This window comes from Bufo bufo, chromosome 6 (assembly GCF_905171765.1).
Source record: "Bufo bufo chromosome 6, aBufBuf1.1, whole genome shotgun sequence".
In the NCBI taxonomy this organism is placed as follows: Eukaryota; Metazoa; Chordata; class Amphibia; order Anura; family Bufonidae; genus Bufo; species Bufo bufo.
The window spans coordinates 177635789-177779967 of NC_053394.1; the positions used below are offsets into that span (position 1 = coordinate 177635789).

General features: G+C 44.1%; 3 protein-coding genes across 3 annotated transcripts; 2 read left to right on the forward strand and 1 right to left on the reverse strand.

The window, feature by feature from the left end:
- Positions 1-20696: 20696 nt before the first annotated feature.
- On the reverse strand, positions 20697-67334 carry LOC121003390 (oocyte zinc finger protein XlCOF7.1-like). Its single transcript, XM_040435213.1, has 7 exons — positions 67295-67334; positions 62583-62704; positions 62331-62483; positions 62124-62247; positions 61818-61915; positions 24025-24133; positions 20697-23267 (listed from the first exon to the last, which is right to left on the reverse strand). Exons 2-7 carry the CDS (start codon positions 62658-62660, stop codon positions 21592-21594), a joined length of 2238 nt encoding a protein of 745 aa, XP_040291147.1. The 5' UTR covers positions 62661-62704; positions 67295-67334; the 3' UTR covers positions 20697-21591.
- A 275-nt stretch (positions 67335-67609) lies between these two features.
- Positions 67610-92862, forward strand: LOC121003409 (gastrula zinc finger protein XlCGF66.1-like). Its single transcript, XM_040435254.1, has 6 exons — positions 67610-67699; positions 91406-91526; positions 91644-91841; positions 91922-92045; positions 92153-92256; positions 92374-92862. The coding sequence occupies exons 2-6, from the start codon at positions 91425-91427 to the stop codon at positions 92473-92475; spliced, it is 630 nt and encodes a 209-aa protein (XP_040291188.1). The 5' UTR covers positions 67610-67699; positions 91406-91424; the 3' UTR covers positions 92476-92862.
- A 22462-nt stretch (positions 92863-115324) lies between these two features.
- On the forward strand, positions 115325-119738 carry LOC121003410 (oocyte zinc finger protein XlCOF6.1-like). Its single transcript, XM_040435255.1, has 2 exons — positions 115325-116158; positions 119618-119738. Exon 1 carries the CDS (start codon positions 115583-115585, stop codon positions 116114-116116), a length of 534 nt encoding a protein of 177 aa, XP_040291189.1. The 5' UTR covers positions 115325-115582; the 3' UTR covers positions 116117-116158; positions 119618-119738.
- Positions 119739-144179: the final 24441 nt, after the last annotated feature.

The following is a 144179-nucleotide window of genomic DNA, read 5'->3' on the forward strand; positions in this document are numbered from 1 at the left end:
TAGGAGGGCAACAACCCAGCAGCAGGACCGCTACCTCCGCCTTTGTGCAAGGAGGAACAGGAGGAGCACTGCCAGAGCCCTGCAAAATGACCTCCAGCAGGCCACAAATGTGCATGTGTCTGCTCAAACGGTCAGAAACAGACTCCATGAGGGTGATATGAGGACCCGACGTCCACAGGTGGGGGTTGTGCTTACAGCCCAACACCGTCCAGGACGTTTGGCATTTGCCAGAGAACACCAAGATTGGCAAATTCGCCACTGGCGCCCTGTGCTCTTCACAGATGAAAGCAGGTTCACACTGAGCACATGTGACAGACGTGACAGAGTCTTGAGACGCCGTGGAGAACGTTCTGCTGCCTGCAATATCCTCCAGCATGACCGGTTTGGCATTGGGTCAGTAATGGTGTGGGGTGGCATTTCTTTGGAGGGCCGCACAGCCCTCCATGTGCTCGCCAGAGGTAGCCTGACTGCCATTAGGTACCGAGATGAGATCCTCAGACCACTTGTGAGACCATATGCTGTTGCGGTTGGCCCTGGGTTCCTCCTAATGCAAGACAATGCTAGACCTCATGTGGCTGTAGTGTGTCAGCAGTTCCTGCAAGATGAAGGCATTAATGCTATGGACTGGCCCGCCCGTTCCTCAGACCTGAATCCTATTGAGCACATCTGGGACATCATGTCTCGCTCTATCCACCAACATCACGTTGCACCACAGACTGTCCAGGAGTTGGCAGATGCTTTAGTCCAGGTCTGGGAGGAGATCCCTCAGGAGACCGTCCGCCTCCTCATCAGGAGCATGCACAGGCGTTGTAGGGAGGTCATACAGGCACGTGAAGGCCACACACACTACTGAGCCTCATTTTGACTTGTTTTAAGGACATTACATCAAAGTTGGATCAGCCTGTAGAGTGTTTTTCCACTTTAATTTTGAGTGTGACTCCAAATCCAGACCTCCATGGGTTGAAAAATTTGATTTCCATTTTTTTTATTTTTGTGTGATTTTGTTGTCAGCACTTTCAACTATGTAAAGAACAAAGTATTTCAGAAGAATATTTAATTAATTCAGATCTAGGATGTGTTATTTTTGTGTTCCCTTTATTTTTTTGAGCAGTGTATATATACACTGCTCAAAAAAATAAAGGGAACACAAAAATAACACATCCTAGATCTGAATTAATTAAATATTCTTCTGAAATATTTTGTTCTTTACATAGTTGAATGTGCTGACAACAAAATCACACAAAAAAAAAATGGAAATCTAATTTTTTAACCCATGGAGGTCTGGATTTGGAGTCACCCTCAAAATTAAAGTGGAAAAACACACTACAGGCTGATCCAACTTTGATGTAATGTCCTTAAAACAAGTCAAAATGAGGCTCAGTAGTGTGTGTGGCCTCCACGTGCCTGTATGACCTCCCTACAACGCCTGTGCATGCTCCTGATGAGGTGGCGGACGGTCTCCTGAGGGATCTCCTCACAGACCTGGACTAAAGCATCTGCCAACTCCTGGACAGTCTGTGGTGCAACGTGTTTATCTGTTTGTTGCAGGGGGGCCTGGGGCCCACAAGTCCGTTTAATACAAAAGATAAAGGAGAAAAGGAAATAAAGCTATGCAATTAATAATAATTATATTATAATGGTGCGTTTTCTGGTTGGTTATCATAGGGGGGGTTACTTGACTACTACTTTCACATAGTAAGTTGATTTTCCTTCATTTCAGTAGTGCAGTCAGCTACACTAGGTGTGCGCTGCAGTCCTATCGTTATCTTGTCTACCTGTATTTAAAGGTAGTTATGGTAGGGGCCTTGTTTGTCATACTATTTACGCATGCTGCTGGGCAGAGGGTTAGACTGTGTTTTATCATGGCTGCGCCATTTTTCCACCTCATCCACAGGCACTAGATTGCCTGTTGGCGCTTCTAGTAGTTCTACTGTTCACGTATGGGGCTAGTTGGTACCTGCAGTCGGGCCCACTGTCATGGCATTTCCATTAAGGTATATGTCTTAAAAAAAATAATAATAATAAATAAAAATGGTGCGTAAAAAAAAAATAAGTAGTTTAAAAAAATATATAATTTATTTTAAAAAAAATAATAAAAAAATAAAAAAAATTATATATAGTTTTATTTTTATACGCAAGGTCTATCACGACTACAGGCTCGATTTCAAGTCCAGTCACGACTACAGGTAAATGATACAGTGTCTGTCACGACTACAGGCTCGATTTCAAGTCCAGTCACGACTACAGGTAAATGATGCAATGTCTGTCACGACTACAGACTCGATTTCAAGTCCTGTCACGACTACAGGCAACGGAGCAATGTCTGTCACGACTACAGACTCAATGTCAAGTTCTGTCACGACTTCAGGCAACAGGGCTAGTTGGTATCTGCAGTCAGGCCCACTGTCATGGCATTTCCATTAAGGTATATGTTTAAAAAATAAATAAAAATGGTGCGTTTAAAAAAAATCTAAAAATAATTATAAATTAAAAAAAAAAATATATATATATATATAAATAAATAAAATAGAACAAAAAAATAATAATATATATATATATATATATATATATATACACTGCTCAAAAAAGTAAAGGGAACACAAAAATAACACATTCTAGATCTGAGTTAATTAAATATTCTTCTGAAATACTTTGTTCTTTACATAGTTGAAAGTGCTGACAACAAAATCACACAAAAATAAAAAAATGGAAATCAAATTTTTCAACCCATGGAGGTCTGAATTTGGAGTCACACTACAGGCTGATCCAACATGTAATGTCCTTAAAACAAGTCAAAATGAGGCTCAGTAGTGTGTGTGGCCTCCACGTGCCTGTATGACCTCCCTACAACGCCTGTGCATGCTCCTGATGAGGTGGCGGACGGTCTCCTGAGGGATCTCCTCCCAGACCTGGACTAAAGCATCTGCCAACTCCTGGACAGTCTGTGGTGCAACGTGACGTTGGTGGATAGAGCGAGACATGATGTCCCAGATGTGCTTAATTGGATTCAGGTCTGGGGAACGGGCGGGCCAGTCCATAGCATCAATGCCTTCGTCTTGCAGGAACCGCTGACACACTCCAGCCACATGAGGTCTAGCATTGTCTTGCATTAGGAGGAACCCAGGGCCAACCGCACCAGCATATGGTCTCACAAGGGGTCTGAGGATCTCATCTCGGTACCTAATAGCAGTCAGGCTACCTCTGGTGAGCACATGGAGGGCTGTGTGGCCCTCCAAAGAAATGCCACCGCACACCATTACACACCATTACTGACCCAATGCCAAACCGGTCATGCTGGAGGATATTGCAGGCAGCAGAACGTTCTCCACGGCGTCTCAAGACTCTGTCACGTCTGTCACATGTGCTCAGTTTGAACCTGCTTTCATCTGTGAAGAGCACAGGGCGCCAGTGGCGAATTTGCCAATCTTGGTGTTCTCTGGCAAATGCCAAACGTCCTGCACGGTGTTGGGCTGTAAGCACAACCCCCACCTGTGGACGTCGGGCCCTCATATCACCCTCATGGAGTCTGTTTCTGACTGTTTGAGCAGACACATGCACATTTGTGGCCTGCTGGAGGTCATTTTGCAGGGCTCTGGCAGTGCTCCTCCTGTTCCTCCTTGCACAAAGGCGGAGGTAGCGGTCCTGTTGCTGGGTTGTTGCCCTCCTACGGCCTCCTCCACGTCTCCTGATGTACTGGCCTGTCTCCTGGTAGCGCCTCCATGCTCTGGACACTACGCTGACAGACACAGCAAACCTTCTTGGCACAGCTCGCATTGATGTGCCATCCTGGATAAGCTGCACTACCTGAGCCACTTGTGTGGGTTGTAGACTCCGTCTCATGCTACCACTAGAGTGAAAGCACCGCCAGCATTCAAAAGTGACCAAAACATCAGCCAGGAAGCATAGGAACTGAGAAATGGTCTGTGGTCACCATCTGCAGAACCACTCCTTTATTGGGGGTGTCTTGCTAATTGCCTATAATTTCCACCTGTTGTCCATCCCATTTGCACAACAGCATGTGAAATTGATTGTCACTCAGTGTTGCTTCCTAAGTGGACAGTTTGATTTCACAGAAGTGTGATTGACTTGGAGTTACATTGTGTTGTTTAAGTGTTCCCTTTATTTTTTTGAGCAGTGTATATATATATATATATATATATATATATATTTTTTTTTAGTTTTATACGCAAGGTCTGTCACGACTACAGGCTCGGTTTTAAGTCTTGTCACGACTACAGGCAATGGGGCAATGTCTGTCATGACTACAGACTCGATTTCAAGTCCTGTCACGGCTACAGGCAAACGATGCAATGTCTGTCACGACTACAGACTCGATTTCAAGTCCTGTCATGACTACAGGCAACAATACAATGTCTGTCACGACTACAGACTTGATTTCAAGTTCTGTCACGACTTCAGGCATTGGGGCTATGTCTGTCACGACTACAGACTCGATTACTAGTCCTGTCACGATTACAGGCAACAGGGCTATGTCTGTCACGACTACAGACTAGTTTACTAGTCCGGTCACGATTACAGGCAACAGTGCAATGTCTGTCACGACTACAGACTCAATGTGAAGTCCTGTCACGACTACAGGCAACATTCCAATGTCTGTCTTGACTACAGATTCGATTTGTAGTCCTGTCACGACTACAGGAGCAGCATTGATACGTCTGTCACATCTTCAGACTCGATTTCTAGTTCCGTCATGACTACAGGCTCAGCATGTTAAGCTACCACGACTGTAGTCCTAGTCCACGGTCATTAGTCCTGTCACGTCTACAGGATCGGTGTATAGTGGTTCACAACTATAGTTGACGTGTATTTAGTCTCGGTTGTACGTGGCGGTTGTCTTTACATCATTCATTCTAAGGTGTAGGTATATTGTTATTCAGGGTCTGCACGGTGCTTGTCAATTAGGGTGCTAGTTTGGTCTCTTGATTTATTTATCTCTTTTAGTAGAGATGTCTCAAGAGTTTCTCGCTGAGGGCTCATCCTCCTCTTGCGACAGCGGTGATCTGCAATCAGTACATGGTGCTGTATCATCGTTGAGGTCATGGACCTTCCCCTAATTGACTGCAGAATTAGTTAAGAGGAATCCGTTCTCAGCCTCAGCTAGAAAGGCAGTACTTTACCGTCTTCTCTACAGATCGGCTGCATCAAGCCAGGAAGTGGTATCCATGAATACCATCCAGACTTCACTTACGCAGCTACGCGCTGTCATTTATACGATGGCTTTTTCAATGTCTGACATTCAAGGCTAGACTGGACAGTCCTAGCCAGTACTGCTGCTTCTGGCTTGATGGGGCAGACACCGACACCAGTTTATGCTCCTGGTGACGCTAGATTGAATAGAAAGCTCAATGTTGCAGAGTTGGTGTTGGCCTTTAGCTTGTTTGGGGACGTGGGTTGTACGCTTAGCCCACTTAGGAGGGAGGACTTAGACCTCTATATGTTTTAAGTGGTAAACTTGGGATACAAATATGGTGGTACTGCATTCTACGACTATCACCGCTCATTTTCGGCTTAGGCAGCAGCTGCTCTTGCTCAGTGTCAACATACCGTTGATTGGTCTATTATTGATACGGAGCTATTTTGTCACCATTTTGTGGGAATTAAAGCCCCAACCTGTAAGCTTTGTAACTCCTACACCATACTGCTGGGTGGTGTTCTAATATTAACTACACAACGGAACCATTCCCAGTCTAGCGCTGTTCCGAGCCAGTCAGTTAGCAGGGTAGTCTCCGGGGTGGATAAGTTGGGTCGGTCCATTAAATATTTAGGTAAACCACAAATTTGTAACAATTTCTATTATTCTGCGTGCAACTACAGCCAGTATAGATTGTTGCATTTGTGTGCTATTGCTTTAGGGCCCACCCCGAGTTTCTTGCCCTTAAAGGGGGAATAATCCTGCATGACTAAGCGTGGTGAATGTGGAACTCCTTAGTTGTCACTTAGCCGCTCATCCAGACCCAGCTTGGGTACAGTTTGTGCTCAACGGCTTAGTTTTCATACAGGTATGCTCGCCCTCCCTCAATCTCCATACGAGTCCACGAGTCTTATCACGCCTACAGGCACGATATTACGAAGTCCGGCACCACTACAGACACGAGGTTATGAGTCCTATCAAGACTGCAGGCATGATATTACAAAGTCTGTCACGACTACAGACATGAGGTTACGAGTCCTGTCACGACTACAGGCACGATCATAAGTCCTGTCACGACAGGCGCGAGATTACGAACCCTGTTACTTCGACAGGTACAAGGCTAGTAAGCTGGTAATGGCCACAGGCACTGTGGTCTCAGCGGTCCAGTCACGATTACAACATGCAACGCAGCAGCAATGTTGGTCCTGACAGGACTATAGCCATGGTTGTTAGTTGATTGGCGCAGGATATAGGCACGGTTTCGATATCCACGGCTACTGGCACGGTTTCGGTAGCTGGTCACGTTACAGGCTTTAGGTAGCACGGGTTCTTTAAAGAGGTCTCGAGTAGGCCCAGGGTAAGGTCAGTTAAATATAAAACGAAGAATAAAAAAAAAAAAAAAAGTGGCTGTCATCCTTATGTAGGGTAGATCTGGTTCGAAACAGATAATGTCATTTGTGAGGAGGTTCGTTTGGCTGTCTTTACAACATAATTTTCACTTCATTTACACACGTATTAGTGGGCAGTGTTATGTCGCAGCGGATGCTCTATTCCGGCTTAATCTTCAACTCTCTTTTCTGGTTTTCCGGGAGCAGATCGTTTGCCAACGCCAACTCCTCGTCATTTCCAGTTGCTGATGGATTAGTGGCACATCTCGGTGTAGCCTGAAGCCTTATGGTTAAATCATTGTCCACTAATACCCTTAGGACATATAAGACGGTCTGGCACTTGTTTAGTAATGAAGCATACCTACCCACCTGCAGCACAAGGGCCTATAACTTACCTACTCGCATTTGTTGCCTTTTGCCACTCTCATCTACATTTGGCCCATAGCACTATTAAACTGTACCTCGCTGGTATTCAACATTATTGTATTGCCAGTATCGTCTTTGTTCTCAGCCCATCCCGTTAAGGTGTTATTGAAGGGTTAAGAAACGACCCACTCGGCAGCCTTTCTGGCAGCATGGTTAGGTCTTTATCAGACATGTTGCAGAATAAACCATTTGGTCGGCATATCAGCTTACTAATTAAAACAGCCATGTACTTGGCTTTCTATGGGTTCCTCAGGCCGGGTGAGTTTACCTTTGCCACTACATCTATAAATTACTTTCGGAAGAGTCAGTTGCGCTGCAGTAGCTCTTGCTATACCCTTACCTTAGAAGCTTGCAAGACGCCCGGCCGGGGTCTAGTATTTACCATCGGTAATAAGTGGCGCACGGTGAAGGTATTACATGAATGGTTGTAGTTTATCGAGGCTGAGCCGGCTGTTTCCCCCTTGTTTAGGTTGGGGGCCGCACCTTTGAATATTCAAACATTCCTGTAGTTTATCCGCATATTGTTGGCCAATTCAGGAACTAACCTTTTGTTAATTGCAGGTCATTCGTTTCGTATCGGCGCAGCTTCGGCTGCTTCTGAACATAGTGTACCGGTTCATGTCATTTAAAAACTGGGTTGATGGAATTCTGCTCACTATACTTGTTATGTTCCAGATTCTCACAGTGAACTGTCACTTGCTTTTCGTGTTTTGGTCATGTAATTATGTGTCATGGATATACATTTTGCTATATCTATGGTCTGTTATTTTTGGCCCCTTTAGGCTGCCCTTCTACAGCAGTTCCAGCATAATCCTGCTGCTAGTAGGTTGAGTCAGGTAGGGTGTGTTCTTACATGAGCCGATCCGAGCACAAGTGTTAAGCAATTGTAAATTGCTGTGTTTGTGAGAGGGGAGGCGGGGCCCTACAGCCTTCTTTTACCTGCAGGCACACAGCCACAGGTGCGGTACGTCGACGTTACATCCCTCCCAAAACGCCCCCCCCCCCCCTTTTTCTCAGGGCACTTCATATTAGGGTTGCCCCCTTTAGGCTGCCCTTCTACAGCAGTTCCGTCATAATCCTGCTGCTAGTAGGTTGAGTTAGGTAGGGTGTGTTCTTACATGAGCCGATCCGAGCACAAATATATATATATATATATATATATATATATATATATACACATATATACTGTATTTTTCTGCGTATAAGACTACTTTTAAACACATGAAAATCTTCTCAAAAGTCGGGGTTTGTCTTATATGCCGGTATATGGCGTGCTGAAACTTACTTCCTAGCCGGACTGGAGAAGCTGTCCTTCTCCAGCTTCAGGGACAGGCGCCCTCTAGCTGAGCCACCATGCACTGCATCCCAGCCAGCCGCTCCTGAAGCAGCCCCCTCTCCCTGCTCTCAGTGGTTTTCTCGTGCTGGCAGTATCACATTGTGTACTACCGCTCAGATCGTCTTGAAGACAGGGAGGGCTGGGCAGGCAGGGAGAGCTGACCCACCCAATCCAAGCAGGCTTTGTATGCAGTGTGCACAGAAAATATCGGTACATCGCTTGCTGTGATTGGTTGGTTGTTGTATACTGGGTTGGATTGGCGATTCTGAGGGAGGGCAGGGGGAAGCAGGAGAATCTGCACTTCAGCCAATTCTAATGTTGGAACGGTGGATCTCTAATGAAGTTTGGTCTGCATCTTATCTGTGGTGAAAAAACAGAGTCTATCTAGGGAGCAGATACATGTGGTGGTGAATCACCAGTATCTGTACCAGTTCATACAGTACAGCACCAGTACATACAGTACAGTATACAAATGGCTAACAGTTCTATCCCCATCATGGCTCTACAAGCAAGAAGAAAGAAATATGAAGCCAGTTTAAAACTTAAAGTTGTAAACTTTGCCATGGAACATAATAACTGCGCTGCTGCAAGACAATGTGGTGTAACAGAAAAGATGGTTCGGGACTGGAAAGCAAATGAAAAAGCATTAAAGAGTATGCCAAGGGGTAAGTGTGCATTAAGAGGCACCCCACATTGGCCAGAACTCGAAAAACATGTAGCAGACATGGTGAATGAGTATCGCTAAAACAGTTATGTAGTGACACGAAATAAGATATGTTTGTTTGCACTTCAGTGGGCCAAATGTAACCCAGATCACAGCAACAGATTTAAGGCCACTGTATCCTGGTGTACTAGATTCTTGGAAAGGCATAATACGGTACTGAGGCAAAAGACGAGAATTGCACAACAATTACCTGCAGATCTTGATGCCAAAGTAAATAGCGTTGGAGGGGTAGTCTTATACGGCGAGTATAGCCCAAACCCTATATTTTAACTGGAAAAGTTGGGGGTCGTCTTATACGCCGGAAATTATGATATATTGTTGTAGATAAGTGTAAAAACTGCAGCGCTCACCTGTAAGACTTCTTGGACGGCTCTATATACTGTATAGAGTGGCCAGAAGTTCTGTTTCTGGGTTGGCTAGTGTGGCCTATTAGAGCCAGTGGCGTGGTTTAGCAGGTCGGCGGCGTGGTCTTAGTGTAGAGGGGTGGTGGTGAGGGGAGATGGACTGAGCAGCCACCCCAGTACAGGGGCTAAAAAGGTTCTTACAGTTTCTGACAGTAATCAGCTGTTTGTAGACTCGAACAAGCAGCTGATTCCTGTCACAGTTGGAACAAGGAGCGGCCATTGTAAAGAGCAGACTGCACATGCTCTGCTCTTATGCCTCATTCACACATCAGTGTTTTGGTCAGTGATTTCCAGCCAAAACCAGGTGCGACTCTAAACACAGAACAGGTGCAGATCTTTTCCTTATACCTTATGTCTGTGGAGGCTCCAATCCTGGTTTCGGTTCACAATCACTGATGGAAATCACTGACCAAAACACTGACGTGTGAATGAGACTTACAAAGTAGTAAGAACAGCCAGGGCCGTTTGAAGGCATTTGGGGGCCCCAAGCAAAATAGACATGGAGGCCCCCCCCTCCACGCCCTCCCCACCTTACGCACGCAAAGCCTACAGGAACCACAGTATAGCCATACAGTTTAAGTTCACCCACACTTTATATAAATAAAAAAGGAGGTTTACAGTGCAAATACTGCTGTTGCATTTAATGTGCATGAAATTTGAACATTTTCAACAAATGTCCTACTTACTCTCCCTTTTTTTTTTTACTCCCTACCCTACCTTAGATAAGTTCCTAAGTTAATTCAGCCCTCCGGCTCCTTCCCTGGACCTTGTAGCGTGGCCGAGCTCCTCGCTCTCTACCTCCAGTCCTGGCTGTCACTCAGTGCGACCGGGAACCGCGTGGTACAGGTCAGGAGATTCAGTTTCCTGTTCCGGCCGCGGCCGGACTAAAAGGAAGTGAGCACTCAGTGTACACTTCCTGTCAGTCCGGCCGGGAACAGGAAACTGAATCCCCTGTTCCTGTACCGCGCGGTACCCGGCCGGACTGAGTGACAGCCAGGAGGTAGAGGAGGAGAGCTCGGCCACGCTACAGAGCAGCAGTCAGCAGAGGAGGAACTCGGGAGGTAACCAGGAGTGCTGCAGCTGCCTGAGCAGGGGCGTAGCTAGAAATGCATGGGCCCCATAGCAAAAAAATTTATGGGCCCCCCCCCCGTGCCATCCACAGATCCCCCTCCCCTAAACAGTGCCATCCACAGATCTCCCCCCTAAACAGTGCCATCCACAGATCCCCCCCTAAACAGTGCCATCCACAGATCCCCCTAAACAGTGCCATCCACAGATCCCCCCTAAACAGTGCCATCCACAGATCCCCCCTAAACAGTGCCATCCACAGATCCCCCTAAACAGTGCCATCCACAGATCCCCCCTCCCCTAAACAGTGCCATCCACAGATCTCCCTCCCCTAAACAGTGCCATCCACAGATCTCCCCCCTAAACAGTGCCATCCACAGATCTCCCCCTAAACAGTGCCATCCACAGATCCCCCTCTAAACAGTGCCATCCACAGATCCCCCCTCCCCTAAACAGTGCCATTAACTACTTTAACTTTAATCATTGCTCATTGCTGAGCTCTTTACTTGGATTATTTGGATATCTTACTTTGTCTTAGCTCCGGTAATAGCAGGCAGTGCGGGGGGCGGCGCTCAGTCACTGACGTCACGCGCCTGCGCCGCCTAGTGGGAGGAGCAGGCGCGTGACATCAGTGAGTGAGCGAGCGCCGCCCCCCGCACTGCCTGCTATTACCGGAGCTAAGACAAAGTAATAATATCCAAATAATCCAAGTAAAGAGCTCAGCAATGAGCAATGATTAAAGTTAAAGTAGTTACTGATTAGTTTATAAATATACTGCTGTGAGCGGCGTGGCCCTGTATATTCTAACCCCCAGGCAAGCATCCCCGTCACCATGGGAACGCCTGGGGGTTAGAATATACCATCGGATCTTCTGAGTTACTCAGTGGCCTGGCTGGAAGTTGGCCCCGGGCCAGCTCGGGGCCCCAAGCAATTGCTTGTTTTGCCTGTCTGTTAGCGACGGGCCTGAGAACAGCGTAGGTGCAGCTACACTGCTGGCATGGACGAGCTTGATCTGAAGCTCCTCCATGGCACGTTCAGCCATGGATGAACAGAGCTGCAGGGCTCAGGGAGCGTGGCTTAAAATTGAAGAAAAGCAGGCAGATGTGTTTAATAAAGTATATTAGGAACTCAGTAGTGGAAAGTACTTAAAGGGGGTGGCCACTCACTAACTTTAATTTGTCAGCTGCTGACCACTGTAACAAGCAGCAATGGTGCATGTGGTCACCTCATTAAATGTGCCTCCTGCTCTGTCGTGTCCCGCCATGCTTGTTCTGTTTTTTTACTCTCCATGATCATGACATTATACAGCACACGCATTGCACATACATAGGTCTGCAGTATGGACATTATACTCACATAAACAGCTTTGCAGTACACATTATACACACAGCTCAACAGCACACACCTTATCCACACACAGCTCTGCTGCATATGCATGCATACACCCAAAAGCAGTACTTGGTAGATACACATGGCTCTGCTGCATATGAATGCACACACACACAGCTCTTCTTCTTACACATATAAAGTAACACATCTTTAACCCCTTCCCGCCCATCGTAGTACTATTATGGCGCGCTGATCGGGCGGGTGCAGGAGCTGCGCCTGCCCGATCAGCGGCGGGGTCCGGCTGTCACTGATAGCCGGACCCCTGCTGTATGCACCGGCATAGGTGAAAACACCGATTTTTTCTCACTAAAATGTGCATCCCATAGTCCAAAAAAAAATACAGTATACAGGGTGGGCCATTTATATGGATACACCTTAATAAAATGGGAATGGTTGGTGATATTAACTTCCTGTTTGTGGCACATTAGTATATGTGAGGGGGAAACTTTTTAAGATGGGTGGTGACCATGGCGGACATTTTAAAGTCGGCCATTTTGAATCCAACTTTTGTTTTTTCAATAGGAAGAGGGTCATGTGACACATCAAACTTATTGGGAATTTCACAAGAAAAACAATGGTGTGCTTGGTTTTAACGTAACTTTATTCTTTCATGAGTTATTTACAAGTTTCTGACCACTTATAAAATGTGTTCAATGTGCTGCCCATTGTGTTGGATTGTCAATGCAACCCTCTTCTCCCACTCTTCACACACTGATAGCAACACCGCAGGAGAAATGCTAGCACAGGCTTCCAGTATCCGTAGTTTCAGGTGCTGCACATCTCGTATCATCTGAAGGCAATCGTCTATGCTGTGAAGATACGAGATGTGCAGCACCTGAAACTACGGATACTGGAAGCCTGTGCTAGCATTTCTCCTGCGGTGTTGCTATTAGTGTGTGAAGAGTGGGAGAAGAGGGTTGCATTGACAATCCAACACAATGGGCAGCACATTGAACACATTTTATAAGTGGTTAGAAACTTGTAAATAACTCATGAAAGAATAAAGTTACATTAAAACCAAGCACACCATTGTTTTTCTTGTGAAATTCCCAATAAGTTTGATGTGTCACATGACCCTCTTCCTAAAAACAAAAGTTGGATTCAAAATGTCCGACTTCAAAATGGCCGCCATGGTCACCACCCATCTTGAAAAGTTTCCCCCCTCACATATACTAATGTGCCACAAACAGGAAGTTAATATCACCAACCATTCCCATTTTATTAAGGTGTAGCCATATAAATGGCCCACCCTGTATATCAATCTGCTCTGCTCCTCCTGCTCTATAACATACTGCCTGCAGACTGCATTGCATTTAAAATGTGACAAGTTAATTTTTAATATACTTCAGTGCAGGGGACAAGCATCACAACGGTTACAGTGCTTGCGCTCCCACTTTGGATAAGTAACATACAAAGTGTTACATAGCATAGCACTGGAGCTCAATGGAGCACTCCACTGCTGAAACATAGTGCTGTGAGCACAAGAAAATGCATACCTAAAGGGGTATTCCGGTTGTTTCAAGTTATACTCTATCCACAGGTCGGTAGATCTGTGGTCCTACCACTGAGACGCCCCCCCCGAAATGAGTGGAGCGGCTGATTGCACATGTGTGCAGCTGCTCCATTCATCTCTATGGGAATTCTGGTGATAGACGAGTAAGGGACTCCCATAGAAATGAATGGAGTGGCTGCAGTGGTAGAACCCCCACCGATGTAATAGTTATTCCCTATCCTATGGATAGGGGGTAATGTGAAACAACCAGAATACCCCTTTAAAACCATCAAAAGTTTCAGTGCAGAATTATATACATTGTAGTAACACTCAACCACATTTTTTACTTCTTTCCCTTTTCTTATTTGCTTTCTTTGAACATAAATAAACACCCTGGTGACAGTTTGTAAAGTACAAACTGTAGAACACGGCATTACACAAGTACTGGCAAAGACAATGACTGGACAGGCGATACTGAATGTTCAGAAGTCCAAAAGTCTTGGTTATGTACAGACACCTATGCAAGTGACAATGGCAATTTGTGGTGCCTGTCAGACATCATTTTTTGATCATGCTGAAAACTTGGTCAGTAAACATGGATATTGTAGCCTGCCCTGGCCTAATGGTAAAAATATTATACCCATTAACGTCCAATGCATATATCCAGTGCTGTGAATGCTTTTATCAGTAATTTACAGATTTGTACTTTTGAGATGTGTTAATGTTCTGGTTCATGCAAAAAGACCTAACTTATCCATCTCAATCTTTGTGTAAAACATTTCCTTTATTCTAAATCGGCAAATAGCTATAATAATTACTATATTAATCAAGTGTTGGTAATAATAAAATGTAAAATGTGTTCATTTTCAATGTGAATGTCTATTATAGGAGCCAGCACCATATTACTGGGGGATGAGCTGGGAAGTACAGAGCATCTACTGGCGGAGAATGGATTCTTACGAATTTTCAATGCCTTACTGATTTTCAAGCACAAAGTCAGTTCCAGTCAACATCACATACAAGGTCATATACACTGCCCGTCCCAAAAGAAAGTCGCCACCAAAAATATTTAGTTGGACCGCCTTTAGCTTTGATTACGGCACGCATTCGCTGTGGCATTGATTCGATAGGCTTCTGCAATGTCACAAGATTTATTTCCATCCAGTGTTGCATACATTTTTCACCAAGATCTTGCACTGATGATGGTAGAGTCTGACTGCTGCGCAAAGCCTTCTCCAGCGCATCCCAAAGATTCTCAATGGGGTTAAGGTCTGGACACTGTGGTGGCCAATCCATGTGTAAAAATGATGTCTCATGCTCCCTGAACCATTCTTTCACAATTTGAGCCCGATGAATCCTGGCATTGTCATCTTGGAATATACCCATGCCATCAGGGAAGAAAAAAATCCATTGATGGAATAACCTGGTCATTCAGTATGTTCAGGTAGTCAGCTGACCTCATTCTTGGAGCACATACTGTTGCTGAACCTAGACCTGACCAACTGCAGCAAGCCCAGAACATAGCACTGCCCCCACAGGCTTGTATAGTAGGCACTAGGCATGATGGGTGCGTCACTTCATCTGCCTCTCTTTTTACCCTGATGCGCCCATCACTCTGGAACAGGGTAAATCTGGACTCATCAGACCACATGACCTTCTTCCATTGCTCCAGAGTCCAATCTTTATGCTCCCTAGCAAACTGAAGCCTTTTTTTCTGGTTTGCCTCACTGATTAGTGGTTTTCTTACAGCTATACAGCTGTTCAGTCCCAATCCCTTGAGTTCCCTTCACATTGTGCGTGTAGAAATGCTCTTACTTTCACTATTAAACATAGCCCTGAGTTCTACTGTTGTTGTTTTTTTATTTCACCAAACATTTAAGTGATTGCCGATAACGATTATTCAGGATTCCCCCCCACATTTCTTCCTCGAATACGATGGGTCCCCACTATCCTTCCAGTTTTTAATAATGCGTTGGACAGTTCTTAACCCAATTTTAGTAGTTTCTGCAATCTCCTTAGATGTTTTCTCTGCTTGATACATGCCAATGATTTGACCCTTCTCAAACAGACTAACATCTTTTCCAGAACCACAAGATGTGTCTTTCGACATGGTTAATTAAGAAATGAGAAGCAACTCATTGCACCAGTTGGGGTTAAATAACTTGTTGCCATCTGAAAGATAATCCCCCATGCAGAAATTATCCAATAGGAGGCTCAAAAATATTTGCTTAGTTAAATCCAGGTGGCGACTTTTTTTTTTGGACAGGCAGTGTAGAATGTAAATGAATATATAGCTGTTCATAGACATAAGACAGCTGTCGACCAAACTGACATTCAGCTAAAGCTTTTCTAATTTCCACAAATCAGCCTATCATTCACATGAAGGAAGGGGTAAAAAGGCGCTACCATACAATTCTGATGCTACCAGGTAAACAGAGGATGGGCACGGCACGGCAGGTAAAAAAAATCCTGCCTTGTTTACCCCCAAATAATACTTCTTAAAAATCTCATGCCTATTGTCAGCTATGGTCCCAAGCTGGGCCAAGAAGTGTTATTATAATTTTAAAACCGCTTTAAAACCCACATTTACACCCAAAAACCTACAAGCGGAAACGTCAGTGGGTGAACATTAAAAGTCATGTACACCTTCTGAGGCAATTTTTGTTTATGATTTCATTTTACTTATTTTTGGCTAAAAATAATATTTTCAATTGGCCTTTATTAAAAATACTGAGCCGTTCTGTCACAAAGGGTTAACAGTTTTTTCTAACTTTGTGCCAGTTATCTAATAACCCTCATCTCTAAATTACGAAGAGGTCATAAACACTTATTTAAGCCACAATTATATCAGTAAGATAAGAACCGAGCTTTAATGAGTGTTTATAATGTCAGAGATAAGGAAAAGAGAGAAAATTATGGAAAAGAGAGAAAATTACACCAACTGAAAAACAATAATTGCTCTTAACGGTAATTGTTTTCTTGAAACCCCCACCACACCTCAGTGATTATAATAAATCAAACTCCGGAGGTGTGCCAACCACCAAGCAAGAAGGATTAAAGGACAGAACACAACATGAATAGTGGAAAGAGTAGAATCTATCCGGTAGTTCCTCTAAATTTATTTTTTTATTAGGGAGGAAAATTTTTGGGGTGCCATCATGGGTTTTAAGAAAAACAACTACCGGTATGAGTATTTATTGTTTTCCCCACACCCATGACGGCACACATGCGAGACTAAACTATAAACCAAACAAAAATTAGGGGGGGGGGGGGGGGGGGGGGGGGGGGACTACGGCTTGTAGAACTTTCCTCCCAAAGGTTGCATCTGAGTCAAGATGCAGCCTGTAATGTCTGAAAAAAGTATGGGCAGAGCTCCTGGTAGCGGCTCTACATATCTGGGCCAGAGAAGCATCTGCCCTCTCTGCCCAAGAGGTCGCAATGGCCCCGATAGAATGAGCCCCAAACCCCCTTGGAGGGGGCAGACTAAGGGAATAATAAGCAAGAGAAATTGCATTCTTCACCCATCTAGCAATAATGCTAGTGGAAACCTTGCAGCCCCTACACTTTCCCTGAAACTGGATTAGGAGATTTTCATCTATCCTCCAAGGAGAAGTGGAATCTAGGTAAAAAAAGCAGACACCTCCTAATATCTAGGCAATACATTTTTCTTCTGACAGATTAGCTGGATTTGGGCAAAGGGAGGGAGGAACCACATCCTGACTTCTGTGAAAATCTGAGACCACTTTCGGCTGGAAAGATGGAATTGGTCTGATGATAACTATCCTCCAAAAAAGTGGTATAGGGAGGGAAAGCAGAAAATGCTGGAATCTCAGAAACTCGTCTAGCAGAGGTTATTGCTAGAAGGAAGGCCATTTTAAAGGAGAGCATTTTAATAGAAATCTCATTTAATGGTTCAAACGGCTTCTGAGATAGGGCCGAAAGAACCATATTCAAATCCCAGGGAGGAGACAATGGTCTTAAAGAAGGATGTAACCTAAAGGCTGCTGACAAGAATCTTTTAATCCACGGATGATCAGCTAATCTATAATAAAAAAAATAACTTAGGGCAGCTACCTGAACTTTTAGTGTGGAAGCTTTAAGATTCCCATCTAGCACTGCTTGCAAAAAATCCAGGATTCTTGGCATTTGTGGAGATTTAAAGGGATCTGGGCTTTGACCTAGGAATGTAGAAAAAATAATTCCAAATTTTAATATATTTTTAGAGGTAACCGCCTTTCTACTTTTTAGCAAGGTGGAAACCACCTTGTCCAACAATCCCCTTCCTGACCATACCTCCCTTTCAAAATCTATGCTGAAAGCTGAAGAACTTCTAGGCTGGGATGAACTAGTGACCCTGGTAAAGAAGGTCCTTTCTCAATGGTAGGGTCCACTGATGCTGTACTGCCAACCTCAGAAGATTCGAATACCAGGACCTCTTGGGCCACTTTGGAGCAATCAGGATAACCGAGGCCTTCTCTCTCTCTATTTTCTTCACTACTTGTGGGATGAGGCAAATTGGAGGGAAGGCGTACCCCAATTCTTGGCTCCAGTCCTGAGCTAACCCATCCACTGCTGATGGGCTGTCCAAATGATTGAGGGAGAAACATTTCTCTACCTTCCTGTTGGCTCTTGAGGCAAAAAAGTCCACTGTAGGAAGACCGTACCTCTGAACTATCTGTAAAAAAAAATTTTTTGTTTAGACACCATTTGCCCTGTCTTATGGAAACTCGACTGAGGAAGTCCGCTATAACATTCTCCTTCTCCTTCAGATGTACCGTTGCAAGGAAAAGCATTTTTCTCTCTGCAATACAAAAGATCTCCTGGCATAGATGTAGGAGGGAAGAGACTCTCGTTCCTCCTTGACGGTTTATGTAGGCCACCACTGCTGAATTGTTCGAATAGAACACAATCTTTCTGTTTATTATTTCTGGAAGCGCCACCGTCAGTGCCCTCTCTACTGCTTTTAACTCTTTGAAATTGGAGGATGCTTTCCTCATATTCAGATCCCACCTCCCTTGCCATTATCTGTTTTGGGAGTGGGCTCCCCAACTCCAAGGGCTGGTGTCTGTGGTAATTATGGCCTGGTCTGGAAATGTCCATGGCACTCCTGCTGATAGATTTTTTGGTATCTTCCACCACAACAGGGAGCGTCTTGCCTTTGAGAAAAGGTGGAATTTTTGATCCAAAGAATATGGGGAGCCGTCCCAGGATCTTAGGATGTCCGCTTGAAGATCTCTGGAGTGGATCTGTGCATAAGGTACTGCTGGGATTGCTGATATCATATGCCCTAACACTGCCATTGCTTCCCTGAAAGTACAGTGGTAGGACAGGAAGACTGACCATATTTGCTCCCTAATCGCCTCTCTCCTTTGAAGTAGAAGGAAACTTTGTAATCAAGAGTACAACTGAATTCCCCAAAAAATGCTAATTTGAGAAGGAATCAGATTAGATTTTTTCCAATTGATTATCCATCCTAGGTTTTCTAAAGTGGAGCAGAGGAATTTAATCTTTTTCTAGTCCTTCTTTTGACTGAGAGATTATCAAAAAATTGTCCAGTAATTTCTGACTGTCTTCAAAAGGCCGCTAATTCTGCTACCACTTTGGTGAAGACTCTTGGAGCCTGTGCTATACCAAAGGGAAGCGCCCTGTACTGGAGATGCAGCAACTTCCCCTAAATCCAAACTGCTGTTCTTAAAAACTTGTGGGAGGAGGAATGGATTGGGATGTGGTAATACGCGTCCTCCAGATCCAGGCTTGCCATCCAGCAATCCTGGAAGAGGAGGCTCACAGTTGTTTTTATCGTCTCCATATGAAATTTCTTGTAGACCAGAAATTTGTTCAGTTTCTTCAGATTTGAAATAACCCTGAACATACAATTTGGTTTCTTCACCAAAAAAAAGGGGAATAGAATCCCTTGCCCCTCTCTGTCTTGGGAACTGAACAAACTACTCCCTTGTCTAAGAAGGAAAAAATCTCTGCTTCCAAAACTTTCCTTTTTTCCAGATTTTTGGGGCGAACTGTCTGAGTGAAAAAAATTTTTAGGCGAGAAAGGAACTCCAGCCGAAATCCGTTTTCTATTACACTTAGGATCCATTTGTTCTGAGAAATGGACCCCCAGGCTAGGAAGAACTGAGACAGTCTTCCGCCCACCTGACTTTAGGGCATCATTGGGATTTGTCTTTTGATTTGTTTTCCTGGGTTTTAAACAAAATCCCCCCCCCCCCCCCAGATCTTTTAGGAAATTTTTCTCTCTCACTTCTATTATTTTGCCTACCCCTCTGTTTTTTAAAACTGGCCTGGTGTTTACGAAAAAAAATAAGTTTCCTGGGGAACCGGAAACCCCTTCTTTTTGTCAGAGGCTCTCTCTAAGATGTCATCCAGAGACAAACCAAGCAATCTAGAACCTTCACAAGGGAGAGAGCAAAGCCTAGACTTGGATCTGAATCCCCTTTCCATGATCTAAGCCAAATAGCACGCCTTGCTGCATTTGACATAGCAGCTGCAATGGCAGAAAAACGGACCACATCAGTTGAAGCGACTGCAAGGAAGTCTGCTGCCTTGAGGAAAGTTGGGAGGGAGGATAGTAAGTCCTCTCTAGGGGATTTGTCTCTGATATGAGATTCTAATTAACCTAACCATAGCCTTAATGACCTGGAGACCCAGGAGGCGGCAATGGCCGGCCTGAGACTTGTAGAGGCACGTTCCCAAGTACGCTTAAGATAAACATCAGCTCTTTTATCTAAAGGGTCTCCTAAACAGCCCAAATCAAACGGAAGAGCCGATTTTTTGGGCTATTTTGGCTACAGGAGCATCTACAGCAGGAGCTCTGTAACATACGCCCCCGCCACTGACTTTTCAAATGGATATTCTCTTTTAACAGAATTCGGTATAAAAAAAATTCTGTCAGGGTTTTTCCATTCTTTCCTAATCAATGCTTCTATGTTCTTATGAACGGAAAAAACTCTATGGCGTTTAGGGCCAAGACTCTCAAAAACCTGGTCGGCAATAGTCTTAGGATGTTTTACATCCTCCAACTGCATTGTTTTTTTTTTGTGCTTTTAATAAAGGATCAGTATCTTCTGGTGGAAATAACACTTTCGCCGTTGAATCCTCATCTGAAGACAAAATCAGACGATAACTGACCTGGTTCTATGTCTTTGTCTTCACCAGAAAGATCAGAATAAGAGTCCATGTTATAGGTACGCCCTTCTGGTGATTTCGGACGGCCACGACTAAAGGACTTAATAGAGGACTTCACTTCAGATCGTACTAAAGCCTTAATGGTTTTAAGATAAGCTTTGGGATTCTTCCAGCTGACCATGCTACTCTACATCCTCCACATTCCTTATGTTTAGTTTTGCCGGTAGATTTCTTAGGTGTTTTTGCTACAAAAAAAACAAAAACACCCAAAATTATTAATAGAGAATCAATCTCACCCAAAGTGAAGAGTCAAGCTTCCCCACTCCTCAGGTCCAATACTGGGCTTGTGGGCCTCGAGGGTTCCAAGGGATCGGCACGTCCAGCATCACCTGGTTCCGACATCTTAGTGGAGACTCCAGGTCCTGCACAGCATTGTTTGCGTACCACGGCTGGCTGTCCCCTCCTGCTGCCGACTTGTTAAGCGCCTCGACTCCTTTGAACAGTATGCCCAACAGTAATGCCTAATCCATGAGGCCAGCAAGCCCCTCCCCTTCCTGTTAGCGCTGCCGGCAGAGATTTAATGCCCCTAAAGAAGCCTCCCCGGCTCGCATGCACAGAGCACATCGGGGGCACTCTCCGCCATCTTAGAAGTAGGCCGCCGCAGTACCATGGACTGGGAGCCGCCTGAACACTGCCGGAGTGGCTCCCCAATGAGGCTTTGGGAGGAGGCAGGAGCAGGACAGGCTTAGGCGATGGCTCCCACCGGAGACTTACGCCGCCAGGGGTAGGTCCCATTATGGTGTTGTAGACCCGGACCTCCCCCAGCCCTCCTAGGTGAGAACCTAAAAAGAAAAAGGGAACTCCTCGGGTACCTCCTATCCGGAGGACAAGAAACCTGAACTAAGGTGTGGTGGGGGTGTGAACCATTTTATCTAATCACGCTTCCTGTCCCGGATGGGAGGTCCTAGTCGCATGGGTGCTGTCATGGGTGAGGGGAAAAATGATTTTTTTTAGCTCAAAATTAGTACAATGCAATATTTGAAAAAATTGCCCCCAAAGGTGTACATAGCCTTTATATTGGCTTCTCCCTTGCGTGATCTTTCTGATGTTTGACAAGGGCAGGTTTTTTGCTGAAACACTTCCCACATTCTGAACATGGGAAAAGCTCTTCTAATGTGTGAATCCTTTGATGCTGAACAAAAATTGATCTTTGATTAAAACATCTCCCACAGTCTGAGCATGAAAATCGCTTCTTCCCCGTATGAATTCTTTGATGGTCAATGACAGCTGACTTCTGGTTGAAACATTTCCCACATATAGTACATGAAAATGGCTTCTCTCCTGTGTGAATTCTTTGATGTTTAACAAGATCTGATTTCTGGGTAAAACATTTCCCACATTCTGAACATGAAAATGGTCTCTCTCCTGTGTGAATTTTTAGATGTTGTGTAAGATGTGATTTCCTGTAGAAACATTTTCCACATTCAGGACAGGAAAATGGCTTCTCCCCTATGTGCATTCTCTGGTGATCAACAAGATCTGATTTCTGGGTAAAACATTTTTCACAGTCTGAGCATGAAAATGGCTTCTCTCGTGTGTGAGTTTTTAGGTGTTGAGCAAGCTGTGATTTACTCATGAAACATTTTCTACATTCTGAACATGAAAAGGGTTTTTCTCCAGTATGAAGTTTTTCATGTTTAACAAGATCAGATTTTTGGGAAAAATATTTTCCACACTCTGAACAAGAAAATTGCTTCTCATTTCTTTGAATCTGCTTGCTAGTATGCTGTCTCTGATCTGTAAATAGGTTCATAGTCTCTGATACATCCGGGGACTTGTCCTCAATAATAAAAGACTCAGAGGAGTCCCATAACGGAGGCAAAATATTTCCTACAGTCTGAACATTTAATGTAGTCTCCCCCATGTGATATTTCTGATGTTCAATAAATGCAGATTTCTTGCTGTAACCTTTCCCACACTGGAAACATAAAAATGACTTCTCTCCTGTGTGAATTTTCTGATGTTTACAAAGGTTAGATTTAGATGTAAAACTTTTCTTACACTCAGAACATGAAAATGGCTTCTCTCCCGTGTGAATTCTTTGATGTTTTTCAAGCTCCGATCTCTTGGTAAAGCATTTTCCACATTCTGAACATGAAAATGGCTTAATGCCTGTATGAATTCTTAGATGTCCAATAACAGCAGAAGTTTGGCTAAAACACTTTCCACATTCTGAACAGGAATATGGTTTCTCTCCTGTGTGAATTCTCTGATGTTTAACAAGATCAGATTTTTGGCTGAAACATTTCCCACATTCAGAACATTGATAGGGCTTTTCTCCTGTGTGAATTTTTAGATGCTGAAAAAGATGTGGTTTTCTGGTGAAACATTTCCCACATTCCGAACATGAAAATGGTCGTTCTGTGTGAGTTCTTTGATGTTTCTCAAGAGCTGATCTCTGAGGAAAATGTTTGCCACATTCTGAACATGAAAATAGTCTCTCATCTATATGATTTCTACTGTCTATAAACTCTCTGTGATTTGTACTTTGATTATTGATCTGTGATATATCAGGAGATTGAACTTCATGCTTTAATGGATCAGGTGATAAATATCTAATATAAAGGGATGAGGGTATATCTGAAATAATGGCACGCTCTTCATATGTATCTTGTGTGTTTTCACTATCTTCTACTTTATAATCTGATGATACAAGGAGATATTCCTCTGAGCCTCTGGTATAGTCATCTGTCAGAAATAAAAATAGGGGTTGTTATTTCAGTTTTAACCTCCAAAAAACATACAAAACAGTATAGATTTTATACCAATATTTTACAACCTTATAAAGAAATTAACCATATGAAAATTCAGTTATTGTTAACTTATTAAGATTATCATGGGCAAAATGAACAAAGGGCTCAAAAATAAAAGGGGACACAAGAAAGGAACTTGGGGCAAAGAGTTCCTTTGCTTAAATTTCTTATATACAACAGAGAATGAAAAACATGATTAAGAAAAATATGCCGCCTTTTTTACCCAAATTTATGGCCATATTTGGTTTGTATTTTTGGTTGGGAAATGAATATAGCTCAAACCATAACTTTTTTTTTATATGTCATACCAAAAGTTTTGATCGGTGGGGGTCTCAGCACTCCCCACCGATCTCTAGATGGAAGGAGAGAAGCATGCGCATATCGCGCTCTCTCTCCTTGCTGCAGACAACGGAATCAAGAAAAGCCCATAGACTTCTATGGAACCTGTCTTGTGCAGCAAGGAGAGAGCATGATGTTTTGTATGCATGTGCTTCTCTCCCCTCGTTCTAGAGATCGGTGGGGTCTCAGTGCTCGGACCCTCACCAATCAAAAACTTTTGATATGTTTCTAGGACATATCTAAAGTTTTTTGAAAAGTTAGTGACATTTTAAGTGAGGTCCAGACAAAATCTTTACAGTCTTTAAGGCAGGAGTATATGTGACTCTTTTTTACATTTAATAGTTACTACTCACCTTGGCAGTTCTCTGTAGGAATTTCATCCTTATACGGCTGATCAACCCTCATATATGTTTCTTCTTTTTCTGATACAGCATTAGGATTAATATTGTTCAGATCTCTACCCTGATTCGAAAGATAAGAAGTCAACAGAGGGTTGGGAAATGTTGTGGAATATTTTATATGACCAAAAAGATCATTGAATGGAATATGTCATCAGAAATTACCTATTGTTTAAATCACATTTTCATGTTAAACTTTTTTTAGGCTTTCTCTATGACCTTTGCTGAGGTCAGGAGGGAGCTCATAAACTGTGATCTCACCTATTGTCAATGGTGGATCCTGCCTTATTTATATTGAGTTAGGGCTATATTATACAGCCCGATTCTGCTGGCGATTGTCGGGAAGAAAGCGTTCCTTCCTGGCAATCGCCTGCTCGTCAGTGGAGGAGACCGCTGCTATTACATGCAACGATCTCCTCCACAGTATGGGGAGAAGCAATCGTTATACCATCGCTTGTCCCCATGCTGTCCAGTTGTTAGCCAGCAGCAAAAGATGTGGATTGTCTGTGCTGATAATGATAATACCTACTGGAAAGTAACCTGTACAGAACAGGAAAGCATGATCTATTGTTAGACTTAGTGGCCAGTGTGAAAATTGCAGGATTATATACCGTAATTTTCGCCCTATAAAACACACTCCCCCCCCCCCCCCCAGTGCGTCTTATGGGGCGAATGCTGCCGTTTACACTGATACACTGCCGACCGCATGCGGCACAGCGCGGTCGAAGGGTGTATCAGCGAGGAGGGGCTGGGGGCCGGCATCTTGTTTTGTAATGTCAGTGGGGCCTGGTGCAGTCACTGTATTCTATTGCACCGGGCCCTGCTCACTGTACTAATCGTGTCTAACTGCAGGCAATGTTTAACTATAGAATATCTTTAATCCAGCAGCTGTACTTACGTCCGTAGCAGGCAGAATGCAGGAAGCTGGGCGGGCGGGCACTAGCAGCGTAACTCACTACGTCACGCGCCTGCTCCGCCCACTTTATGAATGAAGCAGTCGGCGCGGGCGCGTGACGTAGTGAATTATGCTGCCAGTGCCCGCCTGCCCACCCAGCTTCCTGCCTCCTGCCTGCTACGGTCGTAAGTACAGGCTGCTAGATTGAAGATTTTCTATAGTTAAACATTGCCTGCAGTTAGATACGATTAGTACAGTGAGAGGGGCCCGGTGCAATACAATACAATGACTGCACTGGACCCCTGCTGCCATTACAAAACTCTGTAGATGCCAGCCCCCACCCCCTGTATTGGGGGTCATTCACAATACACAGGGACACTGTTATGGGGGGGATCTGTGGATGACCCATAACATAAGATGCTATTTATCTGTCATCCACAGATCCCCCCCATAGCAGTGTCATGCCATCCACAGACAGCCCCATAACAGTGTCAGCCACAGATCCCCCATAACAGTGTCAGCCACAGATCCCTCATAACAGTGTCAGCCACAGATCCCCCATAACAGTGTCAGCCACAGATCCCCCATAACAGTGTCAGCCACAGATCCCCCATAACAGTGCGTCATCCACAGATCCCCCATAATAGTGTCATTTACAGGCTACCATTAGTTCAAAGCCTACCAAAAGCACACCTTTTGGTTCAAAATATTTTTTTTCTTATTTTCTTCCTCAAAAACCTAGGTGCGTCTTATGGACCGGTGCGTCTTATAGGGCGAAAAATACGGTACATGTTTTTAATATAGATAGTGACATGAAAGAAAAAAATAATAAATCACAAACAATTTGGAAAAAAAATAAATATATGTTTAAGATAAAAATGTGATTTTAACAGTAGGTAATTTTCTGATAACACGTTCGCTTTAAACAGTTTCTCAGGGCTTTTTGCAAAACTCTTTTTTATTCTGTGGAAGTTTGATCAGCATTTACCCGTCTGTCGGGCTGCCAATGCCCCTGTCTCCACTGCACTCACATAGGCTGCTGGCTCTTCTACTCAGGTCCCTACCGGATGTGTTCTCTAGTTTTCCTGTTCAGCTTTATAATACTAAATGCAGCTGAACAGGAAGACTAGGGAACACATCCATTCGGGACCTCAGTGGGAGAGTCTGCAGCCTGTGTGAATGCAGCGGAGACAGCAGTATCATCGGAACGATGGACGGGTAAGTATTCACCAAACTATCTTTCTTCCATAGGACAGAAGAAAGATTTTGTAAAAAGCCTAGAGAACCATTTTAACCACCATACCAACCAAACAATGGCCTATCCGAAAGCTGGACATTACATAATAGCTGACATACGTGTACAGTACATTACTGTATGTCTGGGGGAAACAGAAGGGCAGACAGTAATCTAACCTGTCAGATCTTTGTCACCCATCAATTTAAGGTCTGACAGATTGTTTGACAGTCCCTAGAGCCAGCAGATTGTCTGCTGTTCCTGACAAGAGCTAATCTTTAGTGCCACTTTCAATCCTGCCACCAATGTTTAACCCCTTCCTGACATATGCTGTGTAATCGCACGGTGACTGGCCTAAGATGGCCCCCGACAGCCAGCCATCTTAACCAAAGCAAATAATGGCCACAGAAAGAGAAAGGCGCTCATAGGGTGAGTATGTCCTCCAAACACAGGCGGGTTAATTATGCTCACCTGTTCAAGTTGCACCAATATTGGGCGCAACCACAATGAAGGACAACCAGAGAAGTTACTGGTGACTGGTTGGTGCTGCCGATTCTGTCCGAAATCTCCTTAGGCGGGGGCACGACCGCCAACCAGGTGAACAATTGTACTGGAGCTCCACTGGACTATAAGAGTCAAGTGAGCGTGTGGACACAAGACGCAAGATCACAACCAGATGTAGAATGTCATAAAGTTTATTGAGAGACAACACGTTTTGGGGTTCTACAGACCCCTTTACCAAGTCTAAAAAAAGTATAAAATAGAGTAGTGTGCAAATAAAAAATAGATGCAATAATCTAATCATTAGAAATGGTACTCACATATAATTGAGATGAGAAAAAGGCGATGTATAATATATATATATATATGGTAAAATTACTTGCGATCTGAATCTAGGTAGACAGTACTTAAATAAATAAATAAATAAATGAATAAATAAATAAATTGATGCATACTTCAAAAAACTTGAAGATCAGAATATAAATAAATAAATAATTAAATAGATTGCTGCTTGATTCAAAAAAGCTTGCGGATAAAATTATAAATAAATAGTTACAAGCAATGGATGTGCACTTCATATAAATATGTGTGCTAGTTTCAATATGAGTACTGAAAAAATGTGGGACTTGGCAGATTGAAGAATTGTGTATGTGTATATCCCTATATATAAATCAGAGGTGAATAGTGATGTTCTAGACTGGTTGGACAAACTAAAAATAGGGAGTAGAGGATTGATAATTGACCCAAACACTGGTGATGTGGAGGAAAAATTATTAATAAAAAGCTCATGCTGTGAAAGGAAACAAGAAAAAAAAAAAAAGAAAGAAAGAAAAAATACCTGTGAGGCTGCAAAGGAAGAGACAAGAAGCACGGACGCTCACTGCCGGCACATGGGGCGTCTGCTTCGCTATGCGCTCAGTGTGCGCGCTAGCAGCAGAGGTTTAAAGGCATGGGATGGGCGGGGACCAAGAGCGCTGGATGGACGGCGTCTCTGGCAGGGCGGAGCTAGTGAGATGCTCACTGCAGCGCTCACAGAATGGAGCGATACAGCTTGTAGCTAGACGGGGAGAGTATAAACAACAGACAGACATTAATAAAGGGAACTGGAATAAGTGCATATATAATTATACAGTGGATCGATAAGGGTTATACTATGTATCGTTCACAGGAGGGGGGAAAATTGATGTGTGAAGGTAAGATGAAAAAATATATATGAAAAAATAAGAAAAAAGGGGGATTTTTTTTAATATAAATTAAAATGAATGTAAAAAAATATATATATATAAAAAAAAATTAATTATAAATAAATAAAAATGAAAATAACAATGAAAATAAAAAGAAAATAAATATAAATTAAAAAATAAAGACAACTACTGGGTGTGTGCTGGGATGATTGAACTAGGGCATTTAGGTATAATATAGACTGAAAGTGACTAGGGATGAATGAGTGTGATGTGCTATGAAGATTAGATATAATGCAGATACAATATTATATGAAATATAAATAAGCATGGCTTCATAATGCTTTAAAAAACTGAGATAAATATGGAGAACCAGGACTGACCAAGTAAAATGGCTTCGATAGCATGAAAGGAATCTACTGGGTGCACCGGTCAAAAGCAATGTCTTCGAGGCTCTCATGGAGACTATATGGTTTCGAGGGTCTGTAATTTAAAAATCAGAACATTTCTCTCTGTTGGAGTGTTCTAAATCTAGCTGAGCAACTATCAGAGATATATTCAATAGGTATAATGGACATTTTAGTGGGATCTTTATCATGGGTAGCGGAAAAATGTTGCGATATGCTGAGCTTTGGGTATCCCCGTGTAATATTCAATCAATGCTTGTTCAGGCGTTCCCTCAGGGCCTGAATCGTGCGGCCAACGTATTGCAGTCCACAATCACATTCCAAAAGATAGAACACATAGGATGAGGAGCAGTTTACAAAGCCTTTTATGGGGAACTCTTCACACCGTGACATTGCTCCTGAAGGTCTTAGTACGGGTGGGCAATGTTGGTGCAGCATTTACACTGGGTGGTTTAATAACTCCCACAGGAACAGGAAACCAATTAGCCGCAGTCGTGGTGGTGGTTTTCTTCTTTTTCAGTTTGCTTGGTGGCTAATACATTTTTTCAAGTTCTCGCTCTCCTGAATGTAATACGTGGCCTGGATGGGATGGTCTCTTTAAGATAAGGATCATCTCTAAAATGTGCCAGTGTTTGGTTAAAATGCTCCTTAAAACCTCATGATTGGAGTTATAAGTGGTAATAAAAGCAGACTTGTACTTCTTCGGATCTACCATTTTCTTTGGCTTCTCTTTTGTCACTAAGCACTCTTCTTGGCTTTGGCTACTTGCTCGCATAAAAGCACCATCAATAATCCCTCTAGGATATCTCTTATTTAAAAAATCTGGATCGTAATTTTGGCTCTGTGCAATAAAATCGCTCGTCATCGAGCAATTCCTTCGTACTCGTTTGAATTGGCTAAAAGGTATGTTACTCCTTTTCATTTCTTGTAATGTGCACTTTTATAGTCCAGATAGCTATTGCCGTCGACTTAAAAAAAAAAAAAAAGTCATAACTGTTTTATTTTCTGAGTATAGGACTAGGTCCAGGTATTCAATTGAAGTGCTTGAGGCTGTTGCTGTAAAAGAGAAGTTCCAAGTGTTATCATTGAGATAGGAAATGAAGGCCTGGGCCTCTTATTCATTACCTTTCCAAATCAGGATCAGATCATCAATATACCGTTTATAAAAAAACAACCATATCCTTTCTATGGTGTTTGTTAAAAATGAATTCCTCTTCAAACCGGCCCGTATAAAGGTTTGCAAAACGTCCCCATCATGGTTCCCTTGTGCTGTCTGTAGATCTTACCCTCAAACAAGAATACGTTGTATGTCAAGATGAACCGGATCGCATCTAAAATAAACAGTCTGTGTTTTGGTGAAAGTTGGTGATCTGTTTCCAGATAGTGGCTCGCAGTGCTGATGCCTGGCTCATGTGGGATATTGGAATACAGAGCCGCTACATGCAATGTCAACCAACAGTATGAGGGGTCCCAATGAATTTCTTTTAATAGTGAGATGAGTTGGGACAAATCCCTTAGGTAAGAACGAAGATTCGTAGCATAATGTGAGAGGTTGCGGTCAAGGAATTGATGCCCGAAATAATTGGTCTTCCTAGTGGATTCTTCACATCTTTGTGGACCTTGTGTAGATGGTAAAAAGTTGCCGTGTTGGGATGATCAATTGTTATGTATTTTTTTTCTTTTTTGGTGAGAATGTGGTTCTCTTCAGCTTCTTTTAACAGCATGAGATTTCTCTTATCTTCATTGAGTGGGTTAAAGGGGAGGGGTTTGTAGTAAAGAGGATCATCTAGGATCCTATTAGCCTCTGTGATGTAATCTTTCTTTTGGAACCACTATCCCCCCCTCCTTCATCTGCACTTCTGATGACCAGAGTGTCATTTTTACTTAGCTCTAATAGTGCCTCCCTCTCTTTGTTAGTGAGGTCACTCATGATCTTCACGTCTTTATTAATATCTCTCAAATCTTTTGATACTAAAGAGAAAAAAGTATTAATATGGATCCCTTTATGGTAAGTGGGGTTGAATGTAGATTTTGGTTTCAGATCGGTGTGGACCGAAGTCATAGCTTTTGTATCTCCTGGGTGATCCCCTTGTTTATCGGGATTGGGTTGTCTACTCTCAATGGCAAAATGCTTCTGTAATGTGATATTTCGAATGAAAGTGTTGAGGTTAAAAAAAAAGATCGAAAGTCGTTGATTTTCCGCTGGACAAAAAGATAAGCCCCTCTGGAGTACTTATATGGTGAGCTGAAGTCAGACTAAAGCAGAGAAATTAAAATCTTCACTTATTGCGTGGTTTTGTTCCTTTTGGGCTGTGGAGGTCCTGTGGGGTCTTCTGCATCTGTCTCTGTTCTTCTGGTATGCCGGTTAGTGGCTCCCCCCTCTCCGACCTCTTCTGCGATTTTTATTTTTATCCCTTTTTTATCGTTCAATATATCTCTATTGAGGATTTTTTCATTTATGAAAGAAGGACAAAATAAATAAATACACTATACAAAAATCAATGCAAAAAGATCCATACACCATAGTGTAATACAGTAATCTACATAAATCACATTGCATAAGACATCAGAAGTTAAACAATGTAGTATACTCCTACTAGTACTCGGTATAAATTTTCCGTGATAAGGTAGAGTTCCTGATGAACAGAGTAGACATTCACCGTAGCATACAGATGGTATATGAATTGCCAAAATATGGCAAAATCTGTTAATCTTGGAGAACATAAACAAGAAACAGAGTAAAACAAAGACTTAATAACTAATGGCAGAGAGATTGGCAGTAGTCAGGTGATCTTGGTGTGCATCATACATATTAGTGTTATAATCAGTGTAGCAGGTGTTGAAATTGTAAAACCATTTGGTTTTGTCAGTGCCCGATTCATGTGCTGGGTTACGGGTTTGCCCATGCGACCATTCGGCTTCAAATCTGCACAGTGCGAAGTTTTTGTGTGCTAACATCTTTTCGTATGATTTAGTTAGTGTCTAACAGCTCTTAAAACCTCATGGACGGTTGGGATTACTGAACTTTTCCAATTCCTAGTAATGGCCAGTTTTGTAGCTAAAAAAAGATGCATGGAGATTGTCCTAAAGCTATATGGGACTAGTGTGAGGTCTCTAAATAACAAGGCCAAAGCTGGATCGCGGATTAGTTTGCGGCCTGAAGCCTTTTCTATTAATTGAAAAATGCTAGACCCACAGTTCTAGCATGGGGCTGAGGGCAGCCCCAGAGTATGTGTAATAGGGTCCCTTTGCCACCACATCCCCTCCAGCACAGCGGCCCGAGCCTGGGAAAATGCGACTTAGTCTCAGGGGGGTGAAGTACCATCTGAGAAGCGTTTTCGAATAAGATTCAAGATGTGAAACACATTTCAGCCTTTTGGTCACAAAATTGATAGCTGTGGACCACTGCGCTGGGGGGATGCTGCGACCCAGATCCAGCTCCCATGATACAAGGAGTTTTTTTGTTGCCCAAGAAGGAGTAGAAGTGGGCGAATTCCCTTCAGTTGGGACTGTTTTAGAGTCCATTGGTTCAGGAGTTCATGCGAGGTTACCGTCAGTGTGGGGTTAGAGGCTATTAAATGTCGAATCCTTAAGTATTTAAAAAGTCCCTCTTGTGTATATTATATTGCTTTTGCAGGTTTTCGAATGAGTTCAAGCCTGAATGAGAGAGTAGGTCTGTGACCGTCTCCACACCCCACCCCTCCACAATCAGAGATAGGTCGGAAGAAGGCATTGTAATGCCTCTATTGGGGTGAGTTTGCTATAGAAGCTTTTTGTACCGTTTCCACTACAGTAATATTGTTTTCAACACTCAGCGAAGTGAAAGAAGGAATGGGAGGGACTGTGACGGCACTCCGAAAAGAGAAGCTAACATTAATGCCTTTAGACTGGGAGTTGGGGCAAGCGTCATGCTCGATATGGACCCATGTGTTTGGAAGCATCAGGGGTCCACCACTCCCTAAGTTGGTGTATTCTAGTAGCCAATATTTGGAAGACTTAAACCTCCGAACTTTTTGAATCTGGACATAACCGTCCTGGCTATGCGGGGGGCCCTTTATTCCAGATGAACCTAGTAAGCAATTTATTCACGGCAGTAAAGAAAGGACAAGGCAATTCTAATGGTAGAATTCTGAACAAATAGAGAAGCTTAGGGAGCACATGCTGCTGAAAAGCTGCTATCCTACCAAGCCATGAAATCTCCGTTTTCGCGATGTTCCCTAATTCCTTTTGGATGTCTAGGAGAAATTGTGGGAAGTTTGCATTATACAACTTATGAATAGTAGGGGTGAGTTGAATGCCAAGGTACTGGACCCAGGCGGTCTGCCAGTCCCAAGGGTAAAGCTGTTTTAGCTGTTCTAGAGTCTGATCGGGGATGAAAAGGGGGAGGGCTTGGGATTTTCCTTCGTTGAGTTTGTAAAATGATAAAGAGCCATATGAATGAATGACTTTCCTACCTTCATCTAGCGACAGAACAGGGTTGGTTAGGGAAAGGATTATGTCATCAGCGTATAATGAGATGTTGTCTGCTTGTCTAATGGCTTGTGCTAGTGGTTCTAGGGACAATATAAAAATTAGAGGGGAAAGGGGGCAGCCCTGCCTGGTACCGTTGGAGAGTCTAAAGGGATCTGAAAGAACACCATTGGCCCATACTCGGGCTGATGGGTCCCTGTACAATGCCTCTATGGCACCTATCAGTGCACCTGGGAAACCCATTTTACGGAACACCGAGAAGGCAAACGACCAATTCACCCGGTCGAATGCCTTCTCAGCATCCAGGGTAAGGAATACCGTGGGCAGCCTCAATCTATTAACTCTATCCAGTAGGTTGAATACTCTCCTAGAATTATCTGTAATTTGTCTACCAAGGACAGGAGCCACCAAGGATGGAATAATAGCTGCTATCTAATTGCCAGCAAATTTGGCATAGATTTTCAAGTCGGTGTTGAGGAGGGATATAGGCCGGAAATTTTGGGGAACTGTTGGTTCTTTGCCAGGTTTTGGCAGGGTGACAATAATTGCCTCTAACATTTCTCTAGGCATACACCCATCAGTCAGGATCCTAGATAAAGACATATGGGAGGTGTGGGGCTAGAAGATCGGAGAAAAGTTTATAATAGGAGTTAGACAGACCATCCGGTCCGGGACTCTTATGGTGGGGCAGTTTTTTGATTATGCCTGTTATATCATCAAGTGTGATGGGCTGGCAGACCGTTCCTGTGTTCTTCAGACATGGTAGCAATGAGAGGGAGTCCAAAAAATTGTTAATGGTCCTGGTCAGATGGTTGAAACCACCTCCTTATTATCAACCACGTTATATAGACTTGAGTAGAAGGTCATGAACCTATTAGCAATCTCCTTTGGATCGTTAATATTTTGGGGTTTTGGGGGGATTCCAAAAGAAGGCAATACGGGGAGTTTGGGTTCTGTTTTAATTCTACTCGCTAGTAGGCTTCCCGCTTGTTTGCCTGGGAGTAATACAATGCTTTGACCTTTTTTAAGGACAATTCATATCTATGCAGCATGTGCTCCCCTAGCTGTGCCCTAAGGGAGCGGAGCTCCTCTGAATAGAGAAGAGAGGGAGATGTCTTATTCAGAATCTCTGTAGCTCGGATTCTATTCAGCAAATTTGTAGTGAGTTGCTCTCTTTTCTTTTTGGCCCTATGCCCTAATTTAATGAAAATGCCTCTGATGTAGGCCTTATGCGCTGCCCATACAATAGATGGATTGTCTACAGAATTTACATTGTTTAAAAAATACTCGGACAGAACATCCTTTACCTCCTTTTGACATTCCAAATCTGCTAGTAAGTATTCATTTACCTTCCATGTCGGATTCGGAGGGCGGTTGTATTGTTCTGAGATTTTTACTGAGACAGGGGCATTGTATGACCATGTGATTACTCCAATATCAGAGTCTGTAATGGTTGAAAGAGAAGCTCTGTCCACCAAAACAAAGTCGATACGAGAATACGTCAAATGAGAAGGGGAGAAGCAGGGGCGTAGCTAAAGGCTCATGGGCCCTGGTGCAAGAATTTAGCTTGGGCCCCCCTTCCCTTGCTTTGTGGCCAGTGGCAGGGAAGGAGAAAATTGAAATGGCACCGCCCAAGCCAAATTTGAACCTACCCCTTGTCTCTAGCCAGAGGTGTACTTGAGCAGGCATTATTGCTAACCTCTGCCTGACCACAGGTACAGTAATGTACTGCCACATATTCCTGATCTTAGACAGTATACCAGCGGTCATTAATGATGCTGTAAGTTTACACTAGAGGAGAAGTGGCCATCACATGGAGTATGCTTTCCGGACCGAACACAGTCATGTAAAGTGCTATAGAACTGCATTATATTGTAATACACATCCCCACATGATGAGATGGCTCTGCAGACTCTGTCCTAACTAGGGTTGCCACCTTTCCCAACAAAAAATACCGGCCAAGTTAAAACCACACCCCAAAAGTGTGGTTGTGGGGACATGGCTTAAGACAAGGGTGTTAAGTGCTAAGTCATAATGTGGCTCCCAGTATTAATAAGACCCCAAGAGGGCCCACTAGCAATACTAATGCCTCCATCAGTGCCCCCCCCCCATAATAAATAATGCCCCCAGAATTCATAATACCCCAATTAGTGCCCGCCAGTAATAGGAATGCCCCCAATTAGTGCACGCCAGTAATAGGAATGCCCCCAATTAGTGCCCGCCAGTAATAGGAATGCCCCTAATCTTCGGGAAGGAGGGGGGGAAACTCACCTCATTAATTTGGTCGCGCTGAGGTGAACACTCACCTGCTCACTGGATGCTCAGGACAGGACCTGCGCTCCAGCGTAATTACGTCTCGCAGGTCCTGTCCTGCACATCCAGTCAGCAAGTGTTCACCGCAGCGTGACCAAATGGATGAGGTAAGCTTTTTTTTCCTTCTTAACACAAAAGGGGAAAAGGGGGATGGGTAAAAAAAAAAAAAATGAAATTTGGCATTGTTACGGTAAAGTCTAGAGCAGGGGTACTCAACTGGCGGACCGCGGTCCAAATACGGACCGCGGCCGCCAGTTGTCCGGACCCCGGCCATCCTTCAGAGCGCTCCTCCTCCTGCACACTGTACTGTGCAGGAGGAGGAGCTTACCGGCGCACTTCCTCCTGTCCCACTCCCAGAGCGCTGAGCGCAGTGAGACATGTAGCGCTCCTCCTCTCCTGCACACTCTGGTACGTGCAGGAGGAGGAGCTTACCGGCCCACTTCCTCCTGTCCCAGGGGCGCAGTGAGAGACGGCTCCCTCCACATGCAGGCACCAGCGCTTTCATCCGGCACCTGCACGTGGAGGGAGCTTTCTCCCTCAGTACGCTCACAGGTCCCTCCTCCCCTGCAGCAGCGGCAGCAGTGGGTGGCCAGACGTCCGGTTTTAGGCCTCCCTGTGGCTGACTGAGGGGAAGAGAAGCACCCCGGCTGCCCCCAGCTTACCTTCCATTCAGAAAGTTCTTTCCTCTCCTACCCCGTGTTTTTACAGCCGATGGTGGGGGCGTGGCTTTGTGGTTTGAGTCATTGTGGGAGTGGTTTGGGCCGTTGTGGGTGTGGTTTGGCCCAGTCCGGCTTTCTAGGGTGAAGCCAGTGGCCACCCTAGGCAGCACGTAAGGGAGCTTCAAGCTCCAAAGGACACTTACGTGCTGCTGGAGAGGGGAGGGACATCACCACTGCCACCAATGAAATAAAGTCACATTTGGGAAGGAAGGGGGGCGTGGAGAGGGCTACAGAGAGGTGGGAACACGTCACTGACTGCAGGAAAGGACTCCAGTCAGTGTCGTGTTCCCATCTCTCCTGGGCCATCTTCTTTAAAATTAAAGGTAACCTGAATAAATAAAGTGATTAAGCCCCATCAAACCATGATAGTTTTGTTCCGCATCCAATTCCCATTATTGGGGCATTGGATGCGGACCCCTTAGTTTCAATGGAGCGGAAAAAGATGCAGACAGCACACAGTGTGCTGTCTGAATCTCTTGTTGCCCCATTGTAATTAAGGGGCTGCATCCAATCCCCCAATAATGGGAATTGGATGCGGAACAAAACTATCATATGTCTGTTCTGTGGCTTGGGTTGCCACCCGGCCAGTAGTTCACCAGCAAGGCTGGTATTTTAGTTCCCTTGCCGGTGCCCGAATTTCCCTTTAAGGACTGTTAGGCGACTTTCACACTTGCGGCAGGACGGATCCGACAGGATGTTCACCCTGTCAGATCCGTCCTGCCACTATTTCGCCGGACTGCCGCTCCCCATTGACTATAGCGGGAGTGGAGCTACGGCGCAGCATGGCAGTGCACGGCGTGAGGCCGCCAGACGAAAAAGTCGGACATGTAGTACTTTTAGTCTGGTGGCCTCTCACCGTGCTGCGCCGTAGCTCTGCCCCCATCCCCATTACAGTCGATGGGCACAGAGCAGTGGCACGGCGAAGTAGTGGCAAGATGGATCTGACAGGGTGAGCAGCCTGTCGGATCCGTCCTGCTGCAAGTGTGAAAGTACCCTTACTAATGAGCGCTTCCATCATGGAACGCCCATTAGTAAAGCCTTTACCTCCACCGCTACTTGTGCTAGTAAAAAAATTAATAAAAATACAGTACCTCCACCTCCATTTGCTCACGCTGTGGAGAACACTCCCTGCTGACTAGAAGCTCAGGACAGGACCTACAAGACGTCATCACGTTGGAGCATCGGTCCTGAGCTTGCAGTCGGCAGCGAATGTTCACCGCAGCCAGGTGAATGCTAATTATTATTTTTATTTTTTTGCAAAAGCAGAGAAGGGGGGCACTAATGGGGACATTACTCTTACTGGGGGCACTAATGGGGACATTATTCTTACTGGGGGCATTATTCTTACTGGCCACTAATGTGGCCATTACTAATTCTGGGACTTACCCGGGGCGCTCCACTATAACTTCAGAGCGCCCCACGCGCATGGATCACATGATCGCATGGCATCATTACTGTTGGCGTTCAGCTCGGACCTTCACCTGACTGCAGACCCAGGTATGTGGACCTTTAATAAAACTAGTTGAGTACCCCTGGTCTAGAGAGTGCATATGGGCCCTTCTGAGGACTTAGTCATGTAATACTGAGTTTTCTGGAGCTAGGAGAGTTTTTTTCTGTGTTTGTTGTTGTGTGTGTAAAGGATTGTAACTTATTGGCATGGTCTGAAAAACCACACAGAAATAGTCCCTGGCAACATGGACTCTGGCCGGCGCTTTCAGAGCAGAATCTGTACAGAAATCTGTAGCAAAAACCCACCATATCAGCATAGCCTTAGGGACAGTGTGGGATTCTCTGAGGGGACTATTATGGGGCACTGGAGTGTCATCAGTAGTGGACAGTGCAGGATTCTCTTAGGGGACTATTATGGGGGAACTGGAGAGTCATCAGAAGTAGACAGTGCGAGATGCTCTTAGGGGACTATTATGGGGGCACTGGAGAGTCATCAGTAGTGGACAGTGCGGGATTCTCTTAGGGGACTATTATGGGGGCACTGGAGAGTCATCAGTAGTGGACAGTGCGGGATTCTCTTAGGGGACTATTATGGGGGCACTGGAGAGTCATCAGTAGTGGACAGTGCGGGATTCTCTTAGGGAACTATTATGTGGGCATTGGAGAGTCATCAGTAGTGGACAGTGGTTCAGGCTGCCTGAAGGAGATTGCTGCTACCAAAGTACAGTTCACAGTCAAGTCACGCCCACTTGTATGAAGCCACACCTAGCTGCTCAGTACAGCTACAACCTCAGATGAGTAGCATGTTGTAGACGCGTGTGCGGTACTGCAATCGGTTCCCCAGCATTGTTTACCCCATGGCACAGGCTGCAGTACGACACCGCCTTCTACTTCCTGGATGGGCGGGCACCGTATGCCAGAGCTCGCCTCTAGCCCCCTAATACCACACAGCGCCTACCAGAAGCACCACCGTGAAAATGCTCCAGCCGATCACCAAGTCAGCCGCCATTTCGTCGCTTCCTGTTTCAGGCCCGCCGCCAGATCCCGTGACAGCTGCTCCCGCCAGTAGCGGTGCGGCCGAATAAGCGCTGCAGCGTCCAATCCGTTTACATCAGACGGCCTACTTCCTGCGCACGGGTTCAAGGAGGCGGAGCTGGGACTGCACTGCAGAAGCGTCCCCGTCACCATAGCAACAAGGAAAAAACCTCTGCACGTTATTCTGGTTGAGTCTAGGATGGAGCCGGTTAAGGACCTCCCTCCTCTGGCTGAGACTCCGCCCCTCTGTGAACTTAGCCGCCGGCGCCGCCTGCAGTGCGCAAGTGTTGTAAACTACCCGGGCCAGGGATTTACTGCTTATCTCCTGGGGGGCCCATGGGCCCCCCTGACTTAGGGGCCCGGTCGCAATTGCAACCGCTGCGACCCCTATAGCTACGCCACTGGGGAGAAGTATGTGTAGTCTCGTTCCATGCATGGTTTAAATGCCAAATATCATATAAGGATAGTTTGGATAGGAGATCTATCAATGAGTAGGGATTTCGTCTCGCAGGGGAGGAGGAGTCCAGGGATGCATCCGGAACAGTATTGAAATCACCGCATATAAGGACTCTTCCTTTCTGCAGAGACTGAACTTTGTTAAATAGGTTGTGAAGGAAGCGTTGGGAGTGCGCATTGGGTGCGTATAGTCCCACTAGAGTATAAAGTATATTGTTTAGATAGCATATGTGTATAATGTACCGCCCTCCGGGATCGACAATGGATGACACAGCAGAATATGCAACAGTATTCTTGATTGCCAACAATACACCCCGCTTTTTTTTTTTTTGCAGTGGGCTTTGAGAATAACCGGGAAACACCTATGTTTGATGCGATTGGCATCCGCAGCGATTACATGCGTCTCCTGGGCACAAAAGATATCACACTGCAGAGAGAGAGCCTCCCTCCACATCAAATTGCGTTTGTACGGGCTATTAAGCCCCCTGACATTTAGGAAACTAAGTTTTAGTACCATGAGTGGTCCGAATTGCTATAAACGCAGGAAGTACATTGAAGTGGAGGGAGGCGCTGTCCCAGCAGCGGTTAGCACATACCATATAAACACCCTTAAAGATAGTACTCTGCCGTAAGACAATGAAAAACCAAAACTGGAAAATGAAAAATACAAACAGTGACTGTGAGGTCACAGCAAACATTGCCCTAAGGGTAGGACAAGATAGGGAACAGGGGATAAGTGAGGCATAAGTTGACGCCTCGGCATCTGTAGGGGGAAGAGTTCCGCCAATTGCCATAGAAGAGAGTAGTATAACTACTGCTCCATGATGGTAGAAATGGATTTAGTGTGTGACCCCTCTAGTGCGCTTTCTTCCGTCTTCTATTTTCCACCAGTTGCCATTCTCCAGAAGTGTGGTGGCGTCTAGGAGCCTCTGAGGTCTGTAGGTCTTCTACTGCAATGTTCCATGAGGCTAAGGTAGCTTTTCCTTCTGCAACCGATCGGATCACCACAAAGGAGCCACCCCTATGTATTAGAAGCTTAACGGGGAAACCCCATCTGTAGGCTATGGAGTGTGCTCTTAGAGCGGTGGTGATAGGGGCAAGAGATTTGCGCAGCTGCAGTGTTGCGGCAGAAAGGTCCACGAAGATTTTGGGACCCCCCGCAATTTAAGTTTGTTCCGGCGGGAACGGTCCTCTAGGTCTGCAATTTTTGCTTTAAGTTGAGTAACCTCCTCAGAGAGGAGCTCATGGGAGTCAATTAGGGTGTTGTGGGAGGTTGCGAATTCTCCCATTTTAGTTTCTACATGCTGCATTTTGTCTCCCAGCTCCCTAACGGTAGATTGAATTGGCACTATCGTTTTTGAGATCTGTGCCGTTATGGAGTGATGAAATGCTAACAGCTTGTCCTTTAGCAGAGTCCCAGAAGCGGGTTGGTCTGTTGTTTGCAGACTTTGCAGCGCCTCATGTATCGAGGGCATGACCGTCTGGTCAGTGTGGGAAGTTGTGCACTCACCGATGTCCCTGGGACCATGATGTCTCGGTCTCTGCTTGTCGGGACTAGCCGTCGGTGAGGCCTGGATGTCAGCGCTCCCGGGATGTGCGAGAAGGGTCCCCTCTGCCATCTGCTGAAAACCGGGCGAAGTCGCTGCTGTAGGAGACTCCACCGAGGAGACGCTGGAGGGATTCCGATCATGCGGAAGGTAAGTTGGTGAGCGCGGGCCTGCTGATGAGGAAGGGCTGGAGCCAGGCGTGCTCCGTGTGCCATCTCCGCCGGCGCCATCTTTGCTTTTTTCTTGAGCAAAGAAAAAGTCCAGGTTTCCTTGCTGCTTCAAGCTTTTCTTGCCTCTGGTCATCATGGAGGCATGTAAGAAGCTTAATAGGCTGATTAAATACTGGTTTGGTGGATATTGATGGGGTCTAGCAGGTCTGAGACGCTTTATGGAGCAGGAGCTCAGAATCAAGCTGCCATCTCTCTCGGCTGCTTGGCCAAGCCCCCTTTTTATCCCTTTTCGAGTTTGCCCTGGTGTCGGCTTGAAAAAATTTGTTATTATTGGCGTGGTCCCAGAATCCTCTAAAATACTTGCATCGATCGGTGGGGTCGTGTTACCTACACACATCAATTTTCCCCCTCCTGTGAGGGATACATAGTAAAACCCTTATCGATCCACTGTATATTTTTATATGCACTTATTCCAGTTCACCTTATTAATGTCTGTCTGTTGTTTATACTCTCCCCGTCTAGCTACCAGCTGTATAGCTCCATTCGGTGAGCGCTGCAGTCAGCATCTCACTAGCTCCGCCCTGCCAGAGACGCCGTCCATCCAGCGCTCTTGGTCCCCGCCTATCCCATGCCTTTAAATCTCTGAAGATTGCGCTGAGAGCGCGCGCATAGCGAAGCAGACGCACCACGTTCCGGCAGTAAACGGCCGTGCTTCTTGTCCCTTCCTCTGCAGCCTCACAGGTATTTTTTCTTCTTTTGTTTTTTTTGTTTCTTTTCATAGCATTTGCTTTTTATTAATAATTTTTCCTCCACATCACCAGTGTTTGGGTCAATTGTCAATCCTCCCAACTACTCCCTCTTTTTCGTTTGTCCAACCAGTCCAGAACATCACTATTCACCTCCTATTTATACAGTCAGGTCCATTAATATTGGGACATCAACACAATTCTAACATTTTTGGCTCTATACACCACCACAACAGATTTGAATTAAAATGAACAAGATGTGCTTTAACTGCAGACTGTAAGCTTTAATTCGAGGGTATTTACATCCAAATCAGGTGAACGGTGAAGGAATTACAACAGTTTGCATATGTGTCTCCCACTTGTTAAGGGACCAAAAGTAATGGGACAATTCGCTTCTCAGCGGTTCCATGGCCAGGTGTGTGTTATTCCCTCTCTATCCCAATTACAATGAGCAGATAAAAGGTCCAGAGTTCATTTTAAGTGTGCTATTTGCATTTGGAATCTGTTGCTGTCAACTCTCAAGATGAGATCCAAAGAGCTGTCACTATCAGTGAAGCAAGCCATCATTAGGCTGAGAAAACAAAACAAACCCATCAGAGAGATAGCAAAAACATTAGGCGTGGCCAAAACAACTGTTTGGAACATTCTTAAAAAGAAGGAACGCACCTCAGCAACACCAAAAGACACGGAAGACCACGGAAAACAATCGTGGTGGAAGACCGAAGAATTCTTTCCCTGGTGAAGAAAACGCCCTTCACAACAGTGGGCCAGATCAAGAACACTCTCCAGGAGGTAGGTGCATGTGTGTTAAAGTCAACAATCAAGAGAAGACTTCACCAGAGTGAATACAGAGAGTTCACCACAAGATGTAAACCATTGGTAAACCTTAAACAGGAAGGCCAGATTAGAGTTTGCCAAACGACATCTAAAAAAGCCTTCACAGTTCTGGAACAACATCCTATGGACAGACGAGACCAAGATCAACTTGTACCAGAGTGATGGGAAGAGAAGAGTATAGAGAAAGAAAGGAACTGCTCATGATCCTAAGCATACCACCTCATCAGTGAAGCATGGTGGTGGTAGTGTCATGACGTGGTCATGTATGACTGCCAATGGAACTGGTTCTCTTGTATTTATTGACAATGTGACTGCTGACAAAAGCAGCAGGATGAATTCTGAAGTGTTTCGGGCAATATTATCTGCTCATATTCAGCCAAATGCTTCAGAACTCATTGGACGGCACAGATGGACAATGACCCAAAGCATACTGCAAAAGCAACCAAAGAGTTTTTTAAGGGAAAGAAGTGGAATGTTATGCAATGGCCAAGTCAATCATCTGACCTGAATCCGATTGAGCATGCATTTCACTTGCTGAAGACAAAACTGAAAGGAAAATGTGCCAAGAACAAGCAGGAACTGAAGACAGTTGCAGTAGAGGCCTGGCAGAGCATTACCAGGGATGAAACCCATCTGGTGATGTCTATGCGTTCCAGACTTCAGGCTGTAATTGACTGCAAAGGATTTGCAACCAAGTATTAACCACCTCAGCTCCCCTAGCTTAAACCCCCTTAATGACCAGACCACTTTTTACAATTCTGCACTACACTACTTTCACGGTTTATTGCTCGGTCATTCAACTTACCACCCAAATGAATTTCACCTCCTTTTCTTCTCACTAATAGAGCTTTCATTTGGTGGTATTTCATTGCTGCTGACATTTTAACTTTTTTTTATATTAATCAAAATTGACCGAAATTTTTGCAACATTTTTCACTTTCTGTTGTAAAATTTTTCAAATAAAACTACATTTCTATATACATTTTTCTCTAAATTTATTGTTCTACATGTCTTTGATAAAAAAAATGCAATAAGTGTATATTTATTGGTTTGCGCAAAAGTTATAGCGTTTACAAACTATGGTACAAAAATGTGAATTTCCGCATTTTAAAGCAGCTCTGACTTTCTGAGCACCTGTCATGTTTCCTGAGGTCCTACAATGCCCAGACAATAGAAACACCCCACAAATGACCCCATTTCGGAAAGTAGACACCTTAAGGTATTCGCTGATGGGCATAGTGAGTTCATGGAAGTTTTTATTTTTTGTTACAAGTTAGCGGAAAATGGGGGCGTGGCTTGTGAGTGCATGGAGTAAGACGCACTGTTCACTGCTCCTGCAAAAATCCTGCTCATTTACACTGGAAGCGCACTCAAACTGACTGAAATTACTTTACCTGGGGTGAGGAAGGTGTCCGGTGATTGCGGTGACAAAATCGGGAGCCTGAAAATGCCGAGGAAATCGTTCAAACTGGCGAAACAAGACCGCATGGAGAAAGGCCAAGATGGCGCCGGAAGTGGAGAGGGGTCGGCGCTGCAGGAGACGGTGAGCCAGAGCGCGGCTGCTAAACTTAGTAAATATGCCAGACTGGACGGTGGAGGGGGCGATTCGGCCAGCGATAAAGGGACTGATATACCTACCTCCTCTGATCAGGAGGACGGATCCATAGACGGCGACGATCCGGTTTCGGCCGGTCAGCCGGTACTCAAATCTGCAGCCCCTGCAATAGTTCCAGAAGACCTGCGGGTTGATTCTACAAGGGAACCCACACTGAAAGATATAATGGTGGCGGTGGCAAGCTGCAACAGTACCCTTAAAGTGCTCGCAGTACAAGTTGGCAGTCTGAGATCAGATGTGTCCATAATCAGGCACAACCTGCACAAGATTTCTGAGCGCACTTCAGATTTGGAAAAGAGGGTGTCCTCACTGGAAGATGTTATTCAACCTCTGCAAATGGCGTCAAAAATGAATGGGAAAGATATAGCTGCCTTATACGCCAAAGCGGATGATTTAGAGAACAGATCGCGGAGAAATAATCTGCGGATTGTTGGAATGCCAGAAAAAACAGAAGGGGCCAATGCTACAGAGTTTGTGGAGAAATGGTTGCACCAGTTATTCCATGAGAAGGGCCTATCTTCCCTGTACGCGGTTGAGCGGGCGCACAGAGTCCCGTCGCGGCCGCTCCCGCCAGGCAGGCCTCCTCGCCCCATACTGGCGAAGATTCTACACTTTAAAGATCGGGACACTATCCTACGCCAGTCAAGGGACAATGATGAGATGGTCATGAATGGGGTCAGAGTGTCCATTTTTCCGGATTATTCCAATGAGGTGCAGCGGAGGAGGAGCAGATTTATAGATATAAAGAAAAGGCTCAGAGTGCTACAGTGAATAATAACGATTGGAATCTACGATTTGTGGGAGAGATCAGCAACACTAGTGTTAATTTTTTGGATCTATGTATTCGGATAGAAAATGGTAATTTTTTAACAACCTCATACTTCAAAGAAACAGATGTAAATTCTTACATTGATATGAAGAGCTGTCATTACGGCCCATGGCTCAAGAACATACCGAAAGGTCAGTTCAAGAGAATGGCCCGTAACTGTACAGAAGTGAGTGATTATAGAACACAATGTGGGGTACTCAAAAACAGGTTTTTGGAAAGAGGGTATGACGAGGCCAATCTAGATATGTGCATACAAAATGTGGAAAGAGAAAAAGAGGGAAGAAGGGAACACACAAAAAAAAAAATGGAAAAGAAGGATAGGGATTATAGGTTTTCCTTTGTGACCAAGTTTTGTTCCATGTCTGATAACATCAAGAAAATGGTAAAAAAGAATTGGGGAGTACTAAGAAACGACCCGACAATAGGAAAAATAATACCAGTGAATCCCCCTTTTATCTTCAGAAAAGCGGCTAGCATTAAAAAAAAACTTGTACATAGTGCCATTCCCCCTGTAAGCATAAAGGTGAAGAAGAAAGTAGGAAAATTCACCTGGTGCGGATTCTGTGCAGGCTGTAAAAACCGTAACCAAAAAGAAAGACAGAGGAGTATTAACTCTATAGTATCCAAAAAGAAGGGGACCGAATTCCGCATAAGAAACAATTGCTCATGTGAAAATGAGGGCATCATATACGTACTGGAGTGCCCTTGTGGGCTCCAGTACGTGGGTAGGACTATCAGGAAACTGAAGGTTAGGGTACAAGAACACCTACGGAACATCAAGAAAGGCCTGATGACCCACAGCGTATCAGCACATTTTAAATTGGTGCATGGAAAAAGCCCGAAAGGTTTAAAATTTGCTGGTGTGGAAACAGTTAAGCCGCACTGGCGCGGGGGGGACTCATTGGCACAGATTAATAAAAAAGAGGTAGAGTGAATCTATAAATTAGGGACCCTACAGCCCAGTGGACTCAACATCGAATTTGACCTAAAACCGTGTTTGGTATAAAATGTTTTTAGTACAAAGTGTTCTCAAATAGTGAAGTAACTGGTTGTTCCGTACCTGGCCTCTTAAGGACCTTGAGCGACGTCATATTGTCCTGACTGTCCTAGTGGACGGTGGAACCTTGTGATGTGGGTTTCGGGGTGGAGGCGGGGTCGAAAACACCTGAGTGACACATAATGGGGAAGAACATCTAAGTGGTACCCCAGGAGAGGGAGGGGAACTAAGGAGTAGTGGTACCTATATTGGGACAAACTTACTAATCATGCACGAGAAACAGTGTTCTCGCCGATGGCGCCGTTGGCTGTTCCCTACCTGGCCTCTTAAGGACCTTCGAGTGACGTCACTTTGGTTTGACTGTCCGATTGAACGGTGGAGCCTCGTGATGTGGATGTCTGGGCGGAGGAGAGGTTGGGAGCACCTGAGTGACGCCACGGGAGTAGGTGGAATACATCGGAAGAAACGCCCCAGAGGTGGGTGGAGAGTACAGGAACTACGTCCTCAGAATAGACAGAGATTAGGGTATAATATGGAGATTGTGGTCTAAATAAATATATAACATTTGAGATATTGGATGGTATGATTAAAATATGGGATAGGAATTTCTATAAGGAGGTTAGAGACACGCATTGAATATTTATGGAATAGCGGTAATCCGAAAGGGTAAAGAAAGATATATATTTGTGTATTAACTGGTAAGAGAGAGAGAAAATCCTCTCACAGTTTTATATTGTATATTTTATTTTTATGTTTGAAATGTGATGGTATCAAAGGATCACTGATGGTTTTTTATTATTATGCATGAATTGCAAACGATGCTTTTAGAATCATGTTAAGATCCGAAATTAGACCGGCCTGTGTAATTAAATCAGCTGGGCTATTTAAGAGGCTTGACTGCAAGCATGCGCAGTTATCGCCCCTGAAGAAGCAAGGTAGCGAAACCCGGGTCGGGCAGGAATGTGACGACTGATACTGATTTTATGCCTTTTGTCTATGAACTTTTGTGAGTAGAATAAAACCTTTTATTAAAAAAGTGTAAAGGGTGCTTTACTATTCTGCCTATTTCCTTTCAACCCTGCAGTGAAAGAGGTCTGGGGAGGACTGGATCCGGCGGGTATTGAGGAGAGGGGCTGACACCCTTTTTCATTCACTGATGACCGGGAGACATAGTCTCTAGCAGCGCGGTTCCAAAACCCCTTTTAATTTATCAGAGTGCTACAAGTTCCGTACGCCATGTTGTTCCCGGCTAGATTACGAGTGGTGGCATTGGGATCCACCAGATTCTTTGAGGATCCGGAAGAAGCAACTAAGTGGCTGGACGTTCACGAGCGACAACTGAGAAGTGGGGCCCTGGACACTTGAAGGAAACAGTTTGCAGTTTGTGTTCACTTTATATGCATAGGATTGCACCCTAATGTCACTTTAATGTTATACCAGTTATAAAGTGTATTGAGTGTTGCTACCACACGGTAGATCCTGATGCAGGAGTAGGAAGTTGGGATAAGAAATGTATTTCCCAGTTGTGGAGAGGATTCTCTACCTGAGGGAGAATGTTGGAATCAGAAGTGATTTTTGTTTAACATTGGGCATGGTGCTTACAGATTGCCCTGAGTTAGAGTTGGATGTTTGGGAGGGGGGGGTTGTGGTTACTTTTCAAAGTAGCCTGATTACTGGGGAGGGGGAGGGAGGGTGACGGGTCAGAGATGGGTGAGGGGCGTGAATTATGTGAGAGAGTGACATCAGTATGGGGTGTGAGATTCAAACATGCCGTAATCTTTCATCATGACACAGGTGATTAAAGTGTTGAGCTGGAATGTGAGGGGAATGGCTGATGCACGAAAACGACAATGTATATTTCAATATTTGGGTCGGTTTCAGCCGGCTATCTGCTGCTTGCAGGAAACGCATTTGTCCAATGATAATGTGAAGTGGCTGAACAAAAATTGGGTAGGACATGTGGTACATGCAATCCATTCCTCTCACTCCAGGGGCGTAAGTATGATTGTGCATAAAAGTATAAGGTACGAACAACTGAAGCAATGTGGGATGCTGAGGCAGGTATGTGTGGTAGTGTGCAAGATTGATGGGATCCAGGTGTGTTGGTGTCAGTGTATGTGCCTCCACCGTTTGCTTCCCCTGTAATAAGGGATATTATGACCTTGGTGGCGGACTTCCCTGACTGCCGTGGCTGCTAGTGGGACTTCATTGTACATTGAATGACTCCTTAGATAGATAGTCGGGTAGAAGGTGCCAGTGGATCACCGGGGAGTGTGGCTCTAAAGAATATTATGAGGGGAAACGGATTACTTGATGTTTGAGGCTGCGCAACCCGGATAAGCGGGTGTTTTTCATGTAGATCTGCTACGCATCATTCATTATCACGCATAGATCTGGCTTGGTTAATGATGTTATGCTGCCATTGATAAGAGATGTTGTCTATCACCCTCGGTCGTTGTCTGACCATTCCTTGGTGCAGGTTGATTTGTGCCTGGGCGTGCGTAGGCAGGACCGAGGTTGTGAAATGTAACCCGCATTGGCTTGAATGTACTTGGTGATTTGTCTGAGATTACTCTGGAGTGTCAGGGAGTACCTTTCTATTAATGGAGGGGACGGCTTCCATTCACGGAGTCTGGGATGCCATGAAAGCGTTCTGAGAGGGGGTACTGATCAAAGAAATAAGTAAGCATAAATCTAAATCCAGAGAGGCAGATGTTAAAGCTCAGTGTACAAGTAACAGAGGCTGAAAGGGAGTTTGGTAGAATCCCCACTATGCTAATAGTGAGGCGCTGGAGGTAGCTCAGGAACAACTGAGGTGTCACCTACTACAGGCTGCAGAGAGGAACGTAGTTAGATTACCGCCAAAGCTCTTTTGAGGAGGGAGAGAAAGTTGGGCATTTGCTCTCAGTGGTTTCCTCAGGCACAGAGGGGTTCTTCTTGTATACAAGAACTAATGGATGGTAATGGAAGTAGTAAGCCAGGATACAAAAGGGATTTTAGATATTCTAAAAAGGTTTTTATGTCTCTCTCTATGCTTCCAAGGCGTATAGCTCGGATTGAGGCCTTGTCGCCCTTTCTGGCTGAGGCTCAGCTATCAGTGTTATCAGAGGAGGAAGAGAGAGACGGGAAGAGCCGATCACGCTGGAGGAGTTAGAGGCAGGCTCTTGGGGGGATGGCGAACGGTAAGGCGCCGGGGGCAGACGGTACTACCAGTGGAGGTGTATAAAAAGTTGCAGGGGGTACTTCTTCCTGAATTACTTAAGGTTCTTGAACATTCTCTGGAGACGGGTTCGCTACCACATTCGATGCAGGAGGCTATCATAGTAGTTATTCCTAAGCCTGGGAAAGATCCCAAGTTCCTGATTCTATAGACCAATTTCGCTATTAACAGCAGATGTGAAGCTCCTGGCGAAGGTGTTGGCGAACAGGCTGTCCAGGGTAATACTAACTATAGTAGCACCGGATCAAACGGGCTTTATGCCTGGGAAATCGACTGCTATAAATATCCCGTAGAGTATATGCCAGTCTGAATATTCCAGCAGATAATGGAGGAGATAGGGCCTTAACTTGTGTTAGATGCCGCCAAGCGTTCGACCAGTGTTGAATGGAACTACCTATGGAAAACATGAGAGTCATGGCTTTGTGCTCGATTTATTCAGTGGGGTGAAAGTGTTGTATTCAAGCCCAAAGGCACGGATCAGAGCTAATGGGGGGCTGTCAGATAGCTTTCCTTTGGCCAGGGGCACCAGACAGGGTGCCCATTGTAACCTTTGTTGTTTGCGCTAGCAATTGAACCACTTGCAGCCTTATTAGCCCTGTCACCTCATATTGTGGGGTTTAGATATGGGAGACGCAAAATAAAGTGGCAATGTATGGCTGATGACACTATGTTATTTCTGGGTGACACTGGGGGCTCTCTGGATGCGGCCATGGCATTAATAGATAAATTTGGTGGCTTCTCTGGGCTTCGGATAAATTGGCAGAAGTCTGCCTTGATGCCGGTAGACGGACAGGCACTCTCTGGTGTGCAGGCGGATAGTTTGATTTCCTGGGTGGGCAAGTTTAAATATCTGGGGTTATATATAACACCTAGACTGCTAGATTTTGAAGAGCTCAATTTAACTCCTTTGCTAAATACCTTTAGGCTGAAGGCAAGGACATGGGGTAGACTCTTTTTGTCGGTGGTGGGCAGAGTGAATCTCCTAAAAATGGTAATGATGCCTCAGTTACTATACATATTGAATAACGCCCCTGTATGGATCCCAGTTGAGAGAGTTAGGAAAATACATTCGATATTTAGAGATCTTATCTGGAAATATGGTCAAGCTAGGATTAAGCTGGAGACGCTGCAATATCCCAAGTCTGAAGGTGGCTTGGCTGTCCCTAACGCCTGGATTTATTTCTTAGCCTCTCAGTGTCAACATTTTAAGGGTTGGATGGAATTTCAGCTATCAGATGTGACGGGGAAGATACTGCAACACTGGTTGGGTAGTAGGGATCTTATGGGTATTCTGGAAGGTGCAGGGATGCATGGGGGGAGAGAGAAAGTGACGCTTATTGAGCTTATGAAAAAAGTGTAGGCAAAGGTGAAATTGATCAGGGGAGTTGGTGGGGTAGGAGAGCTTTCCCCAATATGGAACAATAACTTGATGCCAGAGTTCATTTCTCTATCAGGAGTCCGAAATTGGGAATCCCATGGAGTAATGAGGATAGGTCAATTGATAGAGACTAATATATTTAAATCATTTCAAGGTCTACAGCAGGAATTCAACATTCCTAAAGTTTGGTTCTATCAATACCTGCAACTGAGACACGCCTAGGATGTCACGATAAGGAAGGGATGCATTATTGCAAAAACGGATGTGGTCCATAAACTGGTTCTCCCAGCTGGAGGAAAGAGAGGTTTGATATCACAGGTGTATACTCTGCTTTAAGACAAATTTTTGATAGATTTCCCTCTTACTAGGATGATAAAATGGGAAAAGGATCTGGGGGACATCCCTAAGGAACAGTGGGAAGATATATTGGAGTCAGTCCCGAGAGTGTCTGTAAGTGAACAGGGCAAGTTGTCACAACTGTTTATCATCCACAGAGTCTACAAAACTCCAGTGTTTTTACGGAAAATTGGGATTAGAACTGATGACAATTGTCCAAAATGTATGGCGGAAGGTGCAGATCTGTTTCATATGCTTTGGTCTTGTCCAGTGCTAAGTAGATATTGGGATGAGGTGTTGACTTTGATTAATCGTAACCTGGAGTTGAGGGGTGCAGAAGGACCCAAAGATATGTGTGCTGGGATATGTGAAGGAGATTGGTGGGGGAGAGGCGGTCAAGGTGGCAGTTTGGGAGACTATTGTATGTGGCCAGGAAATTGATCGCTTTTAGGTGGATCCAGGGGATCCGCCAACTGTGGATGAATTTGTGAGAAAGGTGCATGATATTTAACTTTAGAGAGGGAGTGTTTGTTAGGAGAGGATGTCCTCAGAAGTTTGAAAAGTTGTGGAATGAATGGTTGTCTCACACTCATGTTGTAATATAAAAAGGTCTTGAAAATTCATGCTCTGATTTGGGGGGGGTTGGCAGTTGGGGGAGGGGGGTGGGAGTTGTTGGGGTGTAACATCAAATTACTCTGTAATTGTTTTGTCTTTATCTTGTATATTCATTATGTACAATGAATGTGAAGATGTATCAAATATATGGACATATGATAATGTTTTATACAATTCTGTGTATTGGAGAGTGGTGGGGAGAAAATATCAGAAAAAATTGTGACCAAATGTCTTGTGAGTATGCCAACTTTATTTGAACAATAAAAACGATTTGATTGAAAAAAAACAAGTTAGCGGAAAATGATTATTTTTTTATTTATTTATTCCACTAACTTGTGACAAAAAATAAAATTTTACATGAACTCGCCATGCCCCTCACGAAATACCTTGGGGTGTCTTCTTTCCAAAATGGGGTCACTTGTGGGGTATTTATAACTGCCCTGGCATTTTAGGGGACCTAAAGCGTGAGAAGTAGTTTGGGAATCCAAATGCGTTATAAAATGCCGCTGTGAAATCGTAAAGATACTCATTGGAATTTGGGCCCCTTTGCGCACCTAGGCTGCAAAAAAGTGTCTCACATGTGGAATCGCCGTACTCAGGAGAAGTAGGGGGTGTAATTTTTACATATACCCATGCTGGGTGAGATATATATCTCTGTAAAAGACAACTTTTCCCATTTTTTTATACAAAGTTGTCATATTTCTCTCACCCAGCATGGGTATATGTAAAAATACACCCCAAAACGCATTGCCCTACTTCTCCTGAGTACGGCGATACCACATTTGTGACACTTTTTTGCAGCCTAGGTGTGCAAAGGGGCCCATTCCAATGAGTACCTTTTAGGAGGGCATTTTTAGACATTTAGATTCCAGACTACTTCTCAAGCTTTAGGGCCCCTAAATTGCCAGGGCAGTATAAATACCCCACATGTCACCCCATTTTAGAAAGAAGACACCCCAAGGTATTCCGTGAGGGGGCATGGCGAGTTCATAGAAGATTTTTTTTTTTTGGCACAAGTTAGCGGAAATTGATTTTTTAATATTTTTTCTCACAAAGTCTCCCTTTCCCGCTAACTTGGGACAAAAAGTTCATCTTCATGGACTCAATATGCCCCTCAGCGAATTACCTTGGGGTGTCTTCTTTCCAAAATGGGGTCATTTGTGGGGTGTTTGTACTGCCTGGCATTTGAGGGTCTCCACAATATTACATGTATGGCCAGCATTAGGAGTTTCTGCTATTCTCCTTATATTGAGCATACGGGTAATGAGATTTTTTTTTTCCGTTCAGCCTCTGGCTGAAGAAAAAATGAACGGCACAGATTTCTTTATTCGCATCGATCAATGTGGATGAAAAAATCTCTGCCAAAAAATGTGCAAAAAAAAAGGAGGGGAAAGGCGTCTGCCAGGACATAGGAGCCCTGCCCAACATCCAAACCCACTCAGCTCGTATGCCCTGGCAAACCCGATTTCTCCATTCACATCAATCGATGTGGATGAATAAATCATTGCCGGAATTTTTTATTTTTTTATAAAAAATGTTTGCCAAAGCATATGAACACCGCCCGTCAGCTCATAAGCCTCGGCAAACATATCTTTTTTTACTGCAGAGGAGAAATCTTGTCTTGCAGCGCCGCATACACCGACTTTGTGTAATCTGACAGCAGCGCAATGCTTCTGTCAGAATGCACATCAGTGCTGCAGCTGGTCGATCGGTTGGTCCACCTAGAAGGTAAAAAGACAAAACAAAAAAAAAAAAAAAACAGGCCGCATTAACTTTTATAAACTTTATTGAACTTTTAGAACATTAACTTTTTTGCTTACCTGTGATTTTTTTTTTTTTTTTTACCTTTATAGGACAAACCTCTCCTTCCCCATGGGACAATGTGCAAAGCGCAAATCGCCCAGAGATGTGGCGAAGTACATTATGTACTTTGTCCCAGGTGAAAGGAGAGGTTTGCAGCAGCTCTGTGTGAAAGGGCCCTAAGACCCCGGTGTGCGTGTCCTGTGTCACGCAATCCCTATACTAATAGTGTGTGGTACTTCCGGAAACACTCCCCTAAGCATAGGGCAGGGTGGTCAGGGCAGTCAGGACAGAAATAGCGGTAGTCACTCCTTATTTCACTCCTGCTACAGACACAACATTTTTTTCGGGGTGGCGTTTGGTTTGAGCTACCAGCAACGACATTGGGGAAATGTAGCTCGTGTAGACGGCTCACTACACTGGTGGTTGGGGCCACGGAACCTCCTGGATACAGGAGGTTCTCGATGATCTCTTCCTGAAATTTGAGGAAGGATCTTGTTCTCCCAGCCTTACTGTAGAGAACAAAACTATTGTACATAGCCAATTGAATTAGGTATACAGACACCTTCTTATACCAGCGTCTGGTCCTGCGGGAGAGTAAATAAGGAGCCAACATCTGGTCATTGAAGTCCACCCCTGCCATGAGCAAATTATAGTCGTGGACCGAGAGGGGCTTTTCAATGACACTGGTTGCCCGTTCAATTTAGATTGTCGTGTCTGCGTGAATGGAGGAGAGCATGTAAACGTCACGCTTGTCTCTCCATTTCACCACGAGCAGTTCTTCGTTACACAAGGCAGCCCTCTCCCCCCTTGCAAGACGGGTGGTAACGAGCCGTTGGGGGAAGCCCCGGCGACTAGGTCGCGCGGTGCCACAGCAGCCAATCTGTTCTAGAAACAAATGCCTGAAGAGGGGCACACTTGTGTAGAAATTGTCCACATATAGGTGGTACCCCTTGCCAAATAAGGGTGACACCAAGTCCCAGACTGTCTTCCCACTGCTCCCCAGGTAGTCAGGGCAACCGACCGGCTCCAGGGTCTGATCTTTACCCTCATAGACACAAAATTTGTGCGTATAGCCTGTGGCCCTTTCACAGAGCTTATACAATTTGACCCCATACCGGGCGCGCTTGCTTGGGATGTATTGTTTGAAGCCAAGGCGCCATGTAAAATGTATCAGGGACTCGTCTATGCAGACGTTTTGCTAAGGGGTATACAAATCTGCAAATTTGGTGTTAAAGTGGTCTATGAGGGGCCGAATTTTGTGGAGCCGGTCAAAAGCTGGGTGGCCTCTGGGTCGAGAGGTGCTATTATCACTAAAGTGCAGGAAACGCAGGATGGTCTCAAATCGTGTCCTGGACATAGCAGCAGAGAACATGGGCATGTGATGAATTGGGTTCATGAACCAATATGACCGCAATTCATGCTATTTTTGTCAGGCCCAAGTTGAGGAGAAGGCCCAGAAAGGTTTTAAATTCGGAAACTTGGACGGGTTTCCACCGGAAAGACTGGGCATAAAAGCTTCCCGGGTTGGCGGCTATAAATTGAGTGGCATACCTGTTTGTTTCTGCCACGACTAAGTCAAAGAGCTCCGCAGTGAAGAACAGCTCAAAAAACCCCAGTCCCGATCCGATCTGAGTTGTCTCAACCCGAACTCCAGATTGGGCGGTGAAAGGGGGAACTACTGGTGCAGCTGAAGATGGGGGCTGCCAATCAGGGTTTGCCAGCACCTCAGGGACTCTAGGGGCTCTACGGGCCTGTCTGTGCGGTGGGAACTACTGCACGTGCCACCGTACCAGCTTCAACTGCCCTTCTGGTGCTCGCCACTTCACCATGTTCTACGTCAGTGCTGGTATTAGGTCCAGGATGGCCTGCGCTGCTGGTGTATGCCTCACCACGTAATCTGACAGCGCCAGCCCCACTCTGCTGCCCTTGAAGCGGATCCTGCGCAACCTGTGGTCTAGCAACGCGGGCCGGGTACGCCTGGTGGTATCAGGGACCTCAACCTCATCGTCCGAACTTTGGGTCAGACTGCCACTGCCTTCTACAGGTTCGTATTCTGACCCGCTGGATTCGTCAGATGAGGGTTCCCATTCCTCATCCGACTGGGTCAGAAGCCTGTAGGCCTCTTCAGAAGAATACCCCTTATTTGCCATTTGGTCAACTAAATTTAGGGGGTATTCCCTGAGACTACCAAGAAAAAAAGCAAGCCTGTCTTACAAATGGGAGGCTAGCGAAGTACAGGAAGCCACTGCGATTGATAAAAAATATCAAAACAGATTTTTTTTATCGCCGCAGCGCTTGTGTATTGATTGTGCAGTGATAAAAAAAAAAAAAAAAATTTTGGCACTGCGGCGGGGCGGGCGTGGGTGAACGCACGTGTGGGCGACCGATCAGGCCTGATCATGCAAACACTGCGTTTTGGGTGGAGGGCGAGCTAAGGTGACACGAATACTTGTTCTGATCACTTACAGATACTATAAAAGTACCAATGCTGATTAGCGATACGCTAATCAGCGAATCAGTGACTGCGGTGCTGTGGGCTGGGCGCTAACTGACGCTAAACTACCTACCAAAGGGACCTAAACTATCATAAACCTAACAGTCAATACTGGTGGAAAAAAAAAAGTGACAGTTTACACTGATCACTTTTTCCCTTTCACTAGTGATTGACAGGGGTGATCAAGGGGTTAATTGGGGTGATGGGGGGGTGATCTGGGGCTAAATATGTAGTGTTTGGTGTACTCACTGTGATCTGTGCTCTCTGCTGGGACCAACCGACGAAAAGGATCCAGCAGAGAGCACAGAAGCCATTTAACACATTATATTTATAAATATAATGTGTTAAATGGCTTGTGATTCGATTTTTTAAAAGTCAGCAACCTGCCAGCGGTGATCATTGGCTGGCAGGTTGGTGACGAACTTCTCCTGCGACTTTTCCCGGCCCGCACTGCGCATGCGCGGGCCGGCTATGCTCGTAATCTCACGTCTCGCGAGAGGACGCGCCGATGCGTCCAGGAGGAATAACCCGGCCGCCCGCAGGACGCATCCCTGCGTTAGGCGGTCGGGAGGTGGTTAAAAAGTGAAAGTTTGATTTATGATTATTATTCTGTCCCATTACTTTTGGTCCCTTAACAAGTGGGAGGCACATATGCAAACTGTTGTAATTCCTGCACCGTTCACCTGATTTGGATGTAAATACCCTCAAATTAAAGCTGACAGTCTGCAGGTAAAGCACATCTTGTCCGTTTCATTTCAAACCCATTGTGGTGGTGTATAGAGCCAAAAATTTTAGAATTGTGGCGATGTCCCAATATATTGATGGACCTGACTGTATATAGGGATATACATATACACAATTCTTCAATCTGCCAAGTCCCACATTTTTTCAGTACTCATATTGAAACTAGCACACATATTTATATGAAGTGCACATCTATTGCTTGTACCTAGTTATTTGTAATTTTATCCTCAAGCTTTTTTGAATCAATCTTTAATTATTTATATTCTGATCGTCAAGTTTTTTTTATTATGCTTCAATTTATTTATTCATTAATTTAAGTACTGTCTACCTATATTCGGATCGCAAGTAGTTTTACCATCCATATATATTTAATATTATTTTTACTCTTTAATTTTTCTCATATTTATTATGCATCACCTTTTTCTCATCTTAATTATATGTGAGTACCTTTTCTAATAATTAGATTATTGCATCTATTTCATTATAATTTTTTATTTGCACACTACTCTATTTTATACTTAGACTTGATAAAGGGGTCCGTAGAACCCCGAAACGCGTTGTCTCTCAATAAACTTTATGACATACTACATCTGGTTGTAATCCTGCGCCTTGTGTCCACACGCTCACTTGACTCTTATGGTCCAGTGGAGCTCCAGTACAATCTTAGCTAAAGGACCGGGGGGGTGGGGGTTGTAACACCCCCTCCAGCCCCAATTGCTGCGATTGGCCGCTTAATACTTATTGGCAAATCACAGCTTTCTCACTATAAAATATATACCAGTAAGGGGAATGCAGGTGGGCACAAATGGAATTGATTGGCGCTGTAAAGGACAGCACCAATCATGGCTATGTTTACAAAGAGGAGGTGGTTGTTTGTCATCCCTTCTGTCTGCTGTGATTGGCTGGTATAGCATACCAGCCAATCGCAGCACAAGAGGAGCATGTAGATTAATGAAAGCCTCTGTATTTCGCCATTTCAGTGCCATTTCAGTTTATTTGCGGAGTGCAGATCCTGTGCTCCACAGTGATATAGTGTGAAAAAATGTGGAAACCTGTGTGTCCCTGGAACTGCTGCAGTGTTCAATAATCTAATTGTTAATTGACAGCAGTTCCAGGATCCCTGGTCCCTAAATCCCTATTCCATCTTCTCCCCTGTGCATTTTGGCGGATGCTGAGCCATCCGTGAACGCCTTTTTGTCACAGGAGTTTTTTTTTTTTTTTTAGCCCTACACCAATTTTTCTTATCACCATCCACTACACATTCATTTTTTGAAAACACCTGTGGGGTCAAAATACTCACTTAGACCCCTTGCTAAATTTCTTGAGGGGTACAGTTTCCAAAATGGGGTTACCAGAGAAGCCAGTGCTTTTTCCTATAGTGTGTAAGCACGGCCACCACTACTGGATTGCAGGATGGCCGTAACCCCTGCATACGAGCAGTGTATAATGTGATGGAAAAATTAATCCATCCAGGAAAGGGGACAATATGGATAATAACAATACATTAGTAAGTGGCTTGGATCAACTTTCTCTACATGACAAATTACATTTGCTGAAGTGACAACTTTTTTAAAATTAGTTTTGAATAATTGGAGGGGTGTAGTTTCTAAAATGGGGTCAAATCTGGGTGGTTTATATGATATAAGAGTCACTTTAGAATTGAATTGGTCCTGTAAAAAGTGAGTTTTGGAAATTTTCTTCAAAATATGAAAAAAATGCTTCAAAAATTATAAGACGACATTTACAAAATAATGCAAACAAAGTAGACATATGGTGACTGTTAATTAATAACTATTTTATGAAGTATCACTGTTTTCAAAGCAGAAAATTTCAAATTTAGAAAATTTCAAATTTTTCTAAATGTTTTGTAACTTTAGAATTTCCTTTTTTATAAATAAAGTACAAACATCAACCCAAATTTACCACTAACATGAAGTATGATGTGTCATGCAAAAACCATCTTAGAAATACTTGGATAAGTAAAAGTGTTCTAAAGTTATTACCACATAAAAATTTGGCTCGGTCAGGAAGGTGAGAACTGGCTAGAAGGGGTTAATAGATATCGTGACGGCAGGAACACAAGATCTTAAACGTTCCTACAGATCATAAAGTATTTTGTAACTGATAGAGATGTGTGGAATCTTTCTTTCATGTAACTAGATTGATTTTATTATGTAGTTGCTTTAAAGAGGACCTTTCACTACAATAAAAAATCTACACTAAGCATACAGACATAGAGAGCGGCGCCCAGGGATCTCCCTGCACTTACTATTATCCCTGGGCGCCGCTCTGTTCTCCCGGTATAGGCTCCGGTATCTTCAGATTTTCGGCTCAACTGGGAGGAGCCTGCCGGATTCTCCTTCTCCCAGGCTGTAGCGCTGGCCAATCGCAGCGCTCAGCTCATAGCCTGAGAGGTTTTTTTTCTCTCTCAGGCTATGAGCTGAGCGCTGCGATTGGCCAGCACTCCAGCCTGGGAGAAGGAGAATCCGGCAGTCTCCTACCAGTTGAGACGAAAATCTGAAGATACCGGAGCCTATACCGGGAGAACAGAGCGGCGCCCAGGGATAATAGTAAGTGCAGGGAGATCCCTGGGCGCCGCTCTCCATGTCCGTATGCTTAGTTTAGATTTTTTATTGTAGTGAAAGGTCCTCTTTAAGTTGCTTGTTCCTTATCTCAACTGCCTCCCCTCCCCCTTTGCATCAAGCTGTCTGTTTGTCCAACACTGAAGCGAGAACAGAGGGGGATTTAAGCTGCAATAGGCCCCTCACTTCTCCCACAGGATGAAAAACAGTCAGTATCTGGTGTGGCCATCATTTGCCTCACCCAGTGCAACACATCTCCGTCGCATAGACTTGATCAGGTTGTTGATTGTGGTCTGTGGAATGTTGGTCCACTCCTCTTCAATAGCTGTGCGCAGTTGCAGAATATTGGCAGGAACTTGAACACGCTGTCGTATCCGCCGATCCAGAGCATCCCAAACATGCTCAATGGGTGACATGTCCGGTGAGTATGCTGGCCATGCAAGAACTGGGATGTTTTCAGCTTCCAGGAATTGTGTACAGATCCTTGCAATATCGGGCCGAGCATTATCATGCTGCAACATGAGGTGATGGTCGTGGATGAATGGCACAACAATGGGCCTCAGGATCTCGTCACGGTATCTCTGTGCATTCAAAATGCCATGAATGAAATGCATCTGTGTTCCTTGTCCATAACTACGCCTGCCCATACCATAACCCCACCGCCACCATGGGCCACTCGATCCACAACGTTGACGTCAGCAAATCGCTCACCCACAGGACGCCACACACGCTGTCTGCCATCTGCCCTGAACAGTGAAAACCGGGACTCCAACGTGCCAGATGCCATCGAATGTGAGAATTTGCCCATTCAAGTCGGTTACGATGACGAACTGCAGTCAGGTCCAGACACCGATGAGGATGACGAGCTTCCCTGAGACGGTTTCTGACAGTTTGTGCAGAAATTCTTTGTTTATGCAAACAGATTGTTGCTGCAGCTGTCCGGGTGGCTGGTCTCAGACGATCATGGAGGTGAACATGCTGGATGTGGAGGTCCTGGGCTGATGTGGTTACATGTGTTCTTCGGTTGTGAGGCCGGTTGGATGTATTGCCAAATTCTCTGAAATGCCTTTGGAGATGGCTTATGGTAGAGATATGAACATTCACTGCACTGGCAACAGCTCTGGAAGACATTCCTGCAGTCAGCATGCCAATTGCACGCTCCTACAAACATTGCGACATCTGTGGCATTGTGCTGTATGATCAAACTGCACATTTCAGAGTGACCTTTTATTATGGGCAGTCTAAGGCACACCTGTGCAATATTCATGCTGTCTAATCAGCACCTTGATATGCCACACCTGTGAGGTGGGATGGATTATCTCGGCAAAGGAGAAGTGCTCACTACACAGATTTAGACAGACTTGTGAACAATATTTGAGAGTAATGGGTCTTTTGTGTATATAGAAAATGTTTCAGATCTTTGAGTTCAGCTCATGTAAAATGGGAACAAAACCAAAAGTGTTGCGTTTATATTTTTAATTACCGTATTTTTCGCCCTATAAGAAGCACTTTTCCCCCCCAAAAAATGGGGGGGAAATGCCCCTGAGTCTTATGGGGCAAATGCTGTCATTTTTACATCGCAGGTTGCGATGTATGAGCGAGCGGGGAGGGGCTGGGAGGAGGAGCTGGGGGCCGGCAATTGCGGCGGGGCCGGTGCAGTCACTGTACTCCGGCCCCGCCGCTCCAGTGCTGCACTATACAAATATAAAATGTCTCATTCAATTGAGCGTTTAAACATGCCCCCCCACTTTTATTATTACCGTACACCCTAACAGCTTCTGTAGAATGCAGGCAGGCAGGCCGGGCGGGCGGCAGCGTAACGCCCTGATGTCATGTGCCTACGCCGCCTACTTGATAAATGAAGCAGGCGGCGCAGGCACGTGACGTCAGTGAGTGACGCGCCTGCCTGCCTGCCTTGTACAGAAGCTGTTAGGGTGTACGGTAATATTAGGAGTGAGGGGGCATGTTTAATCACTTTTAATTGAATGAGACATTTTATATTTGTATACTGCAGCATTGGAGCGGTGGGGGTGAGGGGGGGAAATCTGTGGATGACAGTTTTATGGGGGACATCTGTGGATGGCACTGTTAAGGGGTGGGGAGTCTGTGGATGGCACTGTTATGGGGGGTCTGTGGATGGCACTGTTATGGGGTGGGGGGTCTGTGGATGGCACATATATAACAGTGCCATCCACAGATCCCCCATAACAGTGCGTCATCCACAGATTCCCCCATAACAGTGCGTCATCCACAGATCCCCCCATAGCAGTGCGTCATCCACAGATCCCCCATAACAGTGCGTCATCCACAGATCCCCCATAACAGTGCGTCATCCACAGATCCCCAGTAATAGTGCCATCCACTGACCACCATTAGTTCCAAACCCACCAAAAGCACACCTTTTGGTTAAAAAAAAAATTTTTCTTATTTTCCTCCCCAAAAACAGTTTGGTGTGTTATCTCCTTTCTTCTTATCTTTTTTTTCCTTCTTAGCCAATGAAATAATGGCATGAGCCTCGGAGGGGGACGCCCCTCTCTGAAGATGTAAAACGGCTTTACTCATTGTCATAAACAAAGAGATTGTCTTTTACCAGCTTGCGTCAGTGTCTAGTCTCTCTGCCACGCGTGGATAATAACCCCTTGAGGGTACCTTGATTTGGAGCACCAGAGTGTATCTTAAAGAGGACCTTTCACATCTCCTGACACTCCTGTTTTAATAGCTACATACATTCCCCATGTAATAACAATTTTGGAGCATCTAGTCTTATAACTCTATGTTGTGCCATTCCTTTGTTAATCCTGCTAGAATTTATGAATGAATTGCTAGCAGTCTGCAGTAATGGTACAGAGGGGTGGTAACCAGTTGGAGGTGTGTACCTGCACAGTCTGAAAATGGCAGCACTGATTGGATAGAGTCAGTCTGTGCAGGTACACCCCCCCAACTGGTTACCACCCCTCTGTACTCTTACTGCAGACTGCTAGCAATTCATTCATAACTTCTAGTAGAAATAATAAAGGAATGGCACAACATACAGCCATAAGAGTAGATGCTCCAGAATTGTTATTACATGGGGGATGCATGAAGCTATTAACAGGCATGTCAGGAGTGGTGAGGGGTCCTCTTTAAATGCTTTAATTAAAGCAACTTCAACATAATAATCTTCATGTTCATCTACCTGTTGATCTAGTGAGACACTGTGATGTTCTCCTGCGCAATCCTCTTGGCGAAGAGGACTGAGACATCTCTGCGGTGTGATTTTCATACTGGATAGATCTGTAGGAAACACATGCAGTGGAAAATATATATGGTGCATGAATTTACACGTCTGCAAAACTAGTGTAATTTGCACCTAAATTGTCAAACTGGTGGTGCAAGTTTACACTATTTCTAGCACAGACTAGTTATACACCCTTAGTGATTAAATACATTCTTTTATCATAGTATTCAAGAAAGGATGTGTGTGGTTAGCTGTGTATAATACCTAGTGAAATGAGGGGCTGGCGATTCTCCATTATTGTGTCCTTGTATCCATCTTTGTGTTCTTCTACATATTCCCACTCCTCCATGGAGAAAAAGACAGCGACATCCTGACATCTAATAGGAACCTGATACGTAATCATACAGTGATCATCCACACATCTCTTTTGGTATCAGTATATGACATCCCAGCATTCCCAGCAGCGCTCACCTCTCCAGTCAGCATCTCGATGATCTTATTGGTGAGGTCTAGGATCTTCTGCTTATTGCTTCTCTCATACATGTTGATGGAGCTGTTCATTCTCAGTCCTGGGCTCCTGGGTTTTACACATTCACCAGATGTCTCCTTCACTACTGTATGATTCTGTATAGAGAGACACACTGATAAATATTACTGACCCTAAAGTCCGCACCTCTGCAGTCATGTCCATGTTTTAGAATACATAACTGCTAGGATCCTTACCTCACCCGTCAGCAGGTAGATTATCTCCAAGGTGAGATTTAACAGTCTCTCAGCCATTGTGTACCTGTCCCTATCCATTCTTGCTGAGTCGCTGGGAGGATCCTATAGAGTAGTGAAGAAACCTGAGAAAAAGGAGAGATTCTGCTTGAGCAATTAGGTGAAATTCATCATGAACAATGGGAAACCCTTTGAAGGAAATATTGATGTGTAGATGTTGCTTTATCTCCGTAAGGTTTGGAGCAAGAGCTGAATAGATTCGCAATCACCCATTCTCGTATGTGAGCAATTAGTCTTTTTAGGCGGATACAAAAAAAAATTGCAAATGTTTTTCTGTAGAACTGTAAAATGAATAAATACATCTGGACCTAGGACATTATAGGCCCACACGTGTTAGCATCATAATAAATTGTTGTCTACTAGCCCTAAAAAATGGGAAATGTTTACCCCCTTAAAAGGGGTTTTCTCACTTCAGCAAATAGTATTTACCATAATTAAAACAAGGCACTTACTAATATATTGTTGTTAGCCATATTGCGTCCTTTGCAGTCCATCAGTGGTGGCTGTACTTGCACACTATTGAAAAACGCACTTGCCTATGAGCAGCCCTGTGGTCACGGCAACCAGAGAGGCCGGTCCTTTTTCCTATAGTATGCAAGCATGACCACCACGGATGAACTGCAGGGTGGTCATAACCATGGAAACGAGCAGTATATAATGCAATGGAAAATGAATCCAGCCAGTAAAGGAGGCAATATGGACAATCACAATACATTAGTAAGTGGCTTGTATTAACTTCCTCTACATAATAAATGCTATTTGCTGAAGTGAGACAACCCCTTTAAGGAAGCAACCAGTTTTGGTCTTAAAAGAGTTTTCCAGAACTAAGCCCTAGGATAGGTCATCAATCAGATCGTGGGGTCCAACTCCTGGCACCCACACCAATTGTTACATAAAGCCATAGTTCCAGGAAATAAACAGCTCTGTACACTGTGCAGTGGTCATTATGGGGTACTGCAGTTTAGCACCCATTAAGTGAACTTACAGTTTTTCAATCATTGGTAAAATACATTACAATATTTCTGTATTGTATTGTACTTTATCAGTATAAGGCCTCATGCACACGACCGTTTTTCGGGTCCGCATCCGAGCCGCAGTTTTTGCGGCTCGGGTGCGGACCCATTCACTTCAATGGGGCCGCAAAAGATGCAGACAGCACTCCATGTGCTGCCCGCATCCGTTGCTCTGTTCCGAGGCCCCGCAAAAAAAATATAGCATGTCCTATTCTTGTCCGGTTTGCGGACCGCAAAAAACAGCACGGTCGTGTGCATGTAGACTTACACTGACAATTTGCCTATTAGACCGTGACATTGTGAGGTCTCTGGTTGCCATGGCCATCATTGGGACCCTGCACACGCATGGCAAGGGGCTTGATGGGATACAGAGGGAGCCCCCTCACTCTGTAAACCATTTAGATGCCACGGTCAATATTGACCACAGCATCTGAAGGGTTAAGCTGCTGGGATCAGAGTTATGTCCAATCCCAGCAGTGAAGTCAAGGTGCAAGGTATTATACAGCTTGCACCCACAAGGGCTGACTGGGGCACAGCTCCAGAGCCTGCACCATCACTGTGCCATACTATTACATTGCTTTGTGTTAACTGATAATTGAAGCAATATAATAGTATGGTGTTTGTCAGGAAGGGGTTAAAAGGAATCTTTCAACATCTTTCTGTTGCTCTATATGAGGGCAGCATAACATAGTGAAAGGCATTCTGATGTCAGCGCTGTGTTTGATGTGTGTTCTCTGTACATTAAAGTTTATTAGTTGAGGTAGGAGTAATTGATATCCGAGGCCAATTGACTGCTTTCTCTCTGTACAGTATACAAACATCACAATGCTGAAGTCAACATGTCTGTCACTACTTTATGCTACTCTCAGAGAGTGCAGCAGACCGTTATTGACAAATTCCCTAAAGGGAGTCTGTCAGCAGTTCTGACTATGTTAAACTGCTGATGGTGCTAGGCATCAGTTGGGAAGAGCCATGACTATGAACTTTTATTTTGCAATGCTTCACAATTGAGCTGACATCTATAGTGGTCTCCTGGCTGTCACACAATGTAGAGAGTAGTGTTGAGTGATCTTGTGTTTTCAAGTTTCAAGGTTCAGGTTATCTAAAAATCCCGTTATGGATTCCGCTACCATGGACCATAACTTATAGTCTGTGGTAGCGGAATCCATAACAGAATTCTTAGATAACCCGAACATTGTATGCTGAACTTGAAAACACAAGATCGCTCATCACTAGTAGAGAGGAGAAGCTGTGAACCAGCACAGTACAGAGAGCACTCCAAAGTGCACGCACGGCCACCACTACTGGATTACAGGGCGGTTGTAACCATGGAAACGAGCAGTATATAATTTGATGGAAAAATTTATCCAGAAGCCAGCAAAGGAGGGAATATGGACAATCACAATACATCAGTAAGTGCTCTGTATTAACTTTCTCTGCATAATAAATGCCATTTGCTGAAGTGAGACAATGCCTTTAAAGAGGACCTTTCATTGATTGTTTTTTTTAGTTCACTTAAATACCTTTCTTCGCCGGGTCGCCGCTGATGCTGCCACCCTGCCTGATTTTTTGAAATATCGCTTGTACACCTAGGGTTGTACATCCTGTGCCGGGGTACAAGCCTTTCTCAGACCCGGGCACAGCGATCAGCTGGGAGTGATGCGATGCTATCCCAGGGCAGCGCTGACTTCAGACACGCCCACCCTCCCTTCCTTCTGTTCGGGTTTGGCTTTAAGAAAAAGGTGGCAACCCTATGTACACCCCGCTGTGCCCCCCTGCAGTTTTCCCGCCCAGTATGTTAATACTATGTATGTTAGCATGTTAGTATAATACTATGTATGTTAGTATGTTAATTATAGGGAGGAGGAGATGCCAGGGTTTCTCAATGGGCATCTCCTTCTCCCAGGCTGTGCCGCGGTCCAATCACATCGGAAAACATCACAGCCAGGGGGAAGGTGAGCTTTTTTTTCTCCCTGGCTGTGACGCTCTCTACTGTGAATGGGCCGCGGCACAGCCTGGGAGAAGGAAATGCCCATTGAGAAACCCTGGCATCTCCTCCTCCCTGTACCGATGCTCAGTATTAACATACTGGGCGGGAAAACTACAGGGGAAAACAGCGGGGTGTACAAGCGATATTTTAAAAAAAACAGGCAGGGTGGTAGCATCAGCCACCAGGCAAAGAAAAGTATTTAATTGAACTAAAAAATATAATAAATCACAGATCACTGGGGGGTCCAGCTCCCGACACACACCTGCTGATCCGCTGTTTGAAGCGGCTAGCGATGTTGGGTGAACACCGCAGCCTCTTCATTATCCTGTGACACCAAGTTCCATTGGTCACATAACCTTTGTGCAGCTCAGTCCTACTCAAGTGAGCTGAAAAAATAAAAAATAAACTCTAGCTGATATACAATGTAGAGCGCTGTGCATTTTCTGCAGAGCTCATCCGAGCTGCTTATATAGACAGGAGGGTGTCTTTCCTAATCATGTTCAATCAACTGAATTACCACAGGTGGACACTACAGAAATATCTCAGATGATGACGAGAAATGGGAGGCCCCCAGAGCTAAATTTCAAGAGTCATAGCAACATGTCTAAATACTTGTGTCCATGCCAAATTTTAGGTTTTCCTTTTTAATAAATTTGCAAACAGTTCTAAAATTCTGTTTCACTTTCTCATTAGGTGGAACTGAGAGCAGATAGATTTTTTTTTAAAGTTTTTGAAGTTCCATTCACAAGTCCATGGTGTATTGCGGATCCGCAATACACCTGGCCGGCTTGCCCCATAGAACTGCCTATTCTTGTCCGCAAGACAAGAATAGGACATGTTCTATTTTTTTTGCGGAGCCGCGGCCCAGAAATTCAGGGCCCAAGCCTGGAAGTTCGGGGCCGCGCTCTGGAAATGCGGATGCGGAGAGCACATAGTGTACTCTCCGCATCTCTTCCGGCCCCATAGAGAATGTTGGGTCCGCACCCGTTCCCGATATTGCGGAACGGATGCGGACCCATTTGCGGACGTGTGAATGGACCCTTAAAGTGGTTTTCCACTTTAAAAATTAACTACCAAAATTATTTAACAAAGTCTCTCATAACTTTGCGAATAACTGACTTCAGCTCATCGGATTCTAATACTGTACGGAGACCAATCTCTGTACACTATTAATCCGAAGTTTTGAACAAAGTGACTTCGGTTAAAGCATCTGAAGCTTGCTTCGCTCATTACATATATATATATATATATATATATATATATACATATACACGTTACATCTACAACCCCGTACAATATACGCACACAAGCTTATATAATGCTCTGTTCACACTTGTCTTTTTTGTTGTTTGTCTTGCACAGCATGCTGCAGTATGGTATCTAGCACATAAAGAAACTAATACCTGACAGAAAAGTGACTGATCCATTAAAAGTCAATGAAGACAATAAAATGACCGCAATGGTCCATCACAACTCATGTAAAAACAGAAATCATGATGCCAGTGTGAACAGAGCCTTACATATAAATGTAGATATGCAAAATAATACAATGATATTAAATCCTACACTATATACATACACAATACACAAAACCCACATATTTCTATACCCATTGATCCCAGAACATAACAATACATACAAAACACACATACCCCTGATCACTACACTGTACATAGATACTGTACATCCTAGTGGTTACAAGACCTTCGATGATGTCACAGTCATGTGATCAGCCACATAAAAGGACGATGGAAGATAATAGCATGGTAATGCTTAGAGTACATCTGCTACCAGAAGGCTTAGGTCACGTGAAGAGGTCATGTGACTCGGAGGCAGGTGGTGAAAAGTAGAATTAGGAAAGTGTTCTGTTGTCGGACACAGATTGTCCCTGATTATGGCTACAATAGTAGCTTCAGGACCTGTGATGATGTCACGGTCATGTGATCAGTCATATGTGTGGGAGGAGTCTCAGGGTCACATGATCAGATAGTGAGGGCTATGCTCTCTGCGTGAGCTGCAGCCGATGTGTCTGGATCCGGATTATACAGTGTTACAAGGTGTGTATGTAGCAGAGCTGGTCCTACGCTGGTGTTAAGGGCTTATTCACACAACTGTGCCTAATTTTCCATCCACAAAAGATAGATAAAAATGGATAGCTTCCATGTGCATTTTTGCCACCCCCATTCTCATCTGCAAAAAACGGACCAGAGATGGACATGAAGTGAGTATCTCAGATTTGGCAAAGGGATCTGTTAAAAAAAGAAATGGCTGTGTGACTAGCACCCTTACCTTGTATAGGTCTGCCTGCTGTCCTTCAGTAAGGCTGGGTTCGTAGAGGCACAATCCTGTGCAGGAACAGACCACCGAGCACTGCCGGATCCCCGTTCACTGTAATGGGATCCTGACACTTTCTATTAAAAAAAATGCAGTGTTTAGTATTTTTTTTTCCCCCGGCCAATAGCCAGCATGTATGCCGGATACGGTGAATTCCGGCAGTCTGACCCCCTGCCAGAAGTTGCAGACTGCCAAAGTTGACAGCGCATATGTCAACATGGTCTGAATGTAAAAAAAAAAGTTTGCGTGAATAAGCTATAACTGCCAGCAAGACAGGTTTGACTGTGGTGCCAGGTTTTAGAAATGCCATCACTGGTGTTTCATGTGCACCACGGTATCTGTAGGAGCCCCATCAGAAAACCCAAGAACCTCAGCCAAGCATTGGTTCAAGAGTAGGGTTGAGCGAACCCAAACTTTAAAGTTCAGGTTCGTACCGAACTTTAGGATTTTTGGACCCCGGACCCGAACCAGAACATTTCAGTTATAGTTTGGGTTCGGCAATTTATTGACTTGAAATACTGCAATAATAATCTGGGTTTAAAAAAAACACCCATTTTTGGCAATATCCTATATCTGGTGCCTTTGCAGCATTAGTCAGGTGCAATTTAAGCTAGAAATACAGCTATAATTTTCTGGGTTTTAAAAAACACCCTTTTTGGGTAAAATACTCAATTTTACAGCCCTTGCTGCATCTGTCAGTGTGAGATACAACCTTTAGATACTGCTGTCATATTCTGTTTTTAAAAAACCTCCCTTTTTGGCCAAAGTACTTAATATTGCAGCCTTTGCTGCATTTGTTATTGTTAAAACAAGCTTTAAATATTTCAATAATTTTCTGGGTTTTAAAAAAACGCCCATTTTTGGCAATACCCTCCATCTGGGGCCTCTGCCACATTAATCAGTGTGCAATTTAAGCTAGAAATACAGCTATAATTTTCAGGGTTTTAAAAAACACCCATTTTTGGGCAAAATACTTAATTTGTAGCCTTGTCTGCATCTGTCAGTGTGAGATACACGCTTTAGATACTGCTGTGCTATTCTGGTATTAAATAAACACCCATTTTGGCCAAAAATCTTAATTTTGCAGCCTTTGCTGCACCTGTCATTGTGAGATACACGCGTTAGATAGTGGTGTTCTATTCTGTTATTAAAAAAACGCCCATTTTTGGCAAGATCCTAAATTTGAGAAATATGAAGAGAGCGTCAAATAAGGGACGTGGCCCCGGTCGTGGTGCTGCTGGTGGAGCTCCTGTTGCAGGGAGAGGACGTGTTCGATCTTTGCCAGCTACACGCACAAGTGAAACCCCTTCCTCAGGTGCGAGTAGGCGACAGAACCTTCAGCGGTATTTGGTCGGGCCTAATGCGCTTCTACGAATGGTGAGGCCAGAACAAGTACAGGCGATAGTAGATTGGGTTGCTGACAGTGCCTGCAGTTCCTTTACATTGTCTCCCACCCAGTCTCCTGCTGAAAGACCACAGTTGGCACCTGCAGCCCATGTCCATCAATCTTTCACCTCACCCCCTTGCAAATCTGCCAAGCAGTCTGAGCCCCAAGTCATGCAGCAGTCTCTTCTGCTTTTTGATGACTCTGCTAGCAGGGTTTCCCAGGGCCATCCACCTAGCCCTGCCCCAGAAGTGGAAGAGATTGAGTGCACTGATGCCCAACCACATACAGTGGGATGCTAAAGTTTGGGCAACCTTGTTATTCATCATAATTTTCCTGTATAAATCGTTGGTTGTTACGATAAAAAATGTCAGTTAAATATATCATATAGGAGACGCACACAGTGATATTTGAGAAGTGAAATGAAGTTTATTGGATTTACAGAAAGTGTGCTATAATTGTTTAAACAAAATTAGGCAGGTGCATAAATTTGGGCACTGTTGTCATTTTATTGATTCCAAAACCTTTAGAACTAATTATTGGAACTCAAATTGGCTTGGTAAGCTCAGTGACCCCTGACCTACATACACAGGTGAATCCAATTATGAGAGAGTATTTAAGGGGGTCAATTGTAAGTTTCCCTCCTCTTTTAATTTTCTCTGAAGAGTAGCAACATGGGGGTCTCAAAACAACTCTCAAATGACCTGAAGACAAAGATTGTTCACCATCATGGTTTAGGGGAAGGATACAGAAAGCTGTCTCAGAGATTTCAGCTGTCTGTTTCCATAGTTAGGAACATATTGAGGAAATGGAAGACCACAGGCTCAGTTCAAGTTAAGGCTCGAAGTGGCAGACCAAGAAAAATCTCGGATAGACAGAAGCGACGAATGATGAGAACAGTCAGAGTCAACCCATAGACCAGCACCAAAGACCTACAACATCATCTTGCTGCAGATGGAGTCACTGTGCATCGTTCAACCATTCGGCGCACTTTACACAAGGAGATGCTGTATGCGAGAGTGATGCACAGGAAGCCTTTTCTCCACCCACAGCACAAAAAGTGCCGCTTGAGGTGGGCTAAAGCACAATTGGACAAGCCAGCTTCATTTTGGAATAAGGTGCTGTGGACTGATGAAACTAAAATTGAGTTATTTGGCCATAACAAGGGGCGTTATGCATGGAGGAAAAAGAACACAGCATTCCAAGAAAAACACCTGCTACCTACAGTAAAATATGGTGGTGGTTCCATCATGCTATGAGGCTGTGTGGCCAGTGCAGGGACTGGGAATCTTGTCAAAGTTGAGGGACGCATGGATTCCACTCAGTATCAGCAGATTCGGGAGACCAATGTCCAGGAATCAGTGACAAAGCTGAAGCTGCGCCGGGGCTGGATCTTTCAACAAGAAAACGACCCTAAACACTGCTCAAAATCCACCAAGGCATTTATGCAGAGGAACAAGTACAACGTTCTGGAATGGCCATCTCAGTCCCCAGACCTGAATATAATTGAAAATCTGTGGTGTGACTTAAAGAGAGCTGTAAATGCTCGGAAGCCATCAAACCTGAATGAATTAAAGATGTTTTGTAAAGAGGAATGGTCCAAAATACCTTCAACCAGAATCCAGACTCTCATTGGAACCTACAGGAAGCGTTTAGAGGCTGTAATTTCTGCAAAAGGAGGATCTACTAAATATTGATTTCATTTCTTTTTTGTGGTGCCCAAATTTATGCATCTGCCTAATTTTGTTTAAACAATTATAGCACACTTTCTGTAAATCCAATAAACTTCATTTCACTTCTCAAATATCACTGTGTGTGTCTCCTATATGATATATTTAACAACCAATGATTTATACAGGAAAATCATGACGATTAACAAGGTTGCCCAAACTTTCGCATCCCACTGTATGAGTACATGGGAGGACCACCACAGCACGTCTCGGATGATGACGAAACACAGGTGCCAACTGCCGGGGCTTTCGAAAGTGTGCAGACCGACAAGGAGGGCAGGGGTGAAGACTGGATGGAAGATGATGTGGAGGACGATGAGGTCCTAGACCCCACATGAAATCAAGGTCATGCGAGTGAACTGTGTAGTTCGGAGGAAGAGGCGATGGTCGCACAGGGCCACCAGCACAGCAACGAGGGAGCAGGGTGCAAAAGCAGAGAGGCCGTCTCCTAGACAGTACGCCCGCTACTGCCCACCGCAGCAAGGGACCGAGCACACCAAAGCCAGCTCCAAGGAGTTCCCTGGCGTGGCAGTTCTTCAGACAATGTGCTGACGACAAGACACGAGTGGCTTGCACGCTGTGCAATCAGAGCCTGAAGCGAGGCATAAACGTTCTCAACCTGAGCACAACCTGCATGACCAGGCATCTAAGTGCAAAGCATGAACTGCAGTGGAGTAGACACCTCAAAAACCAAGAAAGGTCTCTGGCTCCTCCTGCTTCCTCTTCTGCTGCAGTCTCTGCCTCTTCATCCACCTCTGGAGTGACAGTGCCACCTGCCACCCTGCAAACAGAGGATCTGCCAGCAACACCACCACCTGGGTCACCAAGCATCTCCACAATGTCCCACGGAAGCGTTCAGCTCTCCATCTGCCTAACACTGGAGCGGAAGAGGAAGTACCCCCCTACCTACCCGCGATCCCTGGCCCTGAATGCCAGCGTTTCAAAATTCCTGGCCTTTGAAATGCTATCATTCCATCTGGTGGAGATGGAGAGTTTTAAAAGCTTTATGGCGGTGGCTGTCCCACAGTACATCGTGCCCAGCCGCCACTTCTTTTCCAGGCGTGCCATCCCTTCCCTGCACAACCAAGTGGGGGACAAAATCGGGTGTGCACTGCGCAACGCCGTCTGTGGCAAGGTCCACCTAACTACGGATACGTGGGCCAGTAAGCACGGTCAGGGACGTTATATCTCCATAACAGCACACTGGATAAATGCAGTGGCGGCTGGGCCTGAGTCGGATAGCAGTTTGGCACATGTCCTCCCACCACCGAGGATTGCAGGGCGCTTCAGTTTGCCTCCTGTTGCTTCCTCCTCCTACTCCGCTTCCTAATCCTCTACCGGCTCCTCATCCGGTCAGCGTAACACCTTCACCACCAACTCCAGCACAGCCAGGGGTAAACGACAGCAGGCAGTTTCTAAACCGCGCAGGAGCTGTGGACGGGCCTTTAACAACAATGAGTGGTTGGTGCCAGTGAGCCTCAAGTTCGGCCTGGTGGTGTGCGATAATGGGCGAAATCTCGTAGCAGCTCTGGGACTAGCCGGTTTGACGCACATCCCTTGCCTGGCGCATGTGCTGAATTTGGTGGTGCAGAGGTTCCTTAAAAATTACCCCGATATGTCAGAGCTGCTGCATAAAGTGCGGGCCGTCTGTGCGCGCTTTCGGCGTTCTCACCCTGCTGCTGCTCACCTGTCAGCGCTGCAGCACATCACAACAACCAGCACCACCAGCTGATATGGAACGTCTTAGCAGGAGGCAGCATTTCACCAACATGGTGGAGCAGTATGTGTGCAAATGCCTGCACGTACTCAATGACGGGTCTGCCCCCTTCAACTTCTGGGTCTCCAAATTGGGCACATGGCCTGAGCTTGCCCTTTACGCCTTGGAGTTGCTGGCCTGCCCTGCAGCCAGTGTATTATCTGAACGTGTGTTTAGCACGGCAGGGGGCGTTATCACAGACAAGCGCAGCCATCTGTCCACAACCAATGTGGACAAGCTCACGTTCATTAAAATGAACCAGGCATGGATCCCTCAGGACTTGCCCGTACCTTGTCCAGAATAGACATGTATACCGGCACTAACCAGCCATTGTTATACCACAGCGCAATTGCTCATTGTTGTATTTGGGATATTTCACTCTTTTGCAGTGTACCCTAATAAAAAATAAATAAAAATTTAAACCAAAAACCATTGTTGGCTACCTCGTCCTCTTCCACCTACACCGCTACGTCCACCGCCTCCTCAAACTCCTACTCCATATGGCCTTCCACCTCCTTAAATCAAGTTTTATATATTTTTTTATTTGTACGTATTTTATTTTATGTAATTTCACTAATTTGTCTGTTACATTTTCGGGTGAAATTCACCAATTTTTGTGTGTGATATACCACTGCTATACCTAGTAGACAGGTGTAAAAAAAATTAAATAATTTGTCCGTTACATTCTTGGGTGACTTTTTACTATTTTTTCCGTGATTAAATCCCTGCTCTGCATAGGAGATGGGGACCTAAAAATCGTCTGTTACAAGGTGACATTTTACCAATTTTGCCGTATACAAAACCCCTGCTCTGCATAGGTGACAGGGAATTAAATTTCTAAAATTCTTCTTTAATTGATGCGCGCTCTTCATTCAATGCTTAAACTTGAATAACTTGTCCCACTTTTCCGCTCGATTATATTTAATTTAAAAAAATTAGCCTCCCTTGGATGTGGTCTCTCTTTCTCACGCTCCCTCTCCAGCGTGGAACCCTGATTCGCCGATAACCGTGATCAACATTTTAGGCTCAGAAAAGAACATCGAAAGTTGATAGAGAAGATATCCAAATGGATCGTGGACATCACGGGGACGTGCGATCAGGCAGAAGTTATCTAGAGTCAACAAAGCGGCAGCAGGGCCTCTTCTGGCTAACGTTTACAAATCCAAAATACCACAGTGACATTCCCTATAATTTTTTATTAATCATTCCAATAACGGGGCATCTTAAGAGTCCTGTATTGTTATTTATTGTCGCTACCTCCCTGAGTCGGGAGTGGATAATTGCCGTGTGCCCCCTCCTTTCCTTCAATTCTTTTGCTTTAATAACTTTTCCAATATTTCTGCTCGATCACAATTAAATTTCATCCATTGATCTCCCTTGGATGTGGTCTCTCTTTCTCATGCTCCCTCTTTGGCGTGGAACCCTGATTCGCCGATAACCCGTGATCAACATGGTAGGCTCATTAAAGAACATCGAAAGTTGATAGCGAAGATATCCAAATGGATCGTGGAATCACATGGACGTCACGGTGACGTGCGACATGGTGGGGCAGTATGTGTGGACACGCCTACACGAACTGACTGACTGGGTCTCCAAATTGGGCACATGGCCTGATCTTGACCTTTACCCCTTGGAGGTGCTGGCCTGCCCTGCAGCTTTGTATTATCTGAACGTGTGTTTAGCACGGCTGGAGGGGGTTATAACAGGTTATATTTCCCAATGTTTTGGGGTGTACCCTAATTTTAAAAAATATAAATAAATGTAAAACAAAAAAGAAGTGTAGGCTACCTCCTCCACCGCCGCTTCCACCTACACCGCCACATCCACCACCTCCTACTCCATATGGACCTCGTCCTCCTAGATCAAGATTATTATTTTATATTTTTACGTATTTTATGTTATTTAAAGTCATTTCCCTATCCACATTTGTTTGCAGAGCTCTTGCCATGCTCTTAACCACATTTTGATGCCATTTGCAGCCCTCTAGCCCTTTTCATGACATTTTTACAGCCATTTTAGTGCTCAAAAGTTCGGGTCCCCATTGACTTCAATGGGGTTCGGGGTCAAGTTTGGGTCCCGAACTCGAACTTTTTTGTGAAGTTCGGCCGAACCCATCAAACCCGAACATCCAGGTGTCCTCTCAACTCTATTCAAGAGCCCTGATTAATGGAGGCACCTAACTATGTGGCTCCCGATCATCATAAAAGATACAATAACAAGTGGGGAACCTCTGCTTTACCACAGAGTCACCTCCACCATTGGAACAAGATCGGACATGAAAATGATGTATTCCAGATCTTTAGACTTGGTTCTTTGTGTGTAGATCTAATCACTTAGTGCGCTATGGCCATCAAGCTGCCTTCTTAAAGGGATTGTACGGGTTCAGAGCTGAACCCGGACATACCTCCATTTTCACCCAGCCAGCCCCCCTGACTTAAGGATCGGAGCAGTTCATGCTCCAATGCTCTCCTTTGCCCTGTGCTAAATTGCACAGGGCAAAGGCATTTACAAGAGTTCCGGTGACGAACCGGGCTCTCCATGGTTCTCCATGGGGCTGCCAGTAAAATGGCTAGGGCAGCGCTAAAGCACACCCATCAGAGCCGGTGATGTCACCGAACACACTGCCGGGCGGAAGTAAACAAACACACTGCCGGGCGGAAGTAAACAAAGGAGAGCATCTGAGCATTAGATGCTCTGATGCTAACATGGGGGGGGGGATGGATGAAAATATGGGTATGTCCAGGTTCAGTTCTGAACCCAGACAACCCCTTTAATTGCTATAATGGCAGCACTGAGCAAGGGTTTATGAAACCTTCTAACATGTCAGATAACTGAGAGGATCCACAACAAAAGTTTTTAGTGGGTGTCCCGCAACAAACACTTATCCCCTATCCACAGGTCTGACCCCTACTGAGCATGAAAAAAGGGCCCCGTATTCAGGAGTAGATTGGGAACTAAAAGCGGCCCTAGAAAAAAAACTATGAAAGTGCCCCCATGTTGTAGGTAGGTCCAAACTGACAGAAGGTAGGGCAACATAAGTAGGCAAGGTTAGCAAAACCATAGTGCAGAGCAATATACTGCCCCAGCTGAACCAAATACCACAGTGCAGCACAAAATACTGCCACCTGCACCACAGTATTCAACTGTATCGCTGAACTGAGGACATAGATACAGTTGAATTCAGCAGGACACCTGCGGCTGCTGGCCAGGTGCGTACAAACTAAGAAGACAGGTTGGCATTAGCAGGAGCTGCTCAAACCCACATGCAGTTGTGCATATATATAGGGGAGCAGATCCTGCACTTGTGGCCCATTGCTAATGGCAATCCCCAGCAAAATGCATACGATGGAGGATGCCCACGGCGAACCACAAGTACCACAATAGACATCCTACACAAGGTAACAAGTGCGGATGTTGTAATTAATATGACAATATAACAAAACAATAACAAATACAGGTGCACTCTGCAATCTACCTAAACCCTCAAACTGATTTTAAAATTGAGAGATTAGTCAACATGTCCTACGGTGTAGAACATGTCTAAGCCCGGGCACCACGCCAAGGTTTCTCAAGTAGCCCAGGACCTAACACTCTCCTACCTGAGCCGTATGGGCGATACCAGGAGCCAGTGGGCAAATTACAGGAGCATAAGGCCGACTCACAAACAGCTCACCAGTTACCTCCAGCATGTGGCCATGCTTGCAATGGGAGGAGGGAGGAGTCTGCGAGTCCCACTCAAGACTGGCTGATATAGCCCAGGCTTCACAGGTGCACCTAAATGTGACCTGTAGATGGAAAACAGGCACATTTAAATTGGAGTTTATACACCTCCAGGAATCTCTATATATACAAACTAAGAAGACAGGTTGGCATTAGCAGGAGCTGCTCAAACCCACATGCAGTTGTGCATATATATAGGGGAGCAGATCCTGCACTTGTGGCCCGTTGCTAATGGCAATCCCCAGCAAAATGCATACGGTGGAGGATGCCCGCGGCGAACCACAAGTACCACAATAGACATCCTACACAAGGTAACAAGTGCGGATGTTGTAATTAATATGACAATATAACAAAACAATAACAAATACAGGTGCACTCTGCAATCTACCTAAACCCTCAAACTGATTTTAAAATTGAGAGATTAGTCAACATGTCCTACGGTGTAGAACATGTCTAAGCCCGGGCACCACGCCAAGGTTTCTCAAGTAGCCCGGGACCTAACACTCTCCTACCTGAGCCGTATGGGCGATACCAGGAGCCACTGGGCAAATTACAGGAGCATAAGGCCGACTCACAAACAGCTCACCAGTTACCTCCAGCATGTGGCCATGCTTGCAATGGGAGGAGGGAGGAGTCTGCGAGGCCAGGTGCGTAGGAGAGAATCAGATCATTATGCGGCTGTAAGGAGGGCTTGGGTGGCCTTCCTAGGCATCGGCCCACCAGGAGATTTCCCTGTAGGGTCTATGGCCAATCCACCCCTGCCTATATTACTTCATTTGAATGGATCAGGAGTCATGCATGCACACTTGTTGCCAGAGAAAGTAAAAATAATCCAAAAGTATTCATAAAGTGGTTGTCCCATTTTACCGTTACTATAGCAAGATGGGACTAAGCGCCGACCACAGATGGCTGGGAAACGGTGGAGTGTTTCTGAGTTATGGAAGCAGCATTGCTTGCTGTGCTATGCTGTTTCTGTAGCCTTCATGCACTACAATGGGAGCTACTAAAACAGCGGAGCAGCGGCCAACTCTGCTTTTTCCCGGCCACCTGGTGGTCAGCACGTAGTCCCATCTCGCCTTAGTAACAGTGAGATGGGACAACACCTTTGATTACATAAATGTAAAACTGAAAATGTTGACCTCCTTAACCCCTTAAGGACACATGACGTACCGGTAGGTCATGGCTTTAAAACGCGATTGCGGCGAGGGTTAATCGGAACAGGATGCCCAATGAAATCATTCAGCGGGCATCCTGTCACAACCTGCGGTTTGCTGCGTTTCCGGTCCATTCGGGTCTCCGGTGACCCGATGAACCAGAAAAAGACTGTGATCGGTGGTGTGATTACACACCACCAATCATAGTACGAACATTTGGGAGAGGCGTTGCTGGCAGTGGTGCTGAATGCCGCTGTCCAGGGTGCTGATTGGTGCAGGGAGAGAGGCGCGAGATTCAGACTTCCAGCGCTCCTCTCTCCCCTCCTCTTCCTGTTCAGCACCTGCACCCTGCAGCACCGTCCAGCACCAGCTCCTGAGTCCCCCTAATCGTCATCCATCACCCTCCTGCACCCATCGCCCTCCAGGTAGGTTAGGGTCAGTGAGGGAGAGGCACCGTTAGGCAGGGATAGAAGGGAAAAGTTAGTTAGGAAAAAAAAAAAAAACTTTATCTAAACTTATTGTTTTATTAGCTTTGAGACACGAGACCCCCCTTTTTTTTGCGTGCGCTGACTGGCCGGCACTCTTAGCGTCCGGCCACTGTTAGCGCATTGCCCGCCCCACAGCTGATCAGCGTTGTACCGCTAATCAGCAAGTTTGAAATTTATTATAATTTTTTTTCCTAACACTTTACTTTTTAGTACGCGTACACCCGTGCCCCCACACACACGCACATACAATAAAGTTTTACATGCACGCACATACACACGCGCACACACATACCCATGGCCCGCCGGATGTTCTCGGTGGAGGAGGCATACGCCCAGATTGCCTCCGACTCCGAGAACCCCAGTGAGGATGACCCCACGTTCCTTTTGTCATCCGCATCCTCTTCATCATCATCTGATGACTATGAGCCCCCAAGGCGGTGGAGACGCCGCCAGGCGGAGCCAGGGGCCCCACATGCTAGGGACCCTGTGGCCCACCCCAGTACGAGCCGTCCTGGGGCTCGTACTGGTTTCCCGGCCCACCAAATAAGCCCACCGGAGCCCCCTGCCGGTGAACTTAGCTGGTGTCCCCCAGTGGATTTTGAGCCTGAGATTCCGGATTTTGTTGGCAATCCAGGAATCCAGATTCCCACAGTGGGGTTTACTGAAATTGACTTTTTTAGTTTTTTTTTTCAGTGACCCATTTGTGAATCTGATGGTGGAGCAGACGAACCTGTACGCCCAACAGTTGGTTGCTCAGTACCCGGGCTCCTTTTTGGCTAGACCCGGTGGCTGGACGCCGGTCAGTGCAGCCGAGATGACGTTTTTGGGCCTCGTGCTGCACATGGGTCTAGTGCAAAAACCGAGTGTCAGGCAATACTGGAGTGGGGACGTCCTCTACCAGACCCCACTCTACAGTATGGCCATGACACGCTCCCGGTTTGAGGCCATCCGGAAATGTCTGCATTATTCAGATAATGTAGCATGTCCCCCCCCCGAGGTGATCCTGCCTATGACCGTCTGTATAAGATACGGCCGGTCATCGATCACTTCGGGGCCAAATTTGCACAGGCCTACGTACCTGGAAGGGAGGTTGCGGTTGATGAGTCTCTCGTTGCGTTCAAGGGGAGACTCAGTTTCCGCCAATACATTCCCACTAAGCGGGCGAGGTATGGCGTGAAGCTGAACAAAATTTGTGAGAGTGCCTCAGGGTACACTTACAAATTTCGTGTGTACGAGGGGCGAGATTCCCATATTCAACCCTCAGAATGTTCCCCCACTCTGGGTGTTAGCGGGAAACTCGTGTGGGACCTTATGTACCCACTGCTAGATAAGGGTTACCACTTGTACGTGGATAACTTTTATACTAGCATTCCCTTGTTCAGGTCCCTTGCCGCCAGATCCACGTTCGCTTGTGGGACCATGCGGAAAAATCAGCGCGGCCTCCCTGCCCACCCCCTCCAGGTACCTATCCCCAGGGGTGAGACCCGTGCCCTTACCAGTGGAAACCTGTTGCTGGTCAGGTATAAGGACAAAAGGGATGTCCTTGTACTGTCCACAATCCACGGTAACGGCATAACCCTGTCCCTGTGCGAGGTACCGCGGCAACGGTCCTCAAGCCCGATTGTATCATCGACTACAATCGGTATATTGGAGGAGTTGATCTCTCTGATCAAGTCCTAAAGCCATATAATGCCATGCGCAAAACCCGGGCATGGTACAAAATAGTTGCGGTCTACTTTGTACAGGTTGCCTTGTACAACTCTTTTGTACTATTCCGAAAGCACTGGCAGCACAGGGACATTCCTCCAATTCTATGAGGCAGTCCTCAAGGACCTGATTTTTTCTGACCGGGAAAGAGCAGGCCGGAGTACCTTGGGAATTGGAGGCGCCCGGATCGTCCCTGGCCAACATTTTCCAGGTGTGGTCCCCCATACTGGAAAGAAGGAAAGATGCAGAGTGTGTCACAAGAGGAGGACACCACCACTCAATGTGACACTTGCCCCGATCATCCGGGCCTCTGCGTTATCGATTACTTCAGGGAGTATCACACTTCCATGGAGTACAAAATTTTTATAATCCCCAACAGTCCCCTAGAGAACATAAAAAACTATGGCTCTCAGACTTTGGAGACACGAAACCAATTTATTTTTTCCCAAAAAATATTAGTTTTAGTGCAGGCATCCTCAAACTGCGGCCCTCCAGATGTTGTAAAACTATAACTCCCAGCATGCCCAGACAACCTACAGCCATCAGCAGGGCATGGTGGGAATTGTAGTTTTACAACATCTGGAGGGCCGCAGTTTGAGGATGCCTGCTTAGTGTCTCCAAAGTCTGAGAGCCATACATATTGGGCATCGCCGCGTCCGTAAAAATCTTCTCTATAAAAAAAACATTTAACCCAACCCCCCCAGATGAACAGCGTTAAAAAAAAGCCTTTTTTTGTCACCTAACATCACAAAAAGTGTAACAGCGAGCAATCAAAATGTCATATGCACCCCCAATTTGTGCCAATAAAACCGCCATCTCATCCCGCAAAAAATTAGCCCATACATTAGTCGCCCAAAGAAAAAAAAAAACTGTAGCTCCCAGGCTATGGAGATACAAAAATAATTTTTTTTGGTTCCTAAAATGATAATCTAGTGTAAAATCAAAATAAGTTTAAAAATGTAGACATATTAGGTATCGCCGCGTCCGTAAGAATCTGCCCTATAAAAATAACATTTGACCAAACCCCTCAGATGAACAGCGTTAAAAATATAAAATAAAAACGGTGCCAAAACACCCATTTTTTGGCAAAATTTCTATTTGAATCCTTTTTTCCGGTAATAAAGCAAGGATTAACAACCAAACAAAACTAAATATTTATTGCCCTGATTCTGTAGTTTGCAGAAACACCTTATATGTGGTCGTAAATGGCTATATAGCCACATGGCAGGGCATAGAACGAAGGGAACGCTATATGGTTTCTGGAAGGCAGATTTTGATGGACTGTTTTTTTTTACACCATGTCCCATTTGAAGCCCCCCCCCCCCCCCCTGATGTAGCCTAGACTAGAAACTCCAAAAAAGTGACCCCATCTAAGAAACTACACCCCTCAAGGTATTCAAAAGTTACTTTACAAACTTTGTTAACCCTTTAGGTGTTCCACAAAACTAAATAGCGAATGTAGAAACAATTTTAGAATTTCAATTTTTTGTTACCTTGCCTCAAAAAAGTGTAATATAGAGCAACCAAAAATCATATTTACCCTAAAATAGTCCCAAAACAACAACCACCTTATCCCGTAGTTTCCTAGATGGGGTCACTTTTATGGAGTTTCTACTCTAGGGGTGCATCAGGGGGCTTGAAAGGGTACATGGTGTAAATAAACCAGTCCAGCAAAATCTGTCTTCCAAAAACCATATGGCGTTCCCCTTCTTCTATGTCCTGCCGTTTAGCCAAATAGTAGTTTACAACCACATATGCAAACTACAGAGTCAGGGCAACCCATATTGAGTTTTGTTTAGCTGTTAACCCATTTTTTCCAGTAATAAAGTAAGGGTTAAAATGGAAAATTTTCCAAAAAATTGAATTTCCAAAATTGTTTCTCCATCTGCCATGAACTCTTGTGGAACACCTAAAGGGTTAACAAAGTTTCTAAACCCAGTTTTGAATACCTTAAGGGGTGTACTTTCTTAGATGGAGTCACGTTTTTGGAATTTCTATTCTAGGGGTGCAAGGGGGGGCTTGAAATGGGACATGGTATAAACAAAACCAGTCCTGCAAAATCTGCCTTGCAAAAACCATATGGCGTTCCCCTCCTTCTATGTCCTCCTGTTTGGCCAAACAGCAGTTTAGGACCACATATGGGGTGTTTTTGAAAACTACAGAATCAGGGCAACCCATATTGAGTTTTGTTTGGCAGTTAACCCTTGCTTTGTTCCTGGAAAAAATGTATTATATTGGAAACTTTTCCAAAAAATCTAAATTCTTACATTTTATGTCCATTTGCCATGAAGTCTTGTGGAAGATCTAAAGGGTTAACAAAGTTTGTAAAATCATTTTGAATACCTTGAGGGGTGTAGTTTCTAAAATGGGGTCATTTTTGGATGGTTTCTATTACGTAAGCCTCACAAAGTGACTTCAGACCTGAACTGGTCCATAAAAAGTGGGATTTGGAAAATTTCAGAAATATTTCAAAATTTGCTTCTAAACTTCTAAGCTATGTAACATCCCCAAAAAATAAAATATCTTTCCCAAAATGATACAAACATGAAGTAGACATATGGGGAATGTAAAGTCATCACAATTTTTTGGGTTTTACTATGTATTACAGAAGTAGAGAAACTGAAACTTTGAAATTTGCAAATTTTTCCAAATTTTTGGTAAATTTGTTATTTTTTATGTCATGAAGTACAATATGTGACTAAAAAACTGTCTCAGAACGGCCTGAGTAAGTCAAAGCGTTTTAAAGTTATCAGCACTTAAAGTGACACTGGTCAGATTTGCAAAAAAGTGAAATAGGACTGTCCTTAAGGGGTTAAAAATATAGGTGTAATTGTGGGGGAGGATGAGGAAGAGACTAATCTAACTGGTGACAGATGCCTTTAGCCAAAAGATTTCTATGTTTTGCTAAGATCTGTATTAAACAGCTCCAGCGCGAGCCAAGTTCCTAAGCTATACAGTACACAGCATGTGCTGGCGAGTCCTCATATGCATGTGCTCCTAAATCTCTACTTCCCTCTGCTACTTAACATCTTTTATCCCTTAGTTAGGCCTATATTACACCAACAAATTATCTGTCCAATCAGACCAAGAGTTTGTGTGTATAACAAAAGATCTGTGTGTGTAATAGGCCATCTGAAAATCTGTCAGATAATCTGTTGGAGTAATACAGGTTACAGCGGCATAAAATTGGTGACAGATTCCCTTTAAATACCTTCCTCTCTCCTGCAATTTTGCAAGAAAAGCCAAGGATAGATGACATGAATAGGGATAATGTGAATTCACCATTAAATGTCTCCTGCTTAACCCTCTAAGAAGTACAGCACCACCTAACAAATACTAAAGTAGACAAATCCAGACAGCATTTACCCCTGAGTTTTCAATGAATTAAGGGGGTATTCTGGGGAGACATTTTGTTTAAAGAGTCACTGTTGCTTAATTTTTTTTTTAAAATAACTGAATAGAACAGGTGAATGTATACGAAAGTTGTACTAGATGTTTTTTTTTAGAGAAGGATGTTTAATTCTCTTATCAGATGCCTTTCCTGCTCCCCCCTCCTCTTCACTAACTCTCAATTCACTGCTTAGATCATCTTGAGTAAAGACAGACTGCCTGCTCACTGAAGGATCAGATTACATAGAAGTATATGGGGATCAGAACAGGAGGAGAGGAGCTGATGGAGAAAGGCACAGGGAAAGAGAATGACAGACTGCAGCTTGTTTGTAAGTGATTTACTGTCTTGTTTAACTGCTGGATTAATAGTAGTTCTGCTGTGTAGTGTCCTCCATCGCTGCTGCTACTACGAGTGTGTTATGGGAAATTAGGGAGCAGATTTTCCTGTTTTCCATTTCCTGTGTATGGGCATTCAGTCCATAATCTAGCGTAAATACTGCCCCTGGTCAGTCCATACTCTAGCACAGGGATGCTCAACCTGTGGCCCTCCAGCTGTAGCAAAACTACAACTCCAAGCATGCTCTAATAGCTGTAGGCTGTCCAGGCATGCTGGGAGTTGTAGTTTTGCAACAGCTAGAGGACTGCAGGTTGAGCATCCCTGCTCTAGCATAAATGCTGATCCTGGTCAGGCTATACTCTAGAGTAGAACATTTGCTTAAATGATCACTAACTTTTCATCGACCTTTGGGTAAATCAATGGTACAGGTCAATATAAGAAACTTTATTATATAGCTTATTAGAGACAAATGTCTGTCTACCCTCCTCCTAAATTACAGATGGAGCAGTTTATAACTTGACAGTGATATCACATCACAAAACCCATTGAAAGTCATTGAAAAGGTCAACTAAAAATGTATTTTTTCTTTTAAAATTATTTTTATTGTTTTTCAAAGAATATTACCAAAAAACAGTAACATTGTTTAACCAATCCGGTGTATAAATCAGTACACAGTACTGTCTCCAATCAATAACTCAAATAATAAATGGTACATGTTAAAGCAGTATCATTAGGTGAGATCAGAGAGAGGACAGGCAAAAACACCTTCGTTGTAGCGCATATATATAACACCGAAAGCAATTTATTAAGACAATAAGGAAAGAAGGGGGGGTAGAAGTGTGAGGAGACGGGTAGAGGGGAAAAGGAAAAGGCTAAGAAAAGAGGGTTATTTTTAACAGGGTGGGGAGCATATCTTCCAGTGTATGCGGAGTATATGGAGTTACCTTAGTAGAGTAAGAAAACTGTTGTCCACACCAATTCAAATTAAGTCTAAAACAATCTGCTATGTGGGATTGATAGAGGGGTCTTTCGGTTTGGGAAAGTGTATGTGCGCAGAAATTAGAGTTTACTAATGTTGGGTTATTTGTTGCCTGTTCCCTAGCGGAGTTTTGTTTAGCCAAGGATCCCAAATGCTTGTGTAATTATGGCGCTTTCTAAGTTCCCAGTGGGATAACTCTTCAAGTCTAGCCACATCATTTACTTTAAGTAGCCATTGCGTATAAGTGGGTGACACATCAGACTTCCAGTTACTTGCTATAATTAATCTTGCTGAAGCAAACAGGATTCTCAACAGAGCTTTAGTGTACTTTGGTAAGTCCTCTGGGCATAAGGAGAGTAAAGCTGTTTTCGGTTACTGAGGGAGCTGTCTGTCTGATAGTTTGAATATTATTTTAGTCTATTTGAATACGTCCCCCCAAAAAGAAGTGAGTTTAGGACAAGACTACCAAATATGGATGAAATTGCCCACTTGCATTTGACATCTCCAGCATCTGTCTGAGGTTGTTCTTTTAGCTTTTTAGGGGTAAGATACCACCTGGTAATCACCTTGTATGCATTTACTTGTATCGTGACGCACTTTGAGGTGATTTTTGGAGCATTTAAGATGTTTTTAATGTCTTTATCTGAAGATGTGCTATTTAAATCTCTTTCCCATTCTCTGATAAAATATAAAGAGGAGGGTATCTCATTCTCCAACAAGCCATGGTTGATCTTCAATAGAATTTTTGTGGAATATTTGTCTTGGGATATTAGTTTCTCAAACCACGTAAGGCCGTCAGTTCTTTCCCCATTTATTATACTTTTTTTAACTATACTTTTGATATATTCGTATTGTAGTACATTAACGGAGGGTAGTTGTAGTTTGGACTGTATGAACGCGAGGTTGTGAAAAGTACCATTCTGATCTATTAGAACATCTAGACCTGCATTACTCTTTTTAAAGTGAATCGGCAGAGATTGATAACCTGCTTCTGAGGGACAGAAACAGTCCTTTATCTGAATCAGCAGCGATTGGAATTTGGAGCAGTTATTTCTGATATCCTTATTTTGCCATGTCTTTAGGGTGGTTGCAGCTAATGAATTACCAGTGTTACCTGGGATAGCCTCTTTTGGGTCAGAAAAGACTAAATGTCTCAAGGGCAAGCTCATTATTTCTTCCTCAATTTTGATCCATTGTTTGTGCTAGAGCTTCCTAATCCAGTCCACCACTCTGGCTAGTTGGACCGCTTTGTAGAATCTGGGTATAGAAGGGAATCCGATTCCCCCGCAGGCTAAGGGCAACTGAAGAATCTTGTGTGAAATCCTGGATTTTATATTGCCCCAAATATAATTGGAACATATTTTCCAAAAATATGTGAAAAAGCTATTTGGTAGTTTCATCGGAAGCACCTGTAGGAGGTAGGTGATTTTAGGAATGATTATAGAGTTAAGTGTTTTTGCGGCCCAACCATGAAATAAAGGACGGTGACCATGAACTAAGTATTCCTGATATTTCTTTTAATAATGGTTGATAATTTAGCTCATATAATCGGTCCAGGTTGGAGGAGATATTTATTCCTAGGAATTTAATCGAATCTGAATCCCATTTAAAAGGGGAGTTTGTTTTTAAATCCCTCAGCACCTGATTGGGAATGTTTATCCCTATTGCTTGCGATTTGGATGGGTTTATTTTGTAGTTTGATATATATATCCAAAGGCTTCAAATAGCTGTGTTAGTATAGGGAAGGCTTGTTTAGGGTTAGATACCAGGAGAAAGAGGTCATCTGCATATGCTGCTAGTTTTATTTCTAGTTCTTTACCAATCAGACCTCTTATTTCTGGGGATTGTCGGATACGTTGGAGTAGGGGTTCAAGGGTTAATATAAGTAGTATTGGTGAAAGGGGGCAGCCCTTTCTAGTACCATTATTAATGTTGACTGCAGAAGATAATATATAATTTATTTTTATATAAGCTCTGGGGAAAGTATACATAGTGAAAATTGAGTTGATGAATTGTTCGGGGAATCCAAATCTCGACAGAACCATTTTGTATGAAAGGCCAGGATACACGGTCGAAGGCCTTTTCGGCATCGGTGCTCAGTAAGACTAATTGTCTGTTTTTCTTCTTTGTGAGGGTGATTGCGTTTATTTTATATGTGTTGTCTTTACCTTCTCGGCCTGGGACGAATCCACATTGGTCCAAGTGTATAATGTCTTGGAGAGGTTTGATTCTAGATGCTAGAATTTTTGCGAAAATCTTGACATCTAGAGTGGAAGACCATCTGGCCCTGGGGCCTTTCCTTTGGCCATGGATTTTAATGTTAATGACAATTCCCATTGGGATATTGGTTCACATAGACGGGAGGACTCTTCTGGTGTAATGGAGGGGAGGTTTAATTTCTCTAAGAAGGAGACGGAAATTTTTTATTTTCTTTTAATTATTTCTGAGTCTGATTCATTTATATTGTAGAGGGCTGAATAATATGAGTGAAAAGCCTTGGCAATGCCGACGTCATCTGTTAAAGTTTTATCATCATATTTAATAGCTGATATCTGTGATTTCCTTCTTGTTTGTTTTAACATGGCAATCATAAATTTTTTGGGCTTATTACCATGGGCAAAAGAATTCTGCCTCAGCGAAAGATAAAACTTTGCAGACTGGGCATTTAGGGTATTCCGCAACTCCTCTTTCGATGTCAGGTCCGCCATAAGCTGCATTGTTTGATTACACTTGTGAGCCGTTTCTAGACTGCTGATTGTTTTACAAAGAGTATTTATATTTTCTTTTCTGCTCTTGTTTATATAAGCTGCTAATGATATGAATTCTCCTCTTATAGCTGCTTTATGTATCTCCCACAACAAGTGTGGGGTGGTATTTCCCGAATCGTTTAGTAAGAATAATTCTTTTAGGCTGTTGATAATTTTATTTTTAGAATCTGCATTATCTAAGAGTGTTTAGTTTAGCCTTCATAAAAACACTTTAGGGCTGGAGTTTGGGGTCTTGAAAGAAATGTATACTGGAAAATGATCTGAGTGAATCATGGACCCAATTGTTGCCTCTGTGCATAAGTGTATATTTGACATAGGGAAAAACACATAGTCTAACCTATGATATGAGTTATGAGGAGCGGAATAATGAGTATAATCTTTTGAGGACGGATGAAACGATCTCCATACGTCTACTCGTCCGTTGTTTTGTAATAATATCTTTTATAGTCCTTAAAGTGCCGTGGGGCATTGCCGATTTTCCCGTAGAGGAATCTAGATCAGGGGTAGGGGATACATTTAGGTCGCCTGCCACAATGGTAGTGCCCTCCCTGAATGTCTCTAACAGAGGCATTACTGCGAACCATGACTTTTATGGGCTGTATTTGGCGCATAGAAATTAGCAAAGGTGTAGATTTGAGCATCAATGACCCCTTTGATGAATAGGAATCTACCTTCTCTATCCTTTTTAATCTCTTTCAAAGAAAAAGTATGTTTGTGCACCCCTATGCTAACTCCCAGTCTATTTGAATAAGCAGACGTACTGTGAAACCATAAGTTGTAGGTAGAGCCTGATAGATCAGGCACTCTATCATGCTTAAAATTTGTTTCCTGCATGAAGACTATTTGTGCCTTTTCTTTATTAAAGTGTCTCAAAACCTGATTTCTCTTTGCAGGGGATTTAAAGGGATTCTGTCATGACATTTTAGGCCTATAACCTAAACATATTGCCAGGTCCGTCCAAGAAGCATGAATCCGAAACTGTACTTATTAAATGTGCCTGTGGCTCTATTAGCACATAAAACAGGTTTTTATAACCTGTCATTCACCTACCTAAGGTGCCCAAGGGGACGTCGCTTCATACAGGGTGCCCGGCTTCAGCCTTCTCAGTCTGGTGCCCAGCGCCGCCTTCCCACTAGAAATCGCCGCCCTCCCTGTCTATAGTGCCGCCTTCCTCAGCCCCGCCTCCACAATCGTCCGGTCCCTCAGGTTATGCCTAGTGCGCACGCGCGGGATCTGGCAGAGGGACCAGACGATTGCGGAGGCGGGGCTGAGGTGAGGAAGGCGGCCATTTCAACTGGTAAGGGGTTGCAGGGCACCAGACGGAGATGGCTGCAGCCGGGCACCCTGTATGAAGCGACATCCCCTTGGGCACCTTAGGTAGGTGAATGACAGGTTATAAAACCTGTTTTATGTGCTAATAGAGCCACAGGCACATTTAATAAGGACAGTTTCGGATTCAGGTTATTAGTATGGACCTGGCCATATGTTTAGGTTATAGGCCTAAAATGGCATGACAGAATCCCTTTAAGGCCTCTTACGTTATAAGATACTAATCTCAGTTCTGCCATATTTAGGATGTGGCAGATGTGGTGTTGTGTTGCTGTTGTACATACCCGTTTACATGCAGTATAACTATTAGGTGGACTGGCGTGGTAGACCCAACAATCCGGAAAGTGGAAGTGGAAAGGAGGTATAAGAAAACTGTAGAATACAAGGAAAACATGTCGGTTAACAGGAAAACAATAATCCTCAACGTAGGTAAATCCAAAGTGAGATTGAACAACTCTTGGGAGAAGCATATATGATTGGTACACCTCCACCGTAGAGCGGGGTGTAAAGGGAGGATTAAGGTTGTAGTATAAATTAACATTAAAGCGAACCTTTCACCTCATTTTCACCTTATAAACTAGCAACAGTACCTTATAGATTATCTTCAGTGTGTTGTTATCCATGTTAGTGCCGCTTTCCTGGGCTCTTTATACTTCAAAAAATCGTCTTATAAACTTCACATTCTGTGCTCCAACAGTCATGCAACCAGTCAAGGGGGTAGCCCTTCCATCTCCTCTGGCCGTACCGCCCCTGCCCTAACCCCTCCTCCATGCTCCTTAACTGACAGCCGGCTCAGTCGCCGGGACGGCGCTTCTGAAAAACCTGCGCATGCGCCGTCCTCCTGATTCGCCGCGCGATCCCGTGTTTCTTGCTGACAAAAGCGCGATCATGTAAGAGAATCGCGCATGCGCATTACGCAATGCCGGCCTGTCTGCTCTCCCTCCCTAATGTGCGCGCGCTCCACTATCTTCATGCTCAAAGTGCCCCACGTGATCACTGTAGACTTGCCGCACATTAGGGAGGGAGAGCAGACAGGAGAGCAGACAGGCCGGCATTGCGTAATGCGCATGCGCGATTCTCTTACATGATCGCGCTTTTGTCAGCAAGAAACACGGGATCGCGCGGCGAATCAGGAGGACGGCGCATGCGCAGGTTTCAGAAGCGCCGTCCCGGCGACTGAGCCGGCTGTCAGTTAAGGAGCATGGAGGAGGGGTTAGGGCAGGGGCGGTACGGCCAGAGGAGATGGAAGGGCTACCCCCTTGACTGGTTGCATGACTGTTGGAGCACAGAATGTGAAGTTTATAAGACGATTTTTTGAAGTATAAAGAGCCCAGGAAAGCGGCACTAACATGGATAACAACACACTCAAGATAATCTATAAGGTACTGTTGCTAGTTTATAAGGTGAAAATGAGGTGAAAGGTTCGCTTTAAGTTGAAAAGTTATGAGATAACGTAATAGAGGAGCCATGATATCAAAACATGAGAATAGAAAAACTATCCAATAGAGGAATGCTCCAACACAGGTAATTATCTTTCTCATTTCCCATGTGTGCGTCCCCCACCACCTCCACATCAATGAGTGGTGTGTTGTCTGCACAGCTACACAAAGGTGAGTTATTCTGTAGGGGTTAGCAGTAGTCGCACGGATGGGAAAGAACCCTATTAGATAAAAGAAAACATATTATTTTTCAGCTACTTTAGAGGAGGAAGAAGGAGACATAGGAAAAAAAAACATGAACGAAAAGTCCATTATCCTCATTCTCCATCTGTAATGATGCGACGGGGTGTCAGCTTCTCTTGCTTCTTCTTTTGCCTCTGTGCTTTCCCGTAGCTTACGACTTCCCAAGGGGTGGTAGGTAGGGAGATTGATAAATGTCATCAGCCATTTGGATGGACTTGGATTCACCTCGCTTGTCGGAGCTATGGCAAGAAGACATCCTCCCTGTTTGGCGTCTGGCCACCAACTAAAAATTTCTTAAAACTATTTACTTGTCAAATGTCGAGATTGCTACACTGTTCGTATTCTTTGCCAAATCAATCTTGAGAGACAGGATGGACTATATGCTCTCTAAAGGATCAGATTACATGCTTACTATATGAGTCTATGAAAAGGGAGGGGGAAGAGGAGGTGCAAAGAGACACATACGGTGTTCATAGAAGTCTTTAGGGAGAGGAGGGGTTAGTAGTAGTGAAGTTCTAGAGGGAGAAAGAGACAATTATTTCTGATAAGATATATGCCGAAATTTCCTATATATTCACCTTTTACATGATTTATGTAACATTTTTGAAAGTTTAGTGACCATTTAAGTCTCCAATACTATTTATACCCCTTTATTTTGTCTTTGTACTGAATGATGGAAAATTTCTCTTTCACTGGCTTAACACTCCGATTTTTCAGCCATGGTACTTGATATGGTAGGTATATCTGATAAAATGACTAAGGTTCAGTGTTTCCAAAAATACTTTATAAAAAGATTTCTACCATAGACTTTTGAGGTCAGTGGATGAGAATCAGGGACAAAATGGTTACTTAGATCTACGTAATTGATGATCTTAACTATTTTGAAATGTCAGAAGTAGAGGTTTATAGAGGTTTTACCAGACTGTGAAAGACTGTGAAGCAACTGTGATGAACAATTATTCTATATTGGTAAAGAATTATACAATATGTTTTCTTTCACTACAGGATCCAAAGTCTCCTCATAATGGTCCTTTCCTTGACCAATCCATTGGATAAGAGCAGAAAGAAGATGTCCAAGAGTATATTAAACCTCACACTGGAGATAATCTACCTACTGACTGGAGAGGTGAGAAATTCTAGGATTTGTGTCCTATGACCTCTTTTAAAATAAAGAAACAAGTGGAGAGGTGACAGAATCTGAAAAAGTAAATGGGTATATTGATCAGGATCTTTTCACACACAGGATTACACATTAGTGAAGAACACATCTCTATCTGGTGAACGTGCCAGATCCAATTGCCTTCCCTATGTGTCAGTAGAATGGAGCAGGAGCCAAAGCCCAATTTTAATGACTGCAAATGATCCCCTCATGCACATGAAGAACAATGAGCAGAAGATCCTAGAACTCACCAACAAGATCATTGAACTGCTGACTGGAGAGGTGAGCACTGCTGTGGGCACAGTAATTACAATATGTAACGTTAAAAAGGTGTCTGGATAATGATTGTATTGTTGTGACAGGTTACTATAAGGTGTCAGGATGTTGCTGTCTATTTATCTATGGAAGAGCTGCAGTATTTAGAAGAACACAAGAATCTGTACAAGGACATAATGGTGGAGAATCACCAGACCATCATGTCACCAGGCAAGATAATTCACTGAGTGCAGCAGTTCGATGGTCACCTGGATACCCCTATCTTCTGATATTTAGACTTGAATAAAGTTTTTTCTGCTCTTGTATTTTTCCTACAGTTGGATCTAATAAGAAAAATACAAAAACAGAGAGATGTCCCAGTCCTCTATATTCGCAAGATTGTCTGAAGAAAAATTATGTGGCACTAGATCACCAAGTAGAGGTAGCTATGATCTCCACAAATCCTCTGTATGTTATACTGCCCCTGAGTGAAACTTCCTATGAGATGTTGCCATCTGTCTTCTCATTTCTTTATTATTTGTTACACATGTTCAATCAGGATGAAGATCTGAATAGTATTAAGGTCGAAGTTATAGAAGGAGAAGAAGACCTTTATATGAAGGAAGAGGAGATTACTGTAGATATCTGCCCAGGCAAGTAATCATCACTTAGTATAGACCTGTCCAATTTCATATAATTGGTCATCTGATTGCATGTAAGACTGACTTACAGAGGCATCTCAGCTATAGATACATCACATCAGCAAGTAATTTTATCTAACTGCATGCAGACCATTTGCACATAATTTAAAAAACCGGAAACTCCTTTAATTCTTTTACTTTTCCCCGGCACCTCCCCAACAGCACTGACAGGAGGGTCTCCCCGCCCCTTGGACAGGAAACAACACTGGGGTTCCAGATTAAAAAGGCCTCCTCTCCTTACCTAAGCCAGTGTTGTTTCCTGTGCACGGACAGCACGGATGCTCCTGCTAGGACTAGGAAGACTACCGCACGGCCTTACTGTTTCCCCAGGATTGGGAGGGCCGCTGCAGAGGACCGAGGCTCCAGGGATGCTGTGTCTCCCTTTTCCGACCTTTGGCATAAGCCCTTCTTTTGAAGGAAGCCCCGGGCTTCTTACCCCTTCTGGAAGGGTTGTGGATCCGACGCGGCAAGCGTCGATACAGGCAGGGCCTTCTCTAGGGCAGAGGAGGTTCCGGAAGTGGAAATGACATCACAACGTAGTGACTAGGCATGCATCATGACGTCACGTGCATGCACGCGGGTGTCCTTCGCACAGAAGCGCACTAGTGGCGGGGATATTAAAGGAACATGGCCACAGCCTTGTCCAGTGGCATTTTTCCCTGCTGCAGCATGTTGACTCCTCAGGAGGATGCGGCCCACAAACCTGTGGATCCTGGTTCCAGCTCCCTCAGCCCTGTAAGCCTCATCTCCTGTAAGCTTGTGCAGATATTATCTTGGAAGTGGGGCTCTCCTCTTTTACAAATGCACTTATAGGTGTCTGGTGGTGGAGTTTAAGATATATAAAATTACTAGCCCTTTTTTAAAATCATTGTTTTAGGGCAGAGAAACCTCCGCTTCCAAGACACAAGGAGGAGACTCGGGACGCAAAAAGTGTGCTATATGTAGGAAGTCCTTTGTCTCTAAGTCCAAGAAGTCACTATGTGTAAAATGGACAGAAAAAGTAGTATCAGAATAGTCTCCCTCATTTCTGGACTCCATAAGGAATATGATTAGAGAGGAAGTAAATGCGGCGGTGGAGTCAAGACTACCTCCCTTGTCTCCACAAGTTTCCACCTCTCAGAAATCCCACAGTTCCCAATTATACGAATTTGATGTTGATGAAGGGGAGATCCTTGATGACAGCTTTGTCTCCTTGGAAGATGGTTATGGAAGACCATCATTCCTTCCAGAAGAATCGCAAGGTCTTCTGAAAACAGTAACTGCTAGTATGGATATAGAAGACCATAAAGAGAGACAGTTGGAACAGGATCAAATGTTTCAGGGTCTGGGGGAGAGAAGAAAACGTGTCTTCCCTGTACATAATAGTATTAAAGATCTCATCTCTAAGGAATGGAGAGACCCAGAGAAAAGAGCCCTGTTTACAAGCTCTTTTAAAAGGAAGTATCCTTTTGCGGATTCTGATGCGACTCTTTGGAATAAAACTCCTAAGATTGACACACCTATAGCCCACATATCAAAGAAAACCCTCCTTTCCGTTCGAGGCTATGGGCTTACTACATGACTCCATGGACAAAAAATGCGAAAGACCAATACTGCGATGTTTAGACCCAGTATTTCTTCCACCTGCACGGCTAGGTCCTTGTCGGTATGGCTAAGTCAATTAGAAGATCACCTGGCACCTGGAACTCCTAGAGAGGAGAGCTTAGCATCTCTACCGACGTTGAAACAAGCAACAAATTTTTTAGCCGATGCTTCGGCCAATTTGGTGAGCTTGTCGGCCCCATCTCCAATGCAACAGGAAGGGCCATCTGGTTCCGTTCCTGGTCAGGTGATACGGCATCTAAAAATCGCCTATCTTCTATCCCCTTTGAAGGAGACCGTCTCTTTGGGTCAGTCCTTGATTATATCCTAGAAAAGGCCTCTGATAGCAAGAAAGGATTCCCTACAGAGAGTAGATTTTTTTTGACCAGAGGCGGTCCTTTTGGAACCAGAGGAACAGACAGAAGACGGACCAGAAGAGAAATGATTACTCAAGGAAATAGCAGTCCTCAAGAGAGAGAGGGAAAGGATTCCTCTTTAATCCAGCCAATCTGGCAAAATCCACTCAATGACGCCAGATGCCCGGTTGGAGCAAGGTTAAATTTTTTTCTTTCCAGAGTGGGAGAAAATAGGAACCTCCCCTTGGATTATAAATTCCATCCAAAGAGGGTTCAGCCTAGAGTTCGATACCTGTCCAGAGGATTACTACGTAATCAATAAACCACTGCCTCAGAAGGAGAAACAACTATCCCTAGAGGCAGAAATATCCGTTCTTCTTTAAAAGCAAGTATTGATTCTAGTTCCAGATTACCAACAAAAAGGGGGATTCTATTCTCCAGTATTTTTGATCAAGAAACCGGACGGTTCATTCAGACTCATTATAAATCTAAGAAAATTGAATAAATATTTAACTTACCAAAAATTCAAAATGGAGACCATCAAGTGGACCATAAACCTCCTTCTTCAGAGTTGCTATATGGTAACTATGGATTTACAAGATGCCTATTATCACGTGCCAATCATCAGAAAACACCAGAAATACCTGCAAATTGCTGTTTATATAGTAACCCACCTTTGTCATTTTTAATTCCAGACCCTTCCCTTTGGGCTATCCTCTGCTCCAAGAATTTTCTCAAAGGTAATATCCGAGGTGACAAGTTACCTCCATCTACAGGGCATTCTCATATTACCCTATCTAGATGACTTCATAATTGAAGCCAAAACAGAAGACGAGCTTCTACTTCATCTAGACCAAGTAAAGGAAAGCTTCCTTTATATAGGATGGATTATAAATCAAAAAAATCTGTTTTCATCCCAAGTCAACAAAAAGTCTTCTTCGATGTTCTCCTGGATTCATGCCTTCTGATGTCCTCCCTCCCTCTTAGAAAAAAAGCAGTTGACCATATATCAAAAGATCTCTCAATTTTGCAAGTTAAAAACTTCCATGATCAGAAAAATCATGTTGGTTTTAGGTCACCTAACATCTCTATACCCGCAGTCAGATGGGTGCAGAGCCATGCAAGGGTTCTACAATCCTTTTTTCTAGAATCCTGTGAGGGTACTCGAGCCTCCTTAGAAAAAAGGTAGGCCTACCATCAAGGCTAATACAGTCCATAGCCTGGTGGAAACATAAGAAAAAAAATTGCAGACAGGAGTCTACTGGCATCAGGAAAATCTTCTAGTAGTCACTACAGGCGCCAGCAACAGAGGCTGGGGTGGTCTTGCGGCAGACCTGATGGTTCAAGGAGTTTGGAACAACTCCATGGGAACTGCCTCTTTAAACCAAAAGGAACTTTCGGCAGGTTTTGAGGTTCTTCTGGTACTCCATTCAAAGATACCTCTACTCCAGGTAAAAGTCCTATCCGACAACACAACCACAGTTGCATACATAAACAGACAGGGGGGCAATTGGAACAGAGTTCTGGCCACAACCGCGAAGAGGATTTTTCTATGGGCATAAAAACATCTGACTTCCTTATCAGCGGTCCATTTAAAAGGAAGCAAAAATCTCGTGGCTGATTTATTGAGCAGACAGACAATAAAGGAAGGAAATTGGACCTTGAGTCCCGACGTATTCCAACTGATCACAGCAAAATGGGGCGTTTCAATCCTGGACTTATATGCAAACCGGGAAGGTACAGAAATTTAGTTCTCTGTCTACACAGGACTAGCCAGAGATTCTAGATGCCCTATCTCGTCCATGGCCAAAAGGGGCTGCTATATGTGTTCCCCCCTTTTAGCTTAGTTCCGAGAACCCTAATAAAAGTGTCGGAAGAACAGGCGCAGGTAATCATCATCGCTCCTTATTGGCCAAGAAGAGCCTGGTTTCCCTGTATCTCAATCTGTCAGGAGGGGAATACTGGACTCTCCTAGCACTTCTAGATCTCGTATTTCAGGGTTCAATTTACCACCCCAAAGCAAGAATTGTAAATTCCCTTACGAATGTTCCCATTATTTTAGATTTCCTACAGTCGGGGGTTGAACAAGAGTCTCAAGCCCTCTACCCTCAAAGTGCAGATATCAGCCTTGAGTATTTTTCTGAATGCAAAATTGGCAGAACAACCTTTTAGTCAAACAATTTTTTAAAGGTGCAGTCAGAATCTCGCCAACCGTACGCTTTACCGTTTCAACATGGGACTTAAATTTAGTTCTCACAGTCTTAATGGAGTCGTCATGGAGTCGTATTTCCATGATGCTTAAGACCGCCTTTCTTCTAGCCGTAACAACTGCTAGAAGGGTGGGTAAGATCCAGGCCTTCTCTTGTCGTGCACCATATCTGAGAATTTTAGATGACCGTATAATCCTAAAGCATTGCCTAGCTTTTCTTCCAAAAGTGGTTTCAAAATTCCATTGTAATCTGGAAGTTGTTCTGCCGTTGTTCTGTGATTCACCTACCACAGACCAAGAGAGGAAGTTCCACAATCTGGATGTAAGACGTTGCCTACTATGTTATCTAACAATAAGAGACTCTATATCTCTTTGTTATAGCAACAAGAATCTTGTTTCCCCAGTAGGACTCAAGGCCCACTCGACTCGGCTATGTCAGCCTCCTGGGCAGAAAACGCAGCTATATCAATTGAACAGACCTTTTTTTAAGCACTACAGGCTGGATGTGACCCATAATCAGGACTTTGGGCGTAGAATTCTTTCTACAGTGGTCCCTCCCTGAAATATATTCATTCTCTGTTATTCCTCCTGTCAGTGCCATTGGGGAGGTGTCGGGGAAAAGGGTAAATTACTCTTACCGGTAATTGGATTTTCCATCAGCCACTGAGAGTCCCCAAACCCCACCACCACCACCTTGTTTGTTTCTGGTGAAGTACGATTACCTTGGTGGATTGTATTATGTTTAATTAAAGGGATTCTGTCACCTCGTTTTAGGGTATAGAGATGCGGACATGCACGGCTAGATCCTTTAGCATATATCCTATATGTCCTTTTTATTTTGTTTAAAAAATGATTTTAGAGATATGTAAATGAGCCTTGTAAGGAGCCCAAGGGGCTGTACTAACCTTCTTAGTGCCCAGCCATGCCCCCCTGTGAAGGAGCCCAGCACTACCTGCGTCCTCCTAATCTCCTCCTTTTGTCACAGTTAGATTGCCGTAATCTCGCGATGCGCGAGCTTGCGCATGTGCAGTGCCGGTATAGTGTTCCTTCCCTTTGCTGGCACCAGCCTCAGGGAAGGAACTGCGCATGAGCGAGCTCGCGCATCGCGAGATTACGGCAATCTAACTGTGATGAAAGGAGGAGATTTGGAGGACGCAGGCGGTGCTGGGCTCCTTCACAGGGGGGCGTGGCCGGGCACCAAGAAGTTTAGTACAGCCCCTTGGGCACCTTACAAGGCTCATTTACATATCTATAAAATCATTTTTTAAACCAAATAAAAGGACACAGCCCTATAGGACAGGTATATTGCGGACATGCTAGCGGCAATCTAGCCGTGCATGTCCGCATCTCTATAACCTAAAACGAGGTGACAGAATCCCTTTAATAATAATTTTTCTTGCATCATTTTCTGTGTCCTTGGTTATTAACTGGCTTAATTAAGGAGAGGAGGCCTTTTTAATCTGGAGCTCCAGTGTTGTTTCCTGTTCAAGGGGCGGGGACACCCTCCTGTCAGTGCCGTTGGGGAGGGCTAATGGAAAATCCAATTACCGGTAAGAGTAATTTTACCCTTTTTCCACATAACTAAGATCTTCCATGCCCCTTAGCAGTTTACTTGGTCTTCTTTTTACCTTCTCGAGCTCCAGAACATCCTTTCTATGATGGTGTTGGTCACAACTTATAACCTGTAACCACAGTACCAAATGAAGCCAAAATACTCTAAACAAAGCCAACTCATGGGTAGAAGCCATTCCTTCTGTACATTTTTTGCTTGGAATAACTGTCCCTAGTTGTAGATTGAAGCACATGTTCCTCCAAGGTGCAATGTTTATCTTTATATATAGTAATGTTTTTTTAATTAGAATTTAGACACTCAAATGTTATAATGTGTGCATCCACTTCTGATCAAATCCACAGAAGCTTCTAACTCCATCATGTTTGTTATATGTTTTAGTGTCTTCCTTCATTGTTGCCCTTTTTTTCCACTATATATGTTTATAATAAATTTACCTCAACTGAATCTTCTGGGCATGGGGAGAATTGAGCCTTCAGTAGTACAATAGAGCTGTCATTGTAAGTCCTCCCTCCAGTGATAAGATGATCATTCTGATAACCCATTGAAGCCTACACAGAACAGGTGAAGACTAAGCAGCCTATAAGGCCAGTTTAACATGAGCATATTCAGTCCGGGAAAGATGAGCTGTATTACCCAGACTGAACAATGCTTCTCTGAAGTGAACTTGCAGCATCATAATTATTTTAGATGCTATGAATTCTCATCTCACTGCGGGTCTACTGAATTATAGGGCTCATGCACATGATCATTTGTTCTGCATTTTTGCGATTTGCACACAGACCCATTCATTTCTATTGGTCTGCAAAAAATAGACAACACATGGATGTCTTCATTGGCTGTTCGCATCCATATTTCTGTTCTGCAAATTATGTCCTTTTCCCTTGCGCCTCTCCAGCAGCACTGATAAGATGATCCCGCCTCCTGAGGACAGGAAACGAAACGGAGCCCCAATAAAAAGTTCCCTTCTCCTACCTACTCCAGTTATTCTTTCCTGTCCCTCAGGACGCGTGGATGCGCCCTTCAGTGTCAGAACCTTCAGGAAAACGCTCGGCCTGGATCTTCTAAGGAAGGGCTGAGCAGGGATTGGAGGGTCTGGGTGGGGTGTGGGCCCCCCTTCTTGTGTTCCTTTGTGTAAGTCCTCACCCTGAGGCAGCCCCGGCTATGTGCGAAAGCACCAGAGATTGGCACAAGATAGCTACGGCAGGTGGGAATCCTCTGTGGGCAGGAGGATTCCCTTTCTTGGCGCAGAGGAAGTGACTTAGGGGTGAAGCACTTCTGGCCGGCATGCCTCTCTCCGGAACTGGGAGAGCATGGGCCGGAGAGTGTGCAGTGGTGGAATGCAGCAGCTTCAGGCCCTTACCTTGCTGTTCATAAAAGAGGAGAAGTGAAGCACAGCAGCAGCTTCAAGCCAGCCTCTCCGGTGACCAGCTCTGCCATGTCAAGCGCCGAGACAGGAGAGACACCCCGCAGACCTGCTAACCCCTCTAAGGCCCTGAGCCCGGTAAGAGACCTTCTCATAATGATGGGGGGATGCCCTTTCCACATTTTTTTGGGTTCACACCACCTGGGTGTTGGTGAAGGCCCTTTTTTTGTACATGGGGTGCTAAATTATTGTCGTACTCCCCCTTAGGTTACAGAAACCAGCTCTTCAAAGTCTGGGGGTGGAGAATCTGCAAGAAAGAAATGTGCAGTCTGTAAAAAAGGGTTGCCCTCCTTGTGAAAAAAAAAAATATGTTTGCTGTGTACAGAGAAAGTCGTAGCGGAGGAATCCCCATTCTTTATGGAGATCTAAGAACCCTGATTAGGGACAAGGTAAACTGCAATAGAGTCAAGCATGACCCCAGCCTCTCCTCATCCTTCCACGTCTAAATCCTTGGACCCTTCTACAGATACATTTGAATTAGATGAAGGGGAGCTCTTTTCAGATGGAGACTCTGACTTTTCTGATGATGGATCAGGCTGTCCGTTATGTTTGACAGAAGAGACAGAATCTGCCTTAAAAGCAGTCAGAGCCACTTGGAAGACATTACAAAACCTCAGTCAATACAGGACCAGATGTTCAGGGTCTAGGAGAAAAAAGGAAGCGAGTGTTCCCTATTCATGAGAATATTAAAAAGCTCATTGCTAGGGAATGGCGGGATGCTGAAAAAAGACCAGCAACATCTAGGGCTTTCAAACGAAAATACAGTTTGCTGATACAGATACAGAATTTTGGGAAAATACTCTGATAATAGATGCATCGGTAGCCAGAATTTCTAAAAAGTCCTCTCCCCTCTTTGAAGATATGGGTCTGCCAAAAGACCCTATGGACAAAAAAAATGTGAGGGTTTATTAAAGCATTCTTGGGAGACAGACGCTGCAATCTTTAGACCTGCAATAGCCGCAACCTGCACTGATAGATCTCTGTTTAGATTACTCAGTTAGAAAATCACTTATCCGCTGGTACGCCTAGGGACGAAATTATTTCTTCCCTCCCGGTGTTAAAATCTTGCTCAGATCTAAGTGGTAAAAGACACTATATGCTAGGCTGGTTAATAAATATAGAAAATTCAAGTTTAGTACCCAGCCAGCAGAAGGTGTTTATAGGAGTACTACTGGATAGGGATGAGCGAACCCGAACTGTATAGTTCGGGTTCGTACCGAATTTTGGGGTGTCCGTGACACTGACCCGAACCCGAACATTTTCATAAAAGTTCGAGTTCGGTGTTCGGCGAACACAGCCAATCAACAGGCAAAGCAGCCAATCAACAAGCATCATACTACTTGCCCCAAGAGGCCATCACAGCCATGCCTACTATTGGCATGGCTGTGATTGGCCAGTGCAGCATGTGACCCAGCCTCTATATAAGCTTGGGTCACGTAGCGCTGCACGTCACTCTGCTGATACAAGTGTAGGGAGAGGTTGCAGCTGCGACGTTAGGGCGAGATTAGGCAGTAATTAACTCCTCCAAAAGACTTCATTCAGTGATCGATCTACAGCTGTGGATCATTGAACTGCTGCTATTCAATTGCTCAGTGTTTTTAGGCTGCCCAGAGCGTTTTTCAGTCACTTTTTTCTGGGGTGATCGGCGGCCATTTTGTGGCTTGTGGTGCGCCAGCACAAGCTGCCACCAAGTACATTTAACCATCAATAGTGTGGTTATTTTTTGCTATATCCTACATCAGGGTCAAGCTTTCATCAAGTGCATTTAACCATCAATAGTGTGGTTATTTTTTGGCCATATACTACATCAGGGGCAAGCTGAGCCTGTCACCCAAGTGCATTTAACCATCAATAGTGTGGTTATTTTTTGGCCATATACTACATCAGGGGCAAGTTGAGCCTGTCACAAAGTGCATTTAACCATCAATAGTGTGATTATTTTTTGGCCATATACTACATCAGGGGCAAGTTGAGCCTGTCACCCAGCGCCTAAAAAATAGGCCTCACATTTATATTCATCCCAATCTGTCATTACTGTTTTAGCTGGTCAAGTTATTTTTAGTGTTCGTCAAAGCACAGTTTTTGTTCTGGATTGAAAAACAATTCCCAATTTTGCAATTCTCAAAATTAGTGGTTTCTGCTGTATCAGGCCTACTTTAAATCTATCCCTAAAAGGGTATATTAGATTCAAGGTGCTGATAGGGTAATTCTCAAGAACTTCACACACACGCTACAGTGTAGATCCAAGTCTAATTCTGTCCGTAAACGTATACCTGTCACCCAGCGCCTAAATAATAGGCCTCAAATTTATATTCAGCTAAATCTGTCATTACTGGTGTGCCTGTATTAGTGTAATACGGTACCTAAATAGATAGCCAGATAGTGTTAGGTGTCTGTAAAAAAAAAAAAAAAAAAAAGGCCTGAATTTGAATTCAATACATTGGCCCGAATAATATTTTTCTTATTGTCGTGAACGGTAACAATGAGGAAAACATCTAGTAAGGGACGCGGACATGGTCGTGGTGGTGTTAGTGGACCCTCTGATGCTGGGAGAGGACGTGGCCGTTCTGCCACATCCACACGTCCTAGTGTACCAACTACCTCAGGTCCCAGTAGCCACCAGAATTTACAGCCATATTTGGTGGGGCCCAATGCCATTCTAAGGATGGTAAGGCCTGAGCAGGTACAGGCATTAGTTAATTGGGTGGCCGACAGTGCATCCAGCACGTTCACATTATCTCCCACCCAGTCTTCTGCAGAAAGCGCACAGATGGCGCATGAAAACCAAGCCCTATCAGTCTGTCACATCACCCCCATGCATATCAGGGAAACTGTCTGAGCCTCAAGTTATGCAGCAGTCTCTTATGCTGTTTGAAGACTCTGCTGGCAGGGTTTCCCAAGGGCATCCACCTAGCCCTTCCCCAGGGGTGGAAGAGATAAAATGCACTAACGCACAACCACTTATGTTTCCTGATGATGAGGACATGGGAATACCACCTCAGCACGTCTCTGATGATGACGAAACACAGGTGCCAACTGCTGCGTCTTTTTGCAGTGTGCAGACTGAACAGGAGGTCAGGGATCAAGACTGGGTGGAAGACGATTCAGGGGACGATGAGGTCCTAGACCCGACATGGAATGAAGGTCGTGCCACTGACTTTCACAGTTCGGAGGAAGAGGCAGTGGTGAGACCGAGCCAACAGCGTAGCAAAAGACAAAGAGGGAGCAGTGGGCAAAAGCAGAACACCCGCCGCCAAGAGACTCCGCCTGCTACTGACCGCCGCCATCTGGGACCGAGCACCCCAAAGGCAGCTTCAAGGAGTTCCCTGGCATGGCACTTCTTCAAACAATGTGCTGACGACAAGACCAGAGTGGTTTGCACGCTGTGCCATCAGAGCCTGAAGCGAGGCATTAACGTTCTGAACTTTAGCACAACCTGCATGACCAGGCACCTGCATGCAAAGCATGAACTGCAGTGGAGTAAACACCTTAAAAACAAGGAAGTCACTCAGGCTCCCCCTGCTACCTCTTCTGCTGCTGCCGCCTCGGCCTCTTCTGCTGCTGCCGCCGCCTCGGCCTCTTCCTCCGCCTCTGGAGGAACGTTGGCACCTGCCGCCCAGCAAACATGGGATGTACCACCAACACCACCACCTGCGTCACCAAGCATCTCAACCATGTCACACGGCAGCGTTCAGCTCTCCATCTCACAAACATTTGAGAGAAAGCGTAAATTCCCACCTAGCCACCCTCGATCCCTGGCCCTGAATGCCAGCATTTCTAAACTACTGGCCTATGAAATGCTGTCATTTAGGCTGGTGGACACAGACCGCTTCAAACAGCTCATGTCGCTTGCTGTCCCACAGTATGTTGTTCCCAGCCGGCACTACTTCTCCAAGAGAGCCGTGCCTTCCCTGCACAACCAAGTATCCGATAAAATCAAGTGTGCACTGCGCAACGCCATCTGTGGCAAGGTCCACCTAACCACAGATACGTGGACCAGTAAGCACGGCCAGGGACGCTATATCTCCCTAACTGCACATTGGGTAAATGTAGTGGCGGCTGGGCCCCAGGCGGAGAGCTGTTTGGCGCACGTCCTTCCGCCACCAAGGATCGCAGGGCAACATTCTTTGCCTCCTGTCTCCTCCTCCTCCTACTCAGCTTCCTCCTCCTCTTCTTCCACCTGCTCATCCAGTCAGCCACACACCTTCACCACCAACTTCAGCACAGCCCGGGGTAAACGTCAGCAGGCCGTTCTGAAACTCATGTGTTTGGGGGACAGGCCCCACACCGCACAGGAGTTGTGGGGGGGATATAGAACAACAGACCGACGAGTGGTTGCTGCCGGTGAGCCTCAAGCCTGGCCTGGTGGTGTGCGATAATGGGCGAAATCTCGTTGCAGCTCTGGGACTAGCCGGTTTGACGCACATCCCTTGCCTGGCGCATGTGCTGAATTTGGTGGTGCAGAAGTTCATTCACAACTACCCCGACATGTCAGAGCTGCTGCATAAAGTGCGGGCCGTCTGTTCGCGCTTCCGGCGTTCACATCCTGCCGCTGCTCGCCTGTCTGCGCTACAGCGTAACTTCGGCCTTCCCGCTCACCGCCTCATATGCGACGTGCCCACCAGGTGGAACTCCACCTTGCACATGCTGGACAGACTGTGTGAGCAGCAGCAGGCCATAGTGGAGTTTCAGCTGCAGCACTCACGGGTCAGTCGCACTGCGGAACAGCACCACTTCACCACCAATGACTGGGCCTCCATGCGAGACCTGTGTGCCCTGTTGCGCTGTTTCGAGTACTCCACCAACATGGCCAGTGGCGATGACGCGTTACAATACCACTTCTATGTCTCCTTGAGAAAACACTTAGGGCGATGATGGAAGAGGAGGTGGCCCAGGAGGAGGAGGAGGAGGAAGAGGGGTCATTTTTAGCACTTTCAGGCCAGTCTCTTAGAAGTGACTCAGAGGGAGGTTTTTTGCAACAGCAGAGGCCAGGTACAAATGTGGCCAGACAGGGCCCACTACTGGAGGACGAGGAGGACGAGGAGGAGGTGGAGGAGGATGAGGATGAAGCAGGTTCACAGTGGGCTGGCACCCAACGCAGCTCGGGCCCATCACTGGTGCGTGGCTGGGGGGAAACGCAGGACGATGACGATACGCCTCCCACAGAGGACAGCTTGTCCTTACCTCTGGGCAGCCTGGCACACATGAGCGACTACATGCTGCAGTGCCTGCGCAACGACAGCAGAGTTGACCACATTTTAACGTGTGCGGACTACTGGGTTGCCACCCTGCTGGATCCACGGTACAAAGACAATGTGCCCACCTTACTTCATGCACTGGAGCGTGATAGTAAGATGCGCGAGTTCAAGCGCACGTTGGTAGACGCGCTACTGAGAGTATTCCCAAATGTCACAGGGGAACAAGTGAAAGCCCAAGGCGAAGGCAGAGGAGGAGCAAGAGGTCGCCAACGCAGCTGTGTCACGGCCAGCTCCTCTGAGGGCAGGGTTAGCATGGCAGAGATGTGGAAAAGTTTTGTCACCATGCCACAGCTAACTGCACCACCACCTGATACGGAACGTGTTAGCAGGAGGCAACATTTCAATAACATGGTGGAACAGTACCTGTGCACACCCCTCCACGTACTGACTGATGTTTCGGCCCCATTCAACTTCTGGGTCTCCAAATTGTCCACGTGGCCAGAGCTAGTTTTTTTATGCCTTTGGAGGTGCTGGCCTGCCCGGCGGCCAGCGTTTTGTCTGAACGTGTATTCAGCACGGCAGGGGGCGTCATTACAGACAAACGCAGCCGCCTGTCTACAGCCAATGTGGACAAGCTGACGTTCATAAAAATGAACCAGGCATGGATCCCACAGGACCTGTCCATCCCTTGTGCAGATTAGACATTAACTACCTCCCCTTAACAATATATTATTGTACTCCAGGGCACTTCCTCATTCAATCCTATTTTTATTTTCATTTTACCATTATATTGCGGGGCAACCCAAAGTTGAATGAACCTCTGCTCTGTCTGGGTGTCGGGGCCTAAAAATATCTGACAGTGGCCTGTTCCAGTGGTGGGTGACATGAAGCCTGATTCTCTGCTATGATATGAAGACTGATTCTCTGCTGACATGAAGCCTGAATCTCTGTTATGGGACCTCTCTCCTCTGCCTGGGTGCCTGGGCCTAAATATGTGACAATGGACTGTTCCAGTGGTGGGTGACGTGAAGCCTGATTCTCGGCTATGACATGAAGACTGATTCTCTGCTGACATGAAGCCTGAATCTCTGTTATGGGACCTCTCTCCTCTGTCTGGGTGTCGGGGCCTAAAAATATGACAGTGGCCTGTTCCAGTGGTGGGTGACGTGAAGCCTGATTCTCTGCTATGACATGCAGACTGATTCTCTGCTGACATGAAGCCAGATTCTCTATTACGGGACCTCTCTCCTCTGCCTGGGTGCCGGGGCCTAAATATATGACAATGGACTGTTACAGTGGTGGGTGACGTGAAGCCAGATTCTCTGCTATGGCATGAATACTGATTCTCTGCTGACGTGAAGCCAGATTCTCTGCTATGGGACCTCTCTCCAATTGATATTGGTTAATTTTATATTTATTTTATTTTTATTTTTATTCATTTCCCTATCCACATTTGTTTGCAGGGGATTTACCTACATGTTGCTGCCTTTTTCAGCCCTCTAGCTCTTTCCTGGGCTGTTTTACAGCCTTTTTAGTGCCGAAAAGTTCGGGTCCCCATTGACTTCAATGGGGTTCGGGACGAAGTTCGGGTCGGGTTCGGATCCCGAACCCGAACATTTCCGGGAAGTTCGGCCGAACTTCTCGAACCCTACCATCCAGGTGTTCGCTCAACTCTACTACTGGATTCTGTTCACCTCTCCTCTTTTCTTACTGCTCAAAAACAAGCAGCACTAATAAGCGCAGTAAGATCATTACGCTCCAGAAGGACAGCATCATTCAGAGAAATTATGCGACTGTTATTTCTTCTAACCTCAACAATACCCTCAGTAAGGTGGGCTCAGGCCCACACAAGGATTTCTCAGTCCTTCCTTTTGTCAACATGGGACAGGCAGCAATCCTCTTTGGAGAAGAAAGCAGTTCTGCCTGTTTCATTAAAGTAGAAAAACATCTCCAACTAGGAGTCCCGTGGCAACCAGAGGACCAAGTAGCGGTCACCACCGACGTGAGCAGCAGGGGCTAGTCAGCACACACAAAAATCAAATTTAGTTCAGGGGACATGGAGCATTCAAATGTCCCGGGCCTCTTCAAATGTCAGGGAACTGTCAGCAGTGTTGCATGCCTTCCTGAATCTAGATTATTTAATAAAAGATCACCATGTGAAAGTCTACTCAGACAATGCAACCACAGTAGCCTATTTAAACCATCAAGGGGGAACAATGAGTGGAACACTGGGATAAGTGGCAGCAAAGATTTTTGCCTGGGAATAGAGGCACCTAAAATCTATTTCTGCAGTGCACCTCAGGCGGGAAGATAACTATTTGGCAGACGAACCCTCAGAGAAGGGGAATGGGCCTTAAACTCAGATGTGTTCCATCAGATAGCGGAAATGTGGGGTTAGCCGACTGTAGATCTGTTCGCTACCAGGGAAAACCGGAAAGGGGAACATTTCTTTTTAATTTGTCATCAGGTAGACCTAGGGCAGACAGATGCCCTCTCTAACATGGTTCCCGGGTCTTCTCTATGCGTTCCCTCCATTCTCGCTAATCCCAAAGGCTCTAATGAAAACTTTGGAGGAGAAAGCTCAGGTCATTCTCATCGCCGAGAAGATCCTGGTTCCTGATACTCCAGAGACTATCAGCAGGAAGATTCTGGACCCTCCCAAAAATTCAGGACCTTCTACATGAGGGTCCGGTTTTTCATCCGACGTTCCTTAACTGCATTTGACAGCCTGGAGGTTGAGCGCTGCCTGCTAAGACAAAGAGGCCTGTTGGAAGCTGTAGTGTCTACTCTTTCTTGTAGACCTTCTTATTCAACAGTCCTAGATGACAGGGTTATTTTGAAATATTCTACTACGGGAAATGTAATTACTGGTAAGTAATTATTAGCTTTCTTGAATGTATTTCAGACAAAAATATTCACTTCTATTGATGGGAGTGAGAAAAATGCTAATTGCGCAAAGAAAGTATCCATATTTTGCGGACCTCGACACGGACACGGTCGTGTACGTGAGGCCTTGCTTGCACAGTGCCGTGACTACAGTTCAGTAGACCCATGGTTACATGGGAATTCACAGCATCATAAATCATTGTGATGCTCCGAGTTTGGGGTGGGGTGTCTTATTTCCAAAATGGGGTCACTTGTGGGGTATTTATACTGCCCTGGCATTTTAGAGGCCCTAAAGCGTGAGAAGAAGTCTGGAATCCAAATGTCTAAAAATGCCCTTTCTAAAAGGAATTTGGGCCCCTTTGCTCACCTAAGCTGCAAAAATGTGTCACACATGTGGTATCGCCGTACTCAGGAGAAGTTGGGCAATGTGTTTTGGGGTGTATTTTTACATATACCCATGCTGGGTGAGAGAAATATCTCTCTCAAATGACAACTTTGTGTAAAAAAAATGGGAAAAGTTGAATTTTAGAGAGATATTTCTCTCACCCAGCATGGGTATATGTAAAAATACACCCCAAAACACATTTCCCTACTTCTTCTGAGTATGGCGATACCACATGTGTGACACTTTTTTGCAGCCTAGGTGCCCAAAGGGGCCCAAATTCTAAAGAGCACCTTTAGGATTTCACAGGGCATTTTTTACGCATTTGGATTCCAAACTACTTCTCACGCTTTAGGTCCCCTAAAATGCCAGGACAGTATAAATACCCCACAAGTGACTCCATTTTGGAAAGAAGACACCCCAAGGTATTTTGTGATGGGCATAGTGAGTTCATGGAAGTTTTTATTTTTTGTCACAAGTTAGTGGAATATGAGACTTAATATGAGATAAAAAGTTCTATGAACTCACTATGCCCATCAGCGAATACCTTAGGGTGTCTACTTTCCGAAATGGGGTCATTTGTGGGGTGTTCCTACTGTCTGGGCATTGTAGAGCCTCAGGAAACATGACAGGTGTTCAGAAAGTCAGAGCTGCTTCAAAATGCGGAAATTCACATTTTTGTACCATAGTTTGTAAACGCTATAACTTTTACCCAAACCAATAAATATACACTCATTGCATTTTTTTTTTTTATCAAAGACATGTAGAACAATAAATTTAGAGAAAAATTTATATAGAAATGTAGTTTTATTTGAAAATTTTTACAACCGAAAGTGAAAAATTTCAGTTTTTTTCTAAAATTTCGGTAAATTTCGATTAATATCAAAAAAAGTAAAAATGTCAGCAGCAATGAAATGCCACCAAATCAAAGCTCTATGGCCTCTTTCACACGGGCGTTGCGGGAAAATGTGCGGGTGCGTTACGGGAACACCCGTGATTTTTCCGCGCGAGTGCAAAACATTGTAATGCGTTTTGCACTCGCGTGAGAAAAATCGCGCATGTTTGGTTATAAGAAAAAATAATAGCATTCTGAATACAGAATGCATAGTAAAATAGCGCTGGAGGGGTTAAAAAAATAAAAATTTAATTCACCTTAATCCACTTGCTGGCACTGCCGGCATCTCGTCTGTCTCCTTTGCTGAACAGGACCTGTGGTGAGCATTCATTCCAGGACCTGTGGTGACGTCACTCCGGTCATCACATGATCCATCACATGACCCATCACCATGGTAAAAGATCATGTGATGTATCATGTGATGACCGGAGTGACGTCACCACAGGTCCTGGAATGAATGCTCACCACAGGTCCTGTTCAGCAAAGAAGAAGACAGAAGCGATGCCGGCAGCGCGAGCAAGTGGATTAAGGTGAGTTAAATATATATTATTATTTTTTTAACCCCTCCAGCGCTATTTTACTATGCATTCTGTATTCAGAATGCTATTATTTTCCATTATAACCATGTTATAAGGGAAAATAATAATGATCGGGTCTCCATCCCGATCGTCTCCTAGCAACCGTGCGTGAAAATCGCACCGCATCCGCACTTGCTTGCGAATGCTTGCGATTTTCACGCAACCCCATTCACTTCTATGGGGCATGCGTTGCGTGAAAAACGCAAAAATTAGAGCATGCTGCGATTTTCACGCAATGCACAAGTGATGCGTGAAAATCACCGCTCATGTGAACAGCTCCATAGAAATGAATGGGTCGGTATTCAGTGCGGGTGCAATGCGTTCAACTCACGCATTGCATCCGCGCGGAATACTCGCCCGTGTGAAAGGGGCTTATTAGTGAGAAGAAAAGGAGGTAAAATTCATTTGTGTGGTAAGTTGTATGACCGAGCAATAAACCGTGAAAGTAGTGTAGTGCAGAATTGTAAAAAGTGGTCTGGTCATTAAGGGGGTTTAACCCATTAGGGACGCATGACGTACCGGTACGGCATGTTTCCCGAGTCCTTAAGGACCCATGACGTACCGGTACATCATGTGTTGTTCCGATCACTGCCGCCCGGCCTGCTGTGATCGGAACAAGGTGCCTGCTCAAATCATTAAGCAGGCACCTCGGCTAAATGCGCGGGGGGGTCCCGTGACCCCCCCATGTCGGCGATCGCAACAAACCGCAGGTCAATTCAGACCTGCGGTTTGCTGCGCTTTCTGTAGTTTCTGATCCAGAAACTTTTGTATTCCTAAAATACATATGTTTCACCCCCCTGCACCCCTGAATGATTTTATCCCGGTGGGAGGTGCAGGGGGGGTGTTGCGGGAGGCGGGCGGTGCGGTAGGCGGGATCGCGATCCCCCGCCCGCCTCCCCTTGAATAATCGTTGGTGTACAGTGGGTATACCAGGGTGTCAGCACATTGCTGCTGTGCCTTTGCAGCCCCCCGATGGAGAGGGAGAGAGCCCCCAGACAGCCCCCCTCCTTACCCTTCCCCGTCTGCGCAGTTGTGGCCACAACTGAGCAGACCGGGAAGGTTCCCATGGCAACAGGACACCTTCTCAGGTATCCTGCTGTCCATGGTGCTGAACAGATCTGTGCTAAAGGCATACATCTGTTCAGACAAAGTGTAAGTAAAATACAGTACAAAACACTATATGGTGTACTGTACTGTATTATACAGACATCAGACCCACTGGATATTCAAGAACCAAGTGGGTCTGGGTCAAAAAAAAAAGAAAAAAAAAGTAAAAATCAAAAAACACATTTATCACTGATTAAAAATGAAAAAAATAAAATTCCCTACACATGTTTGGTATCGTTGCGTCCGTAACGACCTGATCTATAAAACTGTAATGTTACTTTACCCGAACGGTGAACGCCTAAAAAATAAAAAACTATGATGAAATTGAAATTTTGCCCACCTTACTTCCCAAAAATGGTAATAAAAGTGATCAAAAAAGTTGCATGTACGCCAAAATTGTAACAATCAAACCATCATCTCATCCCGCAAAAATCATACCCTAACCAAGATAATCGCCCAAAAACTGAAAAAACTATGGCTCTTCGACTATGGAAACACTAAAACATACATGATTTTTTTTTTTGTTTAAAAAATGAAATCATTGTGTAAAACTTACATAAATAAAAAAAATGTATACATATTAGGTATCGCCGCGTCCGTATCGACCGGCTCTATAAAAATATCACATGACCTAACCCCTCAGATGACCACCGTAAAAAAATAAAAATAAAAACGGTGTAAAAAAAGCCATTTTTTGTCATCTTACGTCACAAAAAGTGAAATAGCAAATGATCAAAAAGTCATATGCACCCCAAAATAGTGCCAATCAAACCGTCATTTCATCCCGCAAAAAATTAGACCCTAATTAAGATAATCGCCCAAAAACTAATAAAACTATGGCTCTTAGACTATGGAGACACTAAAACTTATTTTTTGTTTTAAAAATGAAATCATTGTGTAAAACTTGCATAAATAAAAAAAATTGTATACATATTAGATATCGCCGTGTCCATGACAACCTGCTCTATAAAATTACCACATGATCTAACCTGTCAGATGAATGTTGTAAATAAAAAAAAAATATATAAAAAAAGTGCCAAAAAAGCTATTTCTTGTTACCTTGCCGCACAAAAAGTGTACTATAGAGCAACCAAAAATCATATGTACCCTAAACTAGTACCAACAAAACTGCCACCCTATCCCGTAGTTTCTAAAATGGGGTCCCTTTTTTGGAGTTTCTACTCTAGGGGTGCATCAGGGGGCTTCAAATGGGACATGGTGTCAAAAAAAACAGTCCAGCAAAATCTGCCTTCCAAAAAATGTATGGCATTCCTTTCATTCTGCACCCTGCCGTGTGCCCGTACAGCAGTTTACGACCACATATGGGGTGTTTCTGTAAACTACAGAATCAGGGCCATAAATTATGATTTTTGTTTGGCTGTTAACCCTTGCTTTGTAACAGAAAAAAAAAATATTAAAATGGAAAATCTACCAAAAAGTGAAATTTTGAAATTGTATCTCTATTTTCCATTAAATCTTGTGCAACACCTAAAGGGTTAACAAAGTTTGTAAAATCAGTTTTGATTACCTTGAGGGGTGTAGTTTCTTAGATGGGGTCACTTTTTTGGAGTTTCTACTCTAGGGGTGCATCAGGGGGCTTCAAATGGGACATGGTGTAAATAAACCAGTCCAGCAAAAACTGCCTTCCAAAAACCAAACGGCGCACCTTTCACTCTACGCCCCGCTGTGTGGCCGTACAGTAGTTTACGGCCACATATGGGTTTTTTCTGTAAACGGCAGAGTCACGGCAATAAAGATACAGTCTTGTTTGGCTGTTAACCCTTGCTTTGTTAGTGGAAAAAATGGGTTAAAATGGAAAATTAGGCAAAAAAATGAAATTCTCAAATTTCATCCCCATTTGCCAATAACTCTTGTGCAACACCTAAAGGGTTAACGAAGTTTATAAAATCAGTTTTGAATACCTTGAGGGGTTTAGTTTATAGAATGGGGTCATTTTTGGGTGGTTTCTATTATGTAAGCCTCGCAAAGTGACTTCAGAGCTGTAGTGGTCCCTAAAAATGGGGTTTTTGTAAATTTCTGAAAAATTTCAAGATTTGCTTCTAAGCCTTGTAACATCCCCAAAAAATAAAATATCATTCCCAAAATAATTCAAACATGAAGTAGACATATGGGGAATGTAAAGTCATCACAATTTTTGGGGGTATTACTATGTATTACAGAGGTAGAGAAACTAAAACTTAGAAATTTGCACATTTTTAAAAAATTTTGGTAAATTAGGTATTTTTTTTATGCAAAAAAAAAATAAAAAATTGACTTCATTATACCAGTGTCATGAAGTACAATATGTGACGAAAAAACAATCTCAGAACGGCCTGGATAAGTCAAAGCGTTTTAAAGTTATCACCACTTAGGCTCAGTTCAGACCTGAGCGTTTTACAGCGCGTTCCTACGCGCTGTAAAATGCTCAACAAGGAGAACCCAATGCTTCCCTATGGGAATGGTTCTCACCTGGGCGTTTTACAGCGCGTACGATCGCGCTGTAAAACGCCCGACGCTCAAACAAGTACAGGAGCGTTTTTTTGGGCGCTTGTCGCGCGTTCCCGTACATAGACTTTCGGGAACGCGCGACACTGTGTGTACGCTTGTCTCTGTATGCGCGATTGTAAACGCCCGTACAATCGCGCATACAGAGCGCTCCTTTCAGAACGCTCAGGTCTGAACTGATCCTTAAAGTGACACTGGTCAGATTTGCAAAAAATGGCCAAGTCCTTAAGGTGAAATAGGGCTGAGTCCTTAAGGGGTTCAGCTAGGGGAGCTGAGGTGGTTAAAGAGATTGCAACATGTAGTGAATTTTGGCTTTTCATCCCCTGCTTGCCATATTTTTTTTGTTTTGTTTTATCTATGTTGGAAAATGGTTAAAGGGGTGGTGCAGCCTGTTTAAATTGATGATCTATCCTCAGGATAGGTCATCAGAATCTGATCAGTGGGGGTCCAGCACCCAGCCCCCCACCGATAATTACACTATGTATCATCTCCCTTGCAGCGGTGGCATAGTGTAATTACAAGTACTCGCTCCATTCAAGTGGTAATTACACTAGCTTCTGAGATGACTGACAGTATAATGAAGAGGAAATAACTCTCGCATGAGCAACGCCTCTCCTTTAAACAGCTGATCATCAGGGGTGTCGGATGTCCAATCCCACAGATCAGTTATTGATGACCTATCCTGAATATAGGTAATCAATACAAACAGGCTGCACAACCCCTTTAATACAGGTACAGGTATTTATAGAGCAAGAGAAAACTATTGCTTCTTTGCTTGAATGGTAATTAAATTTCAAGTACAGGTGTACAGTATCTGATCGGTGGGGGTCAGATACCCAACCTTGCCAACAATCAGCTGTTTGAAGATGCTGCAACGCTCCAGGGAGCCCTGCAGCCCCTCACAGCATACCACAGTGCGATATAATGTATAGCGGCTGTGCTTAGTATTGGAGCCCAGGCTCACTGTCTGTGGAAATGCATTTCATGAGGAGACATGGAGTACAGAGTGGGCAAACGGGACAGGCTGTGGTAATGTGGGGCTGTCGTAATGGAGACTGCATACAAGTGCTGCTGCTCATTAACCACATCCCCACTCTCCTCTCTGTACTTCATGTCTCCCCACGAACTCCATTCCTACAGATATTTAGCTGAAGATCTTATCAGCTGTATTCAGGGTCATGATCCCTGACAAGCAGAGAGGAGGATGAGACAGCTCTTTACCTCAGTTTTGTGAAGTAACCTGTCCTGCTGTGTGATTTAGGACAGGTTTTTGTCTACTAATAGGACGGCGGCCATTGTATTACCCTTAATGTTTGCTCCCTAGACAAAATGAGCCATTATAACTAATGAAAGGTATCTGGGAATATATTTATAATAAAGTAATATTTAAAGGGAACCCATCACCGGGATTTTAGGTATAGAGCTGAGGACATGGGATGCATGATGGCCGCTAGCACATCCGCAATATCCAGTCCCCATAGCTCTGTGTGCTTTTATTGTATAAAAAAATCGATTTTATACATATGCAAATTAACCTGAGATGAGTCAGAGCTTGAAAATATGACTCTTCTCTGGTCACACAAGTAAGATATGACTCTTTTATGTTAATTTGCATATGTATCAAATCGTTTTTTTTACACAATAAAAGCACAGAGAGCTATGGGGACTGGGTATTGTGGATGTGCTAGTGACCATCTAGCAACCCATGTCCTCAGCTCTTTACCCAAAATCCAGGTGACAGGTTCCCTTTAAGTATTTTCAGTAATTTTATTTTCTTAATTCCCATTACACTGTGGTTTGTTATGGGCAATAGCAAATAAATGTAATGACAATAATTTAATTGGCACAAAATTTGGGATATTTCGATATTTCAATATCTTAATCTTTATATCTTATATTTATATTGATATACGGTAGTTTGATTTAAAAATATATATAATATTATTGACATGAAGTTATTCTGATCATTGACATGAAGTCAATTGGCCATAATAGAGTATATGGAAAGTATTGTGCTAAATAGGGTGACTCTATATTAGCCTCTGTTAGGGAAGACCACCTCAGTGTGTGTGTTTGGAAAGAATTATTTTTTTTTTTCATTTCTGCAGGTGACTGTGGCAAACTCTCAGAGGGACAACACTTATTTCCATATTATGAAGCAGAACCTAAGGGTTTCCTTCACCATACTTCTTCTGAGACTTCAAATATACTCTCAGTCCTTTCCAGAAGAAATTTGTCATCTGATTTACCTAACCATGTGGAAACTTTACTTGATCAATCACAGACTGGAACACAAAGTAAAGCACATAAAGAGGGTAAAGTATTCCAATGTTATGAATGTGGGAAAATTTATAAAAATGCTTTTAATCTTTATATGCACAAGAGAATTCACCGAGACGAGAGACCATTTTTATGTTCGGAATGTGGGAAACGTTTTACCAAGAAGTCTGTTCTTGTTGAGCATCACAGAGTTCACACAGGGGAGAAGCCATATGCATGTTCAGAGTGTGGGAAGAGTTTTACCAGGAAATCTATTCTTGTTGAACACCAGAGAAGTCACACAGGAGATAAACCATTTTTATGTTCAGAATGTGGGAGATGTTTTGCTCGGAAATCCCATCTGGAGAGACATCTGAGAACTCACACAGGAGAGAAACCATTTTCCTGTTCGAAATGTGAGAAAGGATTTATCCAGAAAATACATCTTATTGAACATCAGAGATCGCACATAGAGAACAAGCCATTTAAATGTTGTGAATGTGGAAAGTGTTTTATCCAGAAATCACATCTTGTTAAACATCAGAAAACTCACACAGTTAAGAATCTGAATGATCACACAGAAAGTTTGTGCTGGAGAAGCAGCCACCTGCCTGAAGATGCACCCTCATCTCGAATGCTGAAAGAGTAATACGATATTGGCATGTGAGCTGTTTTAGTCTGGTTACCTGTGGTAAGTGACGAGGAAAGCAATTGAAGGATGAAGAAAACAACTAACCTTTAAAAGGTCACTTAAAGGGCTTGGCCAGTATTTACTACTAACTGCATATGTGCTGGTAGCACATGTATGCACCTAGTAATAAACTGATGTCTGATAGTTTAATAAGAATAATTCATGTTTACACTCATGTCTTCTGATCTGCATGACAATGTGCTGGGAACTTGGCCCCTGATAGGTCTCATCCATCAGTGGCTTCCATTCACTTATACCAGGGACAGACTGCGCATGTGCTAGTTCTCCAGTCTGTCTCTAATATGAGTGAATGAAGGCCACTAATATACGGGATTCTCCATCAGTGGCCATGTTCCTAGCGCAGCGTTGGCACACAGGTCAGGGGAGCTGCACATGTGCAGCTTGTAATATAAGCTGGCAAACCTCTTTAAATTCTATAAACACCCTGAAAATTGAGAAAAGTTTAACAGGCCACATGACTTGTTTGTGCCAATTCATAATCAGTTTAGCTTTTTCCAAAGGAGGCTCTACTTCCTAGAAATTAGTAATAATCATCCTGTTCACAGCCCCAAACTAAGGAAATCCTTAGTTTATCTTCTGGATACAATGAGGTGGAGCAATGCAGAGACGTAGGAGCAGCATTGAAGGGTTTTTAGTATGAGGGTTGGTTATCCATGATCCCTAATATCTTAAAGGGTGTTTTTTAGGATAGGTCATCAATATCAGATTGGCTGGGAAATGGACCCGTGATGATCTGATCAGTGTTAGCAAGAGATCTTCTTTGTGCCAAAAGCAGTCACCGGAGCAGCAAAGCTCCACACACTGTGCAGTGGTTGTACCTGGCTACTGCAGCACTGCTCCCCTTCACTTAGTTGCGTTGATCCTTCATTTGTGGCGATATGTTTGCAGATTCGCTTAGCTTACAATATGAAGAAAACATGTAGATAAGATCCTGTTGTACCTACTTTCACACTCGCGTTTTGGGCGGATCCGTCATGGATCTGCACAGACGGATCCGTTACAATAATACAACCGCATGCATCCGTCATGAACAGATTTGTTTGTATTATCTGTAACATAGCCAAGACGGATCCGTCATGAACTCCATTGAAAGTCAATGGGAGACGGATCAGTTTTCTATTGTGCCAGATTGTGTCAGAGAAAACTGATCCGTCCCAATTGACTTACATTGTGTGCCAGGACGGATCCGTTTGGCTCAGTTTCATCCACTCCAGAGTGGAATGGAGACTGATCGGAGGCAAACTGATGCATTCTGAGTGGATCTTTTTCCATTCAGAATGCATTAGGGCAAAACTGATCCGTTTTGGACCGCTTGTGAGAGCCCTGAATGGATCTCAGGAACATTTCCCTACTTCGGCTCTCCGGCGCATGCGCAGTGTCCCGTTGTGCTGCTGAACTCTGCAGTGAGATTTTCCCTAAACTGTCCTTTTGCGCATGCGCAGATCGTCAAAACTAAGGAACGCCTCCACACGTATTTTCCGGTGCGACAGGAAGTTAGGAGGTAGGGAAATCTCACAAAGTAGGGTAATGTAACGTTACACCGGAATGGAAGAAAAAGAGGAATAGAAAGCTTTTCCAGAAAAATGAGAATTCCAGGAGATGGATGTTTCCAAATGTATCCAGATTCTGTTTAAAACTACAACTCGTTTCAATGTCTGAATGATTTTTGTCAGGTCATGCACACAATAAAAGCACATGGTGTTCTATACAAAGTTATCTAATTGTGTCCATGTCAAGAGTTATGATTATCGGAAAAGAAACAATTGTATTAAGAAAATTATCGGAAAAGAAACAATTAACTGTATTAAGAATCATACATTGTAAAACTACAACCTAATTATAGCCTTAATTAGGAAGGAAACTTTAAAATGATTACAATCTAATTGCTATTATACTATTTCTGATTTCTAAGATTTTAAAGTGGATTTGCCGTTCAGAAAAGGTCATCAGTAGGGATGAGCGAAATTCAAGTTTTGAAGTTTGAGTTCGGGTATATGCTGAACTGCATTATGGATTCCGTTACCAAGGACCATAACGCAATTCCATAACGAATGCCTTTAGAGGCATTCCGTTATGCATTCTTTCATAGTAGAAGTCTATGACCAGCATAACGGATCCGTCCGGTTTCCGTTATGCAGGAGTCCTGCACTATGTCTTGAAGCTGTATGTAGTCTGGGTAGTGCAACACTGTCCTAGAGAAGACCAGGGAGTGTGACGACTGCAGGAGAGACTGCCATATACGCAGAGTAGCTGCGGAGTGTGTGAGAGAGGTTTAATTTATATATATATATATATATATATATATATATATATATATATATATATATATATATGTACTTTATTACTCTTTTCTGTCCACAAGATGGCAGCAAACCAGATGTGTGAGCCTCATGTGCATTTCTTTGTCTCAAGGTCACTGGGGGAGGGGGAGTTAGGTTGCCATTTTTGAATGTGCCAATGAAACTCAGGGATAAAGTTGGCAAACTACACCCATTTTGTCAAGAAGCCAATAGTCTTTCTTAAGGAACACCCCTTTTGTGATGTCATGTCTGCTATTTAAGTGAATGTATCTTGAATAAAGGTCTTATGCTTAGGGGGATGAGAAGATGTTTTCATGAAACCAACTTGTGTGTCTGGTCTCATTATGAAAGCAGTATGGCACGTGCATACTTATACTTCTAATTGATTTGGCACCACACAAAGAAGAAGAGAATCGCATGAATTGCGATAATAGGAGCAGGAGAGGTAAGTTAACTTATTTATTTTAGATGTGATGGGGTTCTGATCTGAACATAACCTAGTTTGTAAGGCTGAAAAAAGTTGATCCATAGGAAGATGAAAAAAAAACAAACACATGAGGTGGAAGTCAATTTTCCTTATTTTAGGGGGAAAAATTCCTTCCCAACCCCATTCAGGTAATCAGAATAACTCCCTGGATCAATGACACTTCACTAGAAATCTAGTAACTACAACCTGTAATATTCTTACACTCTAGAAATACATCCAGGCCCCTCTTGAACTCTTTTAGTGAGTTCATCATCACCACCAACTTCAGCAGAGAGTTCCATAGATAACTGGACAAAATCGCACAGTTTACTGAACCTTTCGACAATCGCCCATATCACAGCCTTACCCTGGGAGGCAGGTAGGTCTGTAATAAAGTGCATGGACAGATGAGACCATGGTCTCACAGGAATAGGTAAAAGACGTAACTCTCCAACCAGGCGAGTTCTAGGTGTTTTAGAACTAGCACAAACCTCACAAGCTGACACATAAGACCTAATATTTCTGGACATTACTGGTGACCTACAATGTGTAAAGTTTATCCTCTTAGTACCTACTATTCCTATATGCCCATAGAGAAGTGAATCATGGCACTCAGAAGATGAAGGCAGAAATGTACCGGACCAAACTGTTTACCTTCTGGCTTATTTTTAGGGTCCAAATCCTGCTTTCCTCTGATCTCTGTCGCCAGATCAGAAGAAATGGAGGCGGGGTTGAGCCTGACTGCACAGCGTAATGGACGCTTGTTAGAGAGCTCCTTCATCACAGGCCTGTGTTACTGCCATATAAGCTGCTCACCCCACTTCAAGATGGTGAAAATAGGCAAGGACAAAGCCAGAGACAAAAGAGAACCTGCAAAACCATGCCGCAGCGGGACAGACATGGAGAGATATCTCAACAAGGCAGCTGCCTCTCCTGGAGTTTGCGCGCGCAAGATGGCACCGAAGGGGAAGAGAAAACTTGGCTGACTCAGATGCAGACAGTTTGTCGGACTCGACTGTGGCCTGCGTGAAAAGAGATCCCACGCAAGTCTCCCGGCGGTTCTTAAAACAAGCTTTGTCTCAAGGCATAATGCCTGTTATGAGAGAACTGGCAAAGATAAAAAGTGACCTCAAACAACTTTGTCAAAGAGTGGAAGCCCTGGATATGAACCAGGCAGCCATAATATCATTTAACTCTGCCCTGGGAAAGAGCTGTGCCACACAATTGGATTCCCTCAACACAGAATTTGCCCTAATTGAAGACCAGGAAAACCGCAGCCTCACGACCAACTACCAGACACTGCTGCCGCTATTTTTACTGACCTGCTGGGAGAAGAGAGAGCAATCATAGTGGAGCTAATTCACAGATCGCTAAAGCTGGTACCGAAGCAGAATGAGCCTTCAAGAGCCATTAGTGTTTGGCCTACTCAGCTACCTAGACACCGCTGCACTACTGAAAGCTGCTAGAGAAAAGGAAGATCTGCAATTCAAAGGTTAGCGCATTCTTCTCTTTCAAGACCTAGCTCCCTCAACTTTATACAAGAGACGGCTTCTACGTCCTCTGACTGACCCCTTGAAAGCCAGCCACATAGCTTTCAGGTGGCTTTTTCCCTTCGGCCTCACCTTCACCAAAAGCGGGAAAAGGTGCTCTATTAGAACACTAACAGATCTCCTAGCAGCATGGTCTATATTACAAATAGAGATGGCCTTGCGGTTAGCCCGGCGGTCGTTTCGCGGCGAACTTTGCGTGTTCGCGATTCGCTGAACATGCGAACATATGGAGATATTCGCACCCGCCATATTCTTTTACATTGTGAAGAACTTTGACCCATGACACATCTATCAGGTGGTACAGGACAGCCAATTGAGACGTTTCAGCACATGGACATACCCCCCCTACCTTATAAATAAACCTGATCTGGCTGCCATTTTACATTCAGTGTTTTGCCAGTGTAGGGAGAGGTTGCTGTGTGGAGCAGGGACAGGCTGTTAGGGACACCAAACGCTAGCTAATAGGGCCACAAAAGTCTTTTTAAGGACTGGTATAGGTGTGCTATTGATAGGTGTGATACACAGAGGGGTGCGATATACTTATAATATACTTTTATAATGAGTCAAAAACACATAGATCTATATAGTGATCACCTGGAAGTCAGGGGGCTAGGGGCTTACTAGGGCCATTTTTATATAGGGTAAGGTTCCGGACGGGGTCGCTCTTATCAGGACGGGTGGTCTGTGGTTAGGCTATCAGGGGCAGAATAGCACCCCCCTGTAGGGCAATATCCGGGACAGTTCTTTGCCCACCCTGTTCTTCAATAGCACATCATCATCTAGCCCAGTGATAGATGTTTTTTGCTTTCCCTCCGGGATTCATGGATGTGCACTGGAACCCCCCGGATTGTGGTAGGACATATGGTTTCTGATTTGGTGCCGCCGAGCACCTGATTTAGTGCCTCCGAGCACTTGTTATTGCCTACCACATCTATGCTTTTTTCTTAACTTTAATAATTTAATTTATTTTCATTTTGAGGGATATCTTTTCCATTCACACATCCGCAAAATTGGTCCGCATCCGTTTCGCAATTTTGCGGAACGGGTGCAGACCCATCCATTTTCAATGGGGCCGAAATGTGTTGTCCGCATACGCATTTGCGGATCCGTGCTTCCGTTTCCGCAAAAAAATAGAACATGTCCTATTGTCCGCAAATGCAGACAAGATTAGACATTTTCTATTATAGTGCCGGAAATGTGCGGTCCGAAAATTGCGGAATGCACATTGACGGTGTCCGTGTTTTGCTGATCCGCAAAACACTTGCGGACGTGTAAATGGACCCTCATAGTAACATTATTAAAGTTTACGTTTCGTTTTATCTTTATGTATATGCTAATGTATTGCCTTCTTGTACAATGTTATAATATACTTTCTATGTTAGAAAGTATATTATAGTGCATTTGTATTGTGCGGCAGTTGTGTGCGGTTCTGCTGCGATACTGCAGGTATATAGAGGGACAAGCGTTATTGGAACACATAATTTCTACTGGTGTGATATACCAGTCACCCCCCCCCAAAAAAAAAAAACTGATTGAAGCGGGGTGTTATATACCAATATACTTTCTTTATAGTTCATTTGGGTACTGTACAGTGCATTTGCGCGTACGCGGAAATTATATTGCCGATATTTCGCATTGAAAAAAATAATGAATGGAGATTGTAAATTCAAATAAGTGGGGGAAAAATAGCAATGCGTCTTATGGGGCGAGAGGGAGGAGAGGCTAGGGGCCAGCATCTGCTTTTATAATGACAGCGGGGCCCGTGCAGTGACTGTATTCTACTACACGGGCCCCGCTCACTGTATATAATCGTATCTGTAATTGTTATGTACGGTATATAATCGGGTAATCAGCGCCTGTATACTTACAAGCACTCGGTAGCAGGGAGGAGGCAGGCCGGGAGGACGGGCGCTGGCAGCGTGAGTCACTACGTCACGCGCCTGCGCCGCCCACTTTATGAATGAAGCAGGCGGCGTGGGCGCATGACGTAGTGACTCTCGCTGCCAGCGCCCGTCCTTCCGGCCTGCCTCCTCCCTGCTACCGAGCGCTTGTAAGTATACAGGCGCTGATTACCCGATTATATACATAACAATTACAGATACGATTATATACAGTGAGCGGGGCCCGTGTAGTAGAATACAGTCACTGCACGGGCCCCGCTGTCATTATAAAAGCAGATGCGACCCCCACCCCCTGTATTGAGGGTCATTCACACTACAGGGACACTGTTATGGAGGGGATCTGTGGATGACACCATAGCATAAGATGCTATATATGTGTCATCCACAGATCCCCCCCCCCATAACAGTGTCACCCACAGATCCCCCATAACAGTGTCACCCACAGATCCCCCATAACAGTGCGCCATCCACAGACCCCCATAACAGTGCGTCATCCACAGATCCCCCATAATATTGTCACCCACAGACCACCATTAGTTCAAAACCCACCAAAAGCACACCTTTTGGTTCAAAATATTTTTTTTCTTATTTTCCTCCTTAAAAACCTAGGTGCGTCTTATGGGCCGGTGCGTCTTATAAGGCGAAAAATACGGTAATTATTTCTTGGCTGCAAATATGAGCTGAAGGTTTTTTAGGTTCGCCTGCCATTAAAATGAATGGGACCCGCCACGAACTTGCAGTTCGCGAACATTTGATCGCGTTCACATTCGCAAACCGTCCCGGCAGATTTTGGTCCATCACTAATTACAAATACCTCCACTGGACATTCAATCCTGGTTATCTGTAGCCACACACTAAGATTCATTGCCAGCCTTACCAGATCCCGGTGCCTGGTCAGTTGTAGGGATAAAGAAGTCACCCAGCCCCAGGAAATCTACCACTTGAACTGTTAGATCAGCATTGGTTTATTCAGACTGGCCCACAGAGTGGTAATGTATACCACCATTAAAGTGCTTGACTTTTAGACACATAATAGGACGCTTACCAACACGATTTCAGGCACTTCACTCCTCACATGATGGACTGATGATTTCTCTTCCATGGTTCTACCAAGTGCCTTTTACCAGGTTTATAGTGTTAACCTTCTAATACTAGTTGTTAATTCAAAGTCGAGCAGCTAGCTTACTTTAGCTAATTTCTAGTGACACAGGGCCTGTGCACTCTTATGTCAGGACCTACATGTTTGTTAGAGTTCATACATACCTGTCACTCCCTCCCGTTAGATGGGTACTTTTGCCTGCAAGTGGTATAGTGTGCCTTATGGTACTTCTCATACTAACTCGCATTGTACAGGAGGTTTATTGTGCCACCATACCTTCTTGTGTCTATTATATGTGGACCTTCCTTTTGTTCTTATTTATTATTATTTATTATTAAAGCGCCATTCATTCCATGGCACTGTACATATGATAAGGGGTATACATACATAATACAGACAATTGCACTAAGCATGAATAAGATGAGTTACAGACTGGTACAGAAGGAGAGAGCCTACAATCTACAAGGTATGGAGGGAGGACACGGTGGGTGAGGGTAAAGCTGGTCATGGTGGTATAGCAGCACCAGGGTCACTGGTTGTAGGCTTGTCTGAAGAGGTGAGTTTTCAGGTTTGTTTTGAAGGATTCCACTGTAGGTGAGAGTCTAATATGTTTGGGTAGAGAGTTCCAGAGTATGGGGGATGCACTTGAGAAATCTTGGAGGTGGTTGTGAGAAGAGGTGATAAGAGGAGAGGTCTTGTGAGGATCAGAGATTACATGTGGGGATGTATCGGGAAAGTAGCTCAGAGATGTAGGGAGGGGACAGGTTGTGGATGGCTTTATATGTATTTGTTAGAACTTTGAACTGAATTCACTGGGCAATGGGGACCCAGTGAGGGGAGAGGCAGAGGAGTAGCAGGGGGAGAGGTGGATTAGTCAGGCAGCAGAGTTGAGGATAGATTGGAGGGGTGCGAGAGTGCTAGATGGAAGGCCACAGAGGAGGATGTTGCACTAGTCTAGGCAGGAGATGATGAGGGCACGTACAAGCAATTTTGCAGACTCATGGTTCAGGAACGCGCAGATGCAGGACATATTTTTGAGTTGGAGACAGCAGGTGGTGGAAAGGGCTTGATTGTGCGGTCTGAAGGAGAGGACAGAATCCAAGGTCACTCCAAGGCAGCGGACTTGGTTGACCAGGGAGAGTGTGCAGCCATTGATCATGATGGATAGGTCTGTTGGGGGGGGGGGGGGGGGTTAAGCAAGAGGGGGGAAAGATGATTAATTCTGTTTTATCCATGTTAAGTTTAAGAAAGAGAGATTCTGGATAGTAAGGTGGTTATGTCTGGACCAGAGAGGTAGATTTGTGTGTCATCAGCATAAAAGTGATACTGAAAGCCATTGGACTCTGAGCTGTCCCAGGCCGAGGGTGTAGATAGAGAAGAACAGGGGTCGCAGGACAGAGCCTTGTGGGATGAGGTGGTGTGACGCTAAATGTCCGGTCTGTGAGGTATGATGTGATCCAGGAGAGTGCCTGGTCAGTGATGCCAAGAGATGAGTGAGTTTGTAACAGAAGGGAGTGGTCGACGATGTCAAAAGCAGAGGACAGGTCAAGGAGGAGGACAGAGTAATGTTTTTTGGTTTTGGCTGTTAGCAGTTCACTGGTGACTTTGTGCAGAAATTAGGAAAAAACTAAAATAAGTGCTTGTATTCCCCTATATAGCTCAGGTGATGTCAGGGGAGGGAAGGGAATGGCACAGGGGCACCAAGAGAGCGGTATAGTCAAGAATAGGTAAAAGTAAAACACTCAAGTCAGCAACTGAACTATTTTGTAATGTGGACTTAACGTATTTCAACCAAGTGAATGATGAAACTGTAGTGATATGATGTTAGAATATTAAAGTATTATAACGAATGGGGGACTTACTTCACCAGGGAGGGAGGTATAGGATAAGCATAAAACACCTATACCTTCTCCTCCCCCGCCGAGGTCGCTCGTCAGATGGTATGAATTCACCTCCACGTCCCAAAAGAATGATAACTAGGGCTCCAAGTGGAGAATTCTTTATTTTGTCAAAAAAGCTCAACGTGTTTCGGGTTATATCCCCCTTTCTCAAGAGCAGAATAAAATATAACAGAAGAGTGCACATGGTACTATATATATATATATATATAATCTCAATTTGCCAATTATGCAACTGAAAGCAAATTCTGGCTGGGACCAGAAGTGGGCGAAGCTTCACTTCCGTCCCTCCGAGCTATATTATGTGCCAAGTACTTATAAAAATATAATAAATTAAGGAAAATAACAATTGATAAAAGAAGAAGGAACTTGTATACCTTAAAAGTAGGATGGGGAGATGTAGAACGATACATAGGTTGCCGTTAGGCTCCGAGATCTCCCGATGCGTTCCAGGGTGGAACGCATACGCTGAGTTACGGGGCGTTGCCAGTGGCTTAAATAATTGAATGGATGACTCCCCGTTGCATTCCAGAGTGGAACGCACGTCCGGGGCGTGGCTGAGATATTAGTGAACGCAATACGAGGTGGAAGCGTTCCACAGTGGAGCGCACTGGTACCAGAAGAGTCCTAATAATGAAATCATATACTAGAATATAAAGGAAAAAATGGCAGCACCAATTTACAAAAATACAGCGGGTGCTATGTCCCAGGGTGTAACTTCTTTCCCCAAAATAATAGTAGAAAGCAGACAGCACATCCAGTAGAAAATCGTGGTTTATTGACCCATGTGGGACAGTGAGGCAACGTTTCGGCTCGGACACAGAGCCTTTGCTTGAGAAAGGCTCTGTGTCCAAGCCGAAACGTTGCCTCACTGTCCCACATGGGTCAATAAACCAAGAAAAAGTATGTGAACCCTTTGGAATAATATGGATTTCTGCACAAATTGGTCATAAAATGTGATCTGATCTTCATCTAAGTCACAACAATAGACAATCACAGTCTGCTTAAACTAATAACACACAAATAATTAAATGTTACCATGTTTTTATTGAACACACCATGTAAACATTCACAGTGCAGGTGGAAAAAGTGTGTGTGTGTGTATATATGTATATACATTACAGACCAAAAGCTTGGACACACCTTCTCATTCAAAGAGTTTTCTTTATTTTCATGACTGTGAAAATTGTAGATTCACACTGAAGGCATCAAAACTATGAATTAACACATGTGGAATTATATACATAACAAACAAGTGTGAAACAACTGAAAATATGTCATATTCTAGGTTCTTCAAAGTAGCCACCTTTTGCTTTGATTACTGCTTTGCACACTCTTGGAATTCTCTTGATGAGCTTCAAGAAGTAGTCCCCTGAAATGGTTTTCACTTCACAGGTGTGCCCTGTCAGGTTTAATAAGTGGGATTTCTTGCCTTATAAATGGGGTTGGGACCATCAGTTGCGTTGAGGAGAAGTCAGGTGGATACACAGCTGATAGTCCTACTGAATAGACTGTTAGAATTTGTGTTATGGCAAGAAAAAAGCAGCTAAGTAAAGAAAAACGAGTGGCCATCATTACTTTAAGAAATGAAGGTCAGTCAGTCAGCCGAAAAATTGGGAAAACTTTGAAAGTAAGGGCTATTTGACCATGAAGGAGAGTGATGGGGTGCTGCGCCAGATGACCTGGCCTCCACAGTCACCGGTCCTGAACCCAATCGAGATGGTTTGTGGTGAGCTGGACCGCAGAGTGAAGGCAAAAGGGCCAACATGTGCTAAGCATCTCTGGGAACCATTTCAGGGGACTACCTCTTGAAGCTCATCAAGAGAATGCCAAGAGTGTGCAAAGCAGTAATCAAAGCAAAAGGTGGCTACTTTGAAGAACCTAGAATATGACATATTTTCAGTTGTTTCACACTTGTTTGTTATGTATATAATTCCACATGTGTTAATTCATAGTTTTGATGCCTTCATAGTCATGAAAATAAAGAAAACTCTTTGAATGAGAAGGTGTGTACAAACTTTTGGTCTGTATTGTGTATATATTATATATATATATATATATATCTATAGAAGATGAAGGAATTCGGCTGCACCAGTGAGGACTCAGGTGCAAAGTCCAAGGGAATTAGCTTCTCACCCTTATAATATAATTCTCACCATTATATATATAATTTCAAAAGGATGAGGCAGCACTCCAAGCATAAAGTGAAAAAATGGTGGATCTTTTTTTCCCCTCTGCAATGTTTATATATATATATATATATATATATATATATATATATATATATATATAAACATTGCAGAGGGGAAAAAAAGATCCACCATTTTTTCACTTTATGCTTGGAGTGCTGCCTCATCCTTTTGAAATTATATATATAATGGTGAGAATTATATTATAAGGGTGAGAAGCTAATTCCCTTGGACTTTGCACCTGAGTCCTCACTGGTGCAGCCGAATTCCTTCATCTTCTATAGATATATATATATATATATATATATATAATATATACACAATACAGACCAAAAGTTTGTACACACCTTCTCATTCAAAGAGTTTTCTTTATTTTCATGACTATGAAGGCATCAAAACTATGAATTAACACATGTGGAATTATATACATAACAAACAAGTGTGAAACAACTGAAAATATGTCATATTCTAGGTTCTTCAAAGTAGCCACCTTTTGCTTTGATTACTGCTTTGCACACTCTTGGCATTCTCTTGAGGAGCTTCAAGAGGTAGTCCCCTGAAATGGTCTTCCAACAGTCTTGAAGGAGTTCCCAGAGATGCTTAGCACTTGTTGGCCCTTTTGCCTTCACTCTGCGGTCCAGCTCACCCCAAACCATCTTGATTGGGTTCAGGTCCGGTGACTGTAGAGGCCAGGTCATCTGGCGCAGCACCCCATCACTCTCCTTCATGGTCAAATAGCCCTTACTTTCAAAGTTTTCCCAATTTTTCGGCTGACTGACCTTCATTTCTTAAAGTAATGATGGCCACTCGTTTTTCTTTACTTAGCTGCTTTTTTCTTGCCATAATACAAATTCTAACAGTCTATTCAGTAGGACTATCAGCTGTGTATCCACCTGACTTCTCCTCAACGCAACTGATGGTCCCAACCCCATTTATAAGGCAAGAAATCCCACTTATTAAACCTGACAGGGCACACCTGTGAACCATTTCAGGGGACTACCTCTTGAAGCTCATCAAGAGAATGCCAAGAGTGTGCAAAGCAGTAATCAAAGCAGAAATCTGATCAGATGGTACAATCATGTTATAGATATACAGGGAGTGCAGAATTATTAGGCAAATGAGTATTTTGACCACATCATCCTCTTTATGCATGTTGTCTTACTCCAAGCTGTATAGGCTCGAAAGCCTACTACCAATTAAGCATATTAGGTGATGTGCATCTCTGTAATGAGAAGGGGTGTGGTCTAATGACATCAACACCCTATATTAGGTGTGTATAATTATTAGGCAACTTCCTTTCCTTTGGCAAAATGGGTCAAAAGAAGGACTTGACAGGCTCAGAAAAGTCAAAAATAGTGAGATATCTTGCAGAGGGATGCAGCACTCTTAAAATTGCAAAACTTCTGAAGCGTGATCATCGAACAATCAAGCGTTTCATTCAAAATAGTCAACAGGGTCGCAAGAAGCGTGTGGAAAAACCAAGGCGCAAAATAACTGCCCATGAACTGAGAAAAGTCAAGCGTGCAGCTGCCAAGATGCCACTTGCCACCAGTTTGGCCATATTTCAGAGCTGCAACATCACTGGAGTGCCCAAAAGCACAAGGTGTGCAATACTCAGAGACATGGCCAAGGTAAGAAAGGCTGAAAGACGACCACCACTGAACAAGACACACAAGCTGAAACGTCAAGACTGGGCCAAGAAATATCTCAAGACTGATTTTTCTAAGGTTTTATGGACTGATGAAATGAGAGTGGGTCTTGATGGGCCCGTGGCTGGATTGGTAAAGGGCAGAGAGCTCCAGTCCGACTCAGACGCCAGCAAGGTGGAGGTGGAGTACTGGTTTGGGCTGGTATCATCAAAGATAAGCTTGTGGGGCCTTTTCGGGTTGAGGATGGAGTCAAGCTCAACTCCCAGTCCTACTGCCAGTTTCTGGAAGACACCTTCTTCAAAGTGTAGGATAAGTGATCAAATTTAAAACTTAACGTTTAATACACAAAATATAGAAAATTTGGTCCCATGATAATATGATACAATTATAGAAACTTAAAAGGAGCAGCGCGGTGGTACACCAACGGAGAGCAGGTGCAAACAGCCAGAACCCATATACAAAAAAACGGTGCTCGGCGGCACTCAAAATAAACCCGGTGGTCCTACCGCTTGGATGAGAAGCTCCTTGGAATCGCGACTGCACGTCCAGTGCTGATAGATGTGCACACCAATTAATGACGGCAGACGTGTGAAACAGGGTATAGGGGTGCTAGGATTGCTGACCCTAATGATACCCTCGGGCCCTACAATGGCCTAGATGGCACGACCACGGATCCCCGCGATCAGCCAATGCAGGAACCTACCCCTGGAATTTGTGCGCCCTAATTAGCCCTCAGCTGCCTAGTTCCTACACGCATGTTTCGCAAACATAGATGAGTGAATGGCTCATCAGGGGAAACACGGAGCCTGGGCTGAGACTGTGCAGGGAACGCTGACAATATGTCAGAAACGGACACTGCACAGAGGCAAAGTTAGACCACAGTCCAAATATAGAAAGAGTGTGGCCAAACAAATCACAGGGTGGAGAGGGCAAACTGATACTTGTCCTAACCACTGCTATATATTTCTGGCGCATGGGCTGATGTAGCCTGAGGAAGTGTTTGAATCCACCGCCTTTTAAACCAAGACCGGGCCTCAGAACGAGGCTTGGTCCGGACACTCCCACCCGTCATAAACAGTGCGATGCGCATGCGCGAACGGACGGATCGCATAAGGGAGGGAGGTCACTCAACAGACGCCTGTGAACGTGATGACGTCACCGCGCCCGATCCCGTTTGTTCACACGAGACCAACCGGCAGTTGCCAGGCGACCGGGACGCTACTCCCTGACAACGCCGGATGACGCCGCTTCAAGTTGAGAAGCTGCGCAAACATAAATGAGGCATTCAGGCAAATATATTAATTAAGGGAATCCTGGCTAAAAAGACAATCCACGGACACATGTAAACAAAGGGGGGGGTAATGAGGAAGAAACATACAGATAAGACAGGAGGGCAGAACGAAGGGGAGAGGGGGCAAATGGCATAACAATAGATAAAGTGAGGAATATTTAGAAGTCATATGAATCAATAAGTATAAGCATAGGGGATCGGTACAAGCAGCCTAAATAAAACAGCTATAGTTAAGCTGTTCATTCAGACCGGTGGGTGAGACCGTGCCTAAAACATAGATCCAACGGGATTCTCTCTGGAGTAAAGTACGGTCCCAGTCACCACCACGTATTGGGTATGCCACCTTCTCGATTCCCATTGCCCTCAGGCAGCCGGGGTTGCCCTGATGGCAATCATGGACATGTCTGGAAATAACGGTGTCCCTCTGATTGGCAATGTCGCCAAGGTGCTCACCCAGGCGTCTGCGTAGTTCACGCCTCGTTTTGCCCACATACTCCAAATTGCACTCGCAGGTAATCTTATAAATCACACCTTGCGTCTTGCAATTAATGAAGTCTTTGATCGGAAAGGACTTATTGAGGTTAGAACTGAAGAAAGATTTCCCTGTCTGGATGATTTTGCACGCTACACAGTCGCTGCACCTAAAGCAACCCATAGGCCTGCGGTCAAGCCAAGTCCCTTGTCTGGGTGGCGGGGCGAAGTGGCTGTGCACCAGGAGATCCTTTAAATTGCTACCCCTTCGAAATGTTATTTGGGGGTAGTCGTGAATGATGTCCCTGATGTCCGGGTCCATCATTAAAATGGACCAATGTTTGCCCAGGATCCCACGCATTCTATCGGCACAGCCATCAAAAGTGGCTAGCAGACGGATCTTCTGGTCACCGGCTGATTTAGCCTTGGGCACCAGAAGGTCCGACCTAGCCGTATCGACCGCTCTGTGATAAGCCTGCTGAAGCACATTGTCCGGATAACCCCTATTCAGAAAGCGTGCCCTTAAATCGTTCGCCTTCTTCCTAAAATCTGGTCCCTCGGAGCAGTTGCGCCTAAGGCGCAAATATTGGCCACATGGAATACCCCTTTTAAGGGGAATGGGGTGGCTACTGCTCCAGTGTAGGACTGAGTTGGTAGAGGTAGGCTTTCTGAAAATAGTTGTTGAGAGTTCATCGGACCCCTTTCTAAAGATGGAAATATCAAGAAAGGACAGACTATTAGGGTCAGATTCATGTGTGAATCTAAGGCCTATACTGTTATGATTCAGCTTGGATACCAAACCAGAGAATGATGATTGAGAATCGTTCCAGATGATAAAGACGTCGTCGATGTAACATGCCCACAGAGCTATGGGCACGGTACTCGACGACATCTCCTCAGAGAAAACACAGGTAGCCTCCCACCAGCCCAGGAGCAAATTGGCGTAGGCCGGTGCGCAAGAACAGCCCATCGCCGTGCCCCTGAGCTGGTGGTAAAGCTTAGTACCAAAATGAAAAAAATTATGTGTCAACAAACTCATTGTGCTGAGAAAACTGACAACCCCTCATACTGAGAAAGTGACCCACTGCTTTAAGGCCCGCGGCATGAGGGATAGAGGAATATAATGCCTCGACATCAATACTCCCCAGGATAGCCTGGGGTTCGATGTTCACGCCGTCAAGTCTTTTAAGTAGGTCCATGGTGTCCCTGACATAGGATGGCAGGTACACCACGAAGGGCATAAGGACTTTATCAATGTAAATACCCAGGTTTTGGCTAATACAGCCAACCCCCGAAACGATAGGTCTCCCTTTAAGGGGAGTTGTCCCCTTATGGACCTTCGGTAGGCTGTAGAATGTGGCATTCACTGGATATTTAGGATATAAAAAGTCCAATTCTTCTGCAGAGATCAGTTTTTTGGTTTTCGCATCCTGCAGGATGTCCCTCAGTTCTATTAAATAAGAGTCTGTCGGGTTAGATGGCAAAACTTCATAGGTGTTTCTGTCCCGAAGAATATGCTCACACATATTCCGGTAGTCAGTGGTGTCCATGATCACTGTGTTGCCTCCTTTGTCCGAAGGCTTCACAGTGATCGTGGAATCATTCTTGAGGGCCGTAATAGCCTCCCATTCCTCCCTAGTACAGTTGTTAGCCAGGGGGGTGGATGCCACTTTTTTTAGGTCTGCTGATACAAGCTGGAGGAACACATCCAAGCATAAGATGTCACTGGACGGGGGCATCTTGGTGCTCTTGTTCTTAAGGGTCGTGAAGGGGCCCACACCAGTAATGCCGCCGCCAAGATCCTCCAGACTGTGTAGCAACCTAACATCTGGTAAAAGGCTTAAGGGAATCCCTAGTTCCTGACACTGCCGTTCGTCCGTGTGTTTAAAAAACTTTCGCCATCTAAGTTTCCTAATGAAAAGATGTAGATCTTTAGTCCACGTAAAGGCGTCGAAGCGGCGAGTGGGGACAAAGGATAAACCCTTACGAAGTACGGCCATCTCTATGGTACTCGGTGTTCTCTGAGACAGGTTTATTACTTCGGGCCCTGTTGGTCCCGAGTCTTTGACCTGTTTCTCAACGGATAGGGAATGGCTTGATCTAAAAAACCTTGGGGTTGTCCTCTACCTCTACCTCCTCTACCCTTCCCCCCCCCTGTATGTGTTTTTCCGTCTAGTTGATGTGCCCGGTTGTTCTCGTTCGCTGTCAGAGTGATCGGTCTCCGTAGTAGACAAATCGGAGACCACCTCCCTGACAGTGACTTTGTCTCTGAGAACAGAGTAGGCCTTATTCTCCTTGAACTCGGCAAGATCTTTGGTAAATTGCCGGTGCTTTCTCTCCCGGAGATAAAATTGATATTTTTCTATAGAGGCCTGCAACTGTTTCTCTTTATTACAAAAGTCAGGGTCCTGGGAAAAGGTTTTGGTGATATCAATTTGGGCTTTCAATTTCTCCCCCAGGCCCTCAAGATTAATTTTTTCCTCTTCAAGCAACAGAGTCATAAATTGGAGGGAGCTAGCGGTGGCTAATTGTTCCCAGCGGTTGCCAAAGCCAGGGCTCCTCTGTTTGTTAACAGGGGTAAGTGAGATTCTTAAGCCCCTGGGAACAATGCCATGTTTTATGTAATTATCCAAGCTTTGAACCTCCCACCTTCTTCAAGCAGTGGTACAGGAAGAAGTCTGCATCCTTCAAGAAAAACATGATTTTCATGCAGGACAATGCTCCATCACACGCGTCCAAGTACTCCACAGCGTGGCTGGCAAGAAAGGGTATAAAAGAAGAAAATCTAATGACATGGCCTCCTTGTTCACCTGATCTGAACCCCATTGAGAACCTGTGGTCCATCATCAAATGTGAGATTTACAAGGAGGGAAAACAGTACACCTCTCTGAACAGTGTCTGGGAGGCTGTGGTTGCTGCTGCACGCAATGTTGATGGTGAACAGATCAAAACACTGACAGAATCCATGGATGGCAGGCTTTTGAGTGTCCTTGCAAAGAAAGGTGGCTATATTGGTCACTGATTTGTTTTTGAATGTCAGAAATGTATATTTGTGAATGTTGAGATGTTATATTGGTTTCACTGGTAAAAATAAATAATTGAAATGGGTATATATTTGTTTTTTGTTAAGTTGCCTAATAGTTATGCACAGTAATAGTCACCTGCACACACAGATATCCCCCTAAAATAGCTAAAACTAAAAACAAACTAAAAACTACTTCCAAAAATATTCAGCTTTGATATTAATGAGTTTTTTGGGTTCATTGAGAACATGGTTGTTGTTCAATAATAAAATTAATCCTCAAAAATACAACTTGCCTAATAATTCTGCACTCCCTGTATAGGTATAAAAATATATGTATAAATGGTAATAAATGATATAAAGGTATGAAAATATATATGATGGTGATAAAATGATGATAGGAAATCTTGTTGTAAGAAGATATGGTGAATATATATACAGTACAGACCAAAAGTTTGGACACACCTTCTCATTCAAAGAGTTTTCTTTATTTTCATGACTGAAAATTGTAGATTCACACTGAAGGCATCAAAACTATGAATTAACACATGTGGAATTATATACACTGCTCAAAAAAAAATAAAGGGAACACTTAAACAATAGGGATGAGCTTGAGGTGCCATATTCGATTTCGCGATATTTCGCGAATATTCGTTAGAATATTCGTATTATATTCGCCGAAATCGAATATTCGCAAGTTTGCCAATATAATGTGAATAATATGCGCATTATTATTCGCGATTTTGCGAATTTCTAAATGTCTTTAGTGTTCAGTGTTCACTGTTCAATTTATACAATAAAGGTTTCGAATATTCTCTATATTGCAATATAAAATCAGACTAATATTATAAAACACAATGTTATTGCAATATAGCCTAGCCAATATTATTAAAAATTAAATTAAAGATTTAGAAAATACTAAAGCACTATATCCGCTGTGTTTTTTACGAATATTATCGATATTGTAATATATCATTGATTTCGAGTAATACGAATATTCTAAAACCTGATATATCATCAACTTTTCGAATATTCGTTAAAATACAAATAGCTGAAACGGCACTGACATTTTCGTATGATTATGCGCATGCGCGTGATTTGTTCCTAACCGGAAGTAAGCGCCGTTTTCAACCAGAATCCAGTGTTTTCATTTCATGCGGTTGGAAAGTTCATGCGGTTGGAAAGATGGTGGCCAGCAAGTTTACTAAAGCTGAGGAGGAGCTGATCATCATAGTAAGTATAATCTAATTGAACATTTGTTCGCATACACGCTTGTTTGGCATATCTTAGTAATATTCCTATGTAGGTTTATTGAATTGAATTTTTCGGATGTATTTGTGGAAACTATTTTCGCATGGCATTAAAATTCGGATAGCACATACTTTGATTACATATAAATGATAGGTTGAAACAAGTATTGTTGACATTCAAAAGTAATAATTTTTTCAGATAATCATTAACATCTACTCATACTAGATAATATGTGATTTTATCTATATTACTAAAATAAATAGATAGTTAAGCATTTTTGATCTGATAAATGGTTGGTCTGCCATCAAAGCAGTATCTCACTGGCATCTGCTATATATTTATATGCTATCCATACATACATGTGGCCGACGTGTCATTATGTATGGATAGCAATGCCTACAAATATATATATCAGATGCACATTGTACATCTAATTTCCTGCCTCAGACAATATACCCACACTGCATACCACCAAACCCCCCCTCAAACCCACACCCCCCCTGACCACCCCCCACCCCCAACACACAAACACACACACACAGTCTATTCAAACAGCGGTCCTCCAGTTGTTCTTAAACTACAACTCCCATTATGTCCTTCTATAGGATGATAGCTGTAGGTTGTCATGGAATGATGTGAGTTTTATTTTTGCCACAGCCGGAGGGCCGCAGTTTGCTGGAGGCCCGCAGTGTGCGGACGGCTAGTCTAAAGATTCTAATAAGTGTCCTGTTGGTCAGGAGAAGTAATTTTTTACATTTTACAGTATATTTGCTGGTTCATTTAGCGTTACCCAGGGTGCACCACGTGGAGGCGGAGCAGCTTTACACCCCAAACTATGCCGTCACGTCAGTAGACAGGTACATCTCTCCTCAGATGGACAATATCTAATAGCTTATACCCCACACACATACAATTTCAATACAATTAGATTTTATACGTTTACGTTAAGTTAAATTGTAGTATTTGACTCTCAAACAATAATAATTGTTGGTTTGGTGGTTGAGATAATGATGACATGGTGGTGGTCAGTTACTGCGGCATCAAGGCAGCGCACGGCGAGCGGTTCCATGTAATTAAACTACAACATGCAGAGCTTTTAGTTAGACTGCCTCTGGCCGTGTGCTGACTTGCTGCTGCTGGAACGTTTCCCTCGCCACCAGTGGTGTAGCTGCAGGCCCGGCAGCTGTTCCATCAGTTTTGTTCACTGTCTATACTGTCACTGTGTTACATAATTTCATTGTGTAATACTGCCGAGGGGGCCATGACGAAATCTTTTAGTCCTCCTTCTGTGGGATGGGCCTCTTCTGGGTCAGGGCCGCAAAGCAGACGATTCTCCTGCTTCCCGGATAGTTACACCCCTGGCCGCCATTATTATAGTAAATGTTGACGTATCGTCATTCTTGTCGCTGTGGCGTATTTACAGGGGCTGCTTGGGGGCCCTGACCCAGAAGGGGCCCATCCAGGAGGAGGAGGTCTAAAAGATTTTTTCAGTATTACACAATAAAATTATATACAGTGACAGTATAGACAGTGTATAAAATGGATGGAACAGCTGCCGGGACTGGTGTGAGAGAGCGATCTTTACTAGCCACAGTTATGTGGGTGGCTTGAAAGGAATGGCTTTTTGAAAATTTTTGTGTGGTAGGTAGGTTGTCCCCATTAAAAAAAATTTGCTGTGGGGCCAAGTCATTTCTAACTACGCCACTGTCTGGGCTAGCGGCAGGACGGATCCGACCGCTTGTTCAACTTCCTAGAATAGACTGACGTACTCCACTTGTGCTAATGTTAAAGTTCCTTAATCTTAGTTTTATTAAACTTTTTTGATAAAATGCTTCTTTTCTTAATCACGCAGCGCCTGTTAGAGAAAGGGTATGACGAACTCCGCTCTAACAAAGAGAAAAATCTTATTAAAAGGGAGCTAAGGAAGGAGATGAGGAGGGAGCATGAAGGCAAACATGCCCAATTGGCCGTTTGCAAAAAATGGTCCGACTTGAAGCGGAGGCATATGAAGAGAATCCGCCAGCTCCGTGACCAGCACTGTCCAGGTACAAACATTATTGAGTGTTGATGAAATAAACAAAAGTAACGTAATGGTGAGGTACATTTATTATTTGTGATTTTTATTTTTACATAAGTATTAATTTGTTATTATAGGTGCTTGCCTTCCCTGTGTAAGATGCAGGCCTGCCAGCAGGGATTCCTGGGAGCTGTCGGCGTCTGAGGGGGAGCAGGAGCAGCAGCCAGGACCCTCAGGGCCACCAAATGACCCTGCACCACCACAGGAGGGGGAGTCAATGGTGGAGGAAGAGGCTGGACCAGCAGCCCTACCAGAGTTGCCCCCCCACATTTTTGAGGATGAGGACCAGGAAGAAGAGGATGATGACGGGGTAGTCACCACCCCACACAAGGAGGGTAAATATGTGTGTAGCGGAGGGGTAGCACGATCCACAAGGTCTCCGCTGGTAGACTGGAAACAGGAGCAAGCTCTTACAAGAGCTTATACTCAGGGGAGTATTATGATATAGCAATCCCCAAGAGTGTAGTTATTCCATCCCCCAAACAGGAGCCAAGAGTTCATTAAGGTATAAAACAGGAACTCTTTATTGAGGGCTACCCGCCCGTATTTATGCAGCTCCCCATCTGGTGGACACGCCCCTAGTGGACAAGAAGCAAGACTGCTACACAGGACAGATATGCAGCAACTTAGGATACACAGACACAACACATCCCCACAATGCATCATGGTTTCATCCTCTCTGGCCTGGAGGGGAGAGGAGTAATCCAATTATCTATCTGGACAAAGGGACATCGCCAATACACATGTGAGAACAACAGGACAGGAATCCCCACCCAAACACACAATGTCACACCCTCCCAGCAACACAGACATTTAACATATTCCAAGATAGCTGAAGTCTGAGGGCATATCATTAGGTGAATGCCGCTCAGAATACACAAATACAATAAAATTAGCTATCTGGTTGCCCTCACATAACAACATACAATTGCATGAATGCTGGCGGTTTTCATGCAGCCAGCATAGGAACGTTACAGCCCACCTGAACCATATTACACAAAACATATATACGCTTGGTTCTTTAAAGTGGCATACACATATGCAATAACATCGTACATACAGGAATGACAATATAGAGTGGCTGAGTTTGCCACAATGTGCTTTTGTTGTTTAAACTTATTCTCACACACACACACACACACGTATTAGTTTAGTTATATTGGATAACATAAAGTCCCAAACTTACAGTTCATTACAAGCAGGGTAAAAAGACAGTACTATCGCAACACACTACAGTCTGTCACCATTCTGGTTCCCTTCTCAGATTGTTCTGCGTTGGGATGGCCTGTCCACACTTTATCTTAAAATCCTTTTTAACAGCACCATTATGAGAACATAGGATGGAGTACGGGTGAGACATGTCCCACCCAATGTCTATGTTAACTATTTAAACCCCGTTCAAAAATCAATATTAAACACAAAACTCCAGAAACAAAACAGGTGTGCTTATTCCAGACGTACTGATTAACGTAAATTTGTTTATATTTTTCACACTTTTCAATCTCGTCGTTGCAATATTATTGAAAAATAAAATTATTATAAAAAGTAAAAAAATAATAAGAGCCCTATCATTTATACCAATAAATATAAATTTATGATACAAATCAAATATCATATGTAAATTATGACCTCAATGACATAGACTATTCATGGACTAATGTTAGGTAAAAAAAAAAAAAAATCTGATTTTATATAGACGTTTAATCTGAAAAATGTATTTTTCATATTTTTTTCACCTACAATCGCCAATAGTGAACAGCTTTATACAATATTCACTAAATTGCATTTAATCAGATGTCAAACTAATAAACCCATATTTAAAAATTACTATATATATATATTTAATTATAATTTTTTTATTTTTAACAGTAATTAAAGCCCTGAAGGACAAGGTGAAAGTCCTTCAAAGGGACCATGTCGCACTACTGCGGCAGTCCCGGGAGCAGCACTGCCGCAAGATAAGGGAGCTGAGGGTGCTGTACTCCCACCAAATGGCTGTCCTGGAGGAGCAGCACAGCAAGGCGGTGGAGGAAATCCTCAACTTAATTAATGTTTTAAAGGCCTTGCCTTAAGACCAATTGTTAAATTATGTTATTTTATTCAGATTTTATAAAAATATTATTTTATTTGTTGATATATATATTGTGTGTTTGTTTTTATTTTATTAATTGAAGTTTTCCTATTCATTTCAAAACATTAGTTTACAGTGAGGCCCCTATACTCCATCACAAACTCATCAGTACACTGACAAACATCACCTGCATGTACATATAAAATTGGCATTATTTGTCCTACACAGAAGTTCAATGCATATTGATAATAGCAGTAGTCCTTGATAATCGTTGAGTATATTGCCTACACATAATTATTAAGCAATTGGATAATATGAGCATTTATGGTTGTTGTAGGCCTTATAATCCACCGTTAATCTCTTATTTAGAAATAATTGTGGATACCCCACAAAAAAAAATAAAAAATCAGTAATTATAAGTAAAATGGTAAAGGCATGTTGTAAAAACTAAACAGCACGGATCCTTTATAGTGCACTTATTACAACAAAATTTAAATGTCCTGGCATTGCTTCCGCCAAACAGACCAAAAAATGTGATTGCATGACTCAGAGTATAAGAATTCTCCAACTGGTGAGGAACATTATATAGTACGTATTTTTTTATTACAATTTTTTAAAGCTGTGTCTATATATATTTAGCATGTGCAAATCATCATTACATTATTGTCAATATTTAAAAAAATATATAAAAGTAAATATCCCTATATACATGTGTCATTCAGGCTTCATTAACAAAACCGGATTGTCACACGGATGAGTCTAACGCCAGTCAGACTCAACCATGTAGATAGGTCAACACGGAAGTCAGCCATCCCTCCCAGGACAACAGACAACACCATGTTAGAACCTTAATCCGTAGGAAAAAAAAAAAAAATATTTTTTTTTTTATTAGGTTCATCAATAAGTCGAGTACTATTTTTATTGCACAAGACCTTTTGACAAGGGAAAGCCACATGCGGTCCACAACTTGCTACATCGTGAACCACAACATTGGCGCCCCAAACCCAATTTTTTAAAATAAACAAAAGATAATAAAATAAAATAAAGTTAAATAATTTAATTTTGTAAATGAAGCCAAACAACACTTTTTTTTTAATTGTATTATTGATATACGTATTTCTTATTCTAAATATTGACAATACATAATTAACACAGCACATGCATGAATATGAACAATCCAAAACATGTTTTGAGAATTCTACACTCTAGACTTGTTATAGTGCAAAGTAGAAAAAGTGATCCATGCTGGTTGCCTACGCACGATTAAGAACCTTCATGTTTTACAGTTAACACTGTAGTAAAATGCAGACTCAAAAGTTATGATTCATAACTATGCAGAATAATTGAATTAAATAACCCTTAAGTACACTGTTATTAAAAAATATACATAAGGTCGTAAAGGTCTCAAATATCTTGTTTGTACATGGATTTAAATTAGGTCTAATGCTCCCTGAACCACTAGTTCACATTTGATACAATATGCATGATGCCATTGTCTTATTCTAGACTGCTCATGGCATCACGGAAGAAAACATTAATTAATGTATTACTAACCTGGTCACTTGATCTGTTGATTTAGTCTTTTGACCTGATTCTTTAAAAACATAATGTTGCTCAATGCTGAACATAGACTGGGACAACTCTAGCAACGCCAGAATATAGCACTGGACCAACAGGCTTGTACAGTAGACACTAGTCATGATGGGTGAATCACTTCATCTTCATCTTTTTTGGTTGAGCCTATCACTCTGGAACATGTTAAATCTTGAATCATTCAAAATCATAAAATTCTGACATTGCTCCAGAGTACGATCTATAAGCTCCCTAGCATGAACATTTTTTAGATATCAAAATAAAAAAAATATTATATGTTTTTTCATTAGGGTATTGTCTCAACAAATGTTCAATACCAGCAGCAGTAGATCGAGTGTTATAATGCCCCTAGATGACTAGGATAGATCAGGAGTCAGGACAGGCGGCATCATCCACCAGAGGTTTTTAGAAAATGGTATTGAATGAGGCCCACATATAGCTAGGCCCAAATCAGCAGGACAGGAAGCAGCAGCAGTAGATTGAGTGTTATAATGCCCCTAGATGACTAGGATAGATCAGGAGTCAGGACAGGTTGCATCATCAACCATAGGTTTTTTGGAAATGGTATTGAATGAGGGCCACATAAGCAGGACATGAAGCAGCAGCAGTAGATTGAGTGTTATTATGCCCCTAGATGACTAGGATAGATCAGGAGTCAGGACAGGTCGCATCATCCACCAGAGGTTTTTTGAAAATGGTATTGAATGAGGGCCACATATAGCTAGGCCTAAATCAGCAGGACAGGAAGCAGCAGCAGTAGATTGAGTGTTATAATGCCCCTAGATGACTAGGATAGATCAGGAGTCAGGACAGGTCGCATCATCCACCAGAGGTTTTTTGAAAATGGTATTGAATGAGGGCCACATATAGCTAGGCCCAAATCAGCAGGACAGGAAGCAGCAGCAGTAGATTGAGTGTTATAATGCCCCTAGATGACTAGGATAGATCAGGAGTCAGGACAGGTTGCATCATCAACCATAGGTTTTTTGAAAATGGTATTGAATGAGGGCCACATATAGCTAGGCCCAAATCAGCAGGACATGAAGCAGCAGCAGTAGATTGAGTGTTATTATGCCCCTAGATGACTAGGATAGATCAGGAGTCAGGACAGGTGGCATCATCCACCACAGGTTTTTTGAAAATAGTATTGAATGAGGGGCACATATAGCTAGGCCCAAATCAGCAGGACATGAAGCAGCAGCAGTAGATTGAGTGTTATTATGCCCCTAGATGACTAGGATAGATCAGGAGTCAGGACAGGTCGCATCATCCACCAGAGGTTTTTTGAAAATGGTATTGATTGAGGGCCACATATAGCTAGGCCCAAATCAGCAGGACAGGAAGCAGCAGCAGTAGATTAAGTGTTATAATGCCCCTAGATGACTAGGATAGATCAGGAGTCAGGACAGGTTGCATCATCAACCATAGGTTTTTTGAAAATGGTATTAAATGAGGGCCACATAAGCAGGACATGAAGCAGCAGCAGTAGATTGAGTGTTATAATGCCCCTAGATGACTAGGATAGATCAGGAGTCAGGACAGGTTGCATCATCAACCATAGGTTTTTTGAAAATGGTATTGAATGAGGGCCACATAAGCAGGACATGAAGCAGCAGCAGTAGATGGAGTGTTATAATGCCCCTAGATGATTAGGATAGATCAGGAGTCAGGACAGGTTGCATCATCCACCAGAGGTTTTTTGAAAATGGTATTGAATGAGGGCCACATATAGCTAGGCCCAAATCAGCAGGACATGAAGCAGCAGCAGTAGATTGAGTGTTATTATGCCCCTAGATGACTAGGATAGATCAGGAGTCAGGATAGGTCGCATCATCCACCAGAGGTTTTTTGAAAATGGTATTGAATGAGGGCCACATATAGCTAGGCCCAAATTAGCAGGACATGAAGCAGCAGTAGTAGATTGAGTGTTATTATGCCCCTAGATGACTAAGATAGATGAGGAGTCATGATAGGTGGCATCATCCACCAGAGGTTTTTAGAAAATAGTATTGAATGAGGCCCACATATAGCGAGGCCCAAATAAATAATATGATAATAATTAAACAAATAATGTTAAAATTATATATTTTACATTAAAAACATTTAAAAAACAACGGAGTATTGGAGGGAGAGCAAAGGAGAGGGATGAACAAGGGACCCTTCAGCGCCCTGAACCGACAGCGGGGGCCAAGAAGTCACTGCCGATCCAGGACTCATTCATTTTTATGAATGTGAGTCTGTCCACAGAGTCAGTGGATAGACGGGTCCTCTTGTCGGTGACCACCCACCTGCCGCGCTGAAAGTCCGCTCAGACAGTACGCTGGGGGGGGGGGCAAGAAAGTAACTCCAGCGCATACTGAGCGAGCTCGCGGCAGGTGTCCAGCCTGGCAACCCAGTACTCCATGGGGTCGTCGGTGCTCATGCTGTTGGAAGCACCAACGGACCCCATGTAGTCTGCCACCATGCGGGCCAGCCGCTGGTGGTTACTCATGCTGCTGCTGGTACTGGGTCGCGCAGACTGGTAGAACAGCCTCATCTCACCCTCAAGGTCACCTACTCGGCTGGTGCTGGTGGTTCCAGACACCTGCTGGGTGAGATGGGCGGGGAGAACTGGAGCGTGAGGCATAGGGTTTGCCTCCTCCAGCCGGTGGACCAGACAGGCCCGCAATTTTTCAATACGGGCCTGCCTCCGGCTGGCTGGTAGAAACTCCTCCAGTTTCCCCTTGCAGCGAGGGTCTAAAAGGGTGGCCAACCAAAACTCATCCCTCTCCTTTATTTTTATGATCCGGGTGTCCCTCCTGAGGCATCGCAGCATGTGGGCAGCCATGGGGAAGAGCACAGCCCGCTGTGACTCTTCAGAGCTGCCAGAGACCATGACCTCTTGGTCCTCCTGCTGCCGATGCTGCTGCTCCCGGTCGGAGGTGCCCCACCCCCGGACTATAGGTGCCCCCAGCATCGGCTCTCCCTCCTGACCAGACTCCTGGATGTCCACTAATTCATCCTCCTCCTCGTCCTGGGCCTGGTCCAGGTGGAGCATGGTTGACTCTTCATGCTCCACCAAGGCACTCTCCCCAGCCTCAAGCAGGCGATCTAGTGTCCTGTCCAGCAGGAACACTAAGGGGAGCACATCGTTGAGGCCGACATGCTCCCTGCTAACCATCTTTGTCGCCTG

Coding starts and splice junctions, on each gene's coding strand:
- LOC121003390 (XM_040435213.1), bottom strand. CDS start 62,660: ATGGATAGGGACAGGTACACAATGGCTGAGAGACTGTTAAATCTCACC. Junction 62,248..62,330: donor TCGAGATGCTGACTGGAGAG/GTGAGCGCTGCT, acceptor ATTACGTATCAG/GTTCCTATTAGATGTCAGGA. Junction 23,268..24,024: donor TCCTACAGAGAACTGCCAAG/GTGAGTAGTAAC, acceptor TATTTCTGACAG/ATGACTATACCAGAGGCTCA.
- LOC121003409 (XM_040435254.1), top strand. CDS start 91,425: ATGGTCCTTTCCTTGACCAATCCATTGGATAAGAGCAGAAAGAAGATG. Junction 91,527..91,643: donor TCTACCTACTGACTGGAGAG/GTGAGAAATTCT, acceptor TTTCACACACAG/GATTACACATTAGTGAAGAA. Junction 92,257..92,373: donor CACTAGATCACCAAGTAGAG/GTAGCTATGATC, acceptor ATGTTCAATCAG/GATGAAGATCTGAATAGTAT.
- LOC121003410 (XM_040435255.1), top strand. CDS start 115,583: ATGCACAAGAGAATTCACCGAGACGAGAGACCATTTTTATGTTCGGAA.